Raw genomic sequence first — 117,517 nt, 5'->3', positions numbered from 1 at the left:
GGAACAACCATCAAGACTGTTCTGCGTGAAAATCGCCAAATTGCACTCTTTTCTGCATCTCTTCCTCCAACTGGTCTATCTCTCATCCAATGCAACTCCAGACCTGTAATGACTCAAAAAGTACTAGGAAGACTCGATAAAGACTTGAAAACCAATTAGAAAACATATATACAAGATGCCAAAAACACCATATATCAGCAATCCTTGAAGTACGTCATGTACGCGCTGCAATAACCGGGCATCACATTCTCAGGAATTTCACCGTTGTCTTAAAGCGACGTCTCGACCTTGTACCCAACTCCCCAAAGGTCGTAGAGATCATCCATGTCAGAACCTTCGAGGATCGACCTCAGATGGGGGGCCAAATTTCTATGTAGCCATTAGAATCGATACATGAATTAATTAACGATAAGAGGAGAGAAACGATCGAAAGAAAAGTGAAAGGAAGAAGATGGATATGATTCGATTTATAAAGAACTCGCCAACGGTTCGAAAGGGATCTCGAATAGACGTAAGGATGACCGAATTTTGACCTAGTTACGCTCATCCACACGATAAGGAAGTGGAGTTCATGTAGAGCTGGGAATTTAACTCTTAACCCGCGGGTCCCGCCCCGACCTGCCGCGGGGCCGGTGTGGATCGGCTAATTCAAAAGATTTAACATGCGGGTGCGGGTTGAGTATGTTTTAAGCAGGGCAGGTGCGGGTCGGCCGAATTTGAATCGCGGATACCCACCAACCTGCAAAAAAAAACCTGTAAAAAATATTTCGTAAAAGTATATAAAATATTTCGTAAAAATATGTAAAATACTTTTAAATTATAAATATTTAATTTTTTATATAAAAATAATTAATATATAATTAAAATATTTATTTTATTTAAATATTTATTACCAGGGGTCCCGTGGGTTACCTACAAATCTAAGCAGAACAGGTGCGGAAATATGATTCTTTCTTCGCAGGTCATGCGGATCAAAATTTTCAGTCAAAGAAATGAATCGATCTGCGTGTTAGTGGGTCAAGCGGAGTGGGTCGACCCCTGGACCCAGTTCTAAGGTCATGTCACGTCAAATCCGCGCGACTACACTCAATACATTTGACCTCGATCTCGAACTCATTCTCTCTGTATTTTCACTTTAGATTTAGTTTGTTGTTGCAATCATTCCTTGTAAATCCGTGTCATATCTTGATCACATAATAATAAAAGTCTATTTTTGTCGATCGGAATTTGATTATATCATTATGTGCTGAGGATATCTTTGTCCATATTATTTCTTTTATAATCTTTACTAAACAATATTACTAAATATTTAGTGTGGATTTCAGGTTCTACGGCCTCCTAATTTGTTTCTCAGATAAGAACATGATGTATTCAAATCAATCGTTTAGGCTTCGCTATTGGCTATTCTATATAGATTTTATGCATTATTTATTTAATTATGTAAACAGTGATCAATATATTCAATTATTAGGCTGTAGGACCGACTTGAGAGATGTGAATGGGGAAAGAGTCAAGTTGAAGGTCGGGCTAGCTAGTGATGACATGGTGTCACATACCAGGGGTGGGCAAAATTTACGAACCGAACCGAGTCAAACCGAACCAACCGAACCAAAATCGATTCAAACCGAACCAAAGTCTATTTCAAACCATTCGGTTGAAGATTTTCCCAACCCGAATGGTTCGGTTCGGTTCGGTTTAAAACCGAAACGAACCGAAAAACCGATGTGTTTTTGTAATTATTTAAATTAAAAATATTAGTAATACCAATATACTAAAATTCTAATACTAAACCACATATTTTCTATTTTTTATTCATTAACATATATTCTTCTAACTTAATATGTAATCATCAAAATATTTGATTTAAAATATTTCATTCATTCAGGCTTTTTAATTTTAATGATATAAGTGACATTATTAATGATGTTGTTGTTTTTTTTATTTTAGTTAACTTTAATTTGTTTTAATTCTTATATATACTTTTTGTGACTTTTTAAAGGTTTTTGTTTCAGTTTTATATTGAAATTAGTTCACATAGTTTATGTTTACACAAATTATGTTGTAAAACATAATTTCTCTTCGAAAAATTAAACTAAGAAGAATCTAATTAAACCGATCCAAAAAAACAAACCAAGCCAAATACAAACCGAACCGAATACAAACCGATCGAATATAAACCGAACCGAACGCAAACCGAACCAAACTAACTATGCTTTACTTCAGTTGGAAAAATACTAGAACCAAACTAACCAAACCGAATCAAACCCAAACCGAACCGAGAAAATAACCGAAGTGTCCACCCCTATCACATATGCATCGGAATCCAATCTATTAATTTAGAGTCCTATTTTTTTATCTACTATACAAAAGTTGTCATTTAAATTTGAACATATTCATCTCACTTATATTAAACCCTAAATTCATGGATATACTTTACCATTAAAAACATTTGAAAATTATAAACACCTACGCACATTAGAAACCTTTTGAATCATTTGACGAATTTATTGTGGGTTACACATATACTTATATAAAGTACTATTTTCCTTTGTATATGTGGCTTATACTTACATTTATATAGAAACACTAAAATTCATTTGTAAAACATGATAGATACCAATTATACTTACATTTTTATGAAATCCTCTCACGTAGAAGTCTATACGTACTAATACCATGAATTATGTAACCAGTAAATACTATTTGAATTCTTAAAACGATATATACAAATTTCAGATGTAAAAGTTTACAAAAAAAAATTATTTGTATACATTGTTTCACGAAGTTTCATCTTTAGAATATTACTTTACACATATATACTAATTATTCTTATATATCCAAATTATAGAAATATACTATTAAAAATTCATAAATTTAAAAGTATATTTACAAACTATTCTAAAAATATCCGTAGGGTAAGCCGAGCTATCCAAAAACGATTTAGAGAAAGAAAAAAATAGAGGATTTGAATTACATTATAAAGAATATACTAGTAAAATTTGATACCCGAACAAAAATACTCTATCAGCTAAAATATAGCATATTTTACTTATTTTTAATCTTATAACATATTTACGAAAATACTTATAAGATTTAATTGTTGTAGGAAGGTAATTATTACTATGTTTAAAAATATAATATTTATATGGTTTTTGAATGTCTAAACTCCTTAAAATATGTGTATAAATTAGGATAATCTTAACCAATATGTATCATGGAATCTGCCGAAACATATTTTATATATCATTTATATAAATTAAAATTTCTTTTATTGCTATCCTTTAGGTTTGATATTGTGAAAAGTAAATAGGTTTAATGTATGGTGTTAAAACTGGACTGATCTACACATCTTATCTGTTAGTTTAACAATATTCACTTATTTCCAGCGAACCAATCTAAAAAAATTGGTCTTTTAACCAACAATATACAATTCAAAAAAAAAGAATTTGTTTACAAACTAAAAATAATTTAAATAACACTATAATACAAGTCCAAGCAAACTGATCATTTTAATAGAATAGAAAGTTATACATAAAACACTTATTATTTTACATCTAAATGTTGAATTTTTATAGTAAAATAAAGAATATCCACTAATGGCACGGATAAAACTCTAGTTTTTTTAATATGTTTTTGGGGTCTAACGCGCATCTGATTTTTTCGCATTAAAAACGTTATAATAATTAATATAATGAAGAAGACTAATTTGAAATATTTTAAAATTGAAATCAAAATTGAAAGTAACGTAGATCATAGTGAACCCACAAAAGAGCCGACCTTATCTATTTTAGTGTGGAAGAAATGGGACCCTTTTGGTCAACCAGATTTATACGGCTGCTTCGCCAATTCTATTATTTACAATCCAAAGTGACTAAGGATGTATACATTCTTGCATAAGCATATAGAAAATTCCATAACGTTGACACATACTACACCCAGATTACATCCGACTCGCCAACTCGCGATAACCTCTCCTCTTATAGTTGATTTTCATATATGAAGATTTTCCATTTAATTAAGATAATAAAATTGAATCTATAACGTGCTTAAATTAGAATGATTCATAGAGTTTCGATTGTTTTCCATGACATTTTCACATCTTTCAGCTGATTTTTGCTTCCTCCATCTCATTCTTCACAAAACTCCGTCATTAAGAAATGTTTAGAAGATATATATTGACTAAACGTACAAATCACCATGATTATTTACTGTATTTTCTTCTTTATTAGCACTATGAAATAGCACATTTTTAGTTAGCCAACCATAACATATATAGTGTTTCACTCTTGTCCATATTCAATCCCCATAGTACTTTCTAATGTTCTCGCCTCTAACTTCTATATTTTTAATCTCACTTTTCGTAGTTGATCCACCAAAAATGAAAGAGACTAGAGAGAATATGTAAATCCCTAGTATTTTTCTTATGTGCTTTATCATTTTCACTTGGGATTAAAAACTTTGCCATGCTTTTTTTTGAGAATTTTAAACATAATTTTCAGTGGAAGTTAGGTTTACCAATAAGTAAATTTATTTAAGATGATTTTATACCGTTACTTGTCTACTATTTTTCTATCAGTTACCGAGTTGACTCTCTCCAATATACAAATGAGCCATAAACAGATATTTATATATGTATAGGTGTTTATAAACAATGTAACTTATTTCGTATACCAGGTCGATCGAAAGTGAAAGGTGTTGGTGTCCCAAATTTGTCTCCTTATCATTCGACGACAAGGTCGAGGACAAGTTATTTTGTTAGTTTATTTTTAGTTCAAAGTTTAAACCATACCAAAATGATAGGCTCTGCATCGAGTACTTATGAGTTATGACTTAGATATATTCATACATTCAGAGTTAATCGCCAAGAAAAACAGTCTTTAGGAAAAACGAAGGTACTTGATTTTCATTTTTTTTTAACTTTTAGCAAACCTAATGGACCAAACTATTAACTATAAGATAATCATGATAAAGAATCTAATGGCTTGAAGTTGAAGATAAACATTTGTGGTTTTGCTTATATATATATATATTATTATTTTTTTGGTGAACTTATAATTCATTGCAATATGAATCCTTAAACGAATCGAGATCCTTTTCGAAATTTATTATTTAAAAAGTGATTCAATCGTCTACGCAATCGCTTAGGTCACAAAGTTCAAACGAGGAGAAAGTTACATCGCACCAAAGCACATTCCATTATATACTATTAGTTTCCTTTACGATCCCAATAGTTATCACTATCTAAATTTTTTTTAATTGGCAAAGAGTTGCAAAAGCAAAATTGGAATTATCTTCAATAACCTTCCTTGGGACGGCGATTTGACAATAATTTTCAGTTTGGACGGTTTGATTAGGGGTGGACAAAAAAACCGAACCGAACCGAGTCAAAACTGACCAACCGAACCGAAACCGATTCAAACCGAACCAAAGTCTATTTCAAACTATTCGGTTGAAGATTTCCCTAACCCGAATGGTTCGGTTTGGTTTGCTTTAAAACCGAACCGAACCGAAAAACCGATGTATTTTTGTAAATATTTAAATTAAAAATATTAAAAATATTAGTAATGTCAATATCTAAAATTCTAATACTAAATCACGTATTTTCCATTTCTCAACTAATTTCTGATGTTTCTTTTTTTTGTAGAACTTAATCCCCATGGGAATGACACGTCTAATTAGACGAGCTAAAGCACTACGTAAAAGCCTTTATATATATATAGGTAATAATCTTTGTGAAATATAAAAATAGTTATGTGCTTTCATGCTCTTATGGGTTTTGAAACGTTCTGTTTTCAATTCTAATTCTAGTTAGTGAAAAGAATATAGAGAAAATTGGAAAATAAAGACATTTTATACTTCGATTTGTCAGAATAGGACTTTTTGAAAATTCTTTAGGTAAGTAGGATTTATAATTTTCTAAATACCATATTGCCCTCAAATTAGCATAGTTAAGATTTATATAATTAATATTAATATTTCGAAATATATTTAACCACTTTTAAAAAAACAAAAAAATAAAAAGTAAAAACAGAAAGTAAAAATAAAGGAAAAACAATAAAAAAACTAGAAACAAAAGTCGATTTACCCTAGAGATTAACGAACCTCTCTCATCTTCTCCGCCGAAAGTTTGAAGCTCCTCCAATGGCGATTTTGGGTAAGAACAAAGCCAAATCGTTTCTTCACTCTTTAACTTTCATTTTTCATCTCTAATCTAGTTATTTTCGTCTTTCTCTTTGTTATCAGCCTGAAGAATTGGAGATTTGTTCTTACTCTACGACATCGTCAGACGCTCTTCTTCTTCTTCCACCATCAATTTCATCAACATCTCACGTTTCTAAGAAGGTGAGTTTGCGATTACTTGTTTTGATTCTCTTAACCCTAGATTTCTTAAAGTTTCTCATCACTTAAATCCGATTTCTCTTATTTCTTAATCTAAATTACTTGAATGGGTTGATTAATCTCCTTATACATTACGCAATTCATGGATGTTATTGTTTGGGTGTTTTGATTTTAGTTTCTTATCTTCGATTTTGGTCCTTTTTTGAAAGAGGGAAAATTGACAAATAGATTCGTTTTTGTTGTTTTCCGATTCAAAGGTTTGGTTTTTTGTCAAATCTTCTTCTTTCTTTGTTTGTGCTCTGATTATAAACTTCTTTTCTGTGATTGTAGGTATGTCTGAGGAGTTACCAAAGCGGTTGTTTAAGCCGGGTGAAGAGACCCAAGTGCATCAGATCAATAACAACTGCAAGATGGTACGCTATTTCAAAAGATTGATGGAGTGGTTGCCAAAGGAGTTGGAGACAGTGAAGAAAGATCATGTTTTTGCTCAGATTTTTAAGCTGTTCGATAATGGTTTGGGATTCTCGGCGAGAGTGATACACGGCTTCTTGTGTAGGGAGCTGTTGACTTACAAAGATCATGAGCTCTGGTTTGTCTTTGCGAGAAGACCTCTCCGATTTTCATTGCTTGAGTTCCACGCAGTTACCGGGCTTCAGTGCGATACTAGTCTCTCACTTAAGGAGTTGGTTGACTGGGATGATGATGGTGGTTTCTGGAGCTTAGTGATCAGGACAAATAAGGGGATTTCTATTTTCGAGCTGTGGGAACATCACAGGGCAGCTGTTAAGAAGTGGAGTAATGCTGATCGAATCAGGCTGGTGTATCTTTGCATCATTGTTTGTATGGTTTGCGGGAGAGATGAGAAGGCACCTATCCCCATCAAGTACGTGAAGTTGGTTATGGATCTTGAGCAGGTTCGAAACTACCCTTGGGGAGTTGCTTCTTTTGACCTTCTATGCGAGTCAATAGCTGAAAAATGAGATAAACGGAAGGAGAATCCAAAGAGTTACGTGTTAGATGGCTTCACCTACGGTCTTCAGATATGGGCTATGGAAGCAATACCAAAGCTTGGAAAGCTCTGTGGAAAAAATCTGAACAAAAGTTTTAAGAACGGTCCTAGATGTGTAAACTGGATGGGAGCTGCAAAGATTTCGTACGAGGAGCTCAACAAGTTGGAGAACATCTTAACACCCAAGGTAAATATTTATTTTAACAAGTAGAAAAACAAACAAATGTTTGTATTAATGATTGACTCTTTTCACCTTTCTTGTGTAGGATGACATATATCCATACATCTCGTGGACAGGGAATTATACACCTTTCTAGAAATTATGTGACATGACACTATTTTAGTTTACTAGTTATTTGTAGTTTGATTTTGCATGAAATATTTACAACTAAAATTTCCAATTACACTAAACCACTAAACTTATCAATCTTTACCCTAAACCACTAACGAACCCAATATTTACCCTAAAGCCTAAATGAACCCTATACATAAGAACTCTTTACTCTAAACTCTTACCATTTGTGTTGAGAATGACATGTATTTGTTTAATAATTCCATTTGTAGTTCTTATAGCCACTAATAATGTATTTTTTTGTTTCATGTATAATCACTACTTTAGTGGATATATGGTAAAATTACATACCCTAACTAATCCCTAACGAACCCCTAAATCGTTTTTCATTATATTTAATAGATCTGCCTCAGGTATAAAACATGTTTTCTACGTCATGAAACGACGTAGTTTTGTATTATTTTTTGGCCTAATGCCTTTTCTTCCTCATTCTTTCACGACAGAGAGAAATCAAGGGGAGAGAACTTGGGAGATCAACTCAATCATGTCTTCGGTCGGTTCTTCTGTCGATTCAAGATATCAGCACACCAAACAAAGAGGAATTCCGAAAAGATGCAATTGCGGCAAGGCAGTGCATCTTTTCACTTCAACAACTGTCAAAAATCCAGAATGATTGTTCCATTGTTGTCCGATGGGATCTGAGATGGTTAGTCTGTATTCATATAACCTTGTCGTCGCTCCAATCTAACTGTTTGTTGATGTTAATGATGAAGGACAAAACTCACTTGTTCAAATGGACTGATAAGTCAGTTGTTGAGGAAATTGAAGACTTTCAGGATCTGTTTGATGTGCTGCTAGTGGACAATTCCGAGTTTCAAAAATCAGTACGAGCTTCTGAGACAATGCTGAAATGACATAAGAGTAGACTTGAAGAGATGGAAGATGCAATTGCTCGTTGTGAAGAAAATTCCATCGAATGCATGAGAGAGTTAAGGATCATCAAAGCTTTGTTTGTGTGTTGTTTTGCTATGGTCTTCATGTACCTTACCTATGCATGATGTTCAATTTCTTGTTCTGTTTTTTCTAAATAAATGTAAGACTATGTTCTTTGATGTTTTTGGTGATTTGCATCGAATATAACAAAAAAAATTGCAAAAATCAAACTGTCAATAGGAAAATTTGATTTGTCACAACAATGTTGTAAGCAAAAAGCAAATAACAAAGAACACACACAACAAACTAGATAGGTTTATCACATGTTCCTCTCTTGTGTCCCTCCATACCACACCGGTTGCACTTGTGCTTTTTCTTCTTTGTTGATCCTTGAGAAGATCTAATTTTGTCTTCTACTGTTTCATACCTTCTCTTTACTGGTCTACCAGCACTCTTTCTTGACTCTGGTGGTAAGATCTTCGCAAGTTTAACCTCATCTGGGACATTCCATTCAGCCTCTGGAACTGGTATGGGATTAATGGATTCCGCGTAGGCAGCTCTCCACGTTGCAGTGCTATAGACGCCATCAGTAAATCGGTGTACTTCCATACCTGTGTCAAAAAAAAACCCGACCAATGTCTAAACGCTGCAAAATGCTGGAATATATAGGTACCAAGATAATGTTTATATACTTCCATACCTCGACAATAAATTGCAGGAATGGCGTGTCTGCATGGAGTTTTTCCTAAATCAAATTTCCCACATGTGCATGTTTTGGTTTCCAGATCAACATGACAATCATATATGTCTCCTTTAACAAGTGATCTGAAGTTGTCAACCTTCTGAACCTGAAACCCTCGAGCCTTCACGATTCTCCTATCAATCTTTTTCTCCACCTTAACGGTTAAAGGATCAATATGTTTGGAGCTTAACATGCGACGCTCATAGAACCATCGGGTCATCATTTCTCTTATACTATCTAGCAAAGGAATTACTGGAAATTGTCTAGGAGATCTCAGAGCTGAATTAATCGGCTCGGCTGGGTTATTGGTCCCGATGTCATACCTGGATCCAGGGAAGAGAGAACGAGCCCATTTTCTCACATCAGCCTCCTGTAGATATCTTCCAAGTGCCGGACTGATATCAACAATTTCTGTGAAACGTTCCTGAAATTCACTATACCTATATGCCTTTGAAGCCTTCTCGACCAAGGTAGTGAACCCCTTTGTCCTGAAGAATTTAACCACATTGGTTAGCAAGTGGTGTATACAAATTCCGTGCTTTGATCGTGGGTAGACATCCCTGATTGCTTTAGCAATTGACGCATGTCTATCTGACACAAAAGCTAAGTCTTTACTATCAGGAATAACCACACTCAACTGTCTGAAGAACCACTCCCATGATTCTTCATTCTCTGAATCAGCAACTCCAAATGCAATTGGATACAAGTTGGAGTTACCATCTACAGCTGTAGCAACAAGTAGAACTCCTTTATATTTATTTTTCAGAAAAGTTCCATCAACTACAATCACCCTACGCATATGACTGTGAAATCCTCTAACTGATTGCCCAAACGACATAAATAGATACATGAATCTACCATCCTTCTTAGTTTCATAGTGAGTATGTGTACCAGGATTAGCTTCTTTAATCATATGCAAATATTTTGGTGTGTGTACCAGGATTAGCTTCTTTAATCATATGCAAATATTTTGGTATCTTTGCATAACTTTCGTCTGGTATACCTCTAACAGCTGCAATTGCATACTCACGAGCTTCCCAAGCGTGCCAATAAGTAATTTCGCAGCTATGTTCTAGGCTCATAAACTGAATGATGTCGTTTGCTTTGGGGCCATCATTGGCATCATCAAATCGATGTTGTATCAGCTTTCCAATAGTTCTTGCCGACGCCGTTTTTCCGAAGTTACTTTTCTTTGAAGGAGCACATGAGTGTATACCCACACACTTATTGATCATGAAATATGTAGACCCATCAACACATTCCGCACGCACAGTCCAGTTGCACGTATTATCCTTACATCGTATAGACCACCACTTTTTCGTTGATTTGGTAACAAGGAAATCGTAATTATTCTTCATCGCCCAAATTTCCATTGTTGCCTTTAGGACACGTTTACTTCGGAAAAGTTGATCTTTCTTCACGAAATCTGTGTTCCCAGCTCGGCTTTCCTTTTCACTATCGCCATACTTTTCACTCTTTGAACCAGCATGACCGGAACCATCCTCAACGACATGATTCTTCCTTTTATCACAACACTTTGTTGATGGTTCTGCAAAATCTCCCAGATTTATGTCAGGAACTTCACCTTCCTCAACATTACTTGAATCACACGGTTCCTTATTCAGATCGATATTGACTCGTTCCTTTTTCTTTACACCAGTACCAGTACCAGAGAACGTGACACACAAGGTTGTAGAGGAACCCTTCTTTGCGTAGCCCACAAAGTTACACACTTGTCGATCATTACTGATACTAATGGGAGGATTTCCTCTTTGATTGACCATCTCATAACTGAACTCGACATTAACCAAATTAGGGTCGACCCCATAATCTTCACACACCATGATCTTGAGTTCCTCCAGTAAAGTAGTAGTTTCTAATGTCACCATTCGACCACGCCTTTGTTTGTCTGCCAAGAAACTCCACTCGTCACTGAAACTTGACATCCATACACCAGATTTAACGTAGATTAGAACCATCTTGTGTTGGTTGATAGAAGAGATTGTCGATGAAGAAGAGAGAGGAACAAGGAACGAGGGAGATAGAGATCATGTGAAGAGAAAAGGGAGAAAATCGTGGGGGGGGGGGGGAGATATTTAGGAAATATTTAGTTAGGATATATTTAGGAAAGATATGATCACGAAATTTGGAAGTTTCCATTTTTACTTTATTTGGCAAGAATATACATCATACGTAAGGCAGAAATATGTAGAGAGAATGAAAACTACATTCTGCCTTAGGCTATTATATAGTAAAAGGTAGAACAAGGTATGACTTGTAAAAAAGAAAAGGTATTTCACTGACTCTAGGATAGAACTTGTAAAAAAGATATCAAGATAGAATATTACGACAAAAAATCTAGCTAAGGTAAACTATTGAAGAAATTGTAGTTTATATTTTCTATCCAAGGTAAACCTATGTACAATACTTTATATTCGATTTGTAGACTACGTAGATGGCTAGAATAAGTATTCTGTTATAGCTTTGATATTAAATAAAACATAGTTCCACAATTTTTAAAAATTAAATTTAAACATAAAAGTATATATACTTTGGTTTCTAATGATTCTACATTTTTTTATATTTTTTTACCTAAGTTTACTATTTTTTCCACAACACAAGGGCAAAACTAGTCCAAAACGACCAAAGTCTTATTTTGACAAACAAACTTCGAAAGTGTCTTGTTTTTCCAATTCTCCCAAGAATATACTAGATTCATGGTAATGGAATCATGGGTTTAGAGTAGTAAAGATATAAATAAATACTCGTCTACCTTGTTTATGACATATATTAGTTATTGATTTGTTGCAGGTTTTTTGATGATATCACATGGAAGATGATTCATTGCATGCTTTTTAATTTTATTGATATAAGAGACATTACTAATGATTTGTTGGTTTTTAAAGGTTTATGTTTCAGTTTTATATTGAATTCAGTTCACATAGATTATGTTTACATAATTTATGTTTTAAAACAAAATTTCCCTTAAAAAATTAAACTAAAAAAATATCTAATTAAACCGATCCAAAAACCAAACCGAACCGAATGTGGGAACCGAAATTCGCACTGTCGATTTTCGTTTAAATACGGAAACTAGGAAAACCCTAATTTCCCAGAGGACCTGGATATCTGCTAATTACCACACGTCAAGCAATCAGAACACGAGAATAACAACGATAAGAATAATAAATCGAAAAAGAGGGCAAAGTAGATCTTATTCCGAATCTGCGTATGAGCGTTTACAACAAGGTATAAGCCTGGGCTCGAGAGCTGTCGGCGAGATTCCTAGTTCTAGCAACCCTAAGACGGCTAAACCTAATTGAGTCACAGCTCGAAATAACAAAACCGGAAAATTGCCTAAATTGCTCCAAGTGCTAAGTTTGCTCTGAAAAATCCTCTCTCATGCTCCTCGCCTAGGACTCCTTATATACTAGCTCCAAGGTCGGTTTACGCTTTTACTCTTCTGCCCTTAAGCCGTCATAACATAAAATGGAGATATTCTATTTTTCCCGATCTTCCAATTATCTTCAAAACTACTGTATTTATCCGCGGAAACTTGACATTTATCCTTCCTTGTGGACCAAGCGTAACCGTGCTGCGGTTTACGGGCTTTTGGTTAAGAAATCGTAGGATGGGCCTCGAGTCGTGTTTTAGATCCCTTTGGGCCGTCTTCCGACTCGACACGTTTACTACGAATTCTTTTTGATAAAGAACGAACTTTCCGTCGTAATTCCGTCGTAACCGTTTTTGACCCCAACAGTTAGCCCCCCAGCCTGTTAGGATCATGCATCGTAGGATCCTAGCGTGCGGTTAGGCATGTTCGGCAAGTTAGGCGTGATGGATGGAATTAATATCCGAAAGTCCGAGCTTGAACAGTAAATCCTCATGCTTATAAGAAGGGAGGTAACTTGTTTCATAATTTTTTCACTTTCTTGTCTTTCTCTAAGATCTTTCTTAAGAAAAAAAATTTCTTTCTTTCTCTCCACCCTTTTCCTCTATTTTCTTAGGAGAAGTTTAAAGCTGTCGAGCAAGAAAAAGATTGCGAAAAAAGGATCTTCATCCGCGAGTGCTTACGAAGAGCTCATTGTTCCGAAGATGGAGTTTGTGCCTCACTCGGTACATCCTGCCGAGAACGAGGCATGGTGGGTTGCTCATTATGGCTCGTTGACCCCTCCCAAGGAGAAGTCGTTCCCGGTCCTGACCCATCGTGGAATCGAGAAAGGGGATGCAAGAAGGAGTACCGACGAGTTTCTCGCGATCATGCGATCATTCTACCATATCCCGGATGCTGTGGAGTTCCGGGTTCCTCGCCGTGGGGAATGTGCTAACAGCCCCCCAGAGGGTTACTTCACTTGCTACGAGGCGTTCGTAGTGCGTTGTCGCCTATGGTTCCCAATACCCAAAATTCTCGTCCGAGTGTTGGACCGTTTCGAAGTTGCGATAAGCCAGTTGACTCCCCTTGCCATTCAGCATCTTATTGGGATCCTAATCCTAAGCTACGAGCATGGCCTTTCCCTTTCCATCGATCATTATGAAGCGCTTTTGAGGCTTCAACTTGTCACAGATACGTATAAGCATAGGTTGGTCCCTCGGAAATTTATGTCAGTGGTTAAGAAGTTCATTTCGAACTTCAACTCGTGGAAGAAGTTCTTTTTCTTTGTTCGTATAGGTGATTATCCGCGCCCTGTGCGGGTGAGAGACTATTGGAGATTTTTTTTTTAATCTTACGATATTACGAATAACTAAGTTATATGCACACAAAATAGATCTAATTGTTTGATATCAAACGAAAGTGTGAATGTATATATAATAAACGATTAATTGTTTAATTGAAAAAGCTTGTGTGATTGATTATGTGTCAATTAGATTTTTTATGTAGAAATATATAATAGTATGCAATAATCTCAATCAACTTATTATGAATTTAATACAAAACAAAACATTTGAAATAAATTAATTGTTATCATAATTAAAATTATGATTACAATTTTAAAAGGAAAATAAGTAATAGAAAATTAAAATACGCAAGAAACAATTTATAAAAAAAATGATAAAACCGAAATGCCACGAAAAAGATCTTCAGAACTCATGATTTGCAATCCTATAGAGAGAAATAACTAAGAATTATTTTACCGAACAAAACATAGCTGATAACCAAATGCACTAAACTAATTGGTATACCTTTTTCTGAAATCATCAATTTCTGGAACATCATTGGATTCAAAAATAATTATGGAAAACCCATCAATGTTGGTCACATGCTTTAATAGACCTTAAAATGAAAAAAAAAATAGGTGAGCAAAATATTAAGGGGATATCATCTCCAACAAATCTTTATATATAAAGTAGACTTTTTCCCTTCTTCCGACAAGTGGCAGGGGGGTTTGCTGCCACGTGTCAGCTTTTTGTCTTTTTACATTTTAGATCCTTCTTCTTTTAGATTATTGCAATTTGGTTCACTATTTTCTAATTATACATTATCTAATCCTTCTCACACTAACCATCATCATTTGAATTTTGCTAATATATTTTAATCTATTTTACTGTTCAAAAAATTGCAAAACGAATAAAGAAATAAGTAAAAAATATAAATGTACTTTAAATATTTAATTTATTCGCAGCTAAAAATAACATAAACTTTCGTTATTTTATTATTTTTTACTATTTTCTATTATTTCATTTACAACTATCTATTTATCTTAATATTAACCAAACTAAATCAGAACACATAATTTAAACATAAAACCACCATAATCCCAGAGAAAAAAAAAGCCAAAGAAACACTAACTCAATAAAGGTCCAGAGCTCAAAGGCGATCAAGAACGAAAACTAACTTACCCCACTTTATCATAGAGTATCTTGGTCAGAACAATCAAAAGTCAGTAAAATGTAGAAATATAATCTTCGGATAAAGCAATCACTCGAACACAAATGAGCGTGATCAAGGACCAATGCAAAGAACCAAGAAAGCGGATTAGAGTAAGAATAATCAACAGAAGGCCAAAATCACCACGAAGCAGGAAGAGACATACATAACAAACGATAAGCACAACCACCAGCTAAGAGGTAAGAAGCATCTCACAAACTAAACAAGTACAAACAAGACGCCTATGCCGGGGAAGAACCACAAAATTCTGGATAGAAGGGACCAAAGCTCCAAGAGTCTAATATCACACATTTATACTAAGGGAAGAAGAGAACAAAATGAGTGAGGGAGAAATGAAGCCAACCCCGAGAAACATGAGTCCAGACTTGAGACCAGAAACAATCTTCCAAATCTACAGAGCATACTCGGAGGAGAACACTATCCAAACCTAGAGTGGCAAACATGGCGAAAGAGAGAGAGAGTCACAGAGACGCAAGCAGGGTTGAAAGCTGCAACGAGATGAAAGAACATAGCTGGAAGGGTAGACAAAACGAAATCATCAAATCGTGGAGCCGTCCTCGAGCTATAGAAGTCAGATCACCAAAAACCATATCTTGAAAACCAAGACGAGAGGGGAGTAACAATGGTAAGCCAACGACGAGGAAAACAACTTCAAAGACGACTAAACTCTGACCCAACCCAAAGAGATGCAATTCCTAACATCAGCTAAAATCTAAGGAAGAAGAGGAGCATCCAATATTGCATGGAGTAGCCTAAAATGATGCGAGAAACAACCGCACAACTGGGAACTCCTAAACCCGATCTACAATAAATACCAGAAATCTCAAGGTGAAGAAGGCGATAAAGAACAAGAGCATGAGGTGAGTCTTTTTTGGTGATGATGAGAAACACCGCATACCAGAAACGTAAAGAAAATACATAGATGTTGAAGGCTCAATGTAAAAATATGGGAAAAAAACGAAAACATCTTGAAAGTTATAATGTTCAAAAATATAAAAAAAATTAAAAGAAAATTTTGACGCTGAAACCGTAAATCTTAGAATCAACCAATGCATAAATGCAAAGTTATTGAAATTCAATATATTTTTATATTAGAGGCTCACTTCACTGCTAACAAATACTATATAGACAAAACACATTATTAAAAAAACAAAGACAAAATATATTAACATATCACTATTACTACTACATAACACAATAAAAACACCAAATAACATTCTTAACAAATAAAAGTGATCACATAATTACATTATCCAAAAAATCATACTTTTAACAACAATAAAACAATATTCCGCGCGAAGCGCGGACACCCCCTAGTTTCTATTATAAAGTAATACTACAAATTACCTTCTCTCCAATTAATTTTCCAAAATTGTAACACACAGACGACAACATTTGCATTTGTAGAATTCCATAAGTCGTGGAAAACATGAGCAAGTGCTCCATAAGCAACACACTTAATGACAATGTTACTGTAACGAAGAAAAAAAATTCATGACTTAAAAACTTAAAACTAATTAAATGCGTAACTTTTAAGTTCGGATGTGAAATACTTACTCCATGTTTACTATAAAGAAACGGATCTTATGGTTAATGAAACCATTGTTCCCGTTGGTAGGTTCTGTCATATATTCTTCAAGAAATCCTACTCCTACTACAACCCCTTAAATATCTATTTGATATACAAAAGAAAAAAAAATAAAACTTTAGACAATCACACTCAAAATATTGCCGATTTACGGCTATAATTAAACTTGACTATTAAAGAAAAGAAGATCATATATAAACATACCAATAGAAAATTTAGGATGGGCGAATCCGCGATAGAGGTCGTCAAACTTTGGAAAACAATAATAGTTGGACTTGAGAAATGGATCGATCATCACAATGATAGAGGTCTTATTGAGTTTGATATGGTATCGGTTCTTTGTCAACCGAAGACTCTCTGATGGAGTTGTTAGTATGAAATTTTTAATTTCATAGCAATGACATTCCTCCAATGGCATTTCAGTTGATGCATCCAAATCTCAGAAGAATGTGGCTTGGATGGTATTACCCTATTGAAAAACCAGTAAAAATGCGTCAGTTGAAAACACAAATAGTAGTAAGACTAACCTAAATTTGTAACCTATTTAATTGACAAAACTTGGGCGAGAAGGTGTATACTAAGACTAACCTAAATTTGTTAGACACGATATCGAAACTTCCTAAAATTTCTCTACAAAATTTTGTAAATGGAATATAGTCGAGTATTAATTGATCTGCAAATATTGAATCCATAATAAAATTCCTTATATAAAACAATCACACTTTTTGATAAAGAATACTAACCATAATCACTTCCTTAGTAATGAACCGAAATTAAGCCAATTAATCACCGCATATTATTAGGCTTTTAAACACGATTTGGTTACTAAAATCGTAACAGAAAAATATAACAAAGTTATTAAAAATGATTGTTTTAACAACCGGAATGGATGACATTTTACAAACAATGGGAAATACACGGTTAAATCTGGATATGAAGTGGAACGAGTATATCCGGACAGAGAAAGTATGCCACCCCAGTATGGTCCTTCGATAACACCGCTGAAGGCGTTCTGTTGGAAAGTACGCTGCCAACCTAAGATGAAACATTTTTTATGGCAACTATTGACTGGATGTATAGCGGTTAAGAAAAATTTGAGGTCAAGAGGAATGCAAGGAGATACAATATGTGACCGATGTGGAGCCCCCGAGGAGTCCACTAATCATGTATTTTTTGAATGTCCACTGGCAGTTCAGGGCTGGGCATTTTCACGGATACCAACGAATCCAGATATATTTTCCACTCAATCATTGTTTACCAATATGGATCATTTATTTTGGAGAGTATCCCCCGATTGGAGGATCATTACTTTGCTTGGATTCTCTGGTATATATGAAAAGGTAGAAACAACAAAGTTTTTAGCAATTTGGATATGGACCTGAGAGATACTCTCAAATTGGCAGAAACATAATCGTTACTTTGGGCGGAAGCACAAAATTCTCAGACTCAGGGTATGGATCGCACCCAAGTTCCTGTACAATTGACAATCCCGAATATACCAGGTAGATGGTGTTTTACGGACGGATCTTGGAAAAATGAGGATAGATATTCAGGGCAAGTATGGTATAGTACTCTGGAAGGTTATGATGGACTAATGGGAGCAAGGAATACGAGAGCGAGTCAGTCGCCACTACACTCAGAGATAGAGGCTCTAATATATGCACGAGGAATCTTAGACAGTCATGGGTTACTTTTGCAACAGATTGTGCTCAATTGGTGAAGATGGTTTCGGAACCAGAAGAGTGGTCAGCCTTTGCAAGCTATTTGGAAGACATACATTTTTTGAAGAGAAGTTTTAACAGCTCAGAGATCATTCATATACCACGGACACATAACTCAAAGGCGGACAGCCTCGTGCGCAGTGCAAGGAAACAACCGTCGTTTGTCGTTCATATGGATGCAGAGCTACCGGGGTAGTTCGCAGAGTCTACATGAGTCTGTTTTTGTTGCCGACAAAAAAAAAAAACCTTTTATCATTTTAACCCTTAGAAACTATTTTTTTAATAAAAACAAATTTATCGCTATCCTAAATATTTTTCCTATTTTTAACTAAAAAACAAGAGGGCAACCATACGAAGCATATCTCAATCCGCGTGTTGTTATGTATGAATTGAAAACATAATTTTCTTAAACATAATTTTTACTTCATTTATGGGAAAATTATAATCCCCTATATATTAATTGAGAAACATTTGAAAAGATATAACTTCAATTTTGTATTAATTAAAATAGGCCCCAATGCATAGGTAGCACTCAATTAGGTAGTTAATTACATTCAATTGAAAAATAAGTAGGTCCACCTTCGATTTTTATATGTTGTTAGATACATAAGTTGGTCAAACTATATGATATAATGATATGATATGCTATTTTCTTTCCTTAAATAAAACCTACGGAATTACCATAAATGACTAATATATATATGACAATTAATGATTTTAATAATAAAGATTTGATAACAATTTATATCTCTTCCATCATTTTTTGTTTAATTTTATATTATTAAAATAAATTAAACAATCAAATTAGCTATAAAAGTAAAATTTAGATTTTTTCGTATATGTTATATTTTGAATTTTTAAAAACGACAATAAATGACTAAAACTATTAAAATTATTATGTTAAAAATTAATGATCAATGGTTTAACATTTTTATTATAAGAAGATACACATGATTTTAAAACCATATGAGTAAAAAATATCATTTAATAATAAAATAAATATATATATATATATATATAGATTAAACACTATATACCATAAGATTACATAAATATTTAATATTAAAACTTTCAATGAATTTTCAAGAACATTTATAAATTATAAACTTATTAAAGATTTCAGATTGAAAATTTTGTTATCGATGATTTAAATATTTTGTTATAAAATGATATGAATGATCATAGAACCGTATGATTATAAATTCTTATTTAATAAATAACTATATAAAATATACTATTCTTAGAAAAATAGGTTGATCCATCTTAACTTATATTACACTTTTTATTAAACTAACTATCGAATTGATAAATAATGTATCAAAAAATGTTTTGCACTTTCCTTAAATAAAAGCTACGAAATTACCTAATATGATTAACATATATGTGAAAATTAATTATTATGAATAATAAATATTTGATAACAATTTTTGTATCTTAGTTCTTTTTTAAAATTTTATATTATTAAAAGATATTAAAATCACATTAAATATATAATAAAAAACATTTATATTTTTTTTATATGTTATATTTTGAATTTTTCAAAACGTCTATAAATTATTAGAAATTTGAAGATCCCCACTCTTAAAATTTTGTGATCAATAGATTATTTTTTTTGTCATAATAAGTTACAAATGATCATAAAATTGTATTAATATGAACTTTTATTTAATATTATAAGAAGATACACATGATTTTAAAACCATATGAGTAAAAAATATCATTTAATAATAAAACATATATATATATATATATATATAGATTAAACTATATACCATAAGATTACATAAATATTTTAATATTAAAACTTTCAATGAATTTTCAAAAACATTTATAAATTATAAACTTATTAATGATTTCACATTGAAAATTTTGTTATCGATGATTTAAATATTCAGTTGTAAAACGATATGAATGATCATAGAACTGTATGATTATAAATTCTCATTTAATAAATGACTATATAAAATACACTATTCTTAAAAAAATAGGTTGGTCAATCTTAACTTACATCATATTTTTTATTAAACTAACTATCGAATATTCGAATTGATAAATAATCTACCAAATTTTGTTTTTGCACTTTCCTTAATTAGAAGCTACGAAATTACCTAATATGATTAACGTATATATGAAAATTAATTATTATGAATAATAAATATTTGATAACAATTTTGGTATCTTAGTTCCTTTTTCAAATTTTATATTATTAAAAGATATTAAAAAATCACATTAAATATATAATAAAAACATTTATATTTTTTCTTATATGTTATATTTTGAATTTTTCAAAACGTCTATATATTATTAGAAATTTGAAGATTCTCACTCTGAAAATTTTGTGATCAATAGATTTTTTTTTTGTTATAATAAGTTACAAATGATCATAAAATATAACGCATATGAATTTTTATTTAATAAATATTCAAACTAAATAATATATATATATATATATATATATATATATATATATATAAATACTAATGATTTAAAGCAACAAGATTGGCTGATCAATTTAGTTGTCCAGTTGAAATATTTCAAAAGTATGTGAAAGATTAAAGTCAAAGTAAATATGGATTTAGAATAGTAGTTATATTTTACTAACCAAAATACCGAAAAAATCGAACCGAACCGAAACCAATCCGATATCTGGATTGAATACCCCTAATCTAAATGAAGCCAAACTATTGTTTCATTCTCCAAAATATAATAAAAATAATAACTTAATTCCGCGCAAGGCGCGGATCTTATCCTAGTTTTTTAGTATTTGGCACATCATATTTGTTACCTTTTTTGGGGCTGAAATCTATTTTTCTCCAGTACTACTAATACCAACACGCAATTCTTCAGTTATCTCTCTAACCTAACAATTTAATTAATTTTCCACAACTTTTATAGAATTAACCAAATTGCGTTTAATTAACATAATCGCGTTGAGCAAATATGATTACCCATCCAAGTAAAAATAAGACTCGACCTTTATTCCATAACCGTGAAGCATAATTAAAAACCAATTTACTAATCCTACATTAATACATCGACCTCTCTTTTTATCAAATTTAGAGGTGACAAATTGATAGAGAAGTCTTTTGAGAAGAATGTCTGCGATTCCTTTTCAAAGCGACAAATTAAGTTTAGAAAAGCAATCAACGGAGTTCTGACAAGATGCTGGTGTGGGATTTATGGTCGCGGGTAACGAATAAGGATCGGATTTGGGTTTTAAACAGATTGACAATTATTTTACTAAACGCAATTATATTAATAAAATATAATTTGGTTAATTTGATAAAAGTTAGGGAAAATTGATCAAATTATTTGCTTCGGGAAACAATTGATGAACAAATAAATTTGAATGTAATGCGTGTTGGTGCCAGTAGTACATGAAAAAATTGATGTCTAAACCTTTTGGAGCCTGGTAGCCGTAGGCCTGGACGGATCAGGATATCCGGGAAATTTAAGGTATCCGGATCCGGATCCGTGAATTTAATATCCGCATCCGGATTCGTGGTTTCTAGATATCCGAAATACGAATATCCGTCTCTATATTCTATTACCCGCAGATATACGGATCCGGATCTGGATCCATAAAAATAATTAAAAAATAATATATATTTTTTAAAATACTATTTTTAAAAATAATACATTAATTAAATATTTATACAAGAATTATATATATATATATATGTCTATAATATTGTAAAAACTAAAATATAATATTATAAAATTAATTTATGTATAAATATTAATATATAAAATTTAAACATTTAATGTGTTTTAAAATTACGAAATCCAGATCTAAAATTAAGATATCCGGATCCGGATTCGGTTTGGATGGATCCAAGATTTTACTATCTGGATTCGGATCCGGGCACTCCAGATATCCTATTTTCGAAGCGGATCCAGAGCGGATCCAGAGCGGATCCGGAGCTCGGATAAAACTTCCCAAGCCTGGGTAACAGTGATGATAATACATAGTAGCGAAAATATATTTAAACATAGAAAGCATATATTATACAAGTTGAGTATAATTGGTCGGTCCTCCTAATGGCGGCCAGCTTTTTTTTTAAATTGAATTGGACGATCTCATATTAACATTGGCAGAAGAATCCACTAACGTTATGATCAATGATGATGTGATTTAATTTATAATTATTGCTACCTTACCTTTTCTTTAAAAGAAAAAATAATAATCATAGCGATCTAATTATTATTACTATGTAGAATATATTTATGCAGAACTTGGTGAAAGGAAAAAAAAAGAGCAGACAAGGTTAATCACCAAATACTTTATTCCACAAGTTTCTAAACTTGAATTGATTACGTTAAGACTAAATTACAAGATAAATAGACATTTCTAAAACTTCTTTATCTACTTTGAAAACCAATAATATAAGAAGAAATTATGATATAATATATTTGCATCCTATCCATTAACAAATTCAGGTGACTAGTCAGGTTTGCCATTCACTTTAAGTTTCTTCTTATTAGATGGGAGTTCATGTGACTATTCAGGTTTGGTTGGAAGTTAATTTGGGTTTGAATTTTTGGAGACACAATATTTAGTCCCATCGAATATTATAAAATTTTGGTTTGACGCCGGTTCGTGTTTACTAGGTTTAATTTGGATATCAAAATGCAAGCAAATCCGGTTAAACCCGTTTTAAAATGGAATTCGTTTAAATTTGGGTTTCAAATATCTAAATAGTTATTTGTGATTTGAAAGAACATACTTTAGTTCATATAACTCGAAAAGCTTTAAACAATTTACACTTAAGAAGATTTGGTCGTATGCTTAAAAAGTGATTGTTCAAAGGAAAAAAAACACAAACAAGTTTAAACTAATAACTCTATAAAGTTAAGAAGGATCAACTAAAATTTTAAAATGAGATATCACTGAAACTTCATAAGCAAATTTTTGGAAAAACGGCTATTTCATACCCAACATATCGCGATATGTTCAATTCATGTCCGACTTATATGGATGTGCTAAAATGTACTTGAACTTTCAAAAATTTCAAATAACATATCTAATGTTTATTTTTTGGCCAAATCATACCTCAGACACCACATGAGTTGCTACATCGTCTAATTTTACTGACTTGGATACTATGTCAACTAATTTTGCTGACGAGGATACCATATGTATATTTCTTAAAAAATAATGAAAATAGTTGTTTTATAAAATATTTTTTTAGAACATGTAAATAGCGTACTCATGATTAATCAAGAGTAACACACTGCAACACTAGTATTGAATTTGAATCCTTACAACATATATATATATAGATATAACTTTTATTATAAGGACGGTATTATGATATGATCAAAACATTTACGAATATTATTTTATACAAGATTAAAATCTATTTATTTGGTTAATTTTTGTTAATTTTACTAAATAATAAAAAATTTCTAAATTTTATATTTTCTAAAAAAAATTACTATTATAAAAAGATTATTTTGTTTTTACAAAAAAAATGTACATGTGGCATACTCGTCAACAAAATAACTGATATAACATCTAAATCAGCAATATTAGATGACGTGGCAGCTGATGTGGCGACTGAGGTTTCGTTTGGCCAAACAAATAGACATTAGGTATGTTATTTTAAATTTTTGAAATTTCAGGTATGTTTTAGCATGACCATATGTTGGGTATTAATTGAACATATCGCGATATGTTGGGTATAAAACGACTATTTTTTCGCAAATTCCATAATCAAACTTCAATTGCAGTTGTCCAAACACAAAAGAAAATCTCAATATTTGACTATACTAAAAATATATATTAAACTAAGTATTCGAGTTAATTTTACAAGTTATAGATACTTATTAGAGGTACTTATTTAAGATTAGGTTTGGATTTGATATAAGTTTTTTTTTGCTCTCTAAATGGTTTTGGATTTTTTCATATATCCGTTTGGGTTCATGTCTCGGGTAAAACCCAAATCTGAATACCAAAGAACAAGAACCATTTCAATATTATACCAGATTCGGTTTGGTTTGAATTTACCTTTTTGGATCGGTTGATTCAGATTTTTGGACTCTATTTTTTTTGTCCACCCCTACTTACTTATGCTGGCAAATTTTCTCATTTCCTTTAGAAGATGTATTGGTATCCATCTTTTTCGTTTCCTTTAATACAGATAAGTACGTAGGATCTATCATTCATATATCTGTCTTTCTAAACAAAAAATGTGAGATATAAAAGAGATCTGTGAACAACCATGCATTAAGATGATCATGCACTAAATTCCTGAGTGCTACCAGTAAAATTAATTTCTACTATCTTTTCTTTACAAGGTTTGTTATAATGTTTCGTTTAAAATATTAATAACACCAATTCACGTTCCAAATGGAAGGTTTTCTATAGTATATTACTCAAAATTATATTCTTAACAAACATTAATTTGATTCAGGAGAAATTATATTTAAAATGTGATTACTGATGCATTGTGGATCATACATTTCTTTTCGGTTTTAGCTTTTTTTTTTTCCTTTTTCGTTATTGCTTTAAAATAAATATTTTTTTATAGGTGATTAGGGAATAAGACTTATGGATGTATTGTTATATCATAATCTCTATGGATTTAAGAATTTTCTAGCTATATATAGTGATTTCTTACCTTTGTAAAAAACGTTATTATTGAATTTATAAACAAAAACTTTGCTTTAGATCTTTGTTTTTGGTTAAATCATTGGTGATCTCAACAAGTTTAAATTCGTAGACTTTTTTAGACATTTTTAAACTAAACAATAGCGTCTGCACCTATCAATAACTCTATAAATTTATATGTCTTATTTAAATAAATAGAATTGTTGTAAATTAATTTTGTTGGCTTCATCGTAAAAAACAATTAGGTCTACTTTATCAAAAATCATCATTGTAGCTAGGATATATAAATATATCATTTTGTTTAGTTAGTAACTGATGTTTTTCACGAAAGTGTGACTATAGATCTTTTGTGGCTGAAATGGGATTTATCTTTATAGTTTATCGGGTCTCTAAACTATCATATTACAATTTTACTTACATATAGTTGCTTAGCAAAGACACTCTTTTATGTATCAAATTTTATTGTTTAAACAGTATAATTTAGTTACAAATAACAAGATTTTGTTAGTATGTAAAATTATTTTTTATGATAGTGTTATTATGCTTCCGATAAACTTTGTACAAGGAAGATGTTTTTCTCTATTTTTTTCCTATTATTCATAGTGCTAAATATGAAAACTTTCTTTTCGAAAATACAATTTATGATTTAGTTCTACTTTTGTGACTGCCTTTCAGAGAATAATAAAGCTGTAATTGAGGATCATACCAATTGCATGTGGAATAATCAAATCAAAAGGTCCACAAGAGATTAATCTAAAAGCCAACTCAGCCAACCCCATCAAACAAATGTGCTTCCTTTTGTCACTATTCGTTATCTACCTGTCTTCTCACTGACTTCAAATCATTTTTATACATATCAAGTGATCATATCATATGTATCTAATAACCTCTGCGATTCGGAATCAGTAGCCACAGAAGGTTTCTTGCAGAGAAAACAACTGTTTTGAAACACTAAACCTCCAAATCCTTGCTTCTCCCAGATGCAGAGACACTTTCCTGCATGAGAGATGGAAACTGGAGTTGTCATCACCCAAGAACCAGTGTTTACAAAGGTATGATGATGATGATGATGATGATGATGATACATATATAACCTCATATGTATAAATCTTATCTCCCTCTTTCAAAATTTTGATTTTACAAGTAGTTATATTTGAAAAAGTAGGTTTCTTCTTTCTTTTTCGTCCACCTTTTTCCTTTTGCAGTCTGATGATTGAAAACTTTAAAAATGATGTTAGAAACTAGATCTTGTAAATCTATAGATTTTGTATTTCTAGAACACCTTTTGTGTCAAAACACACATAAAAAAGTAGATCTTTCAAGAACTTGTATGTCTGAGAATATTACATCTAAAAGTTGATAAGTTTCAACACAAACTTTTCTGTTTCTGGCTGACGATGAGTCTGCGATTTGGTATAGCTCGAATCGATAAAATAAAACGTTTTGAGATACTAACATGTTTCTTATACATACAGACAAGTGTGGAAGAAGCTCATGCAGGAGTACTACTAGACCACTCAACCATGGACGTAGATAAAGTAAACCTGAGTACTGTTCTTGCTGAGGTTGTAAATGGTTCAGGTAATGGATCAAGAAACTGCCACACATTCAGAACGTTTTAGATTTGTTTAAAAAAACATGAAAATTTGTACTGAAAAAAAAAACTGTTCTTCTATATGATCAGGGAATAAAGAAACCGAAGAATCAAAACACGAAAAAGAAGAAGTGACGAAGACTATTTCCGTTAGTAAGATCGTCAAAGAGAAAGAAAGTGAGACAGAAACGGATGAACAAGGCACAGTCTTTGTTCATGAACCCAAAAACACAGATGATGCGAAGATAATCTTAACTGATGCGACTTTAGAGAAGGGTAAAGAAGATGAAACTACCCAAAAACAAGAAGAGGTACTTTTTATTTTTTTCCAAGTTCCTTGAAGCTTGAGCATCAGAGAGAGTAAATATTTTGTTCTGTTTTGTGCAGGTAAGTGTCGAAAATCCGGTAATAGAAGAAGGTCAAACAGAAACCAAACACTCACAAAAAGAAGAGACGGAGATCTCTAAGGTTCTTGTTGATACCGCACATGTTTTTCTTTTAATTTATGTTTCTCTCTATCTGCAGAACTAAGAAACCAGTACTCTATCGCAGGCCATTGAACAGATACCGACAAAGACTGATGAAGTAGAAGAAGAAAAAGATTCAATAACTGTTGAGACCTCTGTAAATGGAACAGAGGCTGAGCACAATGAAACCGTTTCAGTAGAAGAAATCTCGAGGAAAGGTGAGAACATTGCCAAAGAAACACCTGCGGAACAAGATGAAACTGAGACAGTAAATACAGTTGTAAAAGACCCTGAGATCGTTAATAATGAAGAAACTACAGTTCATGACCTGAAAGAGAATGAAGACACAGTGGAAGCAATCAAGAACTCAGATGATGAAGAGCAAGTCACACGTGAGGTGACTAGAGACAGAGATAAGGAAGATGACGTCATCATCCACAAAGAAGAAGAGGTTTTGTCCTGATTCCTTCAAAAAGCTAAACATCAGATTTGATTAAGAGCATGATTATTGGAAGGTTCTTAGGGCGAGGTTCTTAGCCGAATATAAGAACCCGTCTCTTAACTTTTAATTTAACATTAGTACGTCTTTTTTCCGTGCAGGTGCAAGAAAGTCTTACGGTTCTCGAAACGCCTACAATAGAGATAAAGGACACTGAATCCAAAGCTTCAAAGGAGAATGAGGAACATGAACAAGTGTTGGTGAGAGACATACCACAAGACGATACACTTGTACTTACAAATGAGACTGTAAATACTTCAACACTACAAGAATCTGCAGTCTTGAAGACTTTGGAGACGAAGAGTGATGAAACAGATGCAGAACCGAGTCTTGACCTGAAAGAGGAAGAAGAGACCGTCACACCATCTGATGAGGTAAGGAAGGGTGTGATTTTCATATTAGATGTTAAGAACCTTAAATTTTACAAGTTTAATTGGTGAGTGAATGTTTTCAGTTTGTTACATTTGTCAAGGCCATAACTACTTGTCTTAATTTATCAAAAAGCCTGAAAACAGAAGAGGTTTAGTCTTAAGTTATCAGGTTTGAGCAAATCATGTTTCAGAAAACTTAAATACATATTTTTTTTTTATTTGTGCAGGTGCAAGAAACTATTAACGTAGTAATCGAACCGCCAAAACCCTCACCAGAACAAAGATCCAAAGGTACTGAAGAAGATGAACATGTTTTGGGTAGAAACATGCCACAGGGTGAAGCTGAGTCTCTGGTGACCAAAGAAGACAGAGATCAAGAGAAAACAGACGAGTTTGAAGTTCCAATAGATCTTGCAATGAAGGTAGATAGAGAGGAGCTGATGGATGAGAAGAAAGAGGCAGATCAAGCTGCTGGAGCGCAGAGTTTGGAGAGAGGTCTAGCATTGAATGAGTCAGGGGCAGAGGAAATCCCCGTTATAAATGTAGAATCAGGTGAGCAGATGGAGAAGCCATCTCTTGAGTCTCCTTCTAAAGTATCAGAGGAAACAAGAAAAACCTTAGATGAGCAGATCAAAGAAAAACCTGAAGAAGAAGAAGAAGAAGTAGCACAACGTCAAGAAGGCGAAGAGGAAGGTTCTTATGGAGCAGAGACAGTTCCAGTACCAGAAAGTATTGAGCTTAAAGAAAAAGCCCAAGAAGAAAGGATTCTTGATCTGGCTCCTTTGCAAGATGAAGAAATTAAATCTGATGAAGTTTTACAAGTTTCATCTGCATCACCTGAAGGTGAGACCCTTGTTGAATCCAAAAAGATTGAAGTAATAAAAGCCAATGAGGAAGAAGACGAAGAAGAAGAAGTACCAGACAAGATCCAAAGCATTCTTCAGACATTTGATACCGAACCTGTAAAATCTAATGAAGAAACTACAGTTCATGAATCTCTAAGCTTAAAAGATGATGATTCAGACCCAGTGGAAGCAATCAAAAACTCAGATGATGCAGAGCAAGCCTCACATGAGGTGACTGGAGACAGAGAAAAGGAAGAGGACATCACCATCCACAAAGCACAAGAGGTTTTGTCTTGTTTCCTAAAATCTAATGATCATATTTGAGAAAGACAACTTTATTGTAACATTATTACATCTTTTTCTGTGCAGGTGCAAGAAAGTCTTACGGTTGTCGAAACGCCGACAATTCAGGGTGAGGACATTGAATTGAAAGCTTCAAAAGATAGTGAGGAACATGAACATGTGTTGGTGAGAGACATACCAGAAGAGGAGACCCTTGTACCTAAAGCTGAGACTGTAAATACTTCAACAGTACATGAGTCTTCAGAACCAAGTCTTGACCTGAAAGAGCAAGAAGAAACCGTAAAGACTGTCACACCATCTGATGAGGTAAGGATATTATAATCTTCATAGATATCAAGAACCTTAAATTTAAAAATGTTTAATTGGTGAATGGCTTGATTGAGTTTGTTAAGGGCCAAAACTACTTTTGTCTTAATTTATCAAAAAGCTGAAAAAAACAGAAGAGGTTTTAGTCTTAATTTATCAAAGATAGAAGATCAGATTTTTTTTGAGCAAAACATGTGTTCAGAAAACTTGATAAACACTAATTATCCTTTTATTTTGTGCAGGTGCAAGAAAGTATTACGTTAATGGAACTGCCAAAACTCTCACCAGAACAAATATGTAAAGATACTGAAGAAGGTGAACATGTTTTGGGGAGTAGCATGCCACAGGGTGATATGATTATAACTGAAGCTGAGTCTCTGGTGACCAAAGAAAACAAAGAGGCGATTATGGACCTGAAGGAACAAGAGAAAACAGAGAAACTTGAAGAAGTTACATCAGATCTTGCGTTGAAGGTAGATAAAGAGAAGGTTATGGATGAGAAGAAAGAGGCAGATGAAGTTGCTGGAGGTCGGAATATGGAGAGAGGTCTAGAATTGAACGAGTCAGAGGCAGAGCTTGTTGATCAAAACATAACCGAAGAAACACAGGAAAAGTTGGTTGAGTCTCCTTCAGAGGAAACAAGGAAAACCTTAGACGAGATGATCCAAGAAAAACCAGAAGAAGAAGTAGCACCGCATCAAGAAGCTGAAGAGAGAGTTTCAGTACCAGAAAGTAGAGAGGTTAAAGAAAAAGAAAAAGAAGAAAGGAGTCTTGATCTGACTCCTTTGCAAGAAGAATCATGCTTGCCAACGGAGAAAAATGAAGAAGAAATAAAAGAGCAAATCCACAAGCATGAACCAGCAAATGAAGCAGTCAAATCTGATGAAGTTATACAAGTTTCATATGCATCACCTGAAGGGGAGACCGTTGTTGAAGCCACAAAGAATGAAGAACAAGTAGTAGCAGACAAGATCCAAAGCATTCTTGAGACTGTTGAAACAGTTGATACCGAACCTGTAAAATCCAATGAAGATGACATAGCAGAGAGCTTAAACTCGGTAAAGTTTTTCGGTTTTTACATTATTCCCCGCGTTTTAGCCTCCTTGCATCAGCAGAACTAATAAAGGGTACTCTTACGCAGGCTGGTGAAGAGATACAGACAATAAGCAAGGATGGAGTGAATGTACAAATAGATGAGACTGCTGAGACATCTGTAAACGGAACAGAGGATGAGCACAATGCAACGGTTTTAGAAGAAGGGATCTCAAAGAACAAAGAGAGCATTGTCCCTGAAACAGCTTCAGAAGAAATCAAAAACTCAGATGAAGCAGAGGAAAACTCAGACAAAGAAAAAGAAGAGGACATCACAACAAAAGAGGTTATTTATCTTAGTAGCTTAGTGAGAAAAAATTATGTTTCAGACATGATTATCAACTACTTATCCCTTTTTGCATGCAGATGCAAGAAAGTCGGAATCTTCTGTTACAAGAAGAGAACACTGAATCAGAATCTTCAAAAAATACTATTGAACATGCACATCTTCTGGTAAGGGATGTGCCACAGATTGATACTCTTGTAACTGAGGCGGAGGATGTAAACACTTCTTCAACTGTCCACAAGTTCGAAAGTAATGAAGCTGAGGTAGTCCAAGAGACAAGAAAATATATAGAACCGAATTTTGACCTGAAAGAGGATCAAGAAAAAGAGGAAAAAGAGACGGTCATTTCACCTGATAAGGTAAAGGATACATGATCTCCATAGATATTTGATTTTCTCATGTGCTGGTTCTCTTTCTGTCTGATATTTTGATGTTGAGGTTAGATTTAAGACACAATGAACGACATGAGTTAATCAAGGCCAAAACTACTTTTCTTACTACAGAGCTAGCTTCTGATTCTACTGTGTTTTTTTTTCTTTTTCATTTGTTTCATAGATGGAAAATTCTTAACATTTTTGGATGTGCCTGTCTTTACCTTGTCTGCATTTCTTGAAAATTTTGTTTTAATTCAACAGGTGAGACCTTCTGATCAAGTTGATGATGATGTTCAGACAGAAGAATCTGTTGAGGTTAAATCTAAGGAGACCCTTCAAGTCGAAAGCACTGAGGAGAAGCATGAGAATCTTCTTGATGTACCATCTGGAGATTCAGAAAAACTCCATCCCTCGACAGTCCTAGTAGCCGAGACAGAAAGCCAGGATACAACTGAAGAGATTCCATCAGAACTTGTGTTGAAAGAGGAGCTTAAGGATGACAAGACGGAGGTAGATGGAACTCAAGTTATGGGAGAACAGAGAGACCTAGAACCGCATGAGCCAGAGGCAGAGCAAACTGATCAAACCAAAACCGATGAAAAGGTTCTTGTAGAATCAGTTGAGAAGATGCAGACTGCATCTCTTGAGCTTACTTCTGAAGAAGAAGAAGTAACACTGCAACAAGAAGGTTCTTCTGTCTATGGATTAGAGATAAAAGAAGAGGAGACACTTTCAGTAGCAGAAAGGAAGGATGAAGAATCATGCCTGCCAAAAGAAACAACGTTGCAGCAAGAGTCAAAAGAGGAGTATGAACCAACAAATGACCAGCAGGGTCCTGTAAAAGAAAAATCTGATGAAATTTTGAAAGTTTCATCCGAGGAAGACGAAGGTGAGATCATTGTTGACGCCGTAAAGCTAGCAAATGAAGAACAAGTAGTAGAAGAAATCCAGAGAAGTCTTGAGCCTAATGAGCCAGAGGAGCAAGAACAAGAAACTGTTTCTGAGACGACAGAAGATGAAAAAGTGAAGAAGGAAGAACCTATTGTCCAAACATTAAGTGAGGAGGATGCAATAAAAAGCCATTTGACTGAAGACGCAAAGAAAGGAGATGAGGAGACAGAAGGGAGAGACACGCAACAAGGTGAGACCATTGTAAATGAAGCTGAGTCTGTATATACCTCAACAGTCCAAGAGGCTGCAGTATCAAACACTTTGGAGACGAATATTAATGAATCAGAGGAAGTGCATAGCCCAATAAGTGGAGAAGGAGAAAGACAAGTGACAAAAGAAGACACAGAACCGAGATTGGATCTGAAAGAGGATAAAGAACAAGAGGAAGCAGACACGGTCATTTTATCTGATGAGGTAAGGATACAATCTCCATACATATCTGATGAGAGCCAGGGAAGAGAAGATTCTGATGAGGTCAAATACAAGGAGAAGGATGCAAAACTTCTTGATTTACCAGCTGAAAAGATGCAGAGGCCATCCCTTGAATCTCCTTCTGAACTATCAGAGGAAACAAGCAAAACTTTTGATGAGAAGATCGAAGAAGAAGTAACTCTGCATCAAGAAAATGAAGAGATAGTAACAGTTCGAGAAAGTAGTGAGCTTGAAGTACAAGCCAAGGAAGAAGAAGAAGAATCATGCCCAACAAATGAGCAAAAAAGTGAAACGAAAGAGCAAATGAGTGAAGAAGATAGTACTAGTGCACATCAGACTCCTGTCGAAGAAAAATATGATCAAGCTTCAGCTGCACCACTTCCACAGGAACGGGAAGCAGAAAAGATTGACGACATGACAGAAAATGAGGAAGAAAAAGTAGCAGAGGCTGTTGAACCTCATAGTTCAATTCTATCACCTCCAGAGGAAGCTGAGAAGATAGAAGAAGACGAAGAAGAAAAAGGGAAGGAGACAGAACCGATGGGAGATACTGGAACAGGATCCTCTAAAATGGTTGAAGAAGAGAAGCTGAAGCAAGACAAAGAGATACTTCAAGCAGAAGAAGTTCCTTCTAGTGAAACACAAGTGATGGCGGTTCAACTAAAAAGAGAAGATAATGCAACAACAACAACAGAAAGCCATGAGGAAGAAGCAACGGTTGCACTACTGACAAGAGATATTGAAACTTCTTTGACTGATAAATTCTCTATAGATCAGGAGGAGGAGGAACAAGCCAACAAGGAAAGCCCCAGAGATGAGCTGGAAGGAGAAACACAAACAAGAGAGCTTGAAGAAGAAAATATGGTTGAGAAGAATGATAATGAGACTCTAATTGCAGAGACAAATAAAGAAAATGAAGACAAAGCAGTGGGTTTAGATGCTTCAAAGACATGCACTAAGCAAGAAGAAGAGTTTGAGAATCTTGAAACCCCAAAGGTAGAGGACAAGAGCCAGGAAATTTCCGAATCTAAGGGTGATCAGACTCCTCCATCCTTTATTTCAGAACTAGAAGACCAAATTCTAAAGCAAATTGAGGAGATTCATGAAGAAGAAGAAATAAAGGAAGCTCAACAAGTTGTGGTTGATCAGACTTCATCCTTAGTTGAAGAAGAAGAAACAAAGGAATCACGCAAGGTAGAAGCTCCGAGTGTTCAGAATCTTCCAGTTGAAGCATCACATGCACATCAGACTGATGATAAAACTGAAAAACAGGTTGAGGAGGAGATTCATCAAGAAGAAACAAAACCAAAAGAATCAGATGAGACTTCAACTAAAGTCACAAAGGTAGAAGATGAAGAAGATACAAAGGAAACTGATACCCAAGTGGCTGATATAGTGAAAGGACAAAGCTTATCACATGCTCCTGAAGATGCATGCCTGGAGCAGGAAGAGTTGAGGGACCTTGGAACTCTACAACCCGGTGCAGTTGTGGAAGATCAAGATTCTGCTGTGAACGAAAATAGCTCAGATGAATTTACTTTCTCAAATTCAATAGGAGCGGCAGAGCATGGAGATGAGAATAGCTCAACTCTTCTAGTTGTTGGAATCTTGAAAGAACTCCAGACTACATTGGAGGAGAAAGAGAGAGGAATCAATGTTTCTCAGGAGGGTTACTCAAGTGGGAATGATTTGAATTCAATCAAGGCAGAACCAGAAACCCTGGAGAAGAGTCTCGTCGTGGAGGCAACTCCAACTTCTGAGATAATAGAAGCAAACATGTTTCAAGACAGCGCAAGCAGGGAGCTTGAAGTCAATGTAGAAGAGCAACTCCAAGTAGAAACTAGAGAGATTGCAGTGTGTAAGGAAGAAACTCCAGCTGATTTGTCACTCACAGAAGTGTTACATGGTGAGAAAATTATGATTCCATCAAATCAAGAAGAAGGAAAGAAACAAGAAGACGTAAATGCTTCAACATCAGAAAAGATAAGCCTACAAGAAGAAGCGCATCCCAGAGATTTTGAAGTCTCTAAGAAGGAGCACAGCGCAGAGGCTCAAGAAACTGTTAAAGAAGATGATCAAACTTTTGATCAAGAGATGAACGAGGTATTAACATCAGAGAAGAAAATCACAGAGCCTCTTCTGAGTGTAGCTGAGAAAGAATTAAATGAAGAACATGTTAAGTCTCAAGCCGTATCAGATGATGATACAAAGAGCAGTAATGAGTTGGATTTTCCTTCAGAACAAATACCAAAGGATCAAAGAGAAGAGGCTGAAGAAACGTCATTTGAAGTCAAGAAGGTACCAGAAGATAAAAATGAGGACACTGCTGATGCTTTGATCACAAGCGAAAAAGTGCAGCTGCAAGATCAGTCCAAGGAAATTGGACAAGAGAAAGAGTCGACTGATCTCAAATATGTCCAGGAAGATCTTGATGATGAAAGAAAAGATGATGGCCATGATTCTCTTTTAGCACATAAGAAAGATTCAGACTTAATAGAGGAGAAGAAGGAGGTTGATTATGTGAAGAGACAGCCGGAAGATGCAATCAAATCCACAGAAGAGGTAATATTTAAAGCAAAGACACATAACTATATTTTTAGTTAACTTACATAACTATATTTTGTCTTTCCTTGCTAACCAAACTTTTTAATGTGATATTGTCAATGCAGAAGAACAACATGACTGAAAAAGTTGGCCAAGAAGCAACAAAAGAGATCTATCAAGAGGAGTGCAAGCAAGCAGATACTGCAACTGATATCAAGGAAGAGATCAAAGAAGAAGAGGTCTGAAAGAAAATATTATTCAGTTTTTTTTTTATTGGTTTCTTTTTCACAATCATCTATATATCTAAGCCGAATTAGTTACCTGCAGAAGGAAACAACAGAGGATAGTTTGAACAGTATGAAGAACACCGATGATGAAATTAAAGATTATGGCCTTGATTCAGTTGTAGCACAAAAGAAGGAATCAGGCTCAATAGAAGAGAAGAAGGAGGTTGATTATGTGAAGAAGGAGGTTGATGATGCAATTAAACATGGAGTTTCCACAGAAGAGGTAATATCTAAAGGCAAAGAAACATAAGTATTTTAATCAACTGACATACTATATTGCTCTACTAATTGTCTTTCGTTTTTAACCAAGTTTTTTTAATGTGATATTATCAATGCAGAAGAACAAGATGCCTGAAAAAATTGGCCAGGAACCAACAAAAGAGATCTATCAAGAGGAGTGTAAGCAAACAGATACTGTAACTGCTATCAAGGAAGATATCAAAGAAGAAGAGGTCTGAAAAAAAATAAAAAATTATGCAGTATCTTACTGTTTTTGTTTTAACAGTCATCTATATCTAAACTGAATTATTTCTCTACAGAAGGAAACACCAGAGAATTGTTTGAACAGTATGAAGAACACCGATGATGCCACAGAAAAAACTCAACCAGAGATTCAAGAGATCGAGAAACTGTCTTCTGTCAGCGAAACACAAGACAAACCACCAAAGGTATAATCATTTTGCCTTTTTCATCAGTAATGGACACAAATTCTTCCTAAGTCACAAGTAATTCCCACAAACAAAAGCTTTATCTTCATTCTTTTGCAGCAAGAAGATGAAGTTCCAAGCCAACAGAAAAGGGAAATAGCTGATGATGTTTCAAAGCTAGAGAATCCAAAGATTGCAGAAGAGATGCAGCAAAAAGATGGAGAAGAACCAGCTAGGAAGTCACTATCAGACCTCATCCAAAAAGTGAAAGTAACAGACAAGACCGAAGTTGCAACAACAGAACTTCGTATCGACGAAGAGGCTAAGGCAGAGGGAGAAGATGAGGATGGAGATGAACATAAAGATGATAAAACAAGTCCAGATTCCATTGTGATGGTTGAAGCTAAAGATACAGCTAACATCATCAAAACTCAAAAGAAATCACATGGCATTCTCTCTGGTGTTGGCTCAAAGGTCAAACATTCAATTTCAAAGGTGAAGAAAGCACTCACTGGAAAATCTTCTCACACAACAAAGCCTTCATCACCACAGTGAGAAATCCAAAAAAAAACAACAATATCTATAATGGTTTCTGTATATTTTTCGTTTGTTGATTGATTTGATTGGCTTTTGTGAATATTACAGATTTGTTTGTGGGTTGTTCTTTTCATAATTTTTTTTCCATATAAATTTTAGAATGAACAGGTATTATTACATTTGCGTATGCTTTCAGGAAAAAAACCTAGGTAATTCGTATATGGAGTCTGATTACCCGAATTCATAAAGTTTTTTTAAAAAGATTTCAATTAAGCAAACAACGAAGTTATATAGATCATAACTACACATTATTTTAACTATTATAAATAAAAATATTAATAATAAAAATAATTATTACAAAATATGGAAATAAATTAAATTTATAAAAAACACTTCATTTCTAATTACAATTATTAGTTCATTTTCAATATGTTTATAATATTAGACTAACATTTTATAATATTAAAAATAAAATTATAATATAATTTATTTATTGTATGACTGTTTGTAATTCAAAAACTTAGTGGTTTTTATTTAAGAGCTTAAATTTGTATTATCATATAACTAAGGGAGATAATAATATGAAAATGTTAATTCCGTAAGTAATCTACTAAATAGTCATCTTTCGTATAATGAAATTTCTCAGTGTTTTTATCAGCAAAAACTCAGAATTGCGGTTTTACGTGTTTTGTTTAATTCTGCAAACTTTTTTACAAGCATAATACTTATAGAAATTTTTGTTTTTCGGAAGTTACCAATCACTGCCTGACATTTAAAAATTTATACTAAATTTAGACTAATTCAGATGGATCGTTTAAATGGATCATCCAAAAAAATCTAATTGGCGCACCTTGTTGGAGATGGTTTCCGTTTAAAAAATGACATATTTACCTTTATCCAAATAAAAAATTTAAATTTATCTTTTTCTAACTCTAAATAAATTTTGTAACTACAAAATTCAAAAAAATAATTCCGTTAAAACCGTAAAATCATATTTTCCACCAGATCCATACAATCATATTTTCTGTCCAAATCGTATTTTCCTGCCAAAAATAAAATATTTTCAAGCCAACTATGTAAGAAATTTTTTTCTAGCAAAACCATTAAATCTCATTTCTCGGTAAAACCACAAAATTGTATTTTTCTTCAAAAATAGAAAAATCAAATCGAATTTTTGCCCAATACGTGAAATCATATTTTCAGCCATAACTGTAAAAACACTTTTTCCCACCACCGAAAAACCATTAAATAACAACTTTCAATAAAACCTCAAATATAGAAATTTCTCCTAAATCGAACAATCACATTTTCCCGCCAAATCCATAAATTCATATTTCCAGTCAAATTCGTAAAATCAGTTTTTATGCTAAAACTATAAATCTGTATTTTTCACCTTATAATTGCATTTTATTGCCAAAGATAATACCTATTTCTAGCTAAATTCATAAAATCACATTTTCGTGTCAACCATAAAATGCATTTTCACCATAATGCAAAATTGCATTTTTCGTTAGAAAACAAAACCAAATGTGTCCCTAAAACAATAAATTTGATTTATTTTACCAAAACCACACAAAAAAAATAATTTCCCGCTTAAACAGTAAAACTGTATATTCCACCAAAACCGTAAATCATATTTTTCCTGTAAACTGTAAAATTACACTGTCCACAAAACTGTAAAATTATATTTTACTTGTAAGGTAAAAAAACTAAGTAAATTAAAAAATCATTAGAAGTTATATCTATATGAATCACTTGAATAGAAAAATGAACAATATTTAGAAGGATCATCTGGAGTATTTAGATGGATCATCCAGAGAGATCATTTGGATAGACGTAATAAATAGACCGACGCCATCCCCCAAATATTCAAACTCTCAAAACAATTAACGAAGTATTAGTAATTATAAGTCATAAATCAACAAATTGGATCGTACATAAGAAACTAAAATTACTTCATAAGAAAATCAATGTCATTTTTCTCTTCCACATCAATTTATATTGTATTTCTCATTAACAGTTATTGATGATACATATATCCAGTGTTTAAAAAATTGCTAGGCGCTAAGCAGGCGGTGGCTCAACGCCTAGCATCTAAAATGACTAAGTGGACGCCTAAATTATTAGTTAGGCAGCTTATCGTTTATAAATTATAACAATATACTAACTATATGTAATTTATATTTAATATCATTATTCGCAACTGATCAAACATATATTATTTTATTGGAAATTTTCACTAGATATCTATAGAAAAAAAAACTAAATTAGTTATATGGAAAACCACTGTGCAATTTTAAATAACCCCGAGTTGCTTTTACTCCTATACTAGAGCTACTTTTGACAAAGCTATTGCATAGCTGAACTCCTGCCAAATTCTCAATGAAGAGTTGGCAGTCGTCGGCATCCCGTTCTCCGTTGTTGAAGCGAGTTTGCCCTTTGCGATGCAAAAGGTGGTCATGTAAGCTCGGGGATCGTTTTTTCGTTGAATGGTAGGAGCTTGAGTTTGATGCTTGGGACATGATTGATGGATATGCGATCCGTGAATGGAGTCCTTTGTATCTCTTCAATGAATGTCTACTTCGGGAGCCAAGCTGGTGGCTAGATGAATCTGAGATTGCATTATCCGGAGTTTGTTTTGGGTATCTGCTAAGTCTCGCTTAAAGTCAACATTTCGCCTTCTTGGCGATAGGGACAGTAAGTTGTTGATCAAAGCTTGCTGATCTGCTTGATTCTAGGTTATTTTCTCCAGGCGTTTTACAGCTAACTGCACTACAATGTTTTACTAACATGTATGTTGAACCAAAACAAAAAGAACATGTCATAAATTTTTAGGTACCCGGCTAATAAGGCATTCAGATTGACGACTGGTGCTGCCGATAGCTTATGTCGATTGTGGTGGAATGAGTGGATTTTTTCTGGGCCGAACTGATGTACTCCAGGATGCTGGATGATTGGATTTCCATCTGATCCAAGCTGTGGCATCTCAGTCAGCTGGATGCCATCCGGTGGTTTAAGTTTCTGCAGTCTGGTCCTGGAGACTGTTGTCATTCACGCTGTTCAATGCTCTTGTCATATTAGATGTGTTTTCTTTAGTCATTGTGGTATGTGTTTGACGTCAGAATTTTTAGAGCTTTATTTTGTATCTTAGATCTTCCTTTCTTCTAGAGTTAAATGGTGGATCTCAAGATCCACTCAGAAATAGGGTACAAAGTTTAGATAACATGTAATTAATTTCGAAAAAATTATATGGACTTAAGATTATAGAAAAAATGTATGTTTTATTGATAATATTAGAAGATGCAGTTGTGGAGAGCTAACAGATACCGATTAACACGAGAGTCTAAAGGTATTAAGACTATAGGTTTGTTACGGAATAATTCGAATACCCTTCATCTTTCTTTTACTGTTTTTTAATGAAATTTCAAATTTATTCATCCTTTATGGAAACTGACATTTACAAAAGAATAAGAATCTACTTTTAACTAATAAGCTATGTTGGACTATGTGTAATCTAAGAGTAGTAAAGAAAAACAAGTAGAATCATGACTACATAGTGTGGATAAACCACATGCGCATAAGTCCTTCGAGCTTGTGTCATGCTTTGTACTTAAGAGATGAGATGCGATTTCGAATCGCTTTGTCAATTACCTTGCCCATAGCTTCTGCAGTCATCCAACTAGTATGGTGCGTCCTCGCATTTTGTTCTTTCCAAAGATGATATATAGTCGTTTGAAAGAGCATTTTGATAAGAATAGTATCCAGTGTCCCATCTCGAAGCTCCTCCATGTAGTCAAGCGTGAGCTGCCTATCCGGATCAGTATGAGAGCCAATAATGTGATTTGCCAACCCATGCCAAACCGTAAAGGATTATGGACACGCGAAGAACAAATGATCCCTTGTCTCATCGACTTCTCCACACGACATACAGCCTTGGATCATCCCCATGAGCGCACCTATCACCAGTTGATAATCTATTCTTGACTGCAAGCCAAGTGATGAACGAAAACCGAGGTACCCCTTGTGTGAACCAAACAACTTTACTTCATCTCACTGGTTCCTTTCTTAAATGAATTTGTTCCCATGTCTTTGCAGATGATAAGTTGTATTGATAGTCATTATCGCCAACCTTCCATAGGACCACATCTCTCCCACGATGAGCTCTAGGCACTGGTTCAGCAGTAATGGCATCATGAAGCTCGTGACAGTGGCAACTCCGTTATCCTTAAATTGCCCATTCGTTCTGTTTAACCGCATCACTGACAGTAGCACGTCGAGGCAACCCAATGTAGGTAGTGCCAGCTGCACTTGTGACATCGATCAAACCGCCCCTTATCCAGCCAATTATCAAACCACAAGTAGGTTGATTTCTCATCCTTGACTTCGAACCTGAGAAAATCATATGCAATATCTCGGAAGCTTGAGGAGTCTACTCCACATCCAAGATCCATTATGCGTGTCCCTTACATCCAGAAGGAGCTACCATGAAAAAATAGAATTTGACCCAACAGACCAACAGTGGTGGCCTATGCTGTGTAAAGAGGCACCAAATAAGCTTTAAGGCAAACACCTTATATGAATCCCTCAGTCTTCTTACACCCAAACCTCCCTCAGCTTTAGGGTAACAGAGATTTGTCCAGCTTACCTTAGTCTTATGCGTTTGGTTGGGAGATCCAGACCAAAGAAAAGCACAACACATACTTTCAATAGTATTGAGCTCCAAAAATTGACAATACTTATAACCACATAATTGATAAGCTGAAGACGGCCGACAAACCGGTAAGCTTCTTTTATTGGCTTTGAAAGGTGTGGATCATAATCTCCGGCGAGTATTAGATGTCTTTATGATTGTCTTCAATCACTTAATCTCATTTACGTGTCGGTTTGATATGGTCAGCTCGGTAGGAATTGGTTAGCCAACACAAGATGGACCTTCGACCTATATGGATGTATTGTCTTCTCTTGAATCTTATGATATTGGACTGAATATAGACAGGATCTGGAGTGGAGTGAAACCCATATCCAATAGCAGTATAAATATGTTTAACACGTGTTTGTAAACTTAAAAATATTAGATATGATAAGCCAATATTTTATAAATAAATAAATTGTGATTAGCATTTTTTGTTTAACAATTGATAATTATGCTATAATAATTATGAGAAATATTATAAACGATTATACATCCGGCAATTCTACCTGCCGTGTGAGGATTGCATCACATGAGCCGTCCTATAGGATCCATGTTTTGATGGTACTCTTTGCGTCATGCTTTTTCCGGCCTCCGGGTGTAGTCCGGATATATAAACATTAACGAATCTTTAGTTAAACCACTGGACCTTATAATCAGAGTAAAAATAAATTAAAAATGAAGTTATAAATTTGAGATAGTAAAACGTATTTTATTTACGAAAATCATGCATTAAAATAAGAGACATTTTAATAATCTATATGCATAAAAAAGTATTTCACAGGTCAGCATCTTTAAAATGTTCAGACAACTTCGAAATGAACTAATGCATGGCCGAGAAATCTTTTGACCTGTTTTAAATTTATGTCAGCGAAAAAAGCGAAAACATCTTTTAGATATCTCGTGTAATAAAATATAAAAGGAAAAGAAGAAAGAAGAAAGAAGAAAGAAGAAAGAAGAAAGAAGTTGCAACCTGGAAACCATGCAAAGCCACTTCTCTACTACTCTAACATCTCACCGTCTTAGGTGTCCTCTTCTCATCGCTCCAACTCCATCTATAAAGAGACCTTCGCAAACTAAGAACAAAAAGACGATCAAAGAAAAACTAGACACTACTCAAAATTATCTTAATGGCGGATACACATCGCGTCGACCGTACTGATAGGCACTTGCAATTTCAGTCGCCGTATGAAGGCGGACGAGTTAGTATTCAGTATGAAGGCGGTGGTGGTGCAGGCGGCTATGGTGGCAGGGGTGGAGGATACGGTGCTGAAGGTTACAAAAGCATGATGCCTGAACGTGGCCCATCTAGCACCCAAGTAACGTTTTTTTTTACATTCTCAATGTTAATACATTTTCTTAATTTCATGCATAGTATTTTAAATTTACTGGACTCCATTTTTCGATATGGTAGTTTATATATTTTTTTAACATTCTTTAGAGATTAAGCCTTATAACCAATTGATTTCTACATAATCCCAATACATAGGAAGTTTATGACGCGCATACTACATGTTACTATTCTTTAGACAAAATTTGATACTGCAAAAATGGTCCATGATCTAACTATTATGAATGTTTATGTAATATAGTTTTTGAAAATGTCTACCTAACATTGATCGATACATGCAATACAATATATTATACATTTTCTCAATCTTATTATTACCGTTGTTAATTAGCCAAGCATTACTTTAAAATGAGCTAAAACTTTTCTGATAGGTGTAGACTCATTTACCAGTTGTTAATAAACACAAGCTGGTAAGAAGTAAGAACATGAAAAATAATTGGTTATACACGCTTTTCGTGATCTTATTAATGTTATAAAAATGATTGCATGTTTATATACGCTTTTCTTGATTCTATAATGATGGTTGCTAATCAAAAATCATTTATGAAAGGTGTTATCCTTTTTGGTGGGGGTCCCTATCGTTGGTTCGCTGCTTGCCATAGCCGGTTTACTTTTGGCGGGTTCGGTGATAGGTTTACTGATCTCTATACCACTTTTCCTCCTCTTCAGCCCGGTCATAGTCCCAGCGGCTCTAACCATCGGGCTTGCAGCGACAGGATTCTTGGCCTCTGGAATGTTCGGTCTAACGGGGCTTAGCTCAGTCTCTTGGGTCCTGAACTACCTTCGTGGGACCAGGAAGAGTAGTGTGCCTGAGCAGTTGGAGTATGCTAAGAAGAGAATGGCGGATGCTGTTGGCTACGCTGGACAGAAGGGAAAAGAAATGGGGCAGCACGTGCAGAATAAGGCACAGGAAGCTAAACAGTATGATATCTCTAAGACCCATGATACTACTACTAAGGGTCATGAGACTACTCAGAGGACGGCCGCAGCATGATGAAGTCCTGTTTTGAGGGCAAGTTATGTAACTTTCACTGTGATGTCCTTTTACTTCTCCTGGACATTTCACTACTACAATGTTAAGCTCTTTTTTGTTTCTAAGTCAAAATCATGAAATGTAGCGTCTGTGTATTTTCATGCAAGATCGCAAGTGGCGTACTTGAATATTCAATAATTTCTTCGTGTCAAAAGCTCAGAATGGTTCATTGTTACTATGTCATTCAATATTTGATTTACACACTTTATTTTTTCTTTGTGTGTATGCTCTTCATATATACAGTTAAAACAGTATAACTAAACATTCAAGAGGGTGTGAATTGAGATACTACCAGTAATCTCTGCAAGAGCAAGAGCCTTCTGAGAAATGATGAAACCTCTTTGAATCTCTAATAATGAGTCTCCTTTCCTCCATCAAAGATATTGCTTTTGCTGTTTCATGACAATCTCCACATATTCTAAGATTTTTCCTTATGATTATTGGCTCCATTGGACTAATCACCAGAAGCCCAAACGCCATTGCAATCTTCTCGCTATGTTGATTAATCATTTCCTCTTTCACATCTTCATCAACATCATGTAACACAAACTCTGTTCTTGATTTATATCCTAATTCCTTCTTCATCTTCTTTCTAATCTCTTTCAGCTTCTTCTGTATCTTCTCTGATTCAGGGTGAGACCAATCTCCAACAACAAACTTATGAATCTTATTACCATGTTCAATGTAGCTACACCCTGAAGCTCTTACAAGACCTTTCTGTTTCATCAGATTCCTTACTCTTGAAGCATCTTTCCATTGACCAGAAGCTGAATAGATATTTGCTAGCATTATGTAGTTTCTACCATCACAAGGCTCTAACTCAAACAATCTCTCTGCAGCTTCTTTACCGAGTTTGGTATCTCCATAAACCCTACAAGCACCAAGCAAAGCTCCCCAAACACCAGAACTTGGCTCCATTGGCATCTCTTTGATCAATCCATAAGCTTCCTGAAGAAACCCGGATCGACCCATCAGATCAACCATACATGAGTAGTGATCTAACCTCGGCTCAACTCTGTATCTTTCCAGCATTGTTTCGAAATAATGCTTCCCTTCGTCGACAAGACCCGAGTGACTACAAGCACTCAACAAGTGGGTGAAGGTTACATGATCAGGACTAATACCATAGTGATCAACCATGAGCTCAAAGTGCCTGATAGCGTCTCTTCCATAACCATGAGTGGCATAAGCAGCAAGCATTGCAGTCCACGCCACACTATCTGGAGAAATAATCTCAAGAAACACCTTAGACGAATCCTCCAACCTCCCTAGTTTTGCATACAAGTCTAATAACGCAGTCGTTATACACATGTTTGCATTAAACCCACAACACAAGATCATCCCGTGAATCCCTTGCGCTACTTTCACTGCCCCGATAGCTTCACAGACACGGAGAACAGCAAGAAAAGCAGCGTGATCAGCCTTATTCCCAACCGCTCTGCTAACGTTGAAGCAACCCAGACCTTCTTCAGCTAAACCGTTTTGCAAGTAAACCACAATCATTGTATTCCAAGAAACCACATTCTTTACACTCAAATCCTCAAACAATTTACAAGATGAACTCAAATCTCCAGCCTTTCCATACCAGTTGATAAGAGCATTCACAACTTTCACCTCCTCAAGCACACCATATTTCATCACAAGCCCATGAACGCAACGTCCTTCTTCTCTACTCTTTCCATGAACACAAGCCGAAATAATCGACAAAAACGTCACTTCATTAGGTCTAAACCCTAAAACCACCTCAGATCTCATCATCTTAGATAAACCCTTCAAACATTTACCCAGATAACCTCTCCCTGAATACCCGGATATCAAAGAGTTCCAAGAGACTAAATCTCTCTCAGGCATTTCATCGAACAGCTTCTCTGCGCAAACTTCATGACCCAGTCTCAAGTAACATCCGACAAGCTGGTCTCCAATGAACCCATGGCGGTAACTCATAGTCTTCACTACCCTACAGTGAAGCGCACGGCATTTGAAAATCGAGACGCAAGAGGCTATAGACGCTATTAGTGATGAAATATTTGCCATATAAACTCCCAGAATCATACAGCGGAGAAGAAGTTTGTTCTTGAACAAAACTAGGTCGGCAAGAAAAGCTCCGCCGATTCAAAAGTTTTGTGATTTGAACATGAAAACACATTTGGTTGTGTTGTCTCTCATACTTAGCTTAGCTTTGTCTCATCTTCTTTGTTATATTCAAACATCTTCAACTCCAAAAAAAAAAAAAAAAAAACTATGACTCTCAATATAGAATTTTTTGTTCTCCCAAAAAATTTTTTTGTGGATGGTCCAGACCAAAAGAGAAAAAGCCTATCGGCCATGGCAAGGCCCACACGCAGAAGGAGAGGCGGCCAGAACTTCCTATTCGGCCAAGACTTACCAGTTTCTTTTTCTCTGTTTTAGTAGTTTTCCTATTTCCAGTTGTATTAGGTTTTGAATACGTTCCTTTTATCTATTCTTTGTAATCCCTATATAAGGAACCTTTTGATTCATTAATAATATACAGAAGAATTTCCTATTCTTTTACAACATTTTATCAGCACGATAGACTCCAAAAACCCTGAGACAAAATCGAAACTCCCAAACCCTAAAAACCTAAGCCGGCGGCGACGATCCTAGACGACCTCCGTCTCGTCTCAACTCCGATCAAGCTCAGCTCCTAGACGTTCCCTGTTCGTGTCCAACGTCCTCGGCCTATCAGCTCAGCTTGCATCCATCTCAGATCACGATCCCGATTAGACGCAAACACACCCGTGACAGCATCAGCTCGCGATCGCTCTCGGCCTGCGACCCGACAGGAGCCGTCCTGCGTCCATCCGTCTCAGCTCGTCTCAGATCTTAGGAGGTCCGATTCAACCCTACAAAACAAAGGTATAAAGACTAAATCTGAAAACATAATGATCAGAACCTAAAACCCCTAATCTATCATTATGGAATCCCATGTTCTTGATCAAAACCCTAAAATCAATATAACCTAAATCGGTAATCTCATACCTAGACAGAAAAATCGATTCCTTAGAACTTGTTGATTATTTTTATTGATTGTTCCTGATCTGAATTTAAGAAACCCTAATTCTAGAATCGAAACCCTAAAACCTATAGTTTGAATCCAATTTTAATTGATCTCGTTTGAATGATTGATGATCTGAGGTTTTAGGATTGATAGATTGGTTGAATAATCTAATCTCGAATTTAAATTCTAAAGGCCTTGAAACCTTGATTTCATATTGATTAAACCGGCGGTTTGTATTGATTAAATTTGAAACCCTAAATTTATAAATTGAATCCAATAGAAATCGAATTGGATAAGGTTGTTTGCATGACATCTAAATCTGAATATGAATTGCATTCGTCTTGTTTATCGACCAACATATAGATTATACAAACTCGAATTGATTTCATTAATAAAAGCATATGGCTGTGTGGCCTAATCTCTCTGTCTCATATAGAAACATGAATTAGGATTGTTTGCACCATGGTCAAGTAGGTTTCATATGAACGATTCTTTTGATTGAGTTATGGCCGCATAAGGCTTGATTGTAGCCGAGATTCTTGTTTGTCTTATGGTCGAAGGATCACATTATAAAACCCTAATAATGATAATGTGATCAGATGTCGAAAATTTCAAACCTAGACTACGCAGCCCTTAATCTCTCTGGAGATAACTATTTGCAGTGGGCGCTAGATACAAAGATCAACCTGAGGTCAAAGAGACTCGGTGATACTATCATCGAGGGCAACAATGAGAATGATAAGAATCGGTATAGGGCTATAAGTATTATACGCCACCATCTCATTGAAGGTTTAAAAGATCAGTACCTTACAATAGAAAATCCACTAGACCTTTGGACCGCTTTACAGCGTAGATATGATCACCAGAAAACGGTACTACTACCAAAGGCTAGATATGAGTGGAAAAATCTCAGATTCATGGACTATAAGTCTGTGGATGAATACAATTCGGTATTGTTCAAAATAGTTTCAATGATGAGACTTTGTGGTGAAGAAGTAACCGAGAAAGAGTTACTGGATAAGACCTTCTCTACGTTCCATTCCACAAATGTGTTGCTGCAACAGCAGTATAGAGAGAGAGGCTTCACCACATACACTAATCTGATCTCGTGTCTACTTCTGGCTGAGGCTAATAATGAACTCCTGATGAAGAACAGTGAGATGAGACCTCCAGGATCAGCACCATTACCAGAAGCTCACAAGGCTGAACATGAAAAGAAAGATCCCAAAGAAAGAAACCACGTCTATAATGAAAGGAGATCACACGGCAGAGGCCGTGGTGGGTACAAGGGACGTGGTGGTCGTGACAACTACTCATATGGCCGAGGGTATGGAAACCACAATAATCGTAGTCATGGTTCCAGCTATGGCCGTGGAAGAGCCAATTTTGGCTGCGGTCGAGGCGTCATATCCAAGCCGTCTTACTCGACCAAATCCATTTGTCACAGGTGCGGGATGAGTAACCATTGGGCCAAGAATTGTAGAACTCCTAAGCATTTATGTGAACTCTATCAAGAGAGCCTTAAGAACAAGAACTCAGAAGCCCATATGTTCATGACAATGGGAATGATGCTGATGATGATTTCGACCACGAAAAGGATGATCTTATGGATCATGAGACATCAGATTGTCTTAAAGACTAAATTCAAATTTTATTTGATTGCTTTATGATTGCTTTGTGTTTCATTACTATTTGATGTTTTGAATTTATAATATGAAGTTTTATTTTAAAGTTTTATAAAAGTCTCTGAGAGTATAAATCTTTTATATATAGAAATGAATGATGAGATGAGTATACTTGTGGTGGATAGTGGATCAAGTCACACAATTCTTAGAGACAAAAGATATTTCATAAATCTCACAATGCAAAATGCCAATATACATACCATTGCGGGTGTAGCCAGCCTGATTGAAGGTCATGGCCAGGCATATATATTGATACCTAAGGGCACTCATCTAGAGATCAAAAATGCCTTATATTCTCCCAGCTCTAAAAGGAGCTTATTGAATTTCAAGGACATAAGGATCAACGGTTTCCACCTTGAAACATGGGAAGAAGGAAGTAAAGAGTTCCTTAATATCATTTCGATCACCCAAGGCAATAGAAAGATCCTAGAAACCATACCTGCAATGTCTACTGGTTTATACTATGCAAAGATCAGTATGATCGAGGCTAATGCCTGTGAAAATTTCACTCTATGGCATAACCGGCTTGGCCATTCCGGTACTAGTATGATGCGAGAATTGATAATGAATTCTCAAGGGAACACATTCAAAGGAGTTATCCCAAACAATCTCACATGTGTAGCATGTACACAAGGAAAACTCATTACTAGGCCATCACCAGTCAAAGTGAATAAGGAAATCATAAATTTTCTGGAAAGGATTCAGGGAGATATATGTGGACCAATACACCCACCTTGTGGGACATTTAGATATTTCATGGTCCTGATTGATGCATCGACCAGATGGTCGCATTTGCCTACTATCCACACTAAATTTGGCATTTGCAAGGCTGCTTGCTCAGATCATAAGACTGAGAGCACATTTTCCAGATTTTCCTTTAAAGACTATACGTCTAGACAATGCTGGTGAGTTCACGTCCCAGACGTTTAATGAGTACTGTATGTCCATAGGGGTAAGTGTGGAACACTCCGTGGCATATGTACATACACAGAACGGCTTGGCCGAGTCTTTTATTAAACGTATAAAGCTGATTGCTCGACCATTACTCATGAGGTCTAAACTCCCGGTATCAGCATGGGGACATGCAATATTACATGCAGCAGAACTGATTCGCATCAGGCCATCTAATGAGCATAGATATTCACCATCCCAATTACTCACGGGTCATGAGCCAGACGTGTCCCACATCAAAACATTTGGATGTGCCGTTTACGTTCCAATTGCTCCACCACAGAAAACTAAAATGGGACCGCAGAGAAAGATGAGAATATATGTTGGATATGACTTCCCAACCATTATAAAGTATCTTGAGCCAACCACAGGTGATTTATTTAAGGCCAGATACGCAAACTCACACTTTGATGAGTCCACATATCCGACCTTAGGGGGAGAGAACAGCCGGTTGATAAAATAAATAGAATGGTCTCGACCATCAATATCTTGGCAAGATCCTCGGACTAAAAAATGTGATATGGAAGTCCAAAATATTATACATCTACAAAAGCTAGCTAATCAGTTGCCAGATTCATTTGTTGACCCGAATAGAGTGACTAAGTCATACATACCGGCTTGTAATGCACCTATAAGAATAGAAGTCCAAAAGGGACAAGGTCAAGTGGCTACAGAGTCTAACCAATGTTTAAAGCGTGGTAAGACCTATTGGCTCCAAAGATAAACAACCTCGGAAGTCCAAGAGAAGTGCTGGATCCGAGAGCATTAAGGAAACCGTCCATGACATAGATGGACCGGCCGTGCCGACCGAACTGGTCGAGCCGAGTGGGCCGGCCATACCGAATGAACCGGTTCGACCAATGGTACCATACAATGAGGTTCAGGACGCTGAACTTCATGGTACACCAGGTCTGGATAATCAAGAGATCTCGATCAATTATATAATGTCTAGAACACAATGGAACATAAAAGATATCGACGTCGATGATATATTTGCATACAAGGTAGCACTTGAGATCATGGATATATATGAGGATCTAGAACCCACGTCCATATATGAATGCATGCAAAGATCAGATTGGATCAAATGGAAAGAAGCTATAAACGTGGAGTTAGAATCATTAAAGAAAAAAGGCGTTTTTGGACCTATAATTGTGATACCAAGAGATGTCAAACCAGTGGATACAAATGGGTCTTTGTGAGGAAAAGAAATGAGAAAGGAGAAGTAGTGAGATATAAAGCACGGCTTGTTGCACAAGGATTCTCACAGAGACCAGGAATAGATTATGAGGAGACGTACTCCCCTGTGGTGGATGCAACTACATTATGATTTCTAATCAGTCTGGCCATAAAAGAAAACTTGGATTTACGCCTAATGGATGTAGTGACTGCGTACTTGTACGGACCACTGGATAATGAAATCTATATGAGAGTTCCAGAGGGTATTGAGCTCAAAGATAAGAAATGTTCTCGAGAACAGTATTGTATTAAGCTGAATAAAGCCTTGTACGGTTTGAAACAATCAGGTCGAATGTGGTACAATAGATTATCAGAGTACCTAGTGAAAGAGGGTTATAAGAACGATCCAATAAGTCCATGTATTTTTATCAAGAAATTCGACAACAAGGGCTTTGTAATCATGTCGGTATATGTGGACGACCTGAATATTATAGGAACCTCTGGAGAGATTTCCCAAACAGTTGAATGTCTAAAGAAAGAATTCGAAATGAAAGACTTAGGAAAAACTAAGTTATGTTTGGGACTGCAACTTGAGTATGTAAACAATGGAATCCTTGTGCATCAGTTGGCATATACAGAAAAGATACTCAAGAAGTTTAATATGGACCAGGCTCGTCCCCTGTCGAGTCCTATGGTCGTGAGGTCCTTAGACCTAGAGAAGGATCCGTTCGGACCAAAGAAACCAGACGAGAAAGTACTCGGTCCGGAAGTGCCTTACTTCAGTGCCATTGGAGCTTTAATGTACTTGGCTAGCCACACTAGACCAGACATTTGTTTTGCCATGAATCTATTATCTATATTTAGCTCTTGTCCAACTCAGAGGCACTGGAATGGAATAAAACATTTGTTCAGATACCTGCAAGGAACAAAAGATATCGGTTTGTTCTATACCAACCGGCCAAGAGAGAGTTTGGTTGGGTATACTGATGCATGATACTTATCTGATCCACATAATGCTAGATCTCAGACTGGATATGTTTTATACATGGTGGAGCAGCAATATGCTGGCATTCTACAAAACAATCCTTAGTGGCCACATCTTCTAATCATGCCGAGATCATAGCAATGTATGAAGCAAGCCGTGAGCTTGTGTGGTTGAGGAACATGGCCGGCCACGTCCGTGTAGAGAGTGGTTTGGCCGTGGGAAAGGAAGATCCAACAATCATCTATGAGGGCAATGCAGCTTGCATAGCTCAGCTCAAAGATGGATACATCAAGGGAGATAGGACAAAGCATATCTTGCCCAAATTCTTCTTCACCCACGACCTGCAGAAGGCCAAAGAAGTTCAAGTGGTTCAAGTTCGGTCCAGTGACAATTCAGCCGATCTTTTCACCAAGTCTTTGTCAACCTCAACGTTCAAGAAGCTCATTTATCAGATAAGAATGCGCCAACTGAAGGATCTTCAGTGATGCATTCATCAGGGGGAGTTTCATGCGTTGTACTCTTTTTCCTATCTATGGTTTCCATTTTTCCCACATTGGGTTTTTGGTTTTCCTAGAAAGGTTTTAACGAGGCAACAATAAGCATGTTACAAACTCATATAGTTATGGCATCTGATGGGGAGTGTTATAAATCATTAACTAGATGACCCATAACCAAGACCAGAAGAGAAAGCCCATCGGCCATGACAAGGCCCACACGCAGAAGGAGAGGCGGCCAGGACTTCCTAGTCGGCCAAGACTTACCGGTTTCTCTTTCTCTGTTTTAGTAGTTTTCTTATTTCCAGTTGTATTAGGTTTTGGATACTTTCCTTTTATCTATTCTTTGTAATCCCTATATAAGGAACCTTATGATTCATTAATAATATACAGAAGAATTCCCTATTCTTTTACAACACAAAACATCAAATTTGGAGTTTTAAAGAGTGAAACTTCATAAGTTTCATTTTTTATTTACATTTCGGTCCTTATAATTAATTATACATCACATTTATGATTATTAAGTATTCTTAATTTATCGTTTTAATCTTTAAAACATTTTTATATCATAAATATTTCAAATTTATTTTTATAAACACAAATTTTTACACATAAAATTAAACAAATAAATTAAAATAAGATTTATAATGTTTTAAAACTAGAATGAGACAACAAGAATATTACAAAGAAACTTAATAATTTTCTTTTAAAGATACATGAAGACATAATTATTACATAAATTTAAATATCACGACAATACAAATAGTATAGTTTTCTCCGGAACCTCTAAAATCTCTAAAATATTTTCCTAAAAAAATTTGTGATACGGAAGATGAAACATTACGGAAATAATTTTATGTAATAATGTAGTATTTTTTTGTAGTTTAATATTTAATTATCTATTTCTATTTATAATTTTATATTTTAGTGGAAACTTTTAGTAATTAATATTACTGTAATATTTTTATATATGTGCTAGTTATTTATAAAAGATTTATGAATTTATATTAACTATGATAAAAATAAGGACCATACTCTAAAATAAAAATAATTTTGAAGTTAAATTTGAAGTTTTGATTTTGGACAATAACATCTTAAAATTTCAAATATAGAGTTTTAAAAACTCTAAAATAAAAAATCTTTTTGGAGATGCTCTTGCACGGAACAAGCCAAAAATAATCAGATACTCTTACTAAATGTGAGATAGTAAGACAATTCCAATTTTACTCTTATGCTTTCTCCGGTGTTTTTGTATCCAATCCGAATCCGCTGTCAAACCGGTAAACTGGATAATTTAGAAATAATCTGGTTCGGGTTTTTCGTAAAACCTCGTTAATGAAAAATCTGATAAAATCTGGAATCCAGCACTAACTCGTTATCCGACACCAGCTGACCCGGTTAAACAATTTTTTTGATAATATTTATAAAAATATTTGTTTGAACTTTTCATATACTTTTAATATTACAAAAAAAATTAATAAACCCCAAAAGTTGTGATTCTATGTATTCCAAAAATTAATATGTATTTATAAATTTTTTTTTTTTCAACTTTAGACTTTAACAAAAGATGTACTATGCATTCGAAAAAATGAAGAAAATGATAACAAAGAAGACCAAAATTTATTGATATAACACTAAAATTTTTTTTAATGAAAATCTATTATCTGTTTATATTTGTATTATTATTTTTAGCCAAATTTCTTATTTGGTATTAAAAATTAATTAAGTTTATGGTGGATGAAAATTGAAAGTAAAATAAAACTTGTAATATTAATTATATTTTGTAAATAATACTTGAAATCATTTTATATTACGATGGTTAATAATATTATGTTCATATATAACTATATATTACGATTTATTAATCTATTGACATGTGGTTCAATCGCAGTCGATCTAATGACCCGGTGGCGAAGAGTAATCTGTTTCAGTGTGCAGGTTGGATATAAGAAACATTACTTTTCTCCCGTAATATAAATTTTACATTTTAAAATTTTAGATTTGAAATTTCATGGTATAACTTGGTAAAACTAGAATTGTAATCATACCAAGTTGTATCATTGTTTAAGTTATACAGTTTTATCAAGTTGTGCTTGATCGATAGTAAAATTTGGTAAACTGTTTTTCTGAATTCTAGTTTTACATCTGAATTCTAGTTTTACATCTACGTTTCTAGTTTCCAAATACTGAAAATACATAAAAGAAGAGAAGATCGAAGGAGAAGAACACGAAAATCTAAAGAAAACATGCAAAAATAAAAATGAATCTAAACAGAAAAAAAAAGCAGAACGAAGAAATACATAATCGAAGATCGGATGAACAAAAGGAAAAAATCAAAGGAACATAAAAGAAAAAGAATGGAAAGAAATTGATGGATGATTATAATAAATTGAAATAAATAAGAGAAGAAAGAAATTTGGATGAAGATTAGTGGGAAGTGACAGAGAGAAAGAAAATGAAAGAATGAAGAAAAGAAAAGGAATAGGAGAATGAAAGCGTAGCGAAACAAAATAGGAAGAAAATAATAAGGTTATTTTTTTTAACGTCTGATGAATTATGTTATTACAACGATAAGAAATATTATATAGACGATTCTACGGCCGAAAATTCTACCATCATATGAGAATGCACGTCTGACTGCGTCACTCTGAGCCGTCCTATGAGATCCATATTCGTTGATACGCCTTTGCACCATGCTGAAGACCTCTTGTAACATTTTTTCTCCGTAATCTGTATAATTTGCGTTTTATGGAGTTTGAACCCCAAACCTTTTATTGTAAAATCATTAATGAACTTTTAGTCAAACTACTGGAATAAGGGAGCTTCCACGAATAATAAGGTTTAGTGGCGTAAATCATAAATAATATATTTCATTAAAGACAAAAGTGATTTTTTGTCATTTTGAAATAAAAATAAATGAAAAGAAACAAATAATACTAAGAATATATTAGATTAAAATTTTTGGGTGAAGAACATTTCAGAATTTGATTCAGATTTTTGTAAAGACTTAATCTTTATGAAATTTCGACGTAGGATTTACTCAAAAATAATATGTACATTAACTTTAAAATTTAACTAGATTTTAATTTGTGTGCCCGTGCCTGAATGTTTATTTTATGTGTGATAGACCAAACTTAAGAATGATTGTTATTTTAAAATGTTTTCATATAGTAAAATTTCTCATATAACCGTTAAATGTTCATCTAAAAGTGATATTGTATATAAAATCTACAATTTGATAAGGTCATCGACGTCAATTTTTATTTTGGGAAATTTCATGTTTACCACTTTTATGGTACCACTTTTCATTTTTACCATTACTAAAGGGACATTTTCAAAAATATCTTCTTCATTAAGTGGCAAAAGACTCTTATATCATTATTCTCTCTATATATAATAAATCATTATTTTAAGAAATTAAAAAAAACATAAAAAAAATTATGTTTTCGAATTATTCTTTTTTTTTGTCATCAAAAACAGACTCATACTAACTCTGTGAACCACACCGGGAGATCCTGATCCATGTGAACGACGAAATACGGTTGTTTCCTGACACTGCGTGCTAGGCTATCCGCCGTTGAATTTTGGTCCCTGGTACATAGATGATCTCTGATCTAATGAAACTCTCTCTCAGGTTCTTGATATCTTCCAAATAATTTGCAAATGCTGGTCATTCTTCTGGTTCTGAAACCATCTTTACCAATTGAGAATCCGTTGCAAACGTAACCTGGAATTGACGTAAATTTTTCATGCATTCCATTGCCCATAATAAAGCTTCCATCTCCGCATGCAGAGGAGTTAGACAAGCCCGTACATTCCTCGCCTCCAACAAACTAGCAAAACCTTCTAAAGTACTAAGCCAACTTTGTCCTGAGAAAATATCATTCTCCTTCCAAGAGCCATCTGTGAAGCACCATCTTCCTGGAATCGATGGGTAAGACTCTCCTGTTTTCCTTGGATACATGTGTCTCAGCCCAGAGTGTTGATTCTGTTTCTGCCAATTTGAGCGTATCTCGAGGATCCATATCCAAATTACTAAAAAAATTACTATTCCTTCCTTTCCAAATATACCATAGTATCCACGCGAATTGATGATCCTCTTTCTGCGGGATGACTCGCCAAAAGAGATGATCCACATTTGTGAAGAGGGAGCTTGTGGGGAAAATGATTGGGTTTGAAGGTACCTTGGAAAGAGCCCACACCTGAATTGCTGGAAGACACTCAAAAAATACATGGTTGATCGATTCCTCTTCCGCTCCACATCGTGCAGAACATATATCCCCTTGTTCTTTTTCAAATTCGAACTTTTTTACAATCTTTTTTTTTCGAAATTTTTATTATATTTTTTCAAATTTTCATTTTGAAAAAGAAAAATTATGTTTGAAACTATTTTTTAATTTTTTTAAAGTATTTATTTATATTTTTATTAGAATCCTAAATTTCATATTCCAAAAACCCTATCTTACCCCTTAACTCTAAACCTTAAATCTAGATTAATTAATCCTATGGGTATAAATGTCTTTTACCCTTCATTAAAAGTAAGGATAAAAGTGATTAGTGTAAATATGAAAAATGGTACTATGAAAGTGGTATTTGTGGCAATTTTTTTTTTTTTAATATGTATTTGCCTTGTCTTGGTTTTGTATTAAACATTTTTACTATATTGTTTATGTTATGTAGCATAACTCTATAAGAACTTTTTTCATATGTCTTGCTCAATATTATTAGTATATTTTTTGTAAACTTAAATCATAATATACTAATAATACTACATGCAAATGTATTCAATAACAATTATAATAATTAAAAAGTAAAAACTAATATTATAGTGGTTTGATTTGGCCCGAGGGTAAGTGGTAGATTTGATCTGATATGATTAGAAATTCACGTGCAACGTTCTCTCTAAATAAAATCTACGGGCTTTTTTCAAAATTGACTTAAAACTCAAATTAAACAACAAAACTAACATATGTTTTTTTTAAACATTTCATTTACTTTATTTACTCTACAAATTTAAATTATTCACGAAAATACCATTAATTTTTTTTTTCTTTCGAAAATGGCATTTTTAATCTCTCAACCTCATTATCTTCAAATATTTACAAGATTGTCATTGCCATCAATACACCAACCACCGTGAACAACCAATTTGAAGCTCTTAATGCACTTCAAATCGATTTGTACTTCTTCTTTCTCAATTCTTATGAACCAAAAACAACATCTCTTTCACTTTCTCTTCATATTCATCTAAAAAAACCAAGATTTTGATTCTAAAATTTTAATGGTTCATAGAGCCATTGAAGTTTACGATTGTTGGTGGGTCACTTTTGTTGGAGATTCTGAGTGCTTGGAGAAGACTTATGTGTGCGAAACAAGTTATCTCACTGGTTGAAACTATGAAATCATTTTTTTTCCAGATTTGTTCGCCTAGACAACTTCCGGGTAAGTCTTCTGGCTGTAGACGACTTACATGGAAGTCTTCCGATCAATGCATAGGTTAGTTTTGCAATTGACTTTTAAAAGTGTTTTTAGAGACGACTTACATGGAAGTCGTCCATCTTTTTTTTGTTCAAAAAAACATTCGAGACAACTTCCATGTAAGTCATTTAAGGTAAACGAGTTAGTTTTAAATTTGACCGGATTGTGTTAGAAATTTGACTTTTTCTGGATGGCTTACCCATAAGTCGTCCAGTAGAAAATTAAAAAAAAAAAATCAATATTTTGTTATATCTAGACGACTTCCATGTAAGCCGTCTCATGTTAGTTTTGAAATTGAAAAATAAAACATAAAAAAAAAAAATTATTGACGACTTGCACGAAAGTCGTCCATGATTTTATTTTGGGATTCTGGTCAAACCTTGCTTATCTTGGACGACTTATATGTACGTCGTCGGACGGACAACTTCCTGGTAAGCCGTCTAGAAAAAAATAAAAAATTTTGTTTTATTTTTTAATTGCAAAACTAACCTGAAACGATTTACACGAAGTCGTCTAGGTATAACAAAATATTGATTTTTTTAGTTTTCTATTGGACGACTTATGTGTAATTCGTTGAGGAAATGTCAAATTTCTGACACAATCCGGTCAAATGCAAAACTAACCCGTTTACCCTAGATGACTTACATGGAAGTCGTCTCGAGTTTTTTTTTTAACAAACAAAGATGGACGACTTTCATGTAAGTCGGTTAGGTTAAAAATCAATTGAAAAACTAACCCAAACGGACGACTTCCTAGAAGTCTACATGACGACCTCCGTTGAAGCCGTCTGCGTCAATGTTTAATAAACTTTCATTTTCTCTAAAACTATAAAAAATTTTAAATATTTTTTTGTTAATTCATGTATATTAGTTGATATTTGAGCTCCTGAATGAAATTCAAAACTTAATTAGTTTTAATTATGAGTTTACCGACATTCATGTGTATTAATGTTTCTAGAAGACTTCTATGGAGCTCAAATAACTTTAATATATTTTTATTTAATTCATGGAAGTCTTCTACATTAATTTTTGTAAATTTGTTAAGTAATTTTAAGATATGTTTATTTAATTTTCAAAAGTGTTAAGTAACTTCAAGAATATCAAGTAACATGGTTTAATGTGTCTTTTTAGATCATAAGATATACTTTTTAGCTTTCAAGAAATTTGAAATTTAAAATTTCACTTTAAATTTTGAGTTTCCTGTTTAAATTTTAATTTTCCGCTTAAATTTGCCGCTTATATTTCAATTTTCCGCTTTAAATTTAAGTCTTCTAATAAAAGTGTTCTATCTTTGAACTTATGTAATAGTTTATCATTTGTGAATTTGACTAAGTTTTTTTCAGAATTCTTCTCGCTTAGTTGTAATAAATTTGATTAATTTTTTGTGTTATTGTGTTTTGGTATTGAAGCTGTATCAATAACTTCAATTATGTCAAGTAATTTTGGCAAGATAATGTTGTGGAATATAAACATATTTACCAAATTTTTTAATTAATATCTCTTCAAATTTACAAAAAAAATCACAACTAAAGGAGTATACATGCAAATCACAAAACAGACCACAAACAAAACTATTATCGACCATTCCTCTACAATGACAAGCTTCGACATCTTCTACTGGAAGTCTTCTAGCACATTATATTTTAGAAGACTTTGGAAGACTTATGAGAAGTCTTCTCGGAAGTCTTCTAAAATATAATGCGCATTATATTTTAGAAGACTTTCGAGGAGATTTCCCATAAGTCTTCCAAAGTCTGCTTCAGATCTGAAAAACATGTATATCAAACCCATATCTGAAAAACATGCATATCAAAAAACGTTCATATGGCTTAAAAACAGAGAAAATGAGTGGAAGATTAGATAGATCTACCTTTATAGAACACACAAAAATACATATTCAAAATTAATAAATCTAAATGATTGGAAGGTTAGAACCATGTGATGAAAAACCTGCAAAACAAGATAAAATAGTGAGAAAGACATGAGACAAAAACAATAAATTGATATAAAGTTTGGTGTTTATAAGTTTAAAGAGATTAGAGAGATGTTGGAGAATTTTAGAATGAGGAACATAAATTTTTGTTGCAGCCATTTGAGAGGAGGAGAGAGAATGTGTAAATTTTTCTTTATATAAGGAGACAAAAATTCCAATAAAATTAAATATTTTTGATTCAGAAGATTTTCAAGTAAACCTTCTAATAGAAAAATTTCTAGACGACTTACTTGTAAGTCGCCCAGAAAACTTCAATATTTTTAGCGGAAAACTAAAATATTTATAGCGGAAGTTAGAAGACTTTCGGTGAAGTCTTCTAATCGCCAGATCCACTACAAGAAAATAATGTTATTGCAACTATAATTTTTGTCACAATATATAGATTTTTCGTCACAATTTTTTTATTGTGACTAATGTGTGACAAATTCAAAAAAGTCACAATAAAATGGTCACAAATCATGTTTTGTATCAAAATCGTCACACTTATAGTGACGATCTACTACGGAAGTAAATTTGTTACTAATTGTGACGAAATATAAAAGTCAAAAAAATGACACATTTTGTTACGGTTAAAATGTAACATATACGTCACGAGCCGTGACAAAAAAATTAGTGACAGATTCGTTAGAAGTTCTTACCAAATTTGTGTCACCCATTAGTCACAAACCCCCGACCGAAAAAAGTCACAAATCCGTCACGAATGGTGACCAAAAGATAGTAATAATATTGTCACAAACTTTTAATTTGTGACATTTTGTTGATACTACTATAGTTCATGATTATTAATAATCTGAAAACTGTTGCAAATTAGTCATATATTGTAACTACGTAATTATTTTTCAAATATCTATAATACATACAATGAAACACATAATAAAACGTTAAATTACCACCAAATATATACAATAAGAACTAGCATCCAAATCAAAGAACAAAGTAGGTTTGCAAATATAACAACAAGAAAAAAGCCTTAACAAAATACATAAATAAAAGATACTAAGAACATGTGGTGAACGTACTCCATGGAAACTGGATAGTGTTGGTGGTGGATCCAGACATAGAAATTCAAACTTGTGATTGACTGAACAAGCTTTTCCATATTTTCAAGTCTTTTTTTTCAAACTGCAGATTTTCTTTACAGCTCTGTTTAAGCTCTGCTTCCACCTCTTGCAATCTTTTTGTTATTATTTCCACTTCTTCGGAAGCATGTGATTCATTCGATGGAGCTTCAATAGATGGTAAAACCTTACTGTGTAGTGCTCCAAGTCCAAAGACATGTCCTTGTTTAGATGTTCCAGCATCCTAATAAAAATAACAAACATGCGAACAAAAACTAAAGCCATGCAAAATTGTAGTAATAATTAATGAGTAGTATATTTACCACTATGTACATCACAAAAAATCCAGGTGCAGTAGTGAGTAACAAACAAACCACAACCAAAATGACTTGACACTTAAGAAACACATATCACTACTACTATTTTATAATCGTACGTCAATTATATATTGTTTATCATTAAGGATAAATAAGAGAAATAATCAATAATATAACTTTTTTTGAAACATTATTCAAACATTACAGTAGTACAAGAGGTTAGAATGTTACCTTGATAAAAATTTCGTTTTCCTCACACTGATCAAGATTCTCAGGTGTCACATTCTGTAGACCAGAAGATTCAAGTTGTCCCAGACGTTCTTCTATATGCTTTCCATAAGTTTCTGCAACCAATCGAGCTCGCTCATCAACGTAAGTTCCGTCCGGTTTTTGATGTGTTTTCTTCATCACAGCAATAAAAGAGAAGTCTTCGTTGTTTGCTTCCTACAAACAATTAAAAAATACATCGAAAATAAATAATACAAAATTATCAAGAGAAACTAATAATGGAAATATAAACATTACCAGCACATCCAACTTTGGCATATGAACATAAACCAGCTCTATGTTGATGTAGATCTAAACCATTGCGATTAGACAATCGAGAAGCACGTGCACTAGCACTCGTCTTTTTTGGCTTTCGGTGATCTCCCGTAAGAGCGTCCACCTATTGTTGCTGGAGCCATCTAGAAAACCAATTTATAAGGATACGATACGTTGGTACAGTTTTAGCGAGGATACGATACTTTGATACAGTTTTAGCAATTCAACTTCAAACCAACTTCTCAAAATCCAACATCATGTAGAAATTACCTTTCTAACTGAAGGCGACAGATAAAGAAACAAATAAGAGAAGAAATCTTTTTTTTTTTTGTCAAAGGATTACAAACTAGAATTGAACCATAAAGAGAGTACAATGATCTTTTCCAATCCTAACACAGAAATTAACATTTTACCAAGATCCATTGCTAATACCATGCTAAGAATAATCCAAGCTTTTCTAAGGATCGTCAAGAGGAATTCACGCACAACAAATGGTGAAGACGGGCAGCAACACTGAGGACGATAACTTGAAAACAAAACATGGCATCGTCTGGAAAAGATGAGTGAATCTCCATCTAGAACTGATGCAGTCCAAAATGACCTGGAAGAACTATTTTGGATTCTTTTCCTGCAAAACATCGATCAAAACCATGTCTAGAGTAAATTTTACTTCACACTGCTTGCTCTTCGGTTATCCACAATAGTGGCTTGAGTAGAACGCAACTAGAACATGAAGAAGAATCGTAGCCAGAAACATGACAATATCCTTAAAAAGGAGAGGGATCTACCATACAGCATAGTACGGATTGAGATAACACAGCCCAGATATAACAAGAGCACATTTGACCAACACATCTAAGAAAGCCGAGAACCAAGGAGAACAAAACAGGAACAAGGATAACCAGAGGACAAGAGGGCTAGCCACGACCGTCGATCGAACAGATCCGGACCTCCATCATCACACCAGAGGGGATCTGGTCATGATAAGAAGAAACAGCCTCATCCGCTTCAAAAACGCTTTTCCACAACAACTTATACCGAACAGAGACAGCTATAGAATCACACAAACAAAAGAGAGAGAGTAAAAATTAGGCTTTTCCGGTGCTAAGAGAAGAAATCTACAAATATAATTTCGTTTTAAGATTTGTTAGGGGCAGAAGTTATCAAATGCCTCAGGTACTTGTGTTTTTCTTGGGGTTATAATTGAGTTCGTGAAATACTTGGCAACACTTAGAGCGCTAGAGTGAAAAAGTTATGGCTCCACTTAAAATTTTTAACGCGGTCTATTAAAAAAAAATTAGAAACACACTACCTGATTTTAAGTCGTGGGTTAATTGTAACAAAAATATTTACTTATTTACATTGAGTAATTTTGACAAGGAAAATACCCCTCATTGGGAAGTGATAGTCGGCTTGATCTTTTGAATGCACCAACGATAAAATAAATTTTATGGTCCCTTCGGGGACATCCGATAAAATTGGAACGATACAGAAAAGATTAGCATGGCCCCTGCGCAAGGATGACACGTACAAATCGAGAAATGGTCCAAATTTTTTACCCTTTTTCCAAAAAAAAAAAAAAATTTATGCCAAACTAAATAATTTGCGAGTGTTGGTTGAGTCAAGACTCCCTCTACTTCTCAACGGAGGGATCTTTTCTTAAGCTAATTACTTAGAGTAATTGCACTCCACACACAAAGAAAACCTCATAATTGAGTGAATACACATTTGATGTTTGCTTAGGATTTGTCGATTCTCATATGACCAATATACCCCTATTCCATATCTGACCATAACCTAATATTTGCATGTAATCTAAATCTTTTTTTAATTATATTTTTGATAAACCAAATTTAGACGAAAGCTTTTTGTGTCCGACAAGTTGAAACATAATAGTATTTTAAATTGTTTCCCTTGATCTTTAAATTCTAGACTATTGTAAAGCCTTTTCACTACCTCTTTTATATTTAACTTTTGTATTTTCATCTCTTTCTATCTTAAATTCTTGATTAATTTCACGACTCCATTCCTCCCAACCCATTCCATCGCTTTTAGTTCCTATCTCTGCGAATCCAAGTTCTTTCCTCCTTTTACCCAGTTCGATACTTTTTAATTGTTGTATCATACTACCGATTCTCAACAGGTTTAATGGATTTTTTGTGGTGAAATAACCTCTCCCGTTTTACTATTTTTGACAGCACGACGGCGGTGATCACGGTGGAGGATATCACGTTTTGATGGTGGTTGTGGTTAAGGTATTCGTGGTGGTTGTGCTTGCCTTAAGCACAAAAAAATCTAGCCGTAGGAATGTTGCTTTTTAGTTTTTGTCACCTTCTTTTGTTGTTCTTGCTTGTCCTCTTTCTTTAGATTAATACTTGTTTCTAATTCTTCGGAAAATTCGCTTCTTTCTTATCTTGGCAGGATTGTCCAGATGGTCTATTGAGGTTGAACATCAAGACGAAGAAGAAGAAAATGAACAGAGGTTCTCCAATTCAAGGGCCTGTTTTTGAAGATCTAAAACGATAAAATCTTTGAGCTTTTTTGTTTATTTGTTCAGTTTTCTCTATAAGCACTTTGAGATTCGAAAAGTGTGTGACAGTTGGTGATGGAGCTGACAATGTTTGTTGATTTCTTAAACAAACTACACTTTCCCTATGGTTATCTCTCGCAATCATGTTTTTTTGTATAAAATACATTTTTCATCTGCGGTTATAACATCCACAAGATTAACTGTGGCTCCATTAATTCTATAACTGAAGATTATATATTATATTAACGTTACAAGAGAATTTGACAAACCAAAACAATCCGACATTTTGATAAACTCATTTGTAACCGTTTTCAGAAAACAGACTACATCCTTGAAATTTTTCATATATGGTTAAAGAAAGTTTAGCCACAAAAACTTCCCAAAACAAGCTAAACTTTCTTGTTACCGACAAATTTGACAAGGTGGTTACATTATTCATTGAAGTTTATATATTACATTAATTGTTATAATAGAGCTTGTCAAACCAAAATAATATGACACCTCGCTAAACTCTTACGTAACCGTTTTCAGAAAACATACTACATCATTAAAATATTTATATACGGTTACAAGAAAGTTTAGCCACAAAACAAACCAAAAACAAGCTAAACTTTTATGCAACCGACCAAAAAGGCTACAACACTCTTTTTACACTCACCTTGACAATGACGAACGCAAGGAACTATCTCCTGGAAAAATAAGAAATTGTAGCTTTATCAAAGACTGAATAAGAACACTCATTTAGTAAAATATCTATGGTAAAAGTGTTCCTCACTCTTTGACACCGAAAGTGCTTTGAGTGGCTCTGTTACAAAATAGCCTTTTGCAAGTTGAAGACACTTTTATATGTGATGAACGCTGACATGAGATCTCTGCTCTGTTTGTGCGCAAACTAGTTCTGAGCCGCTACCGTCTTGATCTTCGGAGAGTGACCCAAAAAATCTTTGAAATGAACTATGGGGGAGAGAACTCAAAACCTTATTTTGGGACTGTGTTGATGAATGTTGAGTGAGATCAAATGATTATGTAGAGGAAGAAAATGGAGAAAAATGCAGAAGAACATATGAACTCATGAATTGTTAGGAACTCATGATCTTTTTTTTATTTTGATTAGATTCATTGAAAAAAAAAGAAACAGGAAATGAAGGTGGAGATTGAGAAAGAAAACAACGATAATGAAAAAGAAAGAGAGAAATTTTGTTTAAGTTTAAAAATAAAATGGCTGGATTAACGGGATAGGGAAATACTTAGGTTAATCATTGCCAATCCTCTCTCACAAATTCTTTTAAAACCATTTTAACTTGTAACCTATTAGTGGCTTACTCTAAATTGTTTTCTAAGTGATAGGAGGACTGTTTTGTCATTTCAATTCTCCTAGTTGCACAATAAAACCCACATAATTTGTGTTATAGGTAGTTTGTTAATTACTAACTTTTTATAGGATTTTGAACCAATTCACTCAATTATTTATGGGGTCTCTGCAGAGACACATGTGCACATAAACTTATACGTGTACGTCTAGTGTAATCAAAGAAACTTAGATACAATGATTTGTCAAATACATAATATGGCCAAGAAAAGAAATAAAAGATAATTATAAAATACAAAAAGAGGATATTAAATGATTTTCATGTGAATTATTATAAACCTTTTTGCAATTTTTTTTATAAACCTCAAATCCTCATGACCGACTTCAAACACATACAAGATTTAGAGTTTAGGGTTTAGTGTTTTTGATTTAGAGTTTAAGATTTATCCTTAGGTTTAGTATTTTTAAGATTTTGGGTTTAGTGTTTTTGATTTAGGGTTTAGTGTTTTTGATTTAGGGTTTAAGATTTATCCAACAGTTTATTGTTTACTCAAGAGTTTAGAGTTTAGTGTTCTGCTGACGGTGTTAAAAATATTTTTTTATATTTTTTTGCTTATTTTAAAATTATGATATAAATTAACAATATTTTGCTTTCTTTTTTAATAGACACTAAATATAAAATAACTAATTCTTATTGGTTGGCGAACCTACAATAACCCAAAAATAGTTCTTTATGTTTCATCCGCTACAAATTCTATGTGTGTTGTCTGTAAAAATATTTAAAATTTGGTATAATACTTTACCATTTTACCAAAAACAAAAGGTTAAAATACTTTGTAGCAAATTTCAATCACCAATGATATTAAGATTCTTAGCACAAAAAAACACAGATATAATGGTTTGATTAGATTTTATAATTTGATCATATATAGAGAATCCAATCTCATGTTTACAAATAGAAGTAACGGTTTAGTTTTTGAAACTGAGAAAAAAACTTTTTAGAGTAAGAATCAATGACTCTCCACTATGTTATATTCACGTGAATAAAATTTGCATGTTATATTATAAAGAAACTAATTTTAACAAAAATAGTCAGAAAATTTGATGATGTTGTGTCACTTAATAACAAATATATGCGAATTAGTGACGAGTTATGGTCTCATAATTACTAACAATATGTAAGACGGAACTTTTCGTCACTAGTTTGTCATCATTTATGACATTCTTTTGTAACTTTTTATTATGTTACAATATTATGACTAAATAGTTACTATTTTGTAACATAATAGTTTTGTCACAAATTTGTCAGCAAATCGTCATAATATTGTGACAAATTATTTTGACACAAAAATCGGTCGCAATATCAACATTTTCTTGTAGTGAGACGACTTACATGTTAGTCGTCTAGACCCTAAACATAACTCTTAAGCTAAATTAACTAACTAAACATTTCATAAAATCAAATTAAACTTAAAAATTGTTTACTATACACAGAAATAAACACATATAGGTAAAATTTTAATTTTTCAAAAAAATATTTAAGCTTTCCAAAATCTAACACTAAGAATACATACAATAGTACAACATATGTTGTCAAACCCTAAACCAAAGAATATAATGATTAACTATTTTCACTTATCTACGTTGAAAACTATTCAATTTTATTATATTTTAATTTATATCACTTAAAACTGTCTATAATTACATGATTTTAATTTTTCACTTGTTAAAATATTTTTTTTAAAATTTTTAAAATTCTTTTTAAGATCAACTATACTAGAAGACTTTCATGGATAGTATCTTAGAAGATTCAGAAGACTTTCCGGAGTTATATTCGTAAAAACGTGTTTAGTTTTTTTGTTTGGTCACAAAAGACTGACTGTAATTTCACAATGCTTTTGGGTTATTTTTGCATTTGATTCAAATTTGAGTATAATTTTGCAATCAAAGTCAAGTTTTGAATCATATTTGATAAATTTTCCAAAATCTATTGTATTCCTACAATTTACTAATTTAGTATCCAGTTAAAGAATACACGCAGGTCAGACTTTTCATTTTGTTATTAATATTAATAAATATATTAATTTACTTGAGTACTCTATAGTTAAAAGATATTAAAAAATCATTAATGAAGAACATATAAGTATTACTAATTATAATGAAATTTTGTGATTAAAACCAAATAAAATATATATTCAAAATCATTGTTATTATATATATATATTGTTGTTATTTTAGTTGTAAACTTTCTAGCTTTAAATAATATAAACTATATTTTGTACTTTCTAACTTTAGTTGTAATTATTTTCTTCTTATTTAATTTTAAAGTTTTATTTTTAAAACATAAATTCTATGTTTGAAATGATTTTAAACGTTTTTAGATATATTGATTTTCAGATCTGAAAACTATATTTCAGACTTCATAGGAACCTTCCGGAAACTCCCAGAAAGACTTTTCTAACATACTTCACTGTAAATTAAATAAGAAAAATATAATTTAAACAGAAAACTATAATTTTGATAATTTCGAATGAAATTTAACCGCTTATACTACCTTCTAGAGAAATCTGTTAATGGATTCGCAGTCAAATTTCACTGAAAATTTTAGTCTCTCTTATGAGACTTTTGTTTGATAGTTTATTTAATATTTTAAATAATACATCTAATTTGTCATCAATCTAATTAAAAAAATATTTTTAATGCTTTATTCATTAGTTCAAGTTCTTGTAATCATAAACTATTGTGTTCAATGTAAATTTTTTTAATACTATGGTTGTGCAACTAAAAGGGAGGCTTATGTGTTGTTCACTATCAATTTTGTGTAATTTGGATGATAATGATGATAACAAGTTATAGTTACTAAACACATATCTATAATAATATAGCGCTTGACAAGTTCAACATAACAGAGTTCAAACATATTACACTTTTAATATCTCATAAGTTCAAACACAAAAAACAATACATAAGTTTAAATATCTAACATCACAAGTTTATTAAAACTTGAATACACATGAATTAATAAGACTATCTCAAAAATTCAGTTTATATATGAAGAAAATTCAAGTTTTTAAACTAACAGAGAAGATTTTTCAAGAAACCTGCTCTCGTTAGTTAGAAACATAAATAAACATGAATATTGTTGATCTCATAATTTACAAAATTAAGTTATAAATTTCATCCATGAGTTTTAATATTGACAAATACACATGAATTAACAAAAATATCTACAAATTCATTTTAAATATGGAAAATGCAAGTTTACTAAAAATAGTGGAGCATTTTTCTCTGGTTAACTAGAAAGATAAATAAATATAAATATTTTTAACCACATAATTAAAAAATTAAGTTATGATTAAAATATCATTCTTAAATCCGGTGAGATTCATGTTTAGCCTCTTCAAGCACACATAACTTCTTAATGAAAGTTACCTACTTGTTCTTGACCAAGAATCATGAACATGAGTAACTCCAATGAGCTTATAAATTTTAAAATAAAATATTTGGGATGAAATGAGAGAGAAAGTGAAAGAGAAATTATTTGTGCGTATAAGAAATAAGATATGAAAATGTAAATATCAAGTGCATTAATTAAAGTTTGGTTTTGGTTGTTAATGGTGGTTATGTATTAATGACAATAAAAATTTGGTAAATAAATGATGAATATGAGAATGTATGACTAAAACAAGAAATTTCATAAAACAATTAATGACATTTTCGTCAATAACTTTTTTAGTGTTTGACCACAAATTTTGAGTCATATTTGAAAAAAGACATTGTTTTAAAGTAGTTTTTATTTAATTTAATAAATTTAATTGTGACCCACGAGAAATTATTTTTGGTTATAAACTCTTAGTCGAAAGAAATTATGATTGCATTCATAACTTATGTCTTTTAATTTTTATATAATTTTATTTAATTTCGTACATATTTTAATTAGTTTTTAAAAATTAAATTTGAATTTTAAGAAAAAATTATAATTACTATTTTATAGTGATTTTCTTATTTTAAATATTTAAGAATTATATGAAAATAATATAGGAGAAATTTTATCTTTAGTTTTATTACATGGGTATAAGTTTAAATTTTAATATAAAATTATTGAAATAAAAAGTGTTAATTTGAGATGATAATATATTTATATTTTAGATTTTTGAATAGTAATTTTAATACAAATTGCAGAAAATATATTTAAAATATTAACTAACATGAACTATACCGCAAACTATAATTTTTAAAACAATATTATACTTTTAATAAAGTAACCATTATAATTTTAATATGTACAGAATTTATTTATAGTATTCTTATTTGATAAAATAATATATGTTTATATAAATTTTTATTTGTGTTTTCAATATTATATAGTAAGATTAAATTTGTATAAATATAATTAAATAATAATCCAAGATTCAAAATAGAATATTTCATTTATTTTGTGTGTTGCGCATTTTTTTAAGTTTATTTTAACAAATTAAAATTGAAACTAAGTAACAGATATTTATCTATTGTTAATACCTAAATTTAAAAAGTGTTTTATTTTTAAATTATAACTAATTATCATTTATTTAATATTTACTTTTATAATATTTTTAGAAATCAAACGATATTGTATATGAATTTTTCTTATATGTGTATGTATACTTTAATTTAATATTATAATCTACAAAATAATAAATAGATTAAGTTATTTAACTTTGTTTATTATTTAATTTAATATTTATTTAATTTATTAAATTTCTATATAATTTTATAAACTTTATATTGTGTATATAAGTCTAATTTAAACTAATATTAATGTATGATAAATAATTAATAATAATATCGAAATTATTTAATTATTTAGATATTTATAAAATTTAAATATTTTTTAATTTTTTGTGTATTTATATATATTTTAAAATGTAGTAAGATTTTATTATATTGCAATGATAGAAGTATATGTATTAAAATCTTTACATTTTAGAAATATTTAGTTGAATTGTTTGAATAATTAAGTTGTTACACAACATATCATATCATGATGCATACTGCATCGTTAATATAAAAGCCTAAATTTGATAATACCATATGGTATAGCAATATAACAAAGGGATTCTAGAATGTTAAATTTAAGTTTGCTAAATATTTAATAATCTTCTCTACAGCGGCATGCACTTGTTTTTTTTCTTAAATCTAAATATATTAATATCAACCCATTAAACATGAATTTTGAAAACGGTTACAAGGCCGACTTAAACAAAAGTAACGTATTACACTTGTTATAAGCCCCAAAAAACGGTATGCACTTGTTATAATAAGCCCCAAAAAACTAAATGTAATGCACTCATATGCAACATTAGTTCTGCATGAAATTTACATATATAGACCTCGGACCTCAAGAAAACAGGGTGAAACTTCTACGAAACAAGTCCTTAGCTCCCACGAGTGGCAAAAGATTCTGAAGAGGTATACGAAGCTAGATCGGTTTTGACCATTGTAGTACTATTGGAGCTGCAAGATGCAGTACTACTGCACTCTGTAGCCAAAGAGCTAATTCTTAAGAAAGGAGGATTGGTTGGAGATGGAATCGGATAATCTCTCTCCGTTAACATACGGATGACTTCGTCCATCGATGGTCTCAGCGATGGAGAAGCTTGTGCGCATAACAATCCCACACAAAGAACTTTACAAACTTCTGCTTGGCTGCCTTGTACTTGAAGCAACTTCTCGTCGTTCAGACATGGGTCTAGGGCTTCTACCAATCTGTTCAGTCTGTAGAGGTTCCAGACCTAGAAACCAGAAAAGTTCGTCAAATTCAAGATTCCAAAAAAAAAAAACAATTTTGTTTTTGGGGAATCTTACGTACTCTATGTAAGAGATGACCAGCTCCTGGCACGAAAACGTTGTTTCTTGTTCCACAAGCGATCTCGAGAACGAGAACTCCGTAGCTATAAACATCAGCTTTCTCCGTTAATTGTCCTCTAACAACGTACTCTGGAGCCATGTAACCTCTGCAAATTAAGAGTGAGTGTGAAAGTTTATCATCGAGCCCAACACATGAATCATTCGAACCATCTAGTTTCTAGTAGCTTACAGGGTTCCTGCGATGCCGGTGCTAAGATGAGTTTTATCCGTACCGAGACATCGAGCCAAACCAAAATCAGCCACTTTGGGATTGAGTTGGTCGTCTAGAAGAACATTGCTAGTTTTAATGTCACGGTGAATAATCCTAACCGGGGAGCCGTGTAGGTAAGCCAATCCTTCCGCTGTTCCAAGGATTATGTTTAGCCTCTGGTTCCACTTTAAACTCTTGCTTTTACTCTCATCTGTAAATCACAAAAGAAACAACTTGTTAAGAGTCCCAGAGCTTCCAAAACCCTGACAAAAACAGTGCAAGACTTACCAAAGAGAAAGTTGTCGAGGCTTTTGTTAGGGACGTACTCGTAGACCAAGAGACTCTCGGGTCCTTCAATGCTACAACCAAGAAGCTTGACGAGGTTCTTATGTTGGATTCCACTTATCAGATTCACTTCGTTGAAGAATTCTTCTACCCATTCTCTTGTGTTAAACACTAGTCTCTTCACTGCCACGCTCTTGCCATTTGGGAGGATTCCTAAGAATACGGTGCCGTTTCCTCCTTCCCCTAGTGTTTTCTTGGTGCTGAAGTAATCAGTTGCCTTCTCTAAAGTCTCGTACTTGAACTTAGTCTTCGAGTTCTTGAATCTTCTTGAAACCAACCCAAGATTTCTTTGTTCTGCTCCTCAAGAAATGAACAATGTAAGTTGGGTATATACATGATCATATATGTGCTATGATGATACTTAGTGCACATACTTAAAAGAATTTTTTAAAAACTTTTTAGAAAACGAGCGTTTTAATTGAAATGTTTTCTTTATATATGTGGAGAAAACATAGTGAACTAGTGCGTGTGATTCAAATGTCTACCTTGTTTCGTCTTCGATACTTTGACAATAATGACATACGTTGCCAGTAGAATAAGCATAACGAGTGCTGACATGGTCAAGACAATAGCCACGACGACTCCTTTGTTATAAAGCCCTGCCACCAATTTTTTTTTACACAAGTGTGCGTATAAATAAAAATGTATATTCCACTAATTTAATTTAAATTAACCGAAATAAACAAAAAAATGTGTAGAAAACATCAAATTTAAAAAACAATTTGAATTAATGTTGTCATAAATAAATAAAACCAAATTTAACTGTAATTGAGTTATTTGGAGACCGAAATCAAATTAAACGAGAAAATACTTCTGTAATGATTTTTACCCAAAAAGAATACATTTGGAATGTTTAGTCTCATAACTAAAAACTAGATCGTAACATATAAACCAAACAAGCATTTGTTTTTCTTCGGTTTGTATAACTTTTATGTTAAAAGTTCAAATGTATACATCAAATTTAACTTGAGAAATAAGACTTTAAAGCAAAAAACCTGAGGAAAAAAAAAACTAAAACATCAAAATATATCTTGGAGAGCTATGAATAAATAAATAAATAAATCTTACCATGAAGTACACGATGTCCATGACCATTATAGAATTTATGATCAGAGTATCTAAGATAACACCCACTATTCATAGCTCTCCCTTCTCTCCTCGAAACGCACCGTTTTACTTGTCCAATAGCTTTCTCCAAACAATCCCTACAACCTTCTTTCCCCACGCTCTCCCAGCACTGGGCAAGCGCGTGTACCCCACTCTCACCGGCGACTCCAAAACCCCCGTGTCTAACAGCGGCTCTCACCGCCATTTCGGAAACGCGGATTCCAAACTGGGGATCCAAAACGGTGTCGTTGCTGCATGAATATCTGTCCGAGGCGGCGGAGATCGACTCGTCGTAAAACTCGTAAGTGTCGTAGCGGAGGAAACAGCCGTCGAGGAAGATCCGCGCGGAGGAGGAAGGGAGACAGCGAGGGATGCGCGTGCGTGCAATCGCGTAGCAGAGCTGGCAATCGGACGGTGAGAGATCGTTGTGGCACTGGGCTAGTGCGAAAACCGACGTCGTTTGGGTTTCAGAGTCAGACGACAGGGAGTTTATGGACTGGGTTGCGAAATGGCGTGTAGTTAGTTTTGAGGAGAGTGATTGCATATCATCGACGAAAGTTGGGATGTAGTTTGGATCAGTGGAGGAGCTGTTGCGTACGCCGCAGAAGAGACCTGACACGGCAGTTCTTGGCTCCGGGGAGGACGAAGACGAGAAGTTGAATATGAAGAAAGAATATAAAACGAGGAGTATGATTTTTGTGTGGGAAAGCATTTCTTTGATGTTTTTTTTTTTTTTTTTTGGTTTTGCTCTGTTTGAATAACGTAATGATCTAGGACTCGTCAAAATATTTATAAAATTCTTTTTATCCACAACACATGCCGAAATTCTTTTTATCCACAACACATGCCGAGCTGCTTAGACAGAAGTATGATGGATTTAATCTACAAATCCAAACTTAGTTAATCATATTTTAAATATCTTTTTGTATGAGTTTTTTTGTTGCAATTTTCTTCTTTTAAAAATATTGGATATTAGTATTTTGTGTGATCCATAATGATATAAATATCCAGAGTTTTTCAGATTAAATCGAATAACCAGCCTAATCAAAATTTACAATTTTTGTACCTCCACTTATAGCTTTACAACTTGATAGCATCATTTAATTGTTCACCTAACTATAGACATATATACGAATAAATTTGATTAGGAAGATAATAAAGGAATGGATATAGATAAACGAAAGGGACATGGATCCTGAATTCCTGACTGGGAATCCTGGAGTTAAGGAGATGATCAGAAAAACGTGAACAGTAGTAAAAGTCAGGTCCAGAAATAGAGAAACATCACGTATACTGGTATACATATGCTGTATTTTGTTAGTGAGATTCTACTGTACTATTGTTTCAAAAATTATTAACGTGTGATGAGTGTTAACGTTTAATCAATTTAGAACGAATCACGTACACACTTAACAGTTACGACTTACGAGTATCTTTTTCAGAAAATGTAAAAATGAACCGTCCTAATTTATGTGTCGGTGGCTAACTCGTCGGACCGGTGGGGTAGGGTTAGGTTGGGTGGCGCGGCAAATTCAATAATCTTGACTCGATTGGCACTCATTACCGGAATACAAAACATTATATATATATATATATATGACTCGTTTACTAACAAAGTTTTTCAATAGATCGTCATGATCTCTGGAGTCAAGTATAATATACTGTTTTCTAAGGAGTGTGTGTGTATTGAGTTTTTAAATCTGACATAAAAAAATCTATTATATTACTGAAGGTAAGAGTGGTATGAGAATCGGAACCACCAACAAAAATTGAACTTCTATGAGAAACCCGTGCAATCTTGATTACAATGTCCTCGTAGAGATGCTATCTCCGCTAATTCTGACGAAGCATAACCAGTGATTAAAAAACTATTGAGTTTTTTTTTACATCAAAAATCTATTATATTATTCATGATAACGAAATGTAAGACTAGAAAAAAAACAAAAACAAAAACCAAAAACTAAACTGATGAAAAATACCTTTAATCTTGGCTAAAGTGTACGTCGTCTGATTCTGTTCTCTTTGTATTTGAGTGATCTTGAAATCTTGAAATCTTGGAATCTTCTTCGAAGAAATGTTATCTCCGCCAATTCTATTGAAAAGCTTGGCCATATTGTCAGATTTTGAATTATTGAAATGACATCCTTGCAGTCCATTCAAAAGTGATTGACATGTTGTGTGTTGAACCATATTCTCCATACACCAAATGAGTGCATCCAATTCTGAATACAAAGATGACAAGCATCTCTCTTTATTTCTCAAACCTAAGAGTTTTTCATCCCCAACCATATCTACTAAACAGTGAATTCGAAGTCAACAATCCATATACCAAAAAAATACGCTGCAAGCATAAGGCTTGTGTATTATGTGTCTGGTATTGCGGATGGGCGTCTTCTGAGTTCTTTTTTTGTTTGCATCAAACCATGAATGACATTCACTTTGAGCATGGCTTAGTAGCTCCAGTGGGTCTCATGAGATTCTTCTAAACAGTTTATCAGTACGAGCTTTCTAGAAATATCAAATTATCTATGGATAAAGATTTCTATCTAACTTCGGATCTTTTATCTGATTCTTCCTCCAGAACAAATAATCTAAATTGGAATTAGGCCAGGGCATCCGGGTCTTCGGGTCGGGTTCGGGTCGAGTATTGTCGGATCCGGGTCTTTCGGGTCCTAGCAATTTAGACCCATATAGGTACCTATAACTTTTCGGGTCGGTTCCGGGTCGGGTCTTGTCGGGTCCGGATCGGTTCGGGTCTATAATTTCAATACCCGTAAAATACCCAAACTTTTCGGATATATTTCGGATCCGGATCGGTTCGGGTATTTAGGACCCGAAATAGACCCGAAGTACCCGAACTGGACCCGAAAACTCTAAAAATACACGAAGAACCGCAAAAATACCCAAAAATTTATCCAAAATCAGACCCGAAAACCCAAAACATACCCGAATTTTACCCAAATACCCAAATTATATTTTCTAAAAATCTAAAATTTCACCAAAAACCTACAATTATACCCGAAAATCCAAACCTGAAACTTTAAAAAAAATCCGAAATACCAAAAATATACCCAATCACCCAAATATACCTAGTATATACAATTATTTGCGGGTACTTCGGGTACCCGAACGGGTCTCGGGTAGGACCCGGACCCGAACCGAGACCTGCGTGTCCAAAAAAAAAGACCCAATAGGTACTTAGCATGGATCCGGACCCGGACCCGAACCTATATTTTCGGGTCGGTTCTGGTTCGGGTCTTCGGGTCCGGATAAAATGCCCAGGCCTAATCGGAATACACACTTGTTCTTGGAAAAATGCTTGGACATGATGGTGTCGAAGCGAGCGCCCATTTTTATAAATAGCATGATTAACTGATTCATCAGATTCTCCACATCTAGGACAATGATTATCACATTTAAAACATAGCTGCTTAAAAATTAATTGAGTTTCTAACACCCACTTTTTAATATAAGTTATATCAACCATTTTGTAACATGAGTTACCATCTTTTTTTATCTATATATATCAAACACAAATCTCTTATTAGCCTCTTAAATCTGCTATGTCCTCATTCATTTAATGAAACATGAATATCCAATTTTACCCTTTTCTATTTATTATTTTGAAAAACATAAATTGATATTTAAAATTTTTCAAAATTTTAAATTTATAAATTTCAAATTTTTAAAATTTCAAAAAATTTAAATTTTTTATTTTTAGATTTTAATTATCAATGTACAACTAATTCAAATACGTAATCGTGACATAGTTTTAATTATAAATTTTGAATTTTGAATTTTTAAATTTTAATTTTTTTTATTTTAAAATTTTAATTATCAACGTACAACTGATTCAAATATGTTATCGTGATATAGTTTTACTTAGTTATACTGAGTAGTACTAAGTTAGTTATACTGAATACTACTGAGTTGATTATATATAGTTTTAACAAGTTAGTTATACTGAGTTATACTAGTTATACTAAGTACTACTGAGTTAGTTGTACTAGTTATATTGAGTACTACTGAGCTGGCTATATTGAGTTTTCACACAACAAAACACCGCCATAACGACTACGCGTTACGACTAAAAAAGTATGGTCATAATTTTACGACGACTTTACATCAACATTACGTTGATATCAAAAATCGCCGTAAACTTGACGTAAACTTACAACGACAACTACTCGTCATAAATTCATCATAATATGACGATGAATTTACGACGACTTGCGACGACCTCTACATGTCGTCGTAAAGTTGTTGTTACATTATGACTAAATTACATCAGTAACTTAGGATCTAATTAACGACTAGATTGCAAGTAAAACAGAAGGTTGTTGTAAACGTGATAAATGTTTGTATGTATGGTTGGTAAAAATGGTGGCAATATAGTTGTTAAGTTATAGTAAATTTTATGATGTAGTTAATTCGTTGCAACATTCTCACCTACCAAATTCGAAATTTTCTTATAAATATGCACTACTCTCTCATTCTAAAGATCCACAAGAAAAAAATTGTCTCATGGTGGCAATATCTATGAGCTCCGGAGTTGGTTTATGCACATAAATATTCTGCGGGAGTTGTGACAAACGAATTTCTCAACGGGACATGGATATTCATGTACCAGGCTAGAAACACACCTCTTACGCAAGAAACATGTAAAATGTTATGTCTCTGTCGTAAGTGCAAGAATACCAAGTTTGCTCGTAGTGAAACGGTTTGGAAACATTTAGTAAGTAGAGGATTTACCCCACATTACTACATTTGGTTTCTTTATAAAGAGGGTGATAGTAGGAATGAAGCTAGGAGTAGTAGTCACTTTGAAGATGGTGGTAATAGGGAAGAACCGAGTCATTTGCATCCTGAAAGTAGTTACCCTCAGGAAGATCATGTTGTAGATCATGATAGGATGCATGATATGGTTACATGTGTATTTCGTGAAACAACCTCAGTAGTTGCTGCAAAAGTAGAAAATGTAGAAGAACCTAACTTGGAAGCGAAAAGGTTCTATGATATGCTAGACACAGCTAATCAGCCAATTTATGAAGGTTGTGGAGAAGGTCTTTCTAAATTGTCATCGGCACAACTAGGATGATGAATATCAAAACTGGTCATAACTTACCTGAAGTTTGTATGGATGCGTGGGCTGAGTTGTTTAAAGAGTATTTGCATGAAGATAATTTGTCTGCTGAATCTTATTATGAGATTCAGAAACTGGTTACCAGTTTTGGCTTACCTTCTGAGAAGATAGATATTTATATAAACAACTGTATTGATCTACTGGAGGAAAGATGTGGAGTTGTTGGAGTGTAAATTTTGCAAGAAGCCTCGATATAAACCGAAAGGGCGTGGAGGGAATAGGGTACCGTACCAGCGGATGTGGTACTTACCTATTATGGATAGGTTGAAGAGAATATTTCAATATCAAAAGACTGCAACAGCGATGATATGGCATGCAGAATATACTCCGAAGGAAGACGAGATCAATAATCCTTCTGATGCAAAAACGTGGAAACACTTGAATTCAGTGCACCCTGATTTTGCAAGTAACATTCGCAATGTATGGAAGACAATACAAAGGAAAGAGCAACACTTCGTGAAGTGGTTGAAAACACAGGTATACATCACAATATAATTAATTATGAATTTAGTAATTATAATTTAAATTAAACATTAATGAAGTTATATATAATTACATGTTGATTATGATGATCCATTCTATCCTACGTGGTTTTACGAATTGATACAAGATCCGGTCTCTAAGGTCACCACGAAACCTATGTATTTCACACGAGGCTACACTTTTCACACTTACGAGTATGGAAGTCGGCGATCAACGGTGAACTATGAAATATGTGTGAAAGGTGAAACAAATTTCTATGGGATCTTACAAGAGATCATCGAAGTGGAATTCCCCGGTTTGGTGAAGATGAAATGTGTCCTCTTTAAATGTGACTGGTTCGACCCCACCTTCAATAGAGGTGTTCGGTATAGCAAGTTTGGAGTTGTGGATATCAATGTGCATGAAGGTACAACAAATTTGAACCTTGCAATGAGACACTGTAATTTGGAGCTTAGAAGTGTAAAATGTATATATAACTTAAGATGTTTGGGGTTTGGGGTTTTGGTTTTAGGGTATAAACACATATCATCCCTAATTCGTCGTAACTCATAAACGCGGGTCGTCTCTAAATCGAAGTAATGAAAAATCGACCCTATGTCGTCTTAACATTACTTCTAAATTACGACGATCTCTAAACACGGGTCGAACCTAAATCGTCGTAATCTTAAAAAATGCGGGTCGACTCAACCTAGTCGTTAAGTTGTTGTTAAATTACAACTAAATTACATCCACCTATTCCTATAAATATGCCATACTCTCTCATTCTAAAGATGCACAAGATAAAAACGAGAAAACATTTAAAAAAAACTGAAGCGAGTGTCCGGTCACAAGAAAACTTCTTATCAACTCCGCTTAGCTTTTCCTCGGCTTCTCGAGCTGAGGAAAAGCAACGCGGAGTTGGTAAGAACGGTTCTAGTAACTGTGTAATCCCTTCTGTTTTTTAACTAATCGACCCTACATCGTCGTAACATTACGTCTACATTACGACAATTTTAAAAACGCGGGTCGTCTCTAAATTGTCGTAGTTTCTAAAAAAGCGGGTAGTCCCTGAAACGTCGTAATCTTTAAAAAACGCGGGTCGTCGATAAATCGTAAGAATATGCTGGATTCGCCCAGTGGCACTATAACTAGCAAAGAGTGCCTAATCCCGTGAATTACTTCTGAATAGTAATTTTACTACTAGGTTACGATGAAATCAAATTGTCTATATAAACTTGAACCCCATCGCCCTCACGCAGTTGCTCCTTTGTCTCTCTCTCTCTAGCATCTCTTTGTCTTCTCTCTAGGTACAATTTTTTTATTTAGTTTAGGTGGTTAGTTTAGGATGAAATTAGATTAGGTTTGGAATTAGTTTAAGTGGTTAGTTTAGAAACGAAATTAGATTAGTTTTCTATTAACAGATTTAAATTTTTTCTAATAAAAATTTAAATTTGTTTGTTTTTTTAACAGATTTATCGATATGGTTGGTGGTGGTAGGGGGATACTTAGGGACAGGCCCACCTATGGAACTACATTCCTCGGTGTGCAGGATGATCCGTCAGCTCCTAGTAGCTCTGGTACTGTACCCGCACCGGAATTTGTCCATGAGAGCCAATCTCAACGAAGATCACCGCTGGCGAATCAGCAGTCTATGCCTCTTCCTGCATCGTATGTGCCTCCTCCACAGCATCTACAACATCCTCCGCAGCCTCATCCACCTCCTCCAGATGCTTCCCCAGCTCCTGATGCTGCTCCAGCACCTGCTTAGAATTAGCTTTTGATGATATCTTCCACTTGCTCAGCTCTTTTCTGCAATCTCTGATCCGATTCGATACTGGAGCCCCTAAACGTTTACAATTCTTGGACCATGCTCTCAATACTGCACTCCTAACTTCAGGCTTATTGAGCATGCAGCTATCAAATCTAAATGTTCCTTTTTACCTTTCATGAGAATCCAACGGACTTAGCAGAACTGGTCTATAGTCAGACTTACACATATCCTTGACAGATCTTTTGGAAACAAACCTTGGTCTCTTATATTCCATAACTTATTTCTTCTTCCTGCCCACATGAAACCATTACCAGAGCTTAAAACTTCCACCATCTCACGCACCTCCAACATTTCTGAGAAGACTTTGAAAGAATTATCACTTTGTCGCCTTGAAAGAATTAGAGCAAGCGCATCCAAGAGAAATTCTCACACATCCCAAAAAAAAAATAATAATAATAATAAAAGCTGGTGAACTTGTCTCGCCACACTCCTTCCGCATGAACCCGGGTCATCACTGTTTAGCGGGCCCCACGCCACGTGGCGGCCCGCTATTGATCATTTAAAAAAAAAAAAAAAAAATCAAATGAAAAAAAAAATAATAATAAAAAAATCAAATTGTGAACCCCAACCGGGGGTTCATTAATGCGGTTGCTCTTATGTCACTTCGACTTGGTCTTCTAATCTTTTCATCATTGTTTAGGATCTCATTGAAATCACCTAACGTTAAACAAGACAACCTATACCTCTTATTTTATATTTTTTTTAATTTTTAAATTTGAAACAACTATATGTGTTTTATGTGTGAAATGGGATAAATGGTAACATAAATTAAAATCTGAGTCAGTTTAGAGCTAACCACATGAAACATTCATAACCTTAGATAAAATAATGATAGGTTATTAGTGTAAGCTAACAAAAAAATACAAAAAAGTATAAATCAATGCATACATTTATGGTTTAACTTGTTGGCCTTTGAGAGGCGAGATATACACACCACACGCGATAATTTTTCTTTTGACTCTTTTTCAACAATCTTGCTCGCTGAGGAGCCATTTCGGGTCTTCGATCGACGAGGTGACGAGTATTCCTTTCCTCCTTTGTTTCTTCTTTCATTGGTGATTGTGGAGATATGATGGATTAGTCGAGGTTCGTGTGGTTCTACAATGGCATATTTCTTTCTTCTCCGTCTATGGTTAGGTCTTTGGTGTGACATACCTATAAGAAAGCGATGCCACTCTCGTGGCTAGTTGGTGTTGATAGATGGTCCTCGCTGCTCGTGCACTGTGGTGTGAATCATTGCAATGCATATATTAAGATATTTACATATATGGTAGTTACTCACATAAATAAAAATAAAAACCCAATAATAGAGAAATATAACATTTAAAAAAACATTTTTAAGGTAGAAAGGAAAATAAAAAATATTTTCAAATACTTTATATATATATTTGGTAACAATATTATCTAGATTATCAGAGATTTATTCATGATCAATCCATAGAATATAGTTTCTACCACACAAACCGATAGGTTTGAAAACATATTCGACTAAGTTTAGCATTTTCACTTGTTTCAACATTGCATATTCAAATTATTTTAGAATAATAGGAAACCGTAAAAAATGCATTCAACCTAACTTAGGAGAACGTTGAGAACAAAAATATATTTAATACTAGGGCCGGATATATTTTATTAGTGATTTAGGTTATTATTTTTTGTATGTTTGTAATAGTCATTTTTTTATTTAAGAGTACTGGCATTGTTATGTTGTTGGAGCTTCAAATGGTTTTCATGTTGTTTCCTTTTACAAAAAATTTGATTCCGTATTTGGTATTTTATTTGTAGTTTGTAATATTTAGGTTTAGAAAGATTTGGTTGTGGGTAATTTTTTGTGTATGTTATAAAAGTAATTATCATTCATGTTGAAATCATAGTTTTTCTGGTGATTATTTGAAGTTGCATTTCTTCTTAAAACTAAAATGTTAAATTAAATGAGAAGAAGGTATTAATGCAAAGCAAATAAAAATAAGAACACATTGAAACTGGAAAATGTGAAAACTGAGTAGTGTCCGATGAGTATAGGCACTTGTCAGTTACCGTAAAACCAACACTAAGAATTTCTCCATTTGTTTATAGTAATAACAATCACTATATCGATTTTCGAGATTTTTGAGATGTGGTGGCATTGTAAAGAACATATTAGTCCCATAACGCTTCTTTTTCAATATAGAAACGCCGCATAAGGAACATTTGATCAATCTCAGCATTTGTCTGCCCAAGACATGTTGGTTTTCTGTTGACGATCTATAAATTTCATGCATTCCTCATGTTCTTAAGTGCATAACAAAATTATAGCATAAAGATAGTTACCTCACCACAGTTGTTGTTTTTTTTTTCCTAAAAATAATTTTTGTATAGATTAAATAAAGATTTTCTTGCTTAATCTTATATACTGATTTTTACAATCATTCATCTAAACTGAACGGTTTTGAGATATTTTAAATTCTCTATGTTACAATTAAAATAAAAAGCAAAGAAAAACACATTGGTTAAGTGTGTATAATTGGTTTAATAATTGTTCTTATTTGAGAAGGTTTGGTTATATATGTATATTTGATATATATTTTTTTTTATTTGGAAGAATTTGGTTATATATGTGGTTTGAATTATTATGTTCGTGATTGTCTTCTTATTTTGTTTTTAAATAAAACTATTTGATAAAAGAATCTTCAACTTCAGTCTCATTACAATTAACTAATATTCATAATTTGATGGTTCAGATAATTTCAAACCGGATGTATTTTCTTTAATTTAGTAATATATATATATATATATATATATATTATATACATATTGATCTTTTGTTTTATTTTATATCTTTTTCATTTATACTCTTATATCTTGTTGTTGTTCGTTTATTTTTTAAGACTATGTGAGGAATGTAATTTTTTGTTTATTGTTTAAGATATATATTTTATTTATTGGAATTTGGTATGTTCATTTGTTTGACAGCGTGATATTATAACTCGTTGGTCATGTGATGTCTACACCAGAATATGAGTTTATTGGTACCTTTGCATTGTAGTTGTATTTAGAAAATTAAATTTGGTCGACAATTTTGGTTATGGCACAACAAATATAGCATCAAATGTCCTAACGAAAGTAGATTGTTAAAATAACCAAATGTATGTGTGTCCGTAATAATTGGTATAAAAGAGAAGGTTTTCGTGATTAAAATTCTCATTTTCTGCAAATACAAAACCTTGGTCCTGACTGAGTAATTTCTTCAAAAGTGGAGACGTTGGCCATGTTCGTTTACGTGTCGCGCGATCGGTTATGTGTCGCGCGACTTGCGACTTGCGACCTGCGACTAAACATGCGACCTGCGACTAAAACTATGTTCGTTTACGTGTCACGCGACCTGCGATCTGCGACCTGCGACCAGTCGCGCGATCAAAATTTTCTTAATTTTTAGTCGCTGTTTTTTCGGGCGACTTAAATGGGAACCCGCGACTGGTCGCGCGATCAGTCGCGCGACATCAAAACGAACAACAACTGCGACTTGCGACCTGCGACCAATCGCAGGTCGCATGTTACGCGACAGCAAAACGAACAACAACCTGCGATCGCAGGTCGCATGTCGCAGGTCGCGCGACATGTAAACGAACACGGCCGTTGTCCTGTAACGAATGTCGTCTAGTTAGTGTTTTATTTTTAAAAGCAGGTAGAGCAAAGTAAAATATGTGAAAAACATTAGTGTTAACCTTTTGGTCTTGTAGATCCTTGAATATCTCCTTGTATAAAAGGAAGTGGCTGAGACTCCTATGGGTTTACTCCCGGTCGAGATCAGCCTTTGTATAGGAAGTTATATTTCCAAGTAATTCAAACATAACTTAATTCAAACATAACTGAGGAATATAGTGGACGATTCTATGTAGTGTGATAGTTACTTACCATGAGATGACCAGCTTCGTAGGCTCGCATGTTATGGAGTTTGGTCATCTCACCACCAAAATCAACAAATAGACCCTCATCGTGTCATCAGCTAATGCTCATTTCCACACGGTACCTCGATAATTAAAAGCTAAAGCCAAAGCCAAATCCAAATCCGTATGTGGGGTCTCTATTTGTTTTTTTTGTTGGAAAACAAATTTAAAGCCAAATTGTCCAATATACCTGAGCACACCAATAGCTTTAGTGTTATTGCGGGACACGAAAGTGAATGAGATGACAGTTCGTTGGAGCTTCCTCGTGTACATGAAGCAGGAGACATAACACCTTCCTCTTTCCATCTTGATTCCAGTCACCTTTCCAGTACAGACAAAATCAATTTCCGTACATTGCAAACTCATGAGAATCACATACAGAGTATAAGCTTTCAGTACTTAAAACAAATCAATGCTGTACAACCTGAGGCTTGGCTGTGAGAACGAACTTATTCAGCTTAGATATGCTCAGTGGTTCAACCTTGGCGTATCCCCTCAGCAAAGAAGGTGCGGGGTTGTTCCAACTGTTTCTAGAAGCCAGCGTACAGCGATGTGAAATATCACGTGAGAGGGCATTATGTAGCAGTATCACAACAAACCGAAGGTGAATGTAGTAACGTAGGAATCATCAAACACTTACCATTAAAGAACAGACGGCCTGACAAGAAAATAATTCATGGTTGTACCAAAAACATTTAGGTAGTCACATTTAACCAAAAGCAAGAGAATTTGTAATAGTGAGACGTAAAAATTGTTGATTTAAAATTTGAGCAAGAACTATACCTCCTACAATCCTAGGATTTATGCTAGATGCGACAACAACTCGCGGATCACCCCCAAAACCTTCAAGCTTGCTGTGAAACGTCACAGCTTGTCATTCAAACAGGCTCAGAGTCACAGACACGTCACTGCGTAGGGGTAAACATAAATTTATTAGAAACTTCTATTGAAACGTTGAAGTCCTATCAGTTAAAGTAATGGGTGTCGGCTTACATTCACGGTGGCTGCCATGAAAGTGGACTGAAACAACTGTGTAAAGAAAGAACCATCAACAAACGTATCTAAATATCTCAGTGTGAAAGATTCAATAGATATCTGAATTGAAGAGTACCGAAAAACTTTTTTTTTAAAATGACCATGATATATAAGATCATAACACCTGCGAATACATAGATTAAACAGTTCTAAATTTATGAATGTCAAGGCCGGCGAACTGGAGAAAAACAATAGACTTGACATTTAAGATCTAAACCTCTGGAAACGTTTAAAGAAAAAAAAAAGATTGGTAGGATGATTTCGATAGTAGGGATACTAACCTTTTTATACTCGAATCTCCACCGCTTTGCAAGAGCGAAGCTAACATTGAATGTTGATCGTGGAGGATGGATTTAAGGAGAACTTTAAAATGATGAATCCGTAACTGGTAGATTTCTGGATCGGAATGAAGAAGATGAAGCAACTGAATCGAAACCCAGAAGCCCTTTTTTCAAAAAAAAAAAAAAAAAATCTGAATCGAAACCCTAGGGTGTGACCCGATATCGATATTGCGACGGCGAAGAAAGAAAGTGTCAACCTATACGATACAAAACGACGTGTTTATTGACTTACTCTTTATTAGAATAGGCTTCATACAGCTCACCAAATATGCACAAAAGCTCAAACGAAAATAACTATCTTCATGGTTTGCAAAACCTAACACATACACCATGAATAATCAAAAGCCCATACGATGAATAAATGAAACGGAGCGTTTCTTTCACATCGACACGTGTTGGCTCGGCAGCGCACCACTTTCTGACGTAGATTCCTACGTGGAGGGCCCATGAACGATGAAAACACTCATTTATATAATAAGATTCCTCAAATGTGAAATATATCATTAAAGTTCTTTCTTTCTTTTGGTAAAAGATTCATATCATTAAAGTTGGTTACTGATTCTAATAAATGTACATTGTTTAACAAATCATAGAATACAATTTCTACTATGATATTTTGGGGAAAATCACATAATAAACCTTCAAAATAGCACTTACTGACACTTTAAACCTTGAACTTATTTAACTAACATATTAAACATTTAAGTTGACTTTTGTATCATAATAAACTTTCAATTTGGCTTACTTGTTCATCAAGTCAAAATTGTGACATGTTTACCTGTAAAAATAAAGATGACATGTCAGTTATTTATTTATTTTTATTTAATTAGTAAAAGAAATTAACAATAAATAAAATTAAGAAACATAAATAAAAATTATAAAATTACAGAAAAATTAAAAAATCGAGGTTAATAAAAATAAAATATTTTATTAAAATTTAAATTTTCTAAATGCAATTTTTACAAAAAAAATAGATTCTTGAACTTTTTATGTATCATCAAGTCAAAAATAAACATAAATAAAAATTATAAAATCCATAAAATTCAAAAATCTAATTTCTTAAAAACCAAATAATATTATCTTAATTTGTTTATTTTTAAATGCAATTTTTGTGATTTAAAAAAAAAACAAAAAATCATAAAAAGCACTAAATTTTTGTTTAAAATAAATAATTTCGATATATCACTATTAACAGTAGCAATGTTTGTCATATCACCATTAAGAATAACATTTTTTTAGTTTAATCATTTAATTTGATATGCTTGAAATGGTGATATGTTCGGCGGTAATTTCTGACATATGGATAATAATGGTTTTAGACGCTATTATCATTAGGGATATGATCAAAAATATTACTCTTAATGATGATACGACGAAAAGTGTTCCGGGTGGTAATGTTTGAAATTATTTATTTTTCAGTGCAAATATTTTAGAGCTTTTATATGCTTTTTTTTTAAAAAAATAAGTTATATTTTTTAACAAAAATTTCATTTAAAAAAAAAAGTAAAAATTGAAGAAAATATTATGATTTTATTGAATTCGATTTTTGAATTTTTCTGTAGTTTTCTAATTTTTATTTTATTTTTATTTATGTTATTAATTAAATAAGCAATTTTAAAAAAAAACTGACATGTCACCTTCTTTATTTTTCATAAACTCGATTTTTTAAGTTTTCTGTAATTTTATAATTTTTATTTATGTTTCTTAATTTTATTTATTGGTAACTTTTTTTACTAATTAAATAAAAAAATAAAAAAACTGACATGTCACCTTCTTTACAGGTAAACATGTCATAATTTTTGCTTGATGAACAATTATGCCAAGTTGAGGGTTTATTATGATACAAAAACGAACTTGAATGTTTAATATGCTAGTTAAATAAGTTCAAGGTTTAAAATGTTAGTGAGTGCCATTTTAAAGGTTTATTATGTGATTTTCCTTATTATATTGTTTAGAAAATGACATCTATTTTATGTAAATAAACAAGATTAGATCCAGAAAACACTACTAACTTGATGTGAGTTTCTTATACTATTTTCTTTTTTTCCTTTTTTTTTTGTCAACTTTGCTTTTTATTAAAGCATAAAGGCCCAAGGCCATAAGTTACAAGTAGAATCAACCCATCCCATTATCACAATCAGACTAGGCGAAGCCCAAATTTACAACATAAAGTCTAAGAAAACACATGTTCTTTATAGAATAAACCTAGTTGCATAGCAGCCACGTGTATCTTGATGAGGCAATCGACGTTTCTGGATCCGAAGAGAGCACCGTCAGTTTGAGTCGCCGGAAAACTTACCGGCTAGTTGATCCACTTGACCGTTTCTCCTTTCCCTGCTCGCCGATAATCTCAAAAGATTCTTCTTTAGAGAGAGAGATGCAAGGCCTCGCCAGAACGCTTTCAATAAAGAAAACTCCATCCAATCTGATCTTGCTTCAACTTCTCCATGCTTATCAATCATCTTAATTTCAAATCCACAAAGAAATACTCCGCTTTTTATATTGTAGAGCGAAGATTGATTCCTTATTTGAGAAAGAAATCAAGCATATCTAACGTGGAAACTTGAATCTTCAAAGACTAATCGGAATATCAATTTGAAAAGGAAAGGGAAAACGGATTTCTACACAACAAAAATCGTCTGAGCAAAGGGACAGTCGCCAAAGCGAAGCTAAAATCCGATAAGCGGAAGGATAGATCGATCAAAGATCGAATATATAACACCAAATTGATCTAGATCGATGAATATATACATCAAAACAAAAGGAGAGTTGGTGACCGGCGGCAATAACGCCTCCGGCCACCGGAATTCAACTGTTACTTAGAAAATTAGAGAAGAGAGAGAGAGTAGATGAAAACTAAACAAACAACTTCAATAATAAAATTATTTTTTTATTTTATTAATTAAAAGGGTAATTACAGGGAAGATATGATAAATAAAATTTTATTTTTGTTAGGACAATAGTAATGAATCTTTGTTCTATTTTTTTTTTTAATTTTCTCAAATAATTTTTTTTTCGATGGAGTACAAAATAGATAAACACTAAATTGCTAAAATCACTAAATTTAGATGCTGGTAATAAAAGCTTTGTGCCTAACTCAGTAATCAGATAATCAATACTCCCTAAAACGGCAAAGATAAGTGTCGTTTCCCGTTCAAAGTAAAGGATCTCTTTGCTTTTACTGCCGCTAAGTACACACCGTCGGAATACTGACATGTGTGGAGCATCGGAAACTTGTGATGCGTCATCTATATCCCATCCCACTAGCGTAACAGCTAACGTGTTTTACACGATCCAATACTTTTCCGCCACGTAAGAATCTGGATACCGACGTATCGCATACCAACCTAATAAGTATGTAGTGAGTAGGTTATAGGGTTCATACTCGCGCAGCTGTTGTTTCATCTGCTTGTTAACGTGAAAGCGACCGGTTGAGTAATTGCTTTTTCTGTTCTTATTAAAACAAGTAAAAAAGCCATTAATACCGAAAATACCCTTTTTATGTGTCTTAATTTCCCAAAGATTTGCGCCGCGTTACAACCCTCAAAGTTATATCTCTTTCAAACCAAGAGAGAAAAAGAACAAGAATTTTCTCATGAGATTCTGATTTTCTCGTTGTGGGTTTTGTTCTTACGAGAAATCTAAAGGATTCACTTCTGGAAAGTTTTGTTTTTTTTTTCCCTGCTCGAGCTAAGATTATTCAGGTGATTTTACTTGTTTATGTTTCTGGAGACGTTGTTTGATTCTCATGAACCCTAGTTTTTGTAGATGTTGTTCGTTCCTGGTGAAGGGTTTTTGAATTGTTTGTGTGTGTTCGGTTGTTTTTTTAAAAAAAAATTAGTTTGTCTTTTTCTGAATTATTGTTGTCGGAATGTTTTAGGGAAACATGGAGATGGAAACTGTTGAGGGAATCGGTGAAGAGACAAGACCGAGAGCTAGTTCTTCAGAAACTGGGTCAGCTAAACAAAACGACGTCGCCGCCTCAGGTGAGAAAACCCTAAAAGAGAACGGTGTTAGGGTTTCTGAAAACGGAGAGCACAAGGTTGCTGATGAGTCTGGTGTTATCGAAGATTGTGTGATGAATGGAGTTTCGTCTTTGCTAAAGCTGAAGCAAGATGTCAGTGATAATAGTGATGCCAAAGATGAAGATGGTGAAGAGGAAGAGCATGGATACCATGTAGGAGATTTCGTTTGGGGCAAAATCAAGAATCATCCATGGTGGCCAGGTCAGATATACGATCCATCAGAAGCTTCAGATTTGGCGTTGAAGATAAAGCAAAAGGGGAAGATGCTTGTTGCGTATTTTGGAGACGGGACATTCGCTTGGTGCGGTGCCTCGCAGTTGAAACCGTTTGCAGAGAGTTTCAAAGAGTGTTCTAACGTAAGCAGCTCGAGGGGCATTGTAACTGCAGTGGAAGAGGCGGTAGAAGAAATGGGTAGACACATGGAGCGCTTACTGATACGCGATTGCGCAGTGGAGCTTGATAACCGTGTTGTTAAGAATGCTGGGATAAAGGAAGGTGTTGCTGTTCGTGATGTGAGAAGAGAGATGATTTCTTCTTTGCTGGTTGGTAAACCTGAAGGGATTCTTCAAGATGTTAAAGGATTTGCAGAGACGGTTAGTTTCAGCGGTTTGCTTGAGCTTGAGATTGTGAAAAGGAAGGTGTCTGCGTTTTTTCGGTCTAAAAGAGGATATGGTTTGACTGAGTTTCCTGAGGCCCAACCAGTCCCGGGACTTGAAGATAAGAACAATGATGATGATGATGATGATGAAGACGAGGACTTTGATGATGGTGGTGCTAGACGTTCAACCGTAGAGAAAGGAAAAGAAGAAGAAGCGTTGGTCCCTGAAGAGTCGATTCAAAGACCGTTAGAGAAGTGCTCAGGGTTTCCTGATCACAGGCTGCAGCACAGGAGGAAGCAGAAGAGTATTGCTGAGATATTGGAGAATGAGTCTTGTGCTAAGGTGAGATTTGAGATAGAACCAGATGATGGAAAGGGGAAGTCGAGTAGGAAAAAGGTAAAACGCAGTGATGAACTTGTAACCACCACCAATCCGAGGAGTAGAAGAATGAAAGAAGTTGCTTCAATTAAAGAAGATATCAAAGGCAAAAGGAAGAGGAAGAAAAGGGACGAGGAAGGGAGTGGAGAGAGAGAAGAGGATGAAGCAGATAATGATTCAACTCCGTTAGCTTCACTGCGAAAGAGGGCAAAGGTTGATGATGCTTCAACTGCTGGAAATGGGGAGACCTCCACACAAAATACAACAAAGAGAGAGAGGAAGAAGAGCAGCAAGTACTTTTCGCCTGAGTTCTTGTCAGATTTTTCATCCAAAGGGAGAAAAAAGACCAAAACCGAACCTGAATCTTCCGAAGTTCCAAGTCAGAGCCAAGGAGGAGAGCTAATGGCCAATGCAAGGAATAGCCTCGTGGTGGTGGAAGAAGAGGATAATAACTCTTGTGAATTATTACAATTGGAGAATGGTGCAGGTCATCAAGAACTGTCAGAGGAGCTTAGTAACGCTGTCGATTTTCTGAGATTGGGAGCTACAACCGAGGAAATTCGGGATCTGATTCGTGTATCTGCTCTTGGTACAGAATATCCGAAAGACAGCAGCTCAAGAGACATGGTAAGAGAGTTCATGTCCATCTACAGAAGCTTCGCATACCATGAGGGTGTTAACAGCAAGTTTCTAGGGAGTTACAATACTGCAGATACAGACAAGGAAGAAATGAATGGGACAGGCAAAGCTGAGGAGATTGAGCAGACTGGAAAAGAAGAGAATGAGGCAACAAAGAAACAGAGAAAACCAAAGACACCGACATCTAAGAAGCAAGCTGATGAAGTAGAAGAATCCCGCAAAGAGGTGACTGAGACAACAAAGAAAGAGAGAAAACGTAAGAAGCCTGAATCAGAGAAGAAAGCTCATGAAGAAGAAGAGTCTACGAAGAAAGAGAGAAAAGCTAAGAAGCCTAAATCAAGGAAGCAAGGGGATGAAGAAGAAGAGGCGAGTGGGTCAACGAAGAAAGATAAAAAAGGTAAGAAGCCTAAGTTTGAGGAAGAGGAAACGCCCAATGAGTCTGGGAAGAAGGAAAGAGAGGGAAAGACTAAGAAGCAGGAATTTTCAGGAGCTGAGCTGTTTGTTACATTTGGTCCTGGTTCAACTCTACCTAAAAAGGAAGCGCTTATTGAAATCTATGGGAAGTTTGGAGCTTTGGATGAAGAGAGAAGCTATGTTTTAGACTCCAACTTATGCGCCCGTGTTGCCTTCTTGAACGTGGACGATGGAGAGAAAGCCTTCGAGTCTTCACTACAGAACTCTCCTTTCGCTTCTACTTCCACAGTTAAATTCAGACTCAAGTATCCCAATGAGAGAGCAGGGGAGAAGAAAGGCGAAGCTGAAGCTGCAGAAACAAAAACTGTGGAGATGGAACACTTGAAGAATAAGTTTGAGGAGATGATATCATTGGTGGATAAATCTCAAGGAAGAATGACTGAAGAAGTGAAAGTGAAACTCGAAGAGGAGATGGTGAATTTGCTTGAGGAAGTAAGAAAGATGCCATTGTCTTAGGATTATGTTTTTATCTTGGTTGAGACGTTTACATGAGATTGTGAATTTGCTGCAAAAAGCAATGTCTTAGGATTATGTCTCTTATGTTGGTTGAGAATTTTCAAGAGACCTTTACAGGTTTTTAGGATATTTCTCGTCTTCTGCAAAAAAAAAAAAAAAAAAAAAAGACGAAACTCTTTCTGAAGCTGATGATACTTATTTTATCGTTGCATAGGTACAAATTTTGAACAAATGTCTTTGTCTTGCCATTTGACTAACTACCAAGTTTGAGAAACTAAGCACATTCATGGGCTTTGGGTAGTACCATTCTCTTGAAGGGTCACTGATGCTGTAATAGTGTACGAGTCCAATAAGGTTGGTTATTGTTTTGGTAATAAGACAAGTAGGCTATGATTTCTGTTGTGTAATCATTTGGAGCTTGATCATCTCTATGAATGTGAAATACTATTCTTGGAATTTGTCATCAATACAGAAGTACAAGTAGATCTCAGCATTACAACATGTGTTTACATTTTCTTGATTTAATACATGAATATACTGAGCTTATTTTTCTCCATTATACATGTAAATCTCGGCAACACGCTTTTGTTCATCTGTAATATATCTGGCGAAGTTTGTATCTTGAAATTTTGAAATCTATCACTTTTTAATATGCTGTTGGAAAGAAAACTTGGGAGAGCTTGAAGTTAGCGTCTACGCTCGATCACATTGGTAATGTGGCTCAGATCTCTACTCTTTCTGGTTCTGTACATAAGAATGTTGTGATTGTTGAGACTGAGTCCGAGCTAGAGTACTCTGAATTTGCGGCAATGTCTTGCTTTGCACACGGTTATTTGCAAGAAAGGAATGTCGCATACGCTAATTGCTTTTATCTTATACATGCTTTCTTCACTCCAGACTTGCATTCAACACAGTTACTAGATCATAATGTAGATTTGCAAATATATTTATAGAATATCTGTAAAACATCAAACATTCATTTTTCCTATTGTTGTAAACGATAATCAAAAGTTAAAGATTAAGTTAGAAAATATGTAGTGACCTAATTGTTAATAAACCTTTTTAATGAATGTAACTAATTATATTTTCAGAAAATTGTAATATATTCAAATCATGCAATATTTCAAATCAGCATCTCCTCTAGACATTATTTGCAAAGTGATTTGTATATGTATCATCACCACATTCATTTTTAACAGAAAAATGATCACATGCTTTTGAAAAATATGACATGGCATGAATGTAATTATGACATGTACAATTTTTTTAAAGTCTTATTTTTTTCGGCAAAATTTTTTAAATATAGTAATAACTAATAACTCTTTCATCATCACTAAAGTAAACTTTCAATATAAGTTTTTTGGCATGATCTTTGAAATATATTAAAAACTAAAAATTCATATACCACCACTAAAATGATAAATATTACATTAATAAAAGATAAGATATAATTACATCTATTTCTTACATTAACTTATATATCAATATAAGTATACATTAACAAATACAAAACTAAAGCAATACTAATCAAATGAAAAATTTTGATAGTTAAATGATTAAATTTTATTTAAATCTATTGGTTAATTAAGTTAATTAAATATTGATATTTAAATGTTTAACGTCTATTAACTAAAACAAACAAACATCTAAATTTTTATAGAATTTATATATTTAAATAGAGGCATATTTAAAACTAAGGAATAAGAGATATTTAAGATAAATACAATATAATATAAATACAAAAATCATTTTATTTTGAAGTTTCTTGATAAGTTTACCAATTTTAGTCTTTGTAGAAATTCATTTGAACAAAAAATATATTAAAATACATAAATTGCGTATAACGGGTGATAACACTTTGCACTTGCATGTGATAACAACAAAACCAGTCATGCCCTTGGAAGTATTTTTCGGTTGATTTGTTCTAATTCGTTTTTGTCTGAAGTTTCTTGATAAGTTTCCCAATTTTAGTCTTTGTAGAAATTCATTTTGTTTAAGTTTTTGGAAATGTTGCTATTATAATCCTTTTAATACAGAACAAAATACCATTTTGTATAAGTGATAAAAACGATAAGAATGAATATGTGCTACGTACATTTAAATTCTTTTCTTTTTGAAGAACCGTATATTTGCTTCTTCTTCAAAGTTCCAGTTATTCTCTCTTTTTTGTCACTTTCTTTATTTATTCTCCAACAATTCGTTTATTCTTCAAAAATTCAAAACTATGTACAAACCGCGTAACGTGCAAAAATGTAATTCCAAATCTCTCAGTATAAATACAGTCGCCACTCTTCCTCCTCCTAAGCTTTACCCGCGAAGATCTATACACAAATCTAACTCAAGAAAAAAAAAATAGCTTGATATATTCTCTAAGATGAATGAAGATTCTCTCGGAATGTCTCTATATTAACTTCCATCTTTCATTTTGATCTCCATCCTCTTCTTGATTTTCTTGTTTCTTGATCTGTTTTTTTTTGTTCTTTCAAAAACGATGGGACTTTGCCTCTGTTTGTTAGCAACTCCGGCGACATTGTTGTGGACGACGAGTTTCTTCCGCCACAAACTCTTGATTCTCTAACGAATTGTTTCATCACATAATCCCACTTAGATTCGCATTTTAGGTTTTAGTTTCTTCCTTTTTTATTTACTTTAAACATCTCAATGGATCCCAATTACGATCAAGAATCAAGATCAAGATCGGCTCCAACAGGTGAAATCGATAATCAACCGGCTGAGAAAAAGCGTCGACTAACGGTTGAACAAGTAAGTATATGATAATACAAGAGTCAGAGAATGAAACGGTCTTTGCTACTTTAGTATTTTTTTTTATTTTTTTTTTAAATTGTTAGGTGAATATGTTGGAGAAGAGCTTTGAAGAAGAGAATAAATTGGAACCAGAGAGAAAGACTGAGCTAGCTAAAATGCTTGGATTGCCTCAACGACAAGTAGCTGTTTGGTTTCAGAATCGAAAAGCTCGGTGTAAGATCAAGAAGATCGAAAGAGATTACGATGTTCTCAAGGCTTGTTATGATTCCCTCCTGGCTAAACATGAATCAGTCATCTCAGAGAATGAGAAACTCAAATCTAAAGTAATAGCAAACGCTCCTCTTAGTATGGCTTTCCATTGAGCTCAGTTTCTAACATGCTTCTACGAGACTTTGTGTTTGCAGGTCTTCACTTTGACTGAGATGCTTCTTCCTGCAGCACACCAAACCCAAAGAAACCTCCAAGGCAAGCTTAACTCTAAAGGTGATGATGAAACTATGAGCTCTTCCACAGCTTTAGTTCCATTGGCAAATGACCATTACTTCACCAACGTTGATGAATCATTCGGCTGGTGGGTTTGGCCATCGAATCTTATGTAAAAATCTGAGAATCCAAGATCGGTGTAGAGCACAAGAGAGAAAGACTTAGTATTCTATAAGCTTACGTTCTAAACATGGGCAGAGGTTGAATAGACTAGTATAGAACATATTGACATATGAGAAATAAGAATGTTAAAAAGCTATTACAATCACTATTTTAAATAAATATATTATATGAAAATCTACTAAAGTTTCTACTAATTGTTCATTTTTTTATTTTTTGAGTTCTTATTTATGTACATTCAATCAAAATCTAGTGGGTGGTGGTTTATTTTACGAGTCAAAGAAAAACATATTGACCCTACAACAACCAACATAAACCATTAGAGCCACAGACTTTTGAAATTAAAGTAATTGGTTTATGCAAGATTTCATTTTTGTTTTGGGTAACACAAAGAGGCAAAAACTCTTAACCTAAACCAAAGACTAGATTGTGTGCGACCACAAGTCAAAAGTTCTAGTTTGTTTTCTATCCATATAATTGAGTGTATATCACTTTAAATTCCAACACTAATCAAGAAAACTTAGAAAAATATACAAAAGTAAATCATATGTAATCAAGAACCACCATCATGTATACAAAGATATGTATATTCAATAGTGAATTTGTTGAGAGAGTAAAGTATATTGAAAAAGAGGAAAGAAACGACGAGAAGCAGTGATTCTAAAGTGAAGAAAAAAAAAAAGGCAAAGATAATAAAAATAAAGCTAAAGCATCAGTCTTTAGGAATCCATTAACTTTGATCTCATATCATTAACAGCCTTTTAAGCAAAATATGTTACAACAGATGACTGGCAAACACCCCCCCAAAAATATAATCAGTAAATCTTATCAATGATTCAAATTGGAAAAAAGAAAGAACAAAATATACTACTACTACTACTACCTTTCGTCGTTCTCCAGCTTCTTATGATCTTCCATCCATGGAAGTTTTGGAAGATCATCAACGTTAAGTGAGGAAGAAGGCAACCTTCTCTGATCATCTGAAGAGAACTTATCTTTCTTTGGCCACAACCAAATCTTGGAAACCGAAAAGCTGTCGCCTTTAGCCACAACACTATTGATCTTCTTCTCTTCTTCTGATGATGATGAGTCCCCAATCTGCTCCTGAGATTCTTGGTCTTGAGGTTTCAAAAGCCGTTGCCTATCTTTGCAAAACGGGACTTTAAGCTCAGAGTTACCGAGTATATACTGATAAGAACCCATTGAGAAACATCTCCTCGCATCAAGATTACTACTACTAGTCTCTCCACCAGCAGCAACAAGACCATCATTGTCAAGCCTCTTGAACTTCCCTAACCTCACCGGTAAAACCCCTTTCTCCACAACGATTTCTTGAATCTCCACAGCTTTCTCGGGTACACGCTCTTCGTCTTCCCCTATATCGTCGAAGTCAAACATGGGATTGTCCATGGAGAAACCAGGGGAGAAGAGAGTGCCACGACAAAGAGGGCAAGTCGAGTTTGACTGAAGCCAAGTGTCAATACAGGTAAGATGAAAAGCGTGGCTGCACATTGGCAACAACCTCAGCTTATCTTTCTCAGTAAACTCGCAGAGACAAACGGCGCAATCAAACGGCTCCTTGGAGGCACCAACCATTTCTTTGTAGTGGAAAACAGGCAAAGCGTCGATGAAAGCTTGGTCAAGACCAGAGTCATTGAGATGGAAGAGCTGTTGAAGCTGTCTTTGAAGAGCATCACTAGTTGAGATCTCAGGGTATCTATTAGGCCTCGAAGGACGCTTTGTGAGAAACCTAACGAGCAGATGAAGAAGGCCAGAGATGAAGAACAAGACAGCTAGAATCACGATCACGAACATAACCGCCGGGCTGATTCTGTTACCGCAAGAAGACGGTGGTGGCGGAGAGAGAATTGGGTCTTTGTAAAACGGTGGTGGGTACGCAAAGGTGCCGTCTTTTTGCTCAACTGCGAATCGAACCCAAGACATGTTTGCAAGAAAGATCTACAAGAAACGAGATTCCACCATAGAAGAAGATCTCAATCTCAAGATCTAGACAAAGGAGTTAGAATATCAACAAGAGCTCCAAGTTAAGTGGAGGAAGAAGACGATAAGATCATCAACATCGAGAGAAACACTCACCTCAAAGCCCCACAGATTCACGTGAAGTAAGAACCCTAATCAAAGAGGGCTTGGTTCTTCTTCTCCTCTGTCAGATTTGCAGAGGAAGAAGAGAGTTAAAGTTAACTCTATTTCTCTCTCTCTCTCCTCACTCTCTCTCTCCCTTAACCTTTTCTTTTCTTGAGCTTTAATGGTGGAAATAGAAAACCACAAGAAAATGGCAAAGTGATGTTGTAATTTTTCGAAGTGGGAGGCAAAGTTGGAAAACAACATGTAATAAGGAAATAAAGCAAAACCTTTGAAAATGAAAAACAAAATTAAATTAACTTAATTGTAGCTTTTAGATTTGGGACCACGTGCATAGATGAGCGAGTTCATGTCAGATGGTCAACTCCGAAGACAAAAAAATGACGGTTTCCTAAGTCTTTGGTCTTATGTAAGTTCCGTACTGGGCCGGACCACACAGCCCAGTTATATCATCCAAATCTAACCGTTGGATAAGCGGACACGCGATCTGATTACCAATTCCGATTCGATTTTATTTTAGTTAATTTGGTTCAGGTTCGGTTTTTGTTTTTGGATGTCTTTATCAATCATCATCATAATTGGAGGAAAATGTTCGAATGGAAGTTATATCCTTCAGTTGGATGGTTGAGCTAATCAAATACTATTAAAACAGGAAGATAACCTATTGATATAGGTGTGGTCCAACTATTTTAATACAATTATTAAAACCTCTTATTAATCATTTAAGATAAATATTATACAAAGAAAAACATATATATGACTAAAGACACAAATATAAAAACTAAATTTCAACAAAAATGTAAAACAAAAAATATATATGCCCTTAAAATGACGGGTCAAAATATAGTATGGATTAAAAGAGAGAGCTATATAATGGCTAATATGATTCTTGTGGTGTGTAGTATTGCTCCAAGTCAAGTTGGATTTCTATTTATGGAATTTAACTATTTTCATATTGTCTTCCACTGATAATAACTTCTGTTCTAAATAAGATAAACGTTACCATTTACCAAGCGTGGTGGAACTGATCAACCAACTACAGGATTGCTTCTCAACGTTATTATAGCTAAGAGAGAATTTATTTTTCTGAGAACCTATCTATCATGAGAGGAGAAGAGACAGAGGCGTGGATGTACTTTAGAAGAGATGTTGTGCCGTTTGCTGCCATGTTTGCAGTGGAGTGTGCCACGGTTGGGTCAAGCACACTGTACAAGGCTGCTACCTTAAGAGGATTGAACTTCTATGTCTTTATCTTCTACACTTATGTTATTTCAACACTAATACTTTTTCCACTTTCCATCATCTTTGGAAGGTATTGATCTTTGCTTGTCCACTCTTTGATGATCTGTATAAGTTTTTTTTATCAAGAAAATGAACTCGTTTCTACATATATGAAGGTCAAGAAGATTGCCTTCAGTCAAGTCTCCTCTCTTCTTCAAGATTCTCTTACTTGGGCTTGTCGGGTAATAATAATATATATGGTCATGTTTCTAGATTTTAGGGGAATTTTCTTGTTTTAGTTTCCTAATCTGGAAGGATCAGTTTCATGGCAGTGATAGCTGGTTGTAAAGGAATAGAATATAGTTCTCCTACTGTTTCCTCTGCTATCAGCAACCTCACACCAGCTTTTACCTTCACCCTTGCCGTTATCTTCAGGTTACACCTCCTCCTCTTTCTTTATGGTAGGCTATTTTTGTAATTCTAACTGGTTCTGGTTCCTTGGGTGGTTCTTAAAGGATGGAAAATGTAAGGTTAAGGAGTTCGGCGACTCAGGCTAAAATCATCGGTGCAATAGTATCTATATCTGGTGCTTTGGTTGTTGTGCTCTATAAAGGCCCCACACTCTTCGCTGCTGCATCTGTTTCACCTACCATTTCACTTCACCAGCACTTGAGTTCATCAGAGTCAAGCTGGATAATCGGTGGCCTTTTGATTACTTTACATTACTTTCTTACATCAGTCTGGTATATTCTTCAGGTACAAACACTTGAAAAGTTGGTTAAAATATTTTTAGGTTGCACATTAAAATCTTGCTAAACTCGGTAGCTGTGTATATGTTTCAGACTCGAATCATGGAGATATACCCTGAAGAAATAACTGTTGTCTTCTTATACAATCTATGCGTAACACTAATCTCAGCACCAGTATGTTTACTGGGGGAAAGGAACTTCACTTCTTGGATTCTTAAACCGGATATTTCTCTCGCTGCAATAATGTACTCGGTGAGAATCAGTTCTTACAATCTGATTTCATGCAATATAACCGGTAAGCTCAGAAAGTAACACTTTGTTTCAGGGAGTTTTCGTTTCGGTATTTAGTGGGCTTACCCACACATGGGGTCTGCATCTGAAGGGTCCAGTATACATATCCTTGTTCAGGCCATTGTCTATTGTTATTGTAGTAGCCATGGGTGCTATATTCCTTGGCGACGCACTTCACCTCGGGAGGTATTATTATCTTTCATCATCTTCTTCTTCTGTAAAACTTGGCCTCCACGTTTTAGAGAGTAATTATAATAACGAATATGTGTTTGCGTGCAGTGTGATTGGATCAGTGATATTGTGCATTGGATTCTACACGTTGATTTGGGGAAAAGCAAGAGAGGATACAGCCAAAAATGTAGCTGGCTCTGAGCATTATTCACCTTTGCTGCTTACACACATTATAGAAGATGAAGCCTTGCCATTAAGATAGATTGATGCAAGTAAATATTATGCATTGTAAATAATGACAATTGGAGGTCCCAAAAACAATACAACTCTGAAAATTACACCCAAAAAAATACAACTCTGAAAATATTAAAGTTACCAACCATAGCAAATAGAAATTCAACTTTATAATATTAAAATTACAATTTACAACACAAAAGTGGTTTGATTTGATTTCGTTTGGTTTCTGGGTACTTTCATCATTTTGTAACGCTTCTTTACAACCAACTGTCAGCTAAAAAGAGCATGTTTCTGCCAAGTGTCTTGGTTAATATGACCATATAAATACTTAACCCACCGACACCATTACTGCAACTTAACTCATTCTGAGATCAATCTTCTAAGCCACTGATCATATCAATATCATATATATCATGAGAGGAGCTGGAGAAGAGACAGTGGCGTGGAGGTACTTAAGCAGAGATGTTGTCCCGTTTGCTGCGATGTTTACGGCGGAGTGTGCCATTGTTGGGTCCAACACTCTGTTCAAGGCTGCCACTTTGAGAGGATTGAGCTTCTATGTCTTTGTCTTTTACTCTTATCTTGTTTCAACACTTCTTCTTCTTCCATTATGCTTCATCTTTGGAAGGTACTTGATCTCTTCATCAACTATTTTCCCAGTATAAACTTTTCAAGAATATGAACTTCTTTTGCATGCAGGTCAAAAAGATTGCCTCAATCCAAGTCTCCTCTCTTCTTCAAGATCTTATTAGTTGGGCTTCTCGGGTAATATATAGTATACTACTGCTTATAGATTAGTGTTGAATTTTCGGTTGTTTTGCTTTCTTAACTTGAGGGGAACAGTTTCATATCGCAGATAGCTGGCTGTAAAGGAATAGAATATAGCTCTCCTACTCTTTCTTCTGCTATCAGCAACCTCACACCAGCTTTCACATTCACCCTTGCTGTTATCTTCAGGTTCTACCTCCTTTTCTTTGGCTTTTTTTTTTTTTTTGTGTGGAATGTTTGAGATTTTCTTCCGAGGTCTGATCGTTACAAACTTGCAATCAATCTTATTACCTTGCATGTCACGCTAACTGGTTCTACTTCCTTGGGTGACTTTTTAAGGATGGAACAAGTGAGGTTAAGGAGCTCTGGGACTCAGGCTAAGATCATTGGTGCAGTAATATCTATATCTGGTGCTCTGGTTATTGTGCTCTATAAAGGCCCAAAGGTTCTTCCTGCTGCGTCTTTTACATCTTCATCACCTCCTACCATTTCACTTCACCAGCAGCAGATGACTTCATTCGAGTCAAGCTGGATTATCGGAGGCCTTTTGCTTGCTTCACAGTATTTTCTTATATCATTTATGTATATTCTTCAGGTACAAGTACTTGAAAGTTTCATTAAAAAACTTTGGGTTGGTAAAAAAAACTTTGGGTTGTTCTTGGAGCATTCTTGCTAAGTAGCTGTATATTGTCTTAGACGATGATCATGGAGGCATACCCTGAAGAAATAAGAGTAGTCTTCTTCTACAACTTAATTGCAACGCTAATCTCAGCACCAGTGTGTTTTTTTGCGGAAACCAACTTGACTTCTTGGGTGCTTAAACCAGATATTTCCCTCGCTGCAATCATATACTCAGTAAGCATCAAATCTTATAATATGCGTCCATTACTGACCATGTTTTAAGCTCATAAACTAAAAATTTTGTTTCAGGGAGTCTTTGTTTCATTGTTCACCGCACTTACCCACACATGGGGTCTGCATCTGAAGGGTCCGGTCTATGTATCTTTGTTTAGACCATTGTCTATTGCTATTGCAGTTTCCATGGGTGCTATATTCCTAGGCACTGCACTTCACCTTGGGAGGTACCATATCTTTCATATTCTTCATTTCTAGCATGTTATGAAGATGTTATCCATGTTAAAATAAGCTTATTGATTAAGTAATATACCTGATTATATTTTACCATTCATGTGGTTTGTGTAGTGTGATTGGATCAGTGATTTTGAGCTTTGGATTCTACACTGTGATTTGGGGCAAAACAAGAGAGAATTCAACCAAAGCTGTTGCTGGCTGTGAGCATTCACCTTTGCTGCTTACACACGTCGTTGAAGACGAACACTTGTTAGTAAGATATGATTGATGCAAGTGATAATCCTTATTTTATTAATTTGTAAAAGGAGAAAACGGTCAATAAATAAAAGACGCACCAAAAGCTTTCAGTGATCTAAAAATCATATAAACTAGAGGCGGAGAAAAATATAAACTAGGGACTATAAATCAGGGACGTATCCAGGCCGAATATTATTTTATTGTTGTCAATTATGATTTTTTTGGATGATGCAATTATATGGTCGTCTTTGTTTGTTAAGAAAATTATTTGGTATTTTTATTATACTATGTAGTAATAAGTGATAGGTTAATATATTTTGTTTGTTTTTTCAATACGGTAATATAAAACATATTGAATTTCAATAACTTTACATTTAGGTATTTGTTGATTCTAAGATTAATGGTTTCAAAGTTAAAATTGTATTTTTTTTCTTCAAACTTTTGAACATTATTCTTTTAAGATGTTTTTTTTTGTCACCTCTCCATATTTTGACCTTAACTTGTCACCATATATGTATTTCGTTTATCCTTTTTGGTGTGGTGTGCTTCTCTCATGAATGATTGTTATGTTTTGAAATAAAGTTCTTCTTCGCCTTCCACTCTTGTGAAATTATCTGATATTTGTTATAGACCAGGTTTATGAGTTCTCACGCCTTTCCGGTCAATATTGACTACTTCTTTTTTCTTTAGATTTTGGCTGATGTTAGAGACCGCATTTCCTTGGGTTGGGTCAGCGATTAGGCGTCCTTGATAATGTCTTTCTTGTCGTTGGCTTCCGTCAATAGTTCTGCTCGTCTTGGTTTTCAAGATATGATTTTTGGTGATCTGATTTATATGCTCAACGGTTCGCTGATTTTATTTTGTCTCCCCCCTCATCTCTCTATTCTCTCATCTCGTTGCAGTTTTCATTGCTGCTCGCGTCTCTGGTGGCTCTCGTTTTTGCCATGTTTACCACTCTACGTTTGGATAGTGTTTTCCTTTTTGTATGCTCAGTGGGCTTGGAAGGTTGTTTCTGGTCTCAAGCATTGGTTTTGGTTTCTCGGTGGTTGGCTTCCTTTCTCACTCCCTCGGGTTGTTTCTCTTTTTCCGTTACTTCGCTTGGTATAAGTGTACGGAGTTAGTCTCTTGGAACTTTGGTCTCTTTTATCCAGAGCTTTGTGGTTTTTCGCTGGCATGGGCGCCTTGTCTGTGCTTGTTTAGTTTGTGGTTATCACCTCTTAGTTGGTGATCGGGCTTTTGCTGTTTTGTGTTGACTTTTGCCTTCTGGTGATTATTCTTCCTCTGGCCTGCTTTCTTGGTTCTTTGCATTGATGCTTGATCGCACACATTTGTGTTCGGGGGATTGCTTTGTCTCAAATTTTATATTTCTACCTTTTTTGACCTCTACTTATTCTGGCCAAGACACTCTATAGTAATGTGAGGTAAGTTAGTTTTCGTTCTTAATCTCATTTCAGTTCTGGACCTTTATTGAGTTAGTGTTACTATGACAGTTTGCCTTTTTTCGTGATTATGTAGGTTTTAGGTTTAGATCATGTGTTGTACTCTAGTTTCTTCTTGTTAGTTCGGTTACTTTATGATTTTAATAGTAAAATAAATATATAATTCATAAATGAAATAACAGAAAATAGTAAAAAATAATAAAATACTCCCTCCGTTTCAGAATGATCTATGTTTTAGAGTTTTCACACTTATTAAGAAAACACGTAAAATCTTGATAATAAATGTATTACTTTCCGTGTTTAGCTATTTCCTATGACTTTTAACGAATCAAAATTCAGTAAACACAATTAATGTTTTTGAAGTTTACAATTTGACACTATTACATACATTAAAAATATAAAATATTGATCTTATAGAAACAAAATATTTTTCTAAAACATGGATCATTTAGAAACAGAAGGAGTAGTAATTTTGTGTTATTTTTAGTTATGAATAAATTAAATATTTAAAATATATTTATATTATTGTTATTAATTTTGAATTTTATTGACCAATATAATAGATTATCAAACTTCATATAACAATGCTTAGTGCGAGACGATTATTTAACTAAAATTCTCTGAAATTATATAAGATTCAGAAATGTTGCCTTCTTTTGTCCTTTTGTTATTTGTTTATTTATCATAAATTTAAGTTTTTTTTGTATTATTAAAGTTCCATGTAATTTTTTAATTTATAAAACATTTTAATTTTCCGAAAAAATAAATGAGGACACATGGTATAAACTCCCTGCGACTTGTCAGAAGAAAGAAAAATGTTAACATTATATATATAGATTTGTGTTGACTGAATAAATTTGATTAACTTTTTCTTACGTCGTTTGGTTAACATTTTAATTTTAGTTAATACTTTTAAGTTTACTGAATATGAATTTTTTATCAAAACAATGTCATTTTAAATATTAAAAAAACAAAAAAATTAAATCTAACAATTAATAGATGTACGCATGTCAGACGATGAGAATATCTAATTTCCACGTAGAGAAACCGGATTTACCCAATATCGCTAAGTCAGCCTACATATAATTAATCAGGTTTTCGGATTCATATTTACCCAATGCTGGTGAGTAAGCGTCCAGATAATTAATTGTGTATTCGGATTCAGATATTCCCAGATTATTTTTTAAAAAGTTGTTAGTAATTTTCACCAAATAATCACTTATTTTTAACTAGAATAAACGACAGCTACGCAAAAAACCATTTAAGAAAAATTGTCATAGATGCCATGCCATCTCCACAATTGACATAGTTTTGTTTTTTACATAGTATGGTATTTGTTGTAAAAAAACAGCTATGACTAGTGATCAAAGAATGAAGAGAAACAATGCATTTAATATGTGACAATTCCACCAAGATCTTTTCATTAGTTAGGGAAGAATCCACAAGAATTGGATTCCATAATATTCTTAAAAAAATTTACCATGTATAAAAAATAAATTTTCTTTTCCATGCCTTCTCATTTCTTTTATTGTAGAGAAATAAAGAAAAAAATTGTTCCTCAATAAATTGATATGGAATAACCATTTCTCATCATTCCCATAATTTTATTTCCGTTCATTCTTTTCATATTATTTCTTAGTGTTCCTACGATGATTACCAGTTAGACCCATAGTATAGTATCTCACTATACACATTGTCAATCTGACATTTTTTAAATGCCTTAGGCAAAATTTTAACAACACAATGTTTATGTTTTTAGTCTAACCATATATTTTTGTAATTATAAGTTACATTAAATCACTATGGTGAATCTTATTAACCCGACCATACTTAGAATGTGGATCTTTGTTAAAGGCATTTGAATATTTGAAAAGAGGGTATATCGATGGACTGCATTTTCTATTAAGGATTAGTCTGACCATTTCCATAGATTCGAAATACCCTAAATTAATAAAATGAACTTATAATACGTTTCTGGTAAATAATATGTTCTTAAGTGAAATTTAATATTGACTAAATTCACATCTAAGCAGATTTGGTCAACTAAAGTTTTTATGTAGTTAGCTCTATAAAATATGTCTTTTGTAAAAATACGGAAACATTTTGCACAATATTTTATTAACAGTTTTCTCAAAAACATTGGGCACAATACCCATTCTAAATACTGTGTTCGTTGGGCCTGTTCCTAAGAGCATCTCCATCCCCATTCTATAATTTACTCCAAAAGTAGAGTGGGAAATGGAGTATGAATAAAAAATAAACGATTACTCCATAAATGGAGTGATATTTTTTTTTTTTTTTATATTCCATTTCCATTTGACTTAGGGGTGCTCAAGAAATAGAAAAAGTGGTTTGGACCTCGTAATACCGAATATACCAAATGGATTTTAATTTTAAAAACATGTTGTATATGGATATGGTTTGGTATATAAACCTATCAAACCGAATAAACCAAATAAACCGACTAACGAAAATATAGTAGTATAACTATATGTAAATTCTATAATATAATTAATAATATATACATAATTGTTTATTGATATGATCTTTATACTTAAAAATGTTGCTTTTAGTAATTTAATATTTTATTTTAAGTTAAAATTTATTTTTCATTTTTATCAAATTAAGCAAAACATATTTTTTACTTTTTCGTTGACAGGTATGTGTACTAATATTTGGTTATTTAATAATATAATGGATTACTAATTATTTTTTATTATATAAATACTATTATTATTATTATTATCATCAGTTTAATATGTTTACTAATTATTTTAAATAGTAAAAGAAAATATAGTATATTTAAAAACCAAAATATCTTCATGTTTTATTCAAGCTGATATCTAATTATATGAAGTAAGATTTACAAAAGACTATAAAAGATAAATATATTTATGGTTTTTTTGATATAAAACCGAATAAATCGAAAACCAACGGTGTATAAACCGAATAAACCAAAGTAAATATGGTTTTAATATGGTAGATATTTTTTATAAACTGAAATACTAAAAAACCGAAAAAAAACCAAACCAAAATCTGGATTGAACACCCCCTACTTTGACCCATCAATAATATTAAAGATGAAAAAAAAAATACCAACTCTAAATTATGTGATAATTTCCATCTGTGGAATTGGGGAAACTCTTCTATATGATGATCGGGTTGGTAACAGAGTTCCATTGACAGAGTTGACCATTCTGATGATTGGTTGGTAATAAAAGAATTCTTGGGTCACGTTAGAAATGTGCTAGCTGTATATAAAATATTTACCATTTCATAATCGTGGTGGAGTTCATGCCAAGCAACATGCTTGCTTCTAATAAAATAATTTCAGAGTCTCCTCTGAGAATCTGGATATCAACCTATCATGAGAGAAGCAAGAGAAGAGACTGTGGTGTGGAGGTACTTTAATCGAGATGTTGTGCCGTTTGCTGCAATGTTTGTGGTCGAGTGTATCACAGTTGGATCTAACACACTTTTCAAGGATGCAACCTTAAGAGGATTGAGCTTCTATGTCTTTGTCTTCTACTCTTATGTTGTGTCAACGCTTCTCCTTCTTCCACTTTCCCTCATCTTTGGAAGGTACTTGATTTTCCTCATCTACTCTTTGCCACAGTTATAAACTTTTCAAGAATTTGAACTTATTTTGCATATGCAGATCAAGAAGATTGCCTTCAGCAAATTCTCCTCCCTTCCTCAAGCTTTTCTTACTTGGTCTTCTCGGGTACTACTGGGTCGTTCTTGATCTTGACACATAAGCTCTTGCTAATTTGGTAGTCTTTTTTATATGGTCTCAGACGCTTATCATGGAAGCATACCCTGAAGAAATAAGAGTAGTCTTCTTGTACAACTTATTTGCAATGCTAATCTCAGCACCAGTGTGTTTCTTTGCGGAAAGAAACTTGACTTCTTGGGTGCTTAAACCGGATATTTCCCTCGCTGCAATCATATGCTCGGTGAGTATCAAATCTTATAATCTGCTTCCGTTACTGACCATGTTATATATATACGCTCAGACATTAAAACCTTTTGTTTCAGGGAGTCTTTGTTTCATTGTTCGGCGCGCGCAGTTACCCACACATGGGGTCTACATATGAAGGGTCCGGTCTACGTATCTTTTTTTAGGCCATTGTCTATTGGGATTGCAGTTGCCATGGATCCAACATAGTCACAAAAATCTGAATGGATCATCTAAATAGATCATACAAACGAATCATCTAGATGGAGATGACAAATGGTGAAACAAACAGCCCCCAAGTAGTTCAAAAAAAAAAAAAAGTTTAGACGTGGTACCAGTCAATGGCAGAAAATTCAGATAACTTCTCAAGTTATTGACAATAAAATTAGAAAATAACATTATTATAACGTACTAGTACAAAGACAAACTTGTGGTTGGCTACAGGTAATGTTGTTATCGAGTAAGTCGCTCTAACTGGAGGCCTTTTGCTTGCTTCACAGTATTTTCTTATATCAGTCTGGTTATATTATTCAGGTACAAATACTTGAAATTTCATTTAAAAACTGTATATTTGGTGACACATAAGTAAATTCCGTACTAAATTGGTCTCTGACTCGGGTCATGGAGGCACCCTGAAGAAATAACCGTTTTCTTCTTCTACAATTTATTTGCAACGCAAATCTGTTATTTATGAGGAATGGCACCCATCTATCATCTATCAGTACTTGAGGAGGGCTCGCAAGTGTTAGGAGGCCTTGAAGACTAATAAAGTAAAAGCCCAAAGAGTAGAGAACTTGGCGGGCAAGTAGTACGGTAAGAAGTAATGAGGTGGCATTAGGATAAGGAGACCGACGCATATGGGGTGTTGGATCGGATGCTTTAGTAACAATTGAGGAATATCTCCTTATATTGTCACAAGAGTTTGTCTAGTAGAGTATCAAGTGGTTTGATCATCAGGTTCATGTAAAGAGAGTGACTCATGTGTCCTTTCTAGAGTTTGTCTTTTGATCAATAAAACCTTGAGTATTTTCTTAATCTGAGTTATTTACAAAGATAAAGAGAGTAGTCGTAACAAACATGGTATCAGAGCGTTTTCCGATCCTGAGAACTATGCCGCCGAAGAAAGTAGATTTGGAGCAGACTCTCAAGCAACTGCAGATAGGAATGTCAAACAGGTTGATCCGACCCATCCCGTCCCGTACCGCAGCGGGCTCGTCTTCGAGCGGGTCACGGCGGGTCAGGCCCGCGCGGGCTGTGGTCCTCAAAATGGCTGACCAAACCCGTACCGCAAAACATGTAGGCCTTTGCGGATCGGCCCGCGGGACATATAATTACAAACGGACATATGGCTCCTGAACGGTTCAAGACATGATTCATGACGCTTTATCAGTTTCATGACGCATCAGTAAGTGAGTTTAATCGAGGATTGGACTGGATAAAGCAATACACTTGTTAGTTGAAGATTTTAATTGGATCAAAACACTAGTTTATTTACTTTTGTTAGACTATAAACATTTTAAAAATAAATAATACTTTAGTTGCTGAATCCAAATATTATAACTCATAAGTTCATAACAAATGCTTTAGTTTTCTGAATCCAAAATTAAACAAAACCAATACCAAATCAAATATGCTAATCCCTAAAATAAATAAAAAAAAAACACCAATCACACTTCTTGTTCTTCATCTTTATCACCAACAAGCGACAAAAAGATGGAGATTTATCTTCTTCACCATCAACTTCATCTTCTGCGAATAAGAATAATAGAAGCCAGTTAAAGATATATGAAACCTAAAACTCCAAAATGTATGATAATGTGAACAAATACATATAGGCAAAACTATGAAGAACCGGGAACTATATCTTCTTCTTCGGTGGAAAGAGAGTTTTCAAATTTCTTATGATGACTCGAAGAAGCTTCACCGGTGCAGATCGAAGGCGCTTGGGACACCGGAAGCATCATCGACCCTGAAACCACCGTCACCGGAGCTACATAACGTCGAATCGCCCTCTCTCTCTCTCTCTCTCTCTCTCTCTCTCTCTCTGTTTTAGGTGAAAGAAGAAATGGGGACTTAGGGTTGCGGGTCTTCAAAATCCCGCAGGTTGACATGTAGTCCATCCCGCTGATGTTAGGAGTTATCAAGCTCCTAAGACAAATGTTGTAGTATAGTGATTGTCGAACCAGTTCTGAGGGATATCAAAGCACTGAGAATGCAAGTACTCACTTAATCTAAGTGCAACCAATGATTTAGATGCGTTTTAAACTACTACTAATACTAGAAAGCAATAACAAAATGATACTTTCTTGACTAAGGGAAAAGAGAACTCATGGGCATAGGGATTAGACCTTGGGTGATCAAGTATCGAACTGAGGATGGCAAATGATCAATCAAACTATCAACCTTAAGCCTAGACACAATTCTAAGCAAGCTCTATGTCTAGATAAATGCTCATTTGCTAACATATCTCAAACATCAAATGTCTTTGGTTGAATAATATGAAAGCAATCATTACTAACAAGTCTATTAGCTATCTTAGCACATTTAACAACAAATGTCTTTGGCAAAGTATACTAAAAGCCTAGGAGAGTTGTCTCAGGCATTTCATCAAACACCTTTCGGGTGGGAAATGCCTATTGATCAACTTTTGAGTGGCCAACTCAGAAGATGCATTAGGAATACTCTACTAGCAAGGAACAAGAATGATCTACACTGAAACATCCTAGAACTAACCTAATCACCCTTAATCTCCCTAACCCATGAATTCAAAAGGTGATTACTCACTAATCTCCATGATTCCTCTTAAACCCATATTGGATTTCAGATTAATCATGTAGAGAAATAGATAAGAAATCAACAATAACACAAGAACATAACAATCAAAATCCAAAAGATGAACTTCTCATGAGAGTTTTTGTGTATTTCTCAATAGATCCAAAGATAATCTGCCTGCCGGCTACCAAAAATGTTTAAGTCATAGGTTTTAGAAATGTAAAACGTGCATAATAAAATGACCAAAAGGGCCTTAAGTAAAATAGAAATCGACCCAACAATAGACGCGGAGTGACCTCGGCATGTCGCTCCGGCCTTCGGGAGCGACCTCAGTGGGTCGCTCTGAGAAGTCGCTCCGGGCTTCGCTTCGTGTCGTCTCGCCATAGAGACGCGAGCGACCTCGGGGTGTCGCTTTGGGAGGTCGCTCTGAGAGGGGTGTGAGATGCGAGCGACCTCGGTGCGTCGCTCTGGGCAAGTCGCTCTGGTCCTCCAACGAGATGAATATGGCGAGCGACTTCACGGGGTCGCTCCAGCTAGGTCGCTCTGAGAGGTGCTTTGGAGCGACCTCATGACGTCGCTGCGGAACCTCGCTCCCATCCTCTGCTCGTCCAATGATCACCTATTTCACCTCCTTTGAGCTCCAAATGCATCCAAATGTCCCCAAGAACTCCATGTGGCACTCCAACACCTGATAAAGACTCATGTATGCAAAATGTAACCTAAACATGGCTAAATCCTAGTCTATATGATCAAAATGCACATGGACGAATGGATAAGATAATGGAAATATGCAAGATATCACCCGCTTTTGACCCGTCCCGCTTTCGACCCGTCTCGCTTTTGATCCGTCCCGCTTTGAACCCGTCCCGGGAGGCCCGCAATTTTACGGGCTTACAAAATGGAGGCCCAATCCCGTCCCGCATCAAGCTTTTACGGGCCAGGCCCGCGGTCCAACTCCTTGATTGACATCCCTGACTGCAGATAGATCTGGGAAAACTGACATCACTGGTCGTGGAGCAACGACAAGAACAACATCAAGAGGGAGACCGTGTAGGGTTGTTGGAGAAGACGGTTGATGCGATCCAACAACAAATGGGAAAACTCAGCTTACTCGAGTGACTCGAGCAACGATTCCTGGAGGAAGATGAGGCCAAGAAACGCTTGCTCGAGATCGATAAAGGAAAGCAGCATGTTACCGCCGAGATCCTTTCAGTGGCCATGAAAGGCGGTGAGACCAGTGCGACGGGAGCGGTGAAGGAACCCACGCGCTACGTCCCACCGATGAGACAGAGGGAGAGTGGGTCAGAACGCAGCGGGTCTACGGCGAACTCGTCGGAGAGGTTGGAAGAAACACCGCCGGCGAAGCCTAAACCCCCGAAACGCAAACTGGAGCTTCCGGTTTTTGACGGAAAAAACACGAAAAGCTGGGTGTTGTGGGTCGAGCAGTACTTTGAGGTCGGCGACTACACAGAGGAGGAACAACTCTGTTCCTTACGTATGTGTTTCGACGGCGAAGCTCTGCTTTGGTACCGTTGGGAACGAGATCAGAACCCTTTCCTTAACTGGAACCAACTCAAACACCGGTTACTCGAGCAATACGCAGAGACCCACGACGCCACCGCTGGTGAAAGGCTGTTGTCGCTTAAACAGGAGGGAACGGTACGAGAGTATTGTCGGGAGTTCATCGCTTTTGCGCAAAACGCCGTCGGTATACTGGAGAACATTCTAGAGATGGTCTTCATGAATGGGTTGAAACCCAGAATCCGAGCCGGCATTAAAACGACAGTCCGGAGACAAGTCCGAAGTCGGAGAGTGGAGGGTCACGGGACAAATCCAGTAAGGCTACAAGACCAACTCTCTCCACGGGCCGAACCCCGTTCTCTAAGCCCAATATCTCGAAGAACGGCCAAAGCCCAGGAAATACCTCCACCACAACTAGGGCACAAGGAAATCGACCCCAATTCGCGCACAACCGTCTGAAGCCTCCATTCCCTCGCCTTACGCTGGCTGAGGTAGCGAAATGGCAAGCGGAGGGACTCTGTTACAAGTCCGACGAAAAATAGGATCGCAACCACGTGTGCGTGAAGAAGGAGTTGACGGTCCTAGTGGTTCACGACGATGGCCGAGAGGAAGAGCTGACGAAGGAATACGGAGATGGGGAGGAGGAAGACACCGCCGAGGTCGCAGAAATCTCAATGAACTCGGTGGTCGGCTTGTCGTCTCCACGAACGATGAAGCTCAAAGGGAGAATGGGAAAAGAGGAAGTGGTGATCCTCATCGACTCTGGGGCTTCTCATAACTTTGTCTCTAAGAAATTGATGAGAAAGATGGGAGTGTCTCTGACAGAAACGGCCAGCTATGGAGTATTAGTGGCAGGCGGAGTGCGAGTCAGAGGAAAAGGAGTCGTCGAAGGGATCGATCTTCAAGTCCAGGGCTGTACAATCAAGACCAGCTATTTACCTCTAGAACTGTGGATCGCAGACGTCATATTAGGAGTTCAGTGGTTGGATACTTTGGGCGAGACTCGCTTCAATTGGAAGCAGCAGTGGATGAAGTTGAAGGTGGAAGGAAAATTGATCAAACTCGTTGGAGATCTAAGCCTCATTGAAAGCAATCTGGAGGGCAATGGAACAGGAGGGAGAAGGAATGCTGGTGGAGTATGGAGGATTACAAGTTGAGGATGATGACACCACAGTGGGGTTTCCAGAAGAGTGGAGTGCCTTGCTGGATTCTTATGTTCAAGTCTTCAGTGAGCCAACTTGATTACCACCAACGAGGGGAAAGGTACACGCCATTACACTCAAGGAGGGAGCGAATCCGGTAAGCGTGCGACCATTCCGATATCCCCAAGCTCAGAAATCAGAGATAGAGAAACAGATTGGGGCAATGATGGCTGCAAGGATTATACAGAAGAGTAGTAGTCCCTTCTCAAGCCCCGTCTTGCTAGTAAAGAAGAAGGATGGGAGTTGGAGGTTTTGCATAGACTACCGAGCTCTGAATCAAGTAACCGTGGCAGATAAGTACCCCATTCCGATGATAGATCAACTCCTCGACGAGCTGCACGGAGCAAAGGTGTTCTCCAAGTTGGATTTGAGAGCAGGGTATCACCAAATTCGAGTGAAGGCAGAAGACGTGCCCAAGACTGCTTTCAGAACGCACGACGGTCACTACGATTCCTCGTGATGCCGTTCGGCCTCTCCAACACACCGGCGACATTTCAGTCCCTAATGAACAATGTCTTCAGGCCGTACCTGCGGAGGTTCGTGTTAGTCTTCTTCAACGACATTCTCATCTACAGTAAGTCCAGGGAAGAACACGAGAAGAACCTGGAGATTGTGTTGGGATCATTGGCTCAACATCAGCTATACGCGAACTTGAAGAAGTGCTGTTTTGGTACATCCAGAGTGGAGTACTTAGGCCACATTATCTCAGCAGGGGGAGTATCAGCTGATAGAGAGAAGATTAAAGCAATGGAGGATTGGCCACAACCGAAGAATGTCAAAGAGCTGAGAGGGTTCTTGGGACTAACGGGCTATTACCGTAAATTCGTAAAAAATTACGGGGACACAGCAAGACCGTTGACCAGTATGCTCAAGAAAGAACAGTTCAAATGGGGAGTGGAGCCAGGGAAGGCATTTGAGGAGCTTAAAGGAGCAATGTCTTCAGTACCGGTTCTAGCGATGCCATACTTTGATGCGCAGTTCGTAATCGAATCAGACGCATCTGGAATTGGGTTAGGGGTGGTGCTAATGCAATATCAGAGGCCTATCGCCTTCTTCAGTCAAGCACTATCCGACAGACAAAGACTCAAATCAGTGTACGAGAGAGAGCTCATGGCCATTGTCTTTGCGATACAAAAGTGGAAGCACTACTTGATTGGGAGGAAGTTCGTGGTGAGGACTGATCAGAAGAGTCTGAGGTTCCTACTCGGACAAAGAGAAGTTAACTTGGAGTATCAGAAATGGTTGACAAAGCTACTGGGGTTTGACTTTGAGATCCACTACAAACCGGGAATGGAGAATAAAGCCGCCGACGCCTTGTCCAGAAAAGCAGTCGTGGCAGAGTTGTTGGCAGTTTCAGTACCAACAGTGGTGCAATTGGAGGAGATTAGTGGAGAAGTGGAGAAGGATGAGACACTTAAGAAGATAATTGAGGATATTCAACAGAACTCTATGCAGCACGTGGGATACTCGTGGGTGCAGAACAGACTGCTAAGGAATGGGAAGCTAGTAGTTCCACGACAATCTGCGCTAATAGGGGAGATCATGCGGGAGTTCCATGATAGCCAATTAGGAGGTCATGGGGGAGTACCCAAAACACAGAAAAGGATTGTTGAGGTGTTCTTTTGGGAGGGAATGATGAGTGATATACGGAGATACGTAGCCGCTTGTCATGTATGCCAACGCCACAAATACTCCATGCTCTCTCCCAGCGGGTTGCTTCAGCCACTGCCAGTGCCTGAGAAGGTATGAGAAGACATATCTCTTGATTTTGTGGAAGGATTACCAAAATCAGAAGGTATTAGCACAGTCTTGGTGGTGGTGGACAGGCTGACCAAATACACACATTTTATTGGATTGAAGCACCCCTTTGGAGTAGTTGATGTAGCAGTGAAGTTTGTGCAAGAGATTGTGAGGCTGCACGGGTTCCCTAGAACCATAGCATCAGATCGAGGTCGGGTGTTCACTAGTGCATTCTGGAGGGAGTTATTCAGACTATCAGGGACCACTCTTAACCTCAGCACAGCTTATAACCCACAGTCAGATGGGCAGACTGAGGTGACAAACAGGGGAATGGAAACGTATCTCAGGTGTTATGCGAGTGAGAAGCCCAGGGTGTGGGTTAAGTACTTACCTTGGGCAGAATTGAGCTACAACACTTCATTCCATTCAGCTATACAGACAACGCCTTTCCAGGCTCTGTACGGGAGAGAAGCTCCAACCTTGCTGAAGTATGAAACGGGGTCGACTAACAATGCTGAGTTGGAGGAAAGATTGAAGGAGAAGGATCGCATGTTAGTCCTGTTGAAAGAACACATGCATAAAGTGCAGCAGGTGATGAAACTGAAGGCTGAAAAGCATCAACGGGAGGTTGAGTTCGCAGTGGGAGATCGAGTCTATCTCAAGCTCAGACCATACCGACAACAGACAGTAGCGCGCAGGGTCAATGAGAAACTCTCTGCGAGGTTCTATGGGCCGTTTGGGATAAAGGCTCGTGTGGGGAAGGTGGCATATAAGCTAGAGTTACCAGAAGACTCCAAGGTGCATCCCACCTTCCACGTTTCGCAGCTAAAGAAGGTCGTGGGAGACGCAACCACAGTCACGCAGTTACCGGCACAGCTAACACGAGATGGGGTTTTGGAGGTGGAACCAGAGGAGGTATTGGATACTCGTGTCAACGAAAAGACAGGTCAGCAAGAAGTTCTGGTCCGTTGTAAGGGAATGCCCGAGTATGATTGTTCATGGGAATGGAAGTCGACAATGAAGGAGCAGTACCCTGGCTTGGACCTTGAGGACAAGGTCAGTTTGGAAGCGGGAGGGAATGTTACTTATGAGGAAAGGCACCCACCTATCATCTATCAATACTCGAGGAGGGCTCGCAAGCGTTAGGAGGCCTTGAAGACTAATAAAGTAAAAGCCCAAAGAGTAGAGAACTTGGCGGGCAAGTAGTACGGTAGGAAGTAATGAGGTGGCATTAGGATAAGGAGACCGACGCACATGGGGTGTTGGATCGGATGCTTTAGTAACAATTGAGGAATATCTCCTTATATAGTCACAAGAGTTTGTCTAGTAGGGTATCAAGTGGTTTGATCATCAGGTTCATGTAAAGAGAGTGACTCATGTGTCTTTTCTAGAGTTTGTCTTTTGATCAATAAAACCTTGAGTATTTTCTTAATCTGAGTTATTTACAAAGATAAAGCGAGTAGTCGTAACAAAATCTCAATACCTGTATGTTTGACTGCGGAAAGTAACTTGACTTCTTGGGTCCTTTAACCTGACATTTCCCTGGCTGCCATCATATACTCGGTGCGAATCAAATCTTATAATCTGCTTCAGTTGCTGACTATGTCTTAAGCTCAGAAATTAAACACTCATTACTCAGCGCACTTACCCACACATGGGGTCTGCGTCTGAAGGGTCTTGTCTATGTATCCATGTTTAGGCCATTGTCTATTGCGATTGCAGTTGCCATGGGTGCCATATTCCTCGGCGATGAATGCACGTCCCCTTGAGAGGTACCATCTCTTTCCTCTTCTTACTTTTCCGGTACGTCAGAAGATTTTATCTTCACTGAGAAAGATAGAACTCAACTCTAGGCTGTTGAAATGCTTTTAGTCATGTATCTATCTAACGGAATCACATTTCGAGAATTATAATCTTCACGATCTCTCTCATGTATGGTTTACTTCTGTATTATTATTGTTTTTTTTCTTAGGTGAGAAACACTTAGTCTCGAGACTCTCTACAGTTCCATGGTATATCACTGTATAAACTGCAATAAGCTTTTTGAGAAGGTAATAACCAATATAGGTTTTACGCAGTGTGATTGGATCAGTGATATTGTGCTTTGGATTCTACACTGTGATTTGGGGCAAAGTGTTAGCAGTGGAGCAGGACATCCTCCGATTCTCTATCACTATCAGAGGAGGAAGGAAGTCTACATGCCCATCTGATAACTAAGCCTGCTACAAACACAGCTACAGGTACTGGAAGGCTACGTGGGTCTTCTAGAAGACTACCTGAAGGATAACAACAGTGGATAAGAATAAGGGACGTGCACGTGCTTTTGCTAACAGAATGGAGAGGGGTGGCATGAGAGGAGTATGAGCTCAGGCTCTTTCTATTTAAGTTGTTGCTTTCTTGTAAATGAGTATCGAGGAATTGATAATCTAGTTTGAGAGGGGGAGGTGAGAGAGTCTCCATTATAAATTCTCTTAAGTCTCTGTAATTCTACTTGATCTTTGGGAATAAAACATCAT

The 117,517-nt window shown here is 34.9% G+C and overlaps 10 protein-coding genes, 3 long non-coding RNA genes and 1 other non-coding gene across 28 annotated transcripts; 9 read left to right on the top strand and 5 right to left on the bottom strand.

Moving 5' to 3' along the window:
• Positions 1-25,443: 25,443 nt before the first annotated feature.
• Positions 25,444-36,838, top strand: LOC106404491 (titin). 5 transcript variants are annotated; one of them, XM_048760623.1, is made up of 17 exons: positions 25,444-26,176; positions 26,600-26,705; positions 26,809-27,029; positions 27,106-27,186; positions 27,271-27,636; positions 27,786-28,058; positions 28,283-29,185; positions 29,270-29,509; positions 29,752-30,567; positions 30,651-30,869; positions 30,968-31,246; positions 31,523-35,206; positions 35,314-35,427; positions 35,516-35,698; positions 35,814-35,927; positions 36,015-36,143; positions 36,243-36,838. In XM_048760623.1, exons 1-17 carry the CDS (start codon positions 26,132-26,134, stop codon positions 36,675-36,677), a joined length of 8,208 nt encoding a protein of 2,735 aa, XP_048616580.1. In that variant the 5' UTR covers positions 25,444-26,131; the 3' UTR covers positions 36,678-36,838. The 5 variants fall into 5 exon arrangements, with proteins under 5 accessions (XP_048616580.1, XP_013700665.2, XP_048616582.1 ...); XM_013845211.3 differs by having other exon boundaries at positions 30,651-30,887; XM_048760625.1 differs by lacking the exons at positions 35,314-35,427; positions 35,516-35,698 and having other exon boundaries at positions 30,651-30,887.
• A 5,601-nt stretch (positions 36,839-42,439) lies between these two features.
• On the top strand, positions 42,440-43,880 carry LOC106402820 (oleosin 21.2 kDa-like). Its single transcript, NM_001315556.1, is given in 2 exon segments — positions 42,440-42,668; positions 43,251-43,880. Coding segments are annotated over 2 exon segments (633 nt in total). The 5' UTR covers positions 42,440-42,479; the 3' UTR covers positions 43,695-43,880.
• Positions 43,872-47,178, bottom strand: LOC106402819 (pentatricopeptide repeat-containing protein At5g40410, mitochondrial-like). Its single transcript, XM_013843614.3, has one exon. It carries the CDS (start codon positions 45,783-45,785, stop codon positions 44,022-44,024), a length of 1,764 nt encoding a protein of 587 aa, XP_013699068.2. The 5' UTR covers positions 45,786-47,178; the 3' UTR covers positions 43,872-44,021.
• A 548-nt stretch (positions 47,179-47,726) lies between these two features.
• On the top strand, positions 47,727-48,422 carry LOC106369854. The gene has a single exon (XM_013809956.2). The coding sequence runs from the start codon at positions 47,727-47,729 to the stop codon at positions 48,420-48,422; it is 696 nt and encodes a 231-aa protein (XP_013665410.2).
• An 11,014-nt stretch (positions 48,423-59,436) lies between these two features.
• LOC125588798 lies at positions 59,437-64,138 on the top strand. The gene is made up of 2 exons (XR_007324964.1): positions 59,437-63,689; positions 63,856-64,138. It is a non-coding gene; the product is annotated as an uncharacterized LOC125588798 (long non-coding RNA).
• LOC125589509 lies at positions 62,888-62,990 on the top strand. Its single transcript, XR_007325693.1, has one exon. It is a non-coding gene; the product is annotated as a U6 spliceosomal RNA (small nuclear RNA).
• Positions 63,756-65,785, bottom strand: LOC125588799. Its single transcript, XR_007324965.1, has 2 exons — positions 64,740-65,785; positions 63,756-64,653 (listed from the first exon to the last, which is right to left on the bottom strand). It is a non-coding gene; the product is annotated as an uncharacterized LOC125588799 (long non-coding RNA).
• A 4,670-nt stretch (positions 65,786-70,455) lies between these two features.
• On the bottom strand, positions 70,456-73,715 carry LOC106406176 (cysteine-rich receptor-like protein kinase 42). The gene is made up of 6 exons (XM_013846788.3): positions 72,784-73,715; positions 72,201-72,314; positions 71,659-72,009; positions 71,350-71,581; positions 71,122-71,266; positions 70,456-71,044 (listed from the first exon to the last, which is right to left on the bottom strand). Exons 1-6 carry the CDS (start codon positions 73,532-73,534, stop codon positions 70,688-70,690), a joined length of 1,950 nt encoding a protein of 649 aa, XP_013702242.2. The 5' UTR covers positions 73,535-73,715; the 3' UTR covers positions 70,456-70,687.
• A 7,343-nt stretch (positions 73,716-81,058) lies between these two features.
• Positions 81,059-85,839, bottom strand: LOC106403329. 8 transcript variants are annotated; one of them, XR_007324963.1, is made up of 8 exons: positions 85,501-85,834; positions 85,296-85,343; positions 85,178-85,213; positions 84,968-85,092; positions 84,375-84,842; positions 84,153-84,267; positions 83,963-84,049; positions 83,348-83,878 (listed from the first exon to the last, which is right to left on the bottom strand). It is a non-coding gene; the product is annotated as an uncharacterized LOC106403329 (long non-coding RNA). The 8 variants fall into 8 exon arrangements; XR_007324958.1 differs by lacking the exon at positions 85,296-85,343 and having other exon boundaries at positions 84,375-84,714; positions 84,825-84,842; positions 85,501-85,823; XR_007324959.1 differs by lacking the exon at positions 85,296-85,343 and having other exon boundaries at positions 84,375-84,708; positions 84,825-84,842; positions 85,501-85,823.
• A 3,207-nt stretch (positions 85,840-89,046) lies between these two features.
• LOC125588797 (PWWP domain-containing protein 3-like) lies at positions 89,047-92,260 on the top strand. Its single transcript, XM_048760622.1, has 2 exons — positions 89,047-89,264; positions 89,441-92,260. The coding sequence occupies exon 2, from the start codon at positions 89,447-89,449 to the stop codon at positions 92,129-92,131; it is 2,685 nt and encodes an 894-aa protein (XP_048616579.1). The 5' UTR covers positions 89,047-89,264; positions 89,441-89,446; the 3' UTR covers positions 92,132-92,260.
• Positions 92,261-94,429: 2,169 nt separating this feature from the next.
• On the top strand, positions 94,430-95,697 carry LOC106404573 (homeobox-leucine zipper protein HAT5-like). The gene is made up of 3 exons (XM_013845288.3): positions 94,430-94,894; positions 94,981-95,220; positions 95,302-95,697. Exons 1-3 carry the CDS (start codon positions 94,793-94,795, stop codon positions 95,494-95,496), a joined length of 537 nt encoding a protein of 178 aa, XP_013700742.2. The 5' UTR covers positions 94,430-94,792; the 3' UTR covers positions 95,497-95,697.
• Positions 95,698-96,226: 529 nt separating this feature from the next.
• On the bottom strand, positions 96,227-97,832 carry LOC106402662 (RING-H2 finger protein ATL46-like). 2 transcript variants are annotated; one of them, XM_013843441.3, is made up of 2 exons: positions 97,598-97,832; positions 96,227-97,459 (listed from the first exon to the last, which is right to left on the bottom strand). In XM_013843441.3, the coding sequence occupies exon 2, from the start codon at positions 97,442-97,444 to the stop codon at positions 96,380-96,382; it is 1,065 nt and encodes a 354-aa protein (XP_013698895.2). In that variant the 5' UTR covers positions 97,445-97,459; positions 97,598-97,832; the 3' UTR covers positions 96,227-96,379. The 2 variants fall into 2 exon arrangements, with proteins under 2 accessions (XP_013698895.2, XP_013698894.2); XM_013843440.3 differs by having other exon boundaries at positions 96,227-97,507; positions 97,598-97,831.
• An 835-nt stretch (positions 97,833-98,667) lies between these two features.
• On the top strand, positions 98,668-100,410 carry LOC106405226 (WAT1-related protein At5g40240-like). 2 transcript variants are annotated; one of them, XM_022705315.2, is made up of 7 exons: positions 98,668-98,915; positions 99,010-99,066; positions 99,146-99,259; positions 99,340-99,580; positions 99,667-99,825; positions 99,899-100,050; positions 100,144-100,410. In XM_022705315.2, exons 1-7 carry the CDS (start codon positions 98,707-98,709, stop codon positions 100,295-100,297), a joined length of 1,086 nt encoding a protein of 361 aa, XP_022561036.1. In that variant the 5' UTR covers positions 98,668-98,706; the 3' UTR covers positions 100,298-100,410. The 2 variants fall into 2 exon arrangements, with proteins under 2 accessions (XP_022561036.1, XP_013701259.1); XM_013845805.3 differs by having other exon boundaries at positions 98,671-98,915; positions 99,001-99,066.
• Positions 100,411-100,613: 203 nt separating this feature from the next.
• LOC106404891 (WAT1-related protein At5g40240-like) lies at positions 100,614-102,485 on the top strand. Of its 2 annotated transcripts, none has more exons than XM_013845539.3 (7): positions 100,614-100,900; positions 100,972-101,037; positions 101,116-101,229; positions 101,380-101,635; positions 101,737-101,895; positions 101,971-102,122; positions 102,244-102,485. In XM_013845539.3, exons 1-7 carry the CDS (start codon positions 100,686-100,688, stop codon positions 102,398-102,400), a joined length of 1,119 nt encoding a protein of 372 aa, XP_013700993.1. In that variant the 5' UTR covers positions 100,614-100,685; the 3' UTR covers positions 102,401-102,485. The 2 variants fall into 2 exon arrangements, with proteins under 2 accessions (XP_013700993.1, XP_013700994.1); XM_013845540.2 differs by having other exon boundaries at positions 100,658-100,900; positions 101,129-101,229.
• The last annotated feature ends 15,032 nt before the right edge of the window (positions 102,486-117,517 follow it).

The sequence above is a fragment of the Brassica napus genome, chromosome C6 (assembly GCF_020379485.1).
Source record: "Brassica napus cultivar Da-Ae chromosome C6, Da-Ae, whole genome shotgun sequence".
NCBI classification, from domain to species: Eukaryota; Viridiplantae; Streptophyta; class Magnoliopsida; order Brassicales; family Brassicaceae; genus Brassica; species Brassica napus.
Note: the sequence above shows the minus strand (reverse complement) of the source record. Positions and strands in the feature narration are given on the sequence as shown.

Excerpts from the sequence above, each read along its gene's own strand:
- LOC106404891 (XM_013845539.3), top strand. The coding sequence starts at position 100,686 with ATGAGAGGAGCTGGAGAAGAGACAGTGGCGTGGAGGTACTTAAGCAGA. Across the intron at positions 100,901-100,971 it reads TTATGCTTCATCTTTGGAAG|GTCAAAAAGATTGCCTCAAT; the intron begins GTACTTGATCTC and ends TTTTGCATGCAG. Across the intron at positions 101,636-101,736 it reads CATTTATGTATATTCTTCAG|ACGATGATCATGGAGGCATA; the intron begins GTACAAGTACTT and ends ATATTGTCTTAG.
- LOC106402662 (XM_013843441.3), bottom strand. The coding sequence starts at position 97,444 with ATGTCTTGGGTTCGATTCGCAGTTGAGCAAAAAGACGGCACCTTTGCG.
- LOC106404491 (XM_013845211.3), top strand. The coding sequence starts at position 26,132 with ATGGAAACTGGAGTTGTCATCACCCAAGAACCAGTGTTTACAAAG. Across the intron at positions 27,187-27,270 it reads AAGAGACGGAGATCTCTAAG|GCCATTGAACAGATACCGAC; the intron begins GTTCTTGTTGAT and ends ACTCTATCGCAG. Across the intron at positions 35,928-36,014 it reads AAGATATCAAAGAAGAAGAG|AAGGAAACACCAGAGAATTG; the intron begins GTCTGAAAAAAA and ends ATTTCTCTACAG.
- LOC106402819 (XM_013843614.3), bottom strand. The coding sequence starts at position 45,785 with ATGATTCTGGGAGTTTATATGGCAAATATTTCATCACTAATAGCGTCT.
- LOC125588797 (XM_048760622.1), top strand. The coding sequence starts at position 89,447 with ATGGAGATGGAAACTGTTGAGGGAATCGGTGAAGAGACAAGACCGAGA.
- LOC106369854 (XM_013809956.2), top strand. The coding sequence starts at position 47,727 with ATGAGACTTTGTGGTGAAGAAGTAACCGAGAAAGAGTTACTGGATAAG.
- LOC106406176 (XM_013846788.3), bottom strand. The coding sequence starts at position 73,534 with ATGCTTTCCCACACAAAAATCATACTCCTCGTTTTATATTCTTTCTTC. Across the intron at positions 72,315-72,783 it reads TGGACATCGTGTACTTCATG|GGCTTTATAACAAAGGAGTC; the intron begins GTAAGATTTATT and ends AATTGGTGGCAG. Across the intron at positions 71,267-71,349 it reads ACCGGCATCGCAGGAACCCT|AGGTTACATGGCTCCAGAGT; the intron begins GTAAGCTACTAG and ends CTTAATTTGCAG.
- LOC106404573 (XM_013845288.3), top strand. The coding sequence starts at position 94,793 with ATGGATCCCAATTACGATCAAGAATCAAGATCAAGATCGGCTCCAACA. Across the intron at positions 94,895-94,980 it reads GTCGACTAACGGTTGAACAA|GTGAATATGTTGGAGAAGAG; the intron begins GTAAGTATATGA and ends TTAAATTGTTAG. Across the intron at positions 95,221-95,301 it reads ATGAGAAACTCAAATCTAAA|GTCTTCACTTTGACTGAGAT; the intron begins GTAATAGCAAAC and ends TTGTGTTTGCAG.
- LOC106405226 (XM_013845805.3), top strand. The coding sequence starts at position 98,707 with ATGAGAGGAGAAGAGACAGAGGCGTGGATGTACTTTAGAAGAGATGTT. Across the intron at positions 99,067-99,145 it reads CTCTTACTTGGGCTTGTCGG|TTTCATGGCAGTGATAGCTG; the intron begins GTAATAATAATA and ends TGGAAGGATCAG. Across the intron at positions 99,581-99,666 it reads CAGTCTGGTATATTCTTCAG|ACTCGAATCATGGAGATATA; the intron begins GTACAAACACTT and ends TATATGTTTCAG.